This window comes from Eptatretus burgeri, chromosome 3, assembly GCF_056783735.1.
Source record: "Eptatretus burgeri isolate ZD-2024b chromosome 3, Ebu_testis_v1, whole genome shotgun sequence".
Classification (NCBI taxonomy): domain Eukaryota; kingdom Metazoa; phylum Chordata; class Myxini; order Myxiniformes; family Myxinidae; genus Eptatretus; species Eptatretus burgeri.
This window is the reverse complement of record NC_140963.1, coordinates 22,838,738-22,982,916: the sequence shown is the minus strand read 5'-3', so window position 1 is coordinate 22,982,916 and position 144,179 is coordinate 22,838,738. Positions and strand designations below refer to the sequence as shown.

At 42.6% G+C, this 144,179-nt stretch overlaps 2 protein-coding genes, 2 long non-coding RNA genes and 4 other non-coding genes across 26 annotated transcripts in view; 6 read left to right on the top strand and 2 right to left on the bottom strand.

Moving 5' to 3' along the window:
• Positions 1 to 67,248, top strand: part of ABCF2 (ATP binding cassette subfamily F member 2) — a 75,648-nt gene extending 8,400 nt beyond the window's left edge. For both annotated transcript variants that reach the window (XM_085872663.1, XM_085872662.1), the window contains 12 exons: positions 1,781 to 1,963; positions 45,911 to 46,082; positions 49,495 to 49,590; positions 50,316 to 50,418; positions 51,826 to 51,921; positions 52,146 to 52,265; positions 63,248 to 63,337; positions 63,478 to 63,588; positions 63,679 to 63,741; positions 63,983 to 64,111; positions 65,631 to 65,834; positions 66,372 to 67,248. In XM_085872663.1, coding sequence (XP_085728789.1) covers positions 1,781 to 1,963; positions 45,911 to 46,082; positions 49,495 to 49,590; positions 50,316 to 50,418; positions 51,826 to 51,921; positions 52,146 to 52,265; positions 63,248 to 63,337; positions 63,478 to 63,588; positions 63,679 to 63,741; positions 63,983 to 64,111; positions 65,631 to 65,834; positions 66,372 to 66,509 — 1,505 coding nt within the window. In that variant the 3' untranslated portion in view covers positions 66,510 to 67,248. The remainder of the gene's footprint in view (positions 1 to 1,780; positions 1,964 to 45,910; positions 46,083 to 49,494; positions 49,591 to 50,315; positions 50,419 to 51,825; positions 51,922 to 52,145; positions 52,266 to 63,247; positions 63,338 to 63,477; positions 63,589 to 63,678; positions 63,742 to 63,982; positions 64,112 to 65,630; positions 65,835 to 66,371) is intronic.
• Positions 41,571 to 45,957, bottom strand: LOC147029543 (uncharacterized). 2 transcript variants are annotated; one of them, XR_015055941.1, is made up of 5 exons: positions 45,855 to 45,957; positions 42,739 to 42,935; positions 42,382 to 42,537; positions 42,168 to 42,225; positions 41,571 to 41,869 (listed from the first exon to the last, which is right to left on the bottom strand). It is a non-coding gene; the product is annotated as an uncharacterized LOC147029543 (long non-coding RNA). The 2 variants fall into 2 exon arrangements; XR_015055940.1 differs by having other exon boundaries at positions 42,739 to 45,917.
• On the top strand, positions 58,816 to 58,931 carry LOC147029542 (small nucleolar RNA SNORD89). The gene has a single exon (XR_015056762.1). It is a non-coding gene; the product is annotated as a small nucleolar RNA SNORD89 (small nucleolar RNA).
• LOC147029541 (small nucleolar RNA SNORD89) lies at positions 59,233 to 59,349 on the top strand. The gene has a single exon (XR_015056761.1). It is a non-coding gene; the product is annotated as a small nucleolar RNA SNORD89 (small nucleolar RNA).
• LOC147029540 (small nucleolar RNA SNORD89) lies at positions 59,592 to 59,708 on the top strand. Its single transcript, XR_015056760.1, has one exon. It is a non-coding gene; the product is annotated as a small nucleolar RNA SNORD89 (small nucleolar RNA).
• An 8,502-nt stretch (positions 67,249 to 75,750) lies between the features above and the next one.
• On the top strand, positions 75,751 to 79,563 carry LOC147029538 (uncharacterized). The gene is made up of 2 exons (XR_015055942.1): positions 75,751 to 77,508; positions 77,792 to 79,563. It is a non-coding gene; the product is annotated as an uncharacterized LOC147029538 (long non-coding RNA).
• PNKD (PNKD metallo-beta-lactamase domain containing) lies at positions 78,284 to 130,306 on the bottom strand. Of its 17 annotated transcripts, none has more exons than XR_015055934.1 (11): positions 130,178 to 130,306; positions 122,708 to 122,823; positions 118,600 to 118,669; positions 107,575 to 107,633; positions 96,279 to 96,368; positions 88,066 to 88,229; positions 86,930 to 87,016; positions 86,222 to 86,337; positions 79,738 to 79,960; positions 79,248 to 79,285; positions 78,284 to 79,166 (listed from the first exon to the last, which is right to left on the bottom strand). XR_015055934.1 is itself a non-coding variant. In XM_085872665.1 (10 exons), exons 1-9 carry the CDS (start codon positions 130,289 to 130,291, stop codon positions 79,784 to 79,786), a joined length of 993 nt encoding a protein of 330 aa, XP_085728791.1. In that variant the 5' UTR covers positions 130,292 to 130,306; the 3' UTR covers positions 78,284 to 79,285; positions 79,738 to 79,783. The 17 variants fall into 17 exon arrangements, 12 of the variants coding, with proteins under 12 accessions (XP_085728791.1, XP_085728796.1, XP_085728795.1 ...); XR_015055935.1 differs by having other exon boundaries at positions 79,161 to 79,176; XR_015055937.1 differs by adding an exon at positions 85,840 to 86,046 and having other exon boundaries at positions 78,284 to 85,622.
• Positions 130,307 to 130,538: 232 nt separating this feature from the next.
• TRNAF-GAA (transfer RNA phenylalanine (anticodon GAA)) lies at positions 130,539 to 130,611 on the top strand. The gene has a single exon. It is a non-coding gene; the product is annotated as a tRNA-Phe (tRNA).
• The last annotated feature ends 13,568 nt before the right edge of the window (positions 130,612 to 144,179 follow it).

Here is a 144,179-nt window from a genome sequence, read left to right as displayed (position 1 = left end):
CTCATAAACTGTTTGCCATATCGATTTGAAATTTGGGTCACACATGTACCACTTGAAAAGGAAGAACCCTATTGATTTTGGGCGTGGCCGGATCCAAGATGGCCAACTGGGGTGGCCATCTTGAAAATTTTTTTTTCGCCATATTGACTTGAAATTTGGGTCACATGTACCACCTGAAAAGGAAGAACCCTATTGATTTTGGGCATGGCCGGATCCAAGATGGCCGACTGGGGCGGCCATCATGAAAAAAAATGTTTTTTGTAATAAATGGAAAAATGCTTATCTGATTTCAATTATTTTTCAATGGCGGGGGATTCCCCATCTCTGATGGTATATTTTATCCTTGCTGTCGTACTTCCACAAATTTTGCCTCATACAAAATGATTATTTGACTAAAAAAAAAAAAGCTTTCTTTACAGTCCTTTTCCACTCATAAGGGGGAACTTGTCATTCATGAGGAAAATTTCACCACCTTTTGATGTGCTACCTTATTTTTATTTCCCCATCCCCCTTTTTTATTTTCGTACAATGTCTCTGCTCCTGTAAGAGCAGGAACACATCAGAGAACTAGAGAGGGAGCACTCGGTAGAGTGCAAAACCTCCGCCGCCAATACTGCTGGGTCACTCAAGTGAACCTGATATCCTATTCATTCAATTTGACGTGAACAGTGCTCACAGAGTTAGAGTTTGCAACTTTCCCTTTTACTTTTAACTTTTACATACTCAATTAATTAGTCATAACTAGATTCCTTGAGACAGAAATTGATTTTACATGTGTATATCCACCTGAAGTTCCAAAATCAGCCGCAATTATAATTTTTGCATATTTTTTTTTGTTGGAAATCACTTATAACATGTAGAAATGCAACTAGAGGGGGAGCACTCGGTAGAGTGCAAAACCTCCGCTGCCAATACTGCTGGGTCACTGAAGTAAACCTGATATCCTATTCATTGTCGGTCAAAACGGATCAGACTCGACTGAATCACGATTGAATAAACTAAACTAGATCGACGCGCATGTAGAAATGCCAAAAAAATAAAATCGAATTTTTTTTTTAAAAAAAGTTGCAAATTTTTTTTTTTCCTCTAACAAATTTTTTTTGGGGTTGGAAATCACTTAAAACATGTAGAAATGCAAAAAAAAATCTAATATTTTTCAAATAAAATCGATTTTTTTTGAAAAAAAGTTGCAAAATTTTTTTTTTTCCTCTAACAAATTTTTTTTTTGGTTGGAAATCACTTAAAACATGTAGAAATGCAAAAACAAAAATTCAATTTTTTTTTCAAAATGGCCGCCATAGCAGCCACATTGGACTTTGGACCAAGTCCAAAATCTAATGGCATGATCCTTGGACCATACCTAATCCCCCCACCAAGTTTCGTCGAAATCCGTCGGAGTTTTTCCGTAATACTGTTCACAAACAAACAAACAGACAGGGGGTGAAAACAGTAACCTCTGTCCATCTTCGATGGCAGAGGTTAATAATGGAAAGCAGGAAAACACACTGACATGAGGGTACAAGGACACAGTGGGTGAACAAGCTTAAACGCCGAAAGAAGACACGGAATATAATGCAAAGGAGGAAGAGAGGAGAAAAACAACCTGCAAAGGAGGGGATGGGTACGAGGTTTGATGTGGTTAAATTGCTGTCTGGTTGTACAAGCAGTTATGGTGTTCTCAGTTGGTTGTTTATTTTTATCATATCTCTATGTCCACCAGTCCCCTTACAAACTATTGCGTGCGCAATCTTTTTTTCCCCCCTCTTGCTGGCGTTCAAAGGGAAATCCATGCTGCTGTCTGCTATCGGCCTTCAAGAACTACCCATACCACCTCACATGGACATTTACCACTTGACCCGTGAAATGCCCCCGAGTGACAAGACTCCACTACAGTGCGTCATGGATGTGGACCACGAGCGTATCATGCTTGAGAAAGAGGCTGAACGATTGGCTGCGGAGGACTGTAAGTCGAGCTTCAAAAGATTGTACTTGTGTTTTTGGTTTTTCATGACATGGCTGGCAAATACATTAGTAGGGTGAGTATACTGATTCTGGCTCACTTTTCCCCATGTAAATAAATGGGGGATTTTCAGCGATTCATATTTTTTTTTTTTCCTTAAAAAGTAAACCCCCTTTTTATCCCAAGGTATATTTATTTGTCTCCCCGTTTAACCGAGGGACACTTTTTTCAAATAACCAATGCAATAAGATAAAGATTTGTTCAAGTAGCAAAGTAGTAATGTGATTTGTTAAAAGTGATTCTGAAGAAATATCAAACATGTAAGCCGATGGACACTCTTTTTCAAATAAGCAGTGCATAATGTTTAGCTCACTCATTGAACCTATAAAGATTTGTTCATTCTCAAATTCCTTCAATAGTTTAATTTTCTCTGCACAATAATCCCCATCTAAAATATTTAAAAATAAAACATTTGAATCTTTATATTTTTCAAGATACCCCTTTTGTGTCATTATGAAATGATGTACTTCTCTTCATGATCTCATCTGACCACCTCCTGAGCCACATATCATTTTGAGATTATAGTAAATTGTTTTTTCATTGTTCAATTGATAACCATCAAAGTTTTCAGTCCATTCAAGGATATTTTTTTTTCTTTACATCCTCTAACTTACTAGTTTTTAAATTGATTCACTTATTTGTTTTATTTACCTTTGTTTTAGTTATTTTTTTCAATAAGACTTATTTGATATTTTTCACATTCATTATGTTTTCCATTTATATACCAAGACTGAGATTTTCTCCACTCTTTAGTTTGATTAATACTTGGTTTGACCATTTATATATTGTGAAAAAACATGGCGGTAGCCCTTAAAAACCCCAACCCATCTTCCCATCGTTAAAACACAATCTATTCTACACACTCTATCATACAATATCCATATGGAACACAATCTTTTCCATTATCTAAAATAAGTCTCTTATCATCAAAGGCTCCGAATGCCTTTTTATTTACTTCTTCACTTTATATCTTATGTTTATAACTTCTTATTGTATTCATTTTCCTATACTCTTCTTTCTGATTCATCAAACAATTTTGATAATTTCTAAAAGTTATTGATTTCTTTATTACATATTTCTTTATTCCCTTTAACCTCTTATCAATCTGATCAGCATACTTATAAGCATATGCCTTTGCTCTCAATCCAATAAACTCACTCATTACTTTTCCACCCAACTCAGCTTTAAACTTACCAATAACCTTTTCATTCTTTTTTGAAAATAACTCTCTTCTTACTAAAATTACTTGTATCATATACTCCAATATTGTTCTTCATATCCTTATAAACATCATCAGTTTTTATATCTCGGATAAAACTATCAGTGTCCATATACAACAATGAAACATTTTCACCATACTCTTTCTTTAAGCCATTATACAAATAATCATACATCAATATCTTTGATAAATCAAGAACTGCTGTTCCAATATAAATTGGTTTATCCATTACAATACTTTCCTTTTCCATATGAATAGCAGAAAAGTTCTCTGAAAAAACCCCTTCTCTCTTAAAACTTGGTTTATTTATCAATCTCGAAGCTTCTTTCCAAGATGTTGCAAATCTAATGTTTTGCCTGTTTCGAACATTCTCCATTGTCTTTCCAAAGACAGCATTATTCATCAATTTATAGAATTCCCCTTCAAATTTTACTTTTGTATTTGTTCTCATATCGGTATTGAATTTAATATACTTTTTCATCCAAGGACTTTGTTTAAATTTTAAAACTCTATGAATTTTAGCTACTCTCAATCCTTCTCTCATAAACTGTTTCAAGCTTCTCTGATGCAAAACATATCCCTCTTTATCATAGAATGTTGTTGTTAACTTTTCGAAGCCTGTTGTTGGCTTAGTGGTTAGGGTGGTGGCTTGGGATCCCAGGGTCCTGAGTTCAAGCCCCGTTGGCTGCTGAATTAACACCAGGGGGTTGACTCAGCCTGTCATCCTTCCGAGGTTGGCGAAATGAGTACCAGTGTGTACTGGTCCTGGTGTATGCCCCGGTTAGAATAAGTGTACCATATCCCTGTGTGTCATAAGAGGCGACCAGGGTTGGCGTCAGGAAGGGCATCTGGCCATAAAAAAACATTTCCTCAAGAAAAAGCCCAACCCCTGCACAGCAGGGAAAAATGGCTGTAAAAACGGTTGTTAATAACTTTTTGGTTGATTTGCCTTTAATATTAAAACTTTTAGGATAATCACTTAACCATTCTTTCTTTGGGGTTTCTTTCTCACATTCAAAAGGAAGGTCTTTATGCTTATTATGAAGATCACTCAGGTACCTTAAATCAACTTCAAAATAATATCCTCCTTCTTCCTCATTCAATTCCTCTTGAGAAGAAATAACAATATTCATCAAAGCCTTTTCATAATCCTTTTCTTCCACCCACTCTAATTTACCATAAGGCAGAGATTGAGACATTGCCCATCCATACAACTTATTAGCATCAAAATACATCAAATAATTACTATCTTTTTCACGATCATAATTTGGAAGATATTTATTATTTGCTTTCGCATATCTTTTTGAACATACTTGTGATATTCCACCTCTCTTAGACTTCTCAATCATCAAAAGCATATCTCCATCACTGATTAAATCTATATCTTGTTTTGTCATTTTCAACATTGCACTCCAAGCTAAACTAGGAGCTGTGAAATAGTGGGCAGGATCTAATCCACAACAATTTTTTTTTATTATGACAGTGATCTAAAAGCTTCAAACACATCAGCTAACAATAAAACATCTGTTTTTAGATACAAATCATGATATTCTCCAAGGTTCTTTACCTTAAATATTTTCCAAATTTCTTGTGCGTGTTTATATTCCTTATCACTTATCTCTTTTTCATAAAGGTTATTATAGAAACTTTCTTTTGAAGGAAGTCGTGTTTCTTGAAATGTCAAAAATGAATCCATATAATCATAAGGATAAATTCCCTCACTTGTAAGAATTTTCTCTTTACTTTAAATTTTATTCCTTGTTTGCATTTCCTCTCAAGTTAGAATTTCATCTTTAATCAGAATTTCCTCTTTCGTTAGAATTTCATTCATTGTTTGAATTTTCTTTATAATTAGAATTTCTTCATTAATTTTCTCTTTACTTTGAATTCTCTCTTTAATCTGAATTTCCTCTTTCGTTAGAATTTCCTCTTTTGGAAAGAATGAATTAAGATTTGGAAAAGAGCCTGTGGAGCTTAGGTTTGGTGCTAGGTCGGCTCATGGTGTTCCCATAAACTTTCAAGAATCTAGAAACCTAATATGAGTTAAAGGTTTTGTGAATATCATTTTTGTAAATGAAATATACTTTTGACTTGTGTTTGTTATGGCAGAAATATTCCCTGGTGTTTTTGAAAGTTCATTTATGAATCGATGTGTATCATAGTTGGCGCTGTTTTGAAGAAAGACTGGAATAAAAGAAGGAAATTTATAATTAAGATTACAACAGGAATGAGCGGGACCTCTATAGTTACCAGTAAGATGACAATGATCCCTAACTTTGGACTCCTCAATTTCCTCCTCACAAATATGACGACTAGTAAAGGTGCCCGTCTTCGACGGACGTCACTGGCAACATATGGGAAAAGACAGATAGCATGAATGTATTTTAAACAATATATTATATCATTTTTATCCATTGATTAATTATCATTCAGGTTTTCCCCTTCGACTATCCCGCAGTAGCTCCACTTCGATGACATGACCACGTAGTTTAGTGATTGCACAACGTGTACCATTCGTGAGTTCCGGAGGATCCATAGAGCGCATTAAAATTACAGGGCACCCTACTTTAAAGTGATCCAAAAGGCCGGATCAGTTTCGTCTACATATTCATATCTTGTAGATTTTAGCTGGCCGGATCAGTTTCGTCTACATATTCACATCTTGTAGATTTTAGCTGGCCAGATCAGTTTTGTCTACATATTCATATGTTGTAGAATTTAGCTGATTCTGAAACTGTTAACAGCATGTCGATCGGATGGTTCTGTGATTTTTTTTTTTCTTCCGTAGTCAACAGAAGTACGACTTAAGCCTGTTCGCCACTATACGGAGACCCGAGGACCAAATATTTCACAACAAACTAAAAACTCACAAAATTTGAAGATATTTTAAATAAACAATTTATTATATCAATTAAATATCATTTTTATCGATCGATAATATGAATTGCTCTGTACAGCTATAGTTGTTCTCCTGGTATCTGCGCATCCATCCACGATCTATGTTCTAATGAAGTGCAGTCTGAATAATAAAAACAGCACCGTGCGGGAGTGTAGGTAATCTCTCCAAAGCTCTCGGAAAGCCTTAAAATGCGTCACGATCGGTTTGATTGTGAACAGATATACGGATGGACGGACATCGAGACCGGTTTTATCAGGTCATCATGAAGGTACCGCTTGATATTACGCATTGAAATAGAGATATGAATACTCAACTGAGTTTATTATATGTCTATGATTGATAGCTTATTGACAGCTCAATAACATGAGCAAGTTACTATGGCGTATAGTGATTAATAATAACATACTCTACAAAAGGTTTTACGCAGCGCATTATTCACAGTTCACATTGCTCACATTGACCTTCTTCTTTCGGCTGCTCCCGTTCGGGGTCGCCACAGCGGATCATCCGTATGATCCGCATAGTGATTTGGCACATGTTTTACGCCGGATGCCCTTCCTGACGCAACCCTGGTCGCCTCTTACGACACAGGGATATGGTACACCTATTTTAACCGGGGTATACACCGGCCCAGTATACTGGTACTCATTTCGCCGACCTCGGAAGGATGACAGGCTGAATCAACCCCCTGGTGTATTAATTCAGTGGCCCAACGGGGATTGAACTCAGGACCTTTTGGATCCCAAGCCGCTGCCCTAACCACTGCGCAAACACCAGGCTCATACATTGCTCACATTGACCATTCAAGACGAAGTTATTTTACCAATAAATGAGAAATCCTGCAACGATCATTTACACATTAAAGTTAAAGTATTTCTTTGTAAACCACTTTCCTGGTAATTTTGTTCGGAGCAAAAATGGTAACGTTATTTTTTTTTTTTTTTTTTTTTTTTTGCTGCGCGCTCGCGAAAGTGCTATGTACAACATTCCGTGGGTTAATGAAGGAGAGCATAAATGTAAGCCAATGCGAGTGAATGTTTGGCCTTGTGCCTTGTTGATGGTGATGGCAAAACACGGTTTTACAGGAAATTGGATTCTTTTGAATGCAAATGGTAGATCAGTATGTATAATGGAATCCTTGGTATCATTCTGGTTTTCCCCTTCGACTGTCCATCCAGTAGCTCCACTTCGATGACATCAGCATGTAGTTTAGTGACTACACAACGTGTACCATTCGTGAGTTCCGGAGGATCCAGAGAGCGCATTAAAATTATCGGGCACCCTACTTTGAGAATGCAACGATGGGATGGAATTCCAGAAAGCTCTATTGAGTCCAGAAATTCCTGGGGATAATGAACGGCATCGTCTGGGTTTAGAGTACTGTTGATTGTCGTATAGGAGGTAGATTGGCCTGGAAAATTTTCGATGATTGATTGATTTATCGCATTTACAGTTTCGTTGATGGGAGCTAAGATCGCTTTATCCCAAAAGTTGGCAGAGTTATTGGCATTAGCATGAATGTCTGGATACACCACTTGTATCAAAGCTTCTGCACTGTCAACAGTTTCATACTGGCTGAGGGAAACGTAATCAGGATGTTGAATGGTAGGTTGTAGACCTTCTCCTACTGAACGCAAGTATTCTGTGAACGAACCTGCTTCACAGTCATCAGCATCAAGCCTCATGTTGGTTTTCAGTTGCATTGTAGTTGTACGATGCCAAAGATGAGACTTTTTGAGTGTGGCGTCGACAATGGTTGGTCTGGTTCCGTGTCTCATGACGGGTAATATTTGTCGAAAATCACCACATAGCATGGTGGGAATGCCTCCGAATGGTCTTTCTTCGCCTCATGTCTCGTAATGTCCGATCTATGGCTTTGTAGGCTTTCCGGTGTGTCATGGGTGCCTCGTCTATAATTATACCCTGACATTCACTGAATACGCGAGCGAGTGAAGTTCCTTTTTTGACAGCGCAAGTAGGATAGTCCTGGACATGGAGTTGTAGAGGGACTTTGAAGGTGGAGTGGATCGTTCTTCCTCCTGTTATTAGATTTGCCGCGATACCACTTGAAGCACAAGATATGGCTATTTTTCCTTGAGATCTGATAGAGGCTAGAATGACATTGATCAAGAAAGTTTTACCGGTTCCTCCAGGAGCATCTAAGAAAATGATGCCAGGTGTTTGCTGGAAAACGCGCACATTGAATTCATCGTACACCGTTCGCTGCTCTGGATTCAGTTTTTGAGAGTTGAAATGAAGGAACTGTAATTGTTCGGCGACATCGTAATTCAGGTATCGTGTATACGCTATGCCGAAACCTGTATGAGCGGGAAGTTCAAAATGTAGTCCATAGTTGGAAATATTCCTACCGGTCATACGATGTACATGATCGTTGATGGATATGAGACACTCCTGATATCGATGCTCCGGGAAGGGTGGGTCAGTAGCCGTCAAACCGTTTTGAGCACAATGTCTTGGCTCAGCGCGTCTGAAAGATATCCAGAGTCCTGAAGGATCCGACTGTTCGCACGCAGTGATTACGATTGCAAAGAGGAGTCGCATTTGGTTTGGATTGTCAGACTGTTGAGATTCCTTCAGTGCATTGATGAGATGTTGGTCGTTAGCTAATAGACCGCGCGCCAGGCACGTCTCTTGATATGTAGTGTACTCGATATGGTCAACTAGATGGAGGTCGGCGTAAGTCTTCGGACCGCGCACAACATGAAGTAGCATTCTCAGGAAATAGCATTCCGTCAAATTTGGATGGATTGTATAAACCCTTCCTATCATTGGACCTTTTTAAATTCCAGGATGCTGCTGTGGTTGGCCCTGCTTTCGCCGTAACCATGTCTTATTCGACCATGTGTAATACTGCGGTACCTCGTGATACGAGAGGGTTTTGGCGAACTTGTCACTTTGACATAAGTGCATAAACTCTGTCAAGGTAGTCTTTGGCGGTTCTGCTGCAGCTCTGGCTTGAGCATTTTCGGGAGTGAAAAATACTCATCCATTTTCTAAGTGAACTGCCAACTTCCTGACAGGCGGCCAATGTTTATGAATAGGAAAGCTCAAAAGTCGGTAAGCTGCTTCCATACTCCCAAAGTACCCAGCTTCTCGATAAAGTTCGATTTCATCGTTTTCATTTCGTAATTGTATGCTGAAGATTAACTGGTCGGAGCCTTTATTGACATACTTCAAAACGTATTTGATACTCTTTACAGAGCTGCAAATCTCAACGTTAGTATGGCTGCTCATTTGCGTAAGAAGCCATTTGTTATAAGGTACAACAAAGCGATTGTCAATTTCTTCCGTCACTTCCTGATTATGAATGAATCTAGTCACGTTGACGGTGTTACCACCAGACTGTGGTGAGCACCTCGATATTTAGGGTATCCATCATTTCCATATTCAGTTTCACATCTGAAATCTTTTTGGAATTTCTTGGTGCACACTCCGTCCGACATACATGGGGAATTCAGCCGAAGTGGTCCACATGGACCGTGAACCATGTTGGTTTTTACCAAATTGTGAAGTTCTGGTTCCTCAGTGGCGGAAGGAATTTCTGCTGAGATGATTCGATCGATATTATCAGGAACGATGTGACTACCCTTTTTGAGCCAAGTGAGAATGTGGACATGCGGAAGCCCACGCTTTTGAAACTCCACGGAATAGAGCCACGTAGTCACTTCTCCAAAAGCACCATCTTTGAGCATTGACATGAGGCGATCTTTCTTCTGGTTGAATACACGAACAGTTAAAAGTGGGTCGTCGTTCGCTGATTGTCCTGGTAATAAGTTTGACAATATTTCCGGACATTTTGGGTTTGTGGTTGACGTGATAAAAAGTTGTGGTCGGCCATGATGGCTCACATAGACAATGGCGTCTTGTCTTTGGTGCATGTATCTAGGACCTCCAACATAAGAAGACGGGCGGATGACCCTCTGCCCCAGTTGCCGCGGATCTGAATCTTCATTGATGATGCAATCGCGTAAACTGGAGTAATTGTCAGCTGATGCTTTCTGTTCTCGGCAGAGGAATCCAAGTCTTTCAGTTTCAATTTTACAGCAGACATCCACCAGAAACTGTTGGAATAGACGACCAGCCTTAGCAAGATCATTTCCTGCTCTTCTTTGAATGTGATCGGCATAATACTGGAGTTGGGAGATCTTTTTATTAGCCTTATTTTTCAGGTACAGACTGTAGCTGTCAGTTCCGTATGGAAAAAGTAATGGGTACTGTAGTGGGTTGTACGATCGATGAAGCTCCGATATCTGCTACAATGGACCTTCTCGAAGGTGAATAACAATGTCCCTTGTGCATGTCAGATCGTTGGGCATAAGAATTGCTACTTCATCACTTGTAGGTGCATTGTATCGCCTTTGGTGTTCTTTCAACGGTTTTTTATCTTCATGAATGACGACTCGTAAATCTTCAATTCCTTCGCCTGCCGTTTGAATATATTCGTGAGTCGTGAGGAATTGCTGGACGTACTTGTTTTGTTCTAAGAAAGAATGTATTGATTCGACAACTTCTTTCCTCAAACCACTGAAGAAGCTCATTCGTCTTTCTAACTGGTTCTGTATGTTGTCTATGAAGTAGATTTGGAGGAATTGTGTGTTGGATCCTAAACTTGGGTACATACTTCCTATGTGATGGAATATTTGTCCATGCACACTGAAAGTGGGACTCCATCCTGACTGTTGTCGTTCTTGCGAGACGAAGCTAGTCATCTGGAAGGCACTGTTGTAGGCTCGGATATTTTGAATGAAATGACGGGAGAGTGGTGATCGGATTTCTGTGATGTCTTTGAGAAATTGTGGCCAAGGAGGAAATGGCTGGAGCTGTACATTGCCATTGTTACAGCAGAAGCCTGGTCGCTCGCTTCCGAATTTAGCCGCACAACAGTGCGGACAAATTGCATTTATCGCGCCAACATTTGTCTGGCTATGGAAATTGTCCTCCGAATAGTCATATGCGATGGGCAGTCGTTGAAGTTGAGGTTCATGGCCAGGGCCAGCTTCACCTTGCGTTTGTAATTCGAGCCTACGATGGCGCACCATCTGACAGGCTTTCGGGGTACCATCTCCAATTGGTTTCCTTTTCTTTGGAGTCGGCATGGCTCACCTGCAGTAGAAAACAGATAGTGAACAATGAACAGAGTCTGTAAAATGATGTTCAATATGACATACACAACTGGCAGTAGGAAAAAGGGTGAATGAAGTTTCACCTTGTGCATATTGAAGCATTTTGAATTCAATTCTAGTAGGTAATAGGGAATGGGAAATGGTAATGCCATGCAACCTCCTGATGGTCAAGCAGTGAACAACACAGGACTGATTTCAATTGAAATTTTCATGGAAATATATTTTATGAGGATGTTCAATATCGCTATAAGGATCAAGGCTAGGGCTTGGACTTGGGAGGATGCTTGCAACAGAATTTTCATCAGAGGAGTGACTTGAGTCTTCATATTCCTTGTTAACCTCCGCCATCTTCGAAGATGGATGGAGGTTACTATTTTCGCCCCTTTCTGTTTGTTTGTTTGTTACTTAGGAAATCTAAAGATTTCATAAGTATATTGATGACTTCCGTTTCTGTTTATGACTTACGTAATCTAAAGATTTCGTAAGTATATTGATGCCTTCCGTTTGTTTGTTTGTTTGTTTGTTTGTTTGTTTGTTTGTCGGCACGATAACTCGAGAACGGAAGAAGCTACCAATGTCAAATTACACCACGTGATTCAGGAGGGTGATTGCTAGTGCTGATTAGATTTTGGTCAAAATGGGTCAAAGGTCAAGGTCACGGAGAGGTCAAATATTCGATTTTGATGGTTTGGTACAGATAACACAAGAACGGAAGAAGCTACCAATGTCAAATTAAAGCACGTGATTCAGGAGGCTGATGGCTAGTGCTTTTTTTTTTTTTTTTTTTTTTTTTTTTTTTTTTGTATACCTTGGTCGAGGCTCGTATGAGAGCTAACACACAACTCACAGCAAGGAGGCGGGAGTGGAAGGGACAAAACAGTGGGAACAGACACATTAGGTGAACTGTGGAAGGGAGAGGGATGGGGATGGGACGGGGAACATGGCGAAGAGAAGATGGACATTTCAGGGACTTTCAGGAAGGAAAGCAGGAGAAATGAAGGAAGAGGGCTTGGGTGGATTATCGGGGGTAGAAAAGATCGAGGATTTGGATGGGGGAAGATAAGAGGTGGTGGTGAACAGCTGGTTTGAAAGGCTGGAGGGAAGAATGGGAAAGAATAGAGTGAGGAAGTTTATTCCAAAGGCGGGAAAAAAGAGGAATGAAAGAGTGAAGATGAGCAGTGATTCGTGATTTTGGTAGTTTTACCAGAAGGGGGTTGTTGGCGGACCTTGAGCGCCCTGTGGAAATGTGGTGGGGACAAATCGCAGAGAGAGCAGGGGGGGCAAGGCTGGAGAGGAGTCGGTAGAAGACAGAAAGACCACCGACCAACCTGCGGTGATTGAGTGAGAGGCCCAAAGACTCAGCTTCATTGCGGGAGATGCCGATGATTTTAAATGCCCTGGTTTCGACAGCGTGAAGCCGAGAAAGGTGGGAGGCAGGAGCACCAGCCCAGAGGGGAGAGCAGTACTCCATCAGGCTACGGACAAAAGCTTTGTAAGTGGTCAGGAGCTCAAGAGGGCCGAGGAAGGACTTAGCACGACGGAGGATTCCCAATCGGCGACTGGCTTTTGAGGCGAGGTTGGAAATGTGACTTTCCCAGGAAAGGTCATGGCAGATAGTGAGACCTAGAAGCTTGAAATAAAAGACTTCTTCCAGAGGATTGTTGAGAAAGTGGATGGGGGGGTTTTGTAAACGGTCCTTTCGAAGAGACATAGTGAGAGTGTGAGATTTGTCTGGATTGAAAGACATGTTCCACGTGTTGGACCAGTTTGTGATTTTATCCAGATCTGCAGTGAGTGAACAAGCTGCTGCTTGCCGGTCTGAGGGATGACAGATGGTATGGCAGAGGGTGGAGTCGTCGGCAAAGAGAAATAGAGGATTTTCCAGAGAGTCCGAGAGATCATTGATGAAAACCAGAAAAAGAACAGGGCCCAGAACGCTACCTTGAGGAACTCCAGCCTGCACAGGAAGAGGGGATGAAAGAACTCCATTTAGGGCCACACGTTGACTGCGACAGGAGAGGAAGTCTGCGAGCCATGAGTGGAGATGGCCTTGAATACCATGGGAAGAGAGTTTGGTGAGTAGGGCAGGGTGCCAGACTGTGTCAAAAGCACGTGATATGTCCAGGGATACGGCTCGGATTTCCTGTCTGGCATTGAGGACCTCCATCCATTGATGGGAGAGCAGAAGCAGCATATCCAGGGTAGAGTGACCTGGTGCTGATTAGATTTTGGTCAAAATCGGTCAAAGGTCAAGGTCACAGTGAGGTCAAACATCCAAAACATTCGATTTTTGATGGTTTGGTACAGAATCATCGTCAAAACTTCTGGTTTGTGTCGCTACCTTCTAAGAGACAGCTTTTATTAGACAAGGTCAGAGGTCAAGTTGAGGATTTCGAAAGTACCAGTCTATGACTGCTTGTTTGTTTGTTTGTTTGTAGGCACGATAACTCGAGAACGGAAGAAGCTACCAATGTCAAATTACATAACACCACGTGATTCAGGAGGGTGATGGCTAGTGCTGATTAGATTTTGGTCAAAATCGGTCACAGCAAGGTCAAATATTTGATTTTTGATGGTTTGGTGCAGATGACTCGAACGGAAGAAGCTACCAATGTCAAATTACACCACGTGATTCAGGAGGGTGGTGGCGAGCGCTGATTAGATTTTGGTCAAAATCGGTCAAGATTACAGTGAGGTCAAACATCCAAAACATTCGATTTTTTTGATGGTTTGGTACAGAATCATCTTAGAAACTTCTGGTTTGCGTCGCTACGTTCTTTCGAGACAGCTTTTATTAGACAAGGTCAGAGGTCAAGTTGACGATTTCGTAAGTACCAGTCTATGACTGCTTGTTTGTTTGTTTGTTTGTAGGCACGATAACTCGAGAACGGAAGAAGCTACCAATGTCAAATTACACCACGTGATTCAGGAGGGTGATGGCTAGTGCTGATTAGATTTTGGTCAAAATCTGTCAAAGGTCAAGGTCACAGTGAGGTCAAACATCCAAAAAATGATAACTCGAACGGAAGAGCTACCAATGTCAAATTACACCACGTGATTCAGGAGGGTGATGGCTAGCGCTGATTAGATTTTGCTCAAAATCGGTCAAAGGTCAAGGTCACAGTGAGGTCAAACATCCAAAACATTCGATTTTTGATGGTTTGGTACAGAATCATCGTAGAAACTTCTGGTTTGCGTCGCTACCTTCTCTCGAGACAGCTTTTATGAGACAAGGTCAGAGGTCAAGTTGACGATTTCGTAAGTAACAGTCTATGACTGCTTGTTTGTTTGTTTTGTTTGTTTGTGAACAGTATTACGGAAAAACTCCTCGATGGATTTCGACGAAACTTGGTGGGGGGGGGGGGTTAGGTATAGTCCAAGGATCATGCCATTAAATTTTGGACTTGGTCCCCCTCCCCCCCCCCAAAAAAAATTTAGAGAAAATTTTTTTTTTTTGAATTTCTGCATGTTTGTGATTTCCACCCCCCCAAAAATTCCCCCCCCCCACAAAAAATAGAGAAAATTGTTTTTTTGCATTTCTACATGTTTTGAGTGATTTCCAACCTCCCCCCCCCCAAAAAAAAATTGTTACCCCCACCGAAAAAATAGAGAAAATTTTTTTGCATTTCTACATGTTTCAAGTGATTTCCAACCCCCCCAAAAAATTGTTAGAGAAAAAAAATTTTTTCTGCATATTTTGTGATTTCCACCCCCCCCCCCAAAAAATTGTTTGACAAAAAATGTATTTCTTTGCATTTTTACATGTTTTAAGTGATTTCCAACCTCCCCCCCCAAAAAAAAAATTGTTCGAGGAAAAAAAAAAATTTTTGCAAATTTTTTTCAACAAAATTTCGATTTTTTTTTTTTTTTTTTTTTTGCAAATTTTATTTTTTTTGCATTTTTACATGTTTTAAGTGATTTCCAAACCCTCCCCCCCAAAAAAAAAAATGGAGAAATGAACTATAACTCTGTCAGCACTGTTGACATCATATTTAATGAATAAGATATAAGGTTCACTTGAGTGACCCAGCAGTATTGGAGGCAGAGGTTTTGCACTCTCCCGAGTGCTCCCCCTCTCGTTATTATTGGCATCTGCCATCACGATCGAACTCTTACTTGTGAGACGGTTGAAGAAGTACTTTTACGGAGCGGTAGACTCAAGGCTCACTGAAGGCTCGAAGGCTATTTCTGTCTGTTCAAATTTCAAGTATCAAGCGGCCATTGTTGTTCAATTCAAGTTGGGTTGCCAGATTTTTATGTGCACGTGCTCAATCCCACACCCACCCGGAAAAGACCCAAGTACACTGTCAGTACTCACCTCCACACTAAAACGATGATCATGATTTTGGGTTTAACCGTAACTGACCGGGCAATACTTTGTTGGCAGTTGGTCCGGCTGGGCAGCAGGTATCGGTCGATGAAAATTTAAAAAAGCAAAGAAATACTTTGTACTTCGTCAGAAAGTCATGGTTTTGTGAAGAAACTACGGCACATGGAAAGTGCAAATTCGTCAGGTATGAACTCAACTGTTTTGATCCCCAAATGTAGCGTGATTCTATGAGCCGAACTCATCTTAGTGGTCCTCTAAAAAATGGGAAACATTTTTATTTCTTTTTTGTGCAATAATTCGTCCCATTTTGCAAATGGAGAACATGAACTGTTTAACTACCATAATCATCAAAACAAATTTTGAGGGGCCTCTTAAGGAAGACAATAATATCATTACTATATATGTCAAAGCTTGTTTCATTTCATGCAGTAACAAAAAAAGGGGCGTGCCGAAATATCAATATAGATATTGTTCTTTCTAAATTCTAATTTTTCTTCTTCGGTTAATTTCATTGGTTCATTTGTTTCTTTCATTAATTTAGTTAATCTTGTACAATCCTTTTCTAATCATTTTACAAGCTCTTGTGAAGCTTTTTTTCCACTATAATATTCAAGTTTATTATAAATTTCTCCAACAGATGATTTGATATAATAATAGAAACCACAAGGAATATGTTTTTGATATTTATTTGTATGTGCTTCTTTTGGATTAGGAGAAGCAGTATTTATCTTTTTTAGGATACATTCAAAATCGGCGTATATCACAAATGGGTGCATGATAGATTTATTATAATCTTCAAAAGAAATCTTTTCACCAGGTTTAGGCATTGTAATTACAGCTGATTTATGATTACTACAATATTTTGAATGTTGTTCTAATCGTTGTTTTGTATGAAATGAATTAAGACATCGCTTATAAGGATATATTTTGTTTGCTGTTCTGAATAACTGAGAAGAGATTAATCTTGATAAATTATTGATGTATGTGTAATGTGAATTCTTTCCAACACTAAAATATAAAAGATCAATGTGTGTTTCTTCATTTTTATAGTTGTTTGAAATTTTTAATGTTTGAACTTTGTTTGTATCCGTTAATCCATATACATTAATAGAAAGATTATTCTTTTTCTCAAATTTAGGAATATCTGTTGGTGGCATTGGGAATTTAAAATCTTTAATGTCCAAGGTATTCTCATATTTCATATATTGTTTTACTCTTTCTGAATTACAATTTGGTAGATGTAAGTGAGCAAGAACAGACCAGAGAAAACATTTATTATCATTGTTCTTAATATTAACAACTGCCTTCTTTAGTTTTATTTATTTTGGTAATTCAATATAAGAAGAAGCTTTAAGAGGGTTTGATTTTCAATGTGTATATCTAAAAAGATTATTTTTTTTTAATATTAAATCTACTTCCTTACACTGTATTATCAACATCCTCCTCTTGTCTTGATAGTTCTTCATAAACCCCACTGTTCAAAAAAATCTTGAAATGATGTTATAAAATGAAGATCTGTTCTCATATAAGGAGTTTGTTCTTCATCTTGTCTTTTCATATTCATTTTCACTCCCATATAAAACTTTAAAGTTTTCATTTCTTTTAATGTCTTTTTAATAACTTTTTCAACATCAGGTTTCACCATTTCAATTGATTCAGCGATTGGTGATGGACCGGGTTCTCCAAATTGAAAAATCCTTATTTTTATATGCCCTTTAAATGCCCCATCAGTGTTTTCAATATAAATCTCCCTTTACTTTAAACTCATTTTTCTTGTGTTTTTGTGATTGAAGATGTCTATCATAACTACTCTTCAAAACATCCTTTGAGCAGATATCACAATGTTTTCTTTCCAACTCAAGAGGAGATATTTGATGAAATAGATTAAATGTGTGTTTGTTGGTTCGGAGGTGTTTTCTATAATGTTTATATTTGTGATTACAAACATCGCAGTACGTTGTATTCACCATATTTATATAATAAAACTTTGCTTAAACTAAAATTTTCTTGATGAAAATTTCGTTTAATTTATATGTGAATCTATGCTTAAAACCATTTTATCCTCCAACTTTTTTTCACTTAAATACAATGTTTGAAGACACAAAAGCCAAGTTTCAATCAATCTCTTCATTTGTAAAAGATAGTGAGAAATATGTCAAGGATGTAAAATTGAACAAAGATAAATATAACAACTATTGGATTAAAAAAAAAATTAGGGTGGATAAGATGAGTTCTTCAATTTCCTTCAGTGGAAGGGCTTTTGGTATACCTGGAAGAACATCAATTAAGGTATCTCTCACAAAAGTTTCTCCTCTCCTTCTGGCAATATATTCAAAACTAGAAAAAGCAATGAAACAAGAAAAAGTATCAAAAAATAAAAACCTTATGGATGAAACTTTAGCAAGAAAAGGTAAGACCATCTGTAATATACAAGGAGAAATTTGTATTTTTTTTCAACAACCCGAAAGATATAAATCCTGATGAAATAAAGGATGTTAATATATCAGGTGAAATGACATTTTGTTCAATTGTAGTTGAGGATCATTTTAAAATTACCTTTAATATAAAAATATAGCAGTTGAATCTGTTAATGAAAAAAGTATATAGATATCGATGGTAATGTTTTTTTTTTTCTACTAATTAAATATGAGTCAATATTCAACTGAAGATTTTGAAGATTATGAGAGTGATAATGACACCGAGAGTTTGCATTCAAACGATAGTTATGATACCGAGAGTTTGTGTTCAAATGATAGTTATGAAAGTAGTTTTATAGATGATTCTGAAAGTATCGAAAATGATATCGAAGATGAATTTCATTTTGAGTGAAGTTTTACTTTATAAATATGATAGACTTCCCTGATTCTCCATATGACAAATTTGAGAATTGTCCTGAGTGTGAAAGACGGGGCTTAAACACAGAGTCAAAAGCCTATAAACAATGTATATTCTGTGATTATCTTATAATTCATGATAAAAAATATAAAAAGGAAAATAATTCTTTTAGATTTACACCAAAAATGAATTGCTTTACAAGATTGATTAGAGAAATGAATGTAAAGTATGAGGGTGATAACACACTTTTCCTTACAAGGGAAGAAACTGAACGTATTAGAGAAATGTTCAAAGGATTGTTATATATTATTCATGGATGTAATTTTTCAGGGAAATATCAACAAAAGATATTGCATAAATAAAATAATGGGTTATCTTGAAATTAAACCTGAACTTAGGATAAAATATAGAGTTTCTAAAAAAGCCAATAATAAATTAAATAACCTGTTTTCCAAATATATAAATGAATGATTTTTTTACTCATTTGGGAAAATAAGATAAAATTTTACAATCATAAAAATATTCCAAATTAATTGAGATCTCTCATAGTTGGTTCAAGTGGATGTGGAAAAACCTGCTTACTTTTGAAGACTCCCAACTTTTTAGATTATGATAATTTAATAATTTTCACAAAGTCAAGTTTTCAACCAGAGTATCAACTTCTCTCACAAGGTTTTAATGCTGGTCTTCAAAAAGAAGATATAATCGGTTTATTTAAACTTCCAAAAAACCTAAATGATGATAACATTGAAGATATAATACGACTATTTTGCGATACACGGCGATGTAAAAATAAATCAAAACCGATAACTTGTATTCTTAGTGATAATACGGATGATATACCGTCTCCCCAAGATTTGGATAAATCAAAAAAGAACCTCGTTATCTTTGATGATTGTGTTAATGAGAGAAACCAAACGGTAATGGACAACTCCTACACAAGAGGGAGACATTCTTCTTGTAATTGTATTTATCTTCGTCAATCATACTTTCAACTTCCTCGTCATTCCATCAGAAACAATGCTAATACTTTTATTTTATTCAAGTTAAATTCAATAGATATAAACAATTTTTGGAGAGATAATTGTTCTACATTATGGTAGTAAAAAGGAATTTGCGGATTGCATGAAGCACACGACTGAAAAATATAAATACATTGTGAAACAAGATGAGATATTAAATGATATTTTCCAATAAATAAATGGATACGAAAGAAAGAGCAAGAAGATTTAAGGAACATCAAGAGTTGGTTTCAAAGGTTGTAAAACAACAGGAAGACATAAAGAAGAAACGCAGACAGAAACTAACGGGCAAAGAAGCATTTGAAAGAAAACAAGAGAAATTTTTTTAAACCACTTTTAAAAACTTCCCAAGAAAAAATGAAAGATGTTTCCACAGTTCCCACAGTAGAATATACTCCTAAAAAACTTCAAATGTTAAAAGATTTTGATCAAATGACGGAGGAAGAATTAGAGCATTTAGGAGAATTAGAATATGAGGATGAAGGTTTATTTCAACAACTGGAAGAGATTAATCGACCCCCTGATTATATTGTTACGGGCCGGGGGTCGGCGGCCAACTGACCGCTATGAACGGAGCGGCAAGTCGAGTCGTCCCGACCGATCGCCCGGAATATAGATCGCCGCCCGGATGACTCCGAGGGGACGGGTCCTTGTACAAGAACCGAAATACGCCAATCGGCAGATCACGTGGGGTCGGGTCGATTGCCAATCTTCAACGTACCTAAATACCCACGTGATCCAACTACCGGGGTATTCCACCCTCGACGGATCTCGTACGGAACAAACCGCCGAGGCGAGCTTGTCCGTGCGCGATTCCGGAATAATTGCCGAGAACCGTCGGTCCAAATGGCCCCCGATTATGGCAAACCAATGGCTTTCTAACTCCCAACACACAGAATGTTCAGTCAATGAGGGAATGGACGCAACGAGCAGGTTTACATTCACACAAGGACATTTATTATAATAAAACACGTATGCAATTAAATAAGCAAAACACGTATGCAATTATACAAGCAACAAAAGAACGACAACCGTCTACTTTATTATGTACAGTCATTTACACTTAACAGCAGTTCCTACTTATAAGATGGGCACACACACACACACACACACACACACACACACACACACACACACACACACACACACACACACACACACACACACACACACACACACACACACACACACACACGAAACGGTGGCTGAGGCCTTTAATCACGAGCTCCAGCTCGGAGAGGACAGGTGAGCTAAAACTCAGAGCTTGACTCGAACCTTTCCACCTCGTGTGGTCTTCAACTTGTCCGGACCCGGGCTCCAGCGAGAGCGAGCTGGATCCAATCGCCACGATCCTTCCTGAGCTCCCGCGAATCCTCCCGCGCTTCTCAACACATGCCGGTGAGATGAGGCGCCAATCCTTCCTGTCGATCGTCGCTTTCCCAAGGATCCAACTCCAAGAAGAGGCCGATGCGTCGCACCATGCCGGGAAACAAAATGGAGAACGAAAAGCTCCACGAACCAAGAGGAAGAGGAAGAAGAGGAAGAAGCCTCCACTCGCAGCTCGAGCCTAACAACTGGCTCAAGTTCCTTCCAAAACAAAGCAACAGCCGTAGCTCACCGAGCCAGCCGAAGCAAAAAGCTTCCGAAGGCCTCAAGCCAAGCAGAACCCGACGGCTGCACGACTGCTCTCTCCGAAGCAAAAAAGCTTACTCCTCTCATGGGACTCGGCACACGAACTCTGCACACGGGACTCAGAACGGGACTCTCACGAACTCTGCCACGGCACTCCCACGAACTCAGCCCACGAACTCAGCTCTACCACGGGACTCCCACGGGACTCATTTTGAACAAAGAAAAGATGTCCTCTTTATCCTTTGCACCCATTCCCCCGCACCCGGCGTGACTCATGCCATCGTGATCCACCCCCGCTCAACCACGGGTGGGAGGGAGTTGTTGACGTCACCGCAGTGTTCTTCCTCTTCACAGAAGAGGGGGGAGGGACGTCTCCATTGTTCGCTCCCTAACTATTAAATCGATCCGCAGCGCATCTAATCAATTTCAAAACATTTAAACATTGGAAGGTGAGCTATCTGGGGAACATGCACTTATCGACATAGCTGACTAAGGGAACCTGTATGTTGTGTGCAATTGAATTCCAAATTCGTAACAATATTGTGAATGCTCTTCAAAACAATGAATATTCAGCGGATTCAAAAACCAAAGAAGGGCTCATTCCAACAGAACAACCAGCAATATTTCATCTTGTTCAAGAAAAGGTATTGATATTTAATGATTAATGAAAGTTCTTGGGTTCTGCTCAACCCCCTGTTAAACTAACTCCGAGATTAATGTTTCTTCTAACAAAATATGGAAAACAAGGTTCAACTGTGAGGGATGAATCAAAGTATTTTGAGAAACCATTGGACATGAAAAATAAGGATGATGGGGTATAAATTGATCTGCTGGACTCTCTCTCTTAATTATCAGGTCAATATATCTGGTAAAAGTATGAAAAATGAGGAGAAACACATTATTCAGGCTTTAAGTATCATTGGTTCAGGTATTAGTTTTCTTCCAAATGACCCATTGCAGTTAGTTAATAGACTGTTAATGTTGTTAGGTAGTAAGAAGGCTGGAAATAACAACTGTTTGAATGAAGCATCAGCCATTTTAGACCAGTTAATGAACATGAAAATAATTAATAAATCTCAATATAAAGACATTTTATCTCGTATTAAATAAGATGAGAAGCATGTTTAATTTCACAACAAGCGACCACACATCTTCATTCCCATAACCACGACAACTTGACCCAACAAAAGAATATGAGGCATCTCTATTGTCCATGGAAACTTACAATACCTTATTTAATATAACTGATAAAAATAACAAGTTTAGTTATAATCTAGGAAGTGGATACAAAACGATAACAGTCTCACCTCTGGAGCATATGAGATTTCTCAAATATCTTCTGAAATTGCTCGTCTTGTGAAAGAACAGGATGATGAACCAAAAATATTGTTATAGACATTCAAAAACATACTTCAAAATCAATGATTAAACTTTAAAATAACAACAAGGTTGATTTCACAATTGATATGATTCATTTCGAGAGTTATTGGGTTTCTCCTCAAAAAAGATTGAAACTAATAGGACGTTTTCCAGTGATAATGTCATTCAAATATCCTCAGGAATAAATTTGGTATTAATTCACTGTGATTTGATTGGTGGTGCTCATAATGATGGAATAAAAACAAATACAATATTTTCATTCAGGGCATACTCAACCCCAATTGGTCATAAATTCAATATGGAACCCAAAAATTTGGTTTATCTCCCTGTGTCAGGAAAAACCATACACAGAGTAAATTTTAGGATAACCGACCAAGATAATTGTATGATTTCTTTTAATGGGGAAGTTATATCCATCAGAATTCACCTACGTGAAGTTTTCCAATAAATAAATACGATGGTTATTGTGAGGAAACACGAGTTGGGAAAATATAAAATAATTACAGGGGATGGGATGTTCCTTTCACCATTATACAAGGGTGAAGGTATGTATCTTGGTAGAGGATACTATAAACCTAAGATACAAAGGGGTGTCGGACATCAATTTAAAGGAGATGGGATAATTGATGCTCTAATGGGTATCGGTTCAACTATTCTTAAACATAAAGACCTAATTAGTCAACTGCTTCTGCTGTGGGAAATGTAGCAGGTGCTGTAAAGAGCATAAAAGATGCCCAAAAGGAATCTCATAAATTACAAGCATTAAAAGAAATTAAAAAAGGTAAAACTCAGTTGTCTCCCCAAGAACGACATAAAATAATTCAAATACTTGGGTCAGGGTTTCAAAAGTTTTTACATCTTTTTTCCTAAATAAATACAAGTATGGAAGCAATTGAATAGTATCTATGATTTGGATGATACCATTGTTATCTCAAACTCCACTAAAAAAGAGGATTACTTCAAGGTAAATGCAATAACTGGAACAGACTGGAATGCAAATGGTACAAAAAGTTTTGAAATAAATAATCAACAAACCAATTTGAATCTATCCGAAAGTTTCTTGTGTAAATTTAAATTCACTCAGGCTGGGAATAACACAAACGCTACACTCGTAAATGATTTCTTCTGGAAAATGTTTGATCGTGTTCGTTTGTACATTGGAACACAATAAGTTGAAGCGGTTGATTATGTCTCTGCTGTATCTAAAATGATGAAATTTACACGATATACATTCAGTGATAGAATGGGAAAGGGCGCTGTCGAAGGTTTTATTCCTGATATGTCAACGGGAACAACCACAGACCCTGGATATACTCGAAGGAAAGGAACGGAAACTGATGACACAAAAGCAGTTAATAGTTTTACTGTGGCAGTTCCTCTTAAAGGTATATTTGGATTTTGTGATCATGATAAAGTTCTGTATGGTCTAAAAATTAGATTTCAACTACAAAGGAATGATAATGAAAATAGATTACTTTTTGGTGTTGCTCGTGCTTTTGGTGATCAGAATAAATTTGTAATTGAGGAAATGAGTTGGTGTTGTTGCGAATTTGCGCCCGCCGGCGTGTGATCGGCCGCGCGACTCGAATCGCGGCACGTCGCCCACCGGACGGAAATTCTGTCGTGACCCTCTCGGACTAACGCCGGGAGCGAGTCACGGGTGGGCCTTTCAGCCTCACCACGATGGTGCCAATCGGCCACCCGTGTGGGATAGGGTTGTTCGCCAAACTCGACCTACCTAAGTACCCACGCGGATGGTAGACCGGGCGATCGCACCTCGCCGCAGGTCGCCTCCGGACACGGGCCGCTTAAGCGGTTCGTTCCGTGCTATCGGGATAACCGAGCGGTGTTATCGTCCGCCTCGACGGTTCCGATTAATTATCGGGCGTATTAACCCCACTACAAACCCTTTACGTGAAGCAAGATGGAGATTCAAACGAAGGAAAGGACGCAGCGAAACGGGGAACAATTCAACATAATGCACTTTATTTACACGACACACGAAGAGCACACATATATCAATTTAAAAACAAAAACTACAATGCAGAGCGAACCGAATACGCGAACACACGGCAACACTTATACAGTTTTACTTTACAAGACACGGCGCCACAAGATCCACACAAAAAAAAACAAAAGAAAAGGCCACCCTCAAAGACAAGGGGGCAGACGGGGCCCGTGGGCCTTTATGGCGTGGGACTTGGCAGACCGAACGAGTCCCACGAGACCGTTGCAGGTTACCTGCACCCTCGCGGTGCGATGGTGGGCGAGCTCTCTTGCTCTCCTTGTACGAACGCGCAGGTCCGCGCAACACAGCTGGCAGAGCGGCACCTCCAGTCCGCGTCCCTCCGCGACGTCCGGACTCCCCACCGACTGCAAGCTCCAACGAGCGGTTCGCTCTACGGACCGCTTCTCCAAGACCCAGACGGGCAGAAGACCATGAACCGCCGACTTGTACTGACACTCTCACCGACCGCCCTGACCTGACCTCCTCTGACCTGACTTCCTCTGGTGTCACTCTCTGTGTCACTTCCGTGCGCCCTTTTATTTCGCCGGCACCCGCCCCTCCCTTCGCGGCACGTGGGGGGGGGGACATTCCACCAGAGAAATCGGGGCGGAAGTTGAGCTTCAACCGTCATCCTTGTTTACCAGAGAAATCGGGGCAGGAGTTGTTGTTGTTCCCCTTTTGTGTTCGTGGAGATGTTGACGGTTGCTGGCGGAGTGGTGAGGATGGCGTGGTTGTTGAGAGGCAGGTGTGGTTGTTGTTGTGAATCGGCGTTGTGGTTGTTGTGTGATGGCGGTTGAGACGTGGTTGGTTCAAAATAAAGATAGAACAGAAAAACTCCTATCTCAAAGCGTCGCAGCCCGAATGAATCACATTTATTCCCTCGAAACAACGGGTTTGGGGCTAACTGCACATGTACTTAAGAGATACCTCACCTACGGGACCTAAATGGTGGTTTGCGAATTTCCACAGCCGTAACACTACCCCCTCCCCTTTTTACAGACTCGTCCCGAGTCGTCAAATTCTCGTGTGCCATCATGTGTCGTTCTCCCCTAGTACGTTTTACCTTCGGATCCCTGAGTGCGACATTCATGGTATTCGTGTCCCCAAAATAAATAACCTGAGGGCTGAGTAACTAACTAAACAAACCCCCTCACTCAGACGACTTAAATAAAATTGCCGGCGCTAGACAGACATGCCGGGGGCACACTCATATTTACAGTACATCTTAACCTTTCCAATTTTACACTAAACCATGGCCCAGGTTCAATGGATTCTGCAAAAAGAAAGCAGTTAGCAGGGAGCCAGGCTGCTCACATGCAGTCTCTGGCTCACGCAATGCAGGTGACAGGGAACGTGGCCGGCTGCTCACACGCAGTCCATGGCCTCCCCCTTTGACAATGAACCCAGTGAACCACAACGGTGCATGGGCTGCACAAACGCAGTCTCCTGGTGCGGCTGCCTGCAAGGCAGTCCCTGCAGAACACTGAACGGGCCCTGACGCAAGCAACAAAACGGTGCACGGGCTGCTCAATGCAGGCCCGTGTTGTAGCTGCCAGCAGGGCAGTTCTTGCAGCTTGCAAACTGTTGCTTGATGATCCTGGCGCACATGGAAATGAACGGGGGGAGGGGGGGGCAAAGCAAGGTTGAACGGGGCTGGTGAACAGGGCAGTGGGCATGGCATGGCAAAGGTGAGCAGGCAACACAGCCTGCAGAACAAGGCCGCTGCAGGCAAACACAGCCGGCAGACGAACTGGCCGGCACAGGCCTTGAAGCACAGCAGCTGCAGATGATCCGGCTGGTACAGGCCTCGCAGCAAAACGACAGCTGCCGATGAAGTTGGCCGGCACAGGCCTTGAAGTAACACAGCCAGCAGATGAAGCTGGCTTGCCTTTCGCCTTGAGATGGAGGTTGCTGGAGGGAGTGCGGTGGTGCTGGCCACTCAGAAGGTGGGCTCAGACCTACCTTCCTGTCTCCCTCCCACATATCGCCTTTGCCTGTCACTGTACATACCCACTCCCTTAATTTGTAAAACCGAATTTAGCCCCAATTAATTAATTAATTAATTAATTTTTTTTTTCTATACCTCCCACTATAATTCGTCCCCTCACCCCCTTTATCGTCCTTGTTCGGCTAACCGATCTCATCACCTCGCCTACTCCCAACCCCTACGTTCCCTTCCCAGAGGGGAATGAGGGAGAGCTAGCGTCCTGTGTCCAGGCCCAATCTAAGCCTCAGGATGGCTTCCCCAGACTTTAGCGATCTAACCCCAAAGTGGGTCCAGCGGCCCACAACGAGAGCGAAGGGATGGATGGTGCGGAGGGGTACATCTCCTAATCTACCCTAACCATTTAACTGTTAAACTACACCGGGGCTTTCAACAAGCGCCTCTCGCTTAAACTATTGGTTCTATAAACCCAGATTCCCGTCACCTGTGTTGGTGTCCTTACAATTTCGGTCCTCGCCCCCCAATTTTCTTTCCGTGCCCTCACACGGTCTCATGGCTGGGACGCGTGGCTCCCATTGGCAGGCATGACCCTCTGCCGATTCTCCGACGATGGCACCCCCGGGCACTACACTGCCTCCAAGCCTCCCAGCTCCCTAAACACCGGAGAGTGCCCTCCATGGCGACTCACGTGGCAGGCTGGCTTCCCGGGCCCCTTTCCGAGGGTCACCCGTGCCCACATCACTGCCCACGCGGCTAATGGCGCCCCGGGCCCCCGCACCATGCGGGCGCACCCGTGCCCACTACGCTATCCCGGCCCCCCATGGGCCCTTGGCCTACTATGGCCGACTAGCCTGGTGCCCGGGGTACCCACTCAGCGATACTCACCTTTCGCAGCCACGCTCCCAGCCCGTCAACAGGGCTCCTGCACCCCTCCAAACGGGTTTCGAGCCTACACTCCCACCAACAGCAAAACGACTTCCATTTTGTCAATTTAACTCACCCAGCTAACTCACTCTACCCTGACCCCGGGGTCCCTTGGGCGGGAATCACTCCTCCCCCCCCAATCACTCATCGCACCATGCATTCCACATTCGCTCCACTCACACAGACCCGCTGGCCTCACTCACTCATCATGTACTCACCTCACAACTTTTCAACACACACATCGCTGATCTCTGCCATCCTTCTATCTGCATCCCCCAACTAACTCGTGCTCCCACGTCGTCCCTTACACTACAGCACGTTCCTTTTAACATTACGTAGCTAAGCTTCGTCCCCTCTACACATTCACTGTCTGTCACTGTCTCCAAATCCTTATTTGCAGGGGGGGATCTCATCCCTCCCTACTGGGCTCGTGAACACGTTGCAAGGCTCTGCAAGTCTTGCGCCTCTGCGGGAGCGGCTGTTCCAGCACCGACTCCTCCGGCAAGACATATCCATGAGGGCGTAAGGTCGCCCTTGTAAGGTCTCAGGCGGTCCGCGTGGACGATCCGGGGAAGGGCCCGTGGTCCCATTTTAATTTTTAGGACCACGTCCCTGATTTGCGCCAGGACGACCCCCGGGCGCTGCCAAGGTGAGGTGAGCTTCGGGCATCTGCCCTTCCTCCGCCGGGGGTTAAAGAACCAAATCTTCGCCCCCGGTGGGTATTTGCTCACCTGGCTCTGGTGGTCGTACCTGCGCTTCATCTTTATGCCTGCCTGTTGGAGCTGGTGTCGTGCGAAGGCATGGACGAAGGCATGGACGTTCTCCATGCCTTCCTCCAACCGACGGGCATAGCCCTCCCCCGGGGGCCTATCAAGCTGCTCAGGCGTCGGACCGCACAATAAATCGACGGGGCTTCTCTGCTCCCGTCCATACATCAACAGCGCCGGACTACACGCGGTAGACCCGTGCTGGGACGCGCGATAGGCCATCAGGAGGTACGGGAGATGTTCATCCCAGTCCTCCTGGTTAGTGGCGGTGAAGAGGGCCAACTGTTGGACCAGGGTCCTGCTGAACCTCTCCACCATGCCATCAGACTGTGGTCTTAGGGGCGTTGTCCGTGTCTTTCGAATTTCCAGGAGCCTGCACACCTCTTTTGTGATTCACTCTCAATTTCGTCCCTGGTCCGTGTGCAGCTCCTGCGGAATCCCATACCGGCATGTAAATCCTTCTACGAAGGCCTTTGCCACGGCCCCTGCTTCCTGGTTGGGGAGGGCAAAGGTCTCTGGCCATTTGGTGAAATAGTCCATAATTATGAGGATGTACTTATTACCCTGGCGAGTGGGGGGCAGTGGTCCCAAAATGTCCATGGCCACTTGCTCAAGGGGGGCCCCAACCTAATGTCGTTGGAGTGGGGCCCTCATCCTCTGTGGCGGTCCCTTTTTCGCAGTACAGGCGTCGCATGCTCGACACCAGTTCTGTACATCGCGCCCCATGTTAACCCAATAGAACCGCCGGCGGACCCGAGATTTTGTTTTGCTCCTGGCCAAATGGCCGCCGGCGCGGGTACCGTGCACCTGTTTCAAAATTTGGGTGTTAAACCCATCAGGGACTATCACCAGCCAAGAAGTTTGTTCGGAAGGAATCTCCACCCACTTGCGATATAAGATGTTGTCTCTCATTTCTAGGATCTTCCACTGAGCCCAGTATGCTTTTGTTCGCGCTCCGAATGGGGCGATCTCCTCCCCACTGGGCCTCCTGTTTTCCTGGACCCATTTGTACACTGGCCCTATCACGGGGTCTTCCTGCTGGGCCGTGCTCCATGCCAATCCACAAAATTCCTCTCCCACGGTTAGTGGCAAAGTTGGGCCTACCACCCGGGCCGCACGGACTGGGAGTTTCGGGGAGGTGTCTGCCAATTCGTCCCTCTCCTCATGTCTCGTGCAATATCTGCAGTTTTCTCCCAGACAGGGGCGTCGAGAGAGCGCGTCGGCATTCCCATAAGCCTTACCGGCTCTATGGACCACACTGAAATCATACTGCTGCAACTTTTCCAACCACCTTGCAATCTGGCCTTCCGGTTCCTTGAACCGTAAAAGCCATTGCAAGGAGGAATGGTCAGTTCGAACCAAAAATTTCCTCCCGTACAAGTAGGGGTGGAAATGGCTCACGGCAGACAGCATAGCCAATAGCTCCTTGTGAGTTATGCAATAATTTCGTTCGGGCTTACTCATGGCCCGACTGTAATACGCGATCACTCTTTCCACGCCCCCCTGTGTCTGAGACAAGACTGCTCCCAATCCTTCCTGGCTTGCATCCGTGTCCAGGGTATACATCCCGTCATCGGTGGGGTACTCTAAAACGGGTGTGGATGTCAAACACCCCTTTAATTTGAGGAAGGCCTCCTGGCACTCCCCTGTCCAATTAAATCTCAACCCCTTCTCCGTCAACGGGTGAAGGGGCCTGGCTATCTCCGCAAAGTTTGCCACGAAGCGCCGGTAGTGGGAGCAAAGTCCCAAAAAGCCCCGTACCTGTTTGACGGTTGTAGGTACGGGCCACTCCTCTACCGCTGTAATTTTTTCCGGGGTCGGTCTTCACCCCTTCGCGGCCTATTACGTGTCCGAGATGGGCCACCTCTGTCGCGAACAAAGTGCATTTCTCAGGGCTCAATTTCAGCCCTGCCTGCCTGAGGCGCCCAAACACCTGGTCCAAATTGGCTATCTCCTGGGTGAATGTTTTAGCGTGTACCAGGACGTCATCCAGATACACCAGGCATGACTGCCACGGCATGCCGCCTAGTACACGCTCCATCAGTCTCTCAAAGGTGGCGGGGCGTTACACAAACCGAACGGCATCACAGTGAACTGATACAGTCCCTTCCCTGTGGAAAATGCCATTTTCTCCTTCCCAGTCTTATCCATCTCCACCTGCCAATACTCACTCTTGAGGTCCAAAGTTGAGAACCATTTAGAGCCTGCAACGGCGTCGAGGGTATCGTCAATTCGAGGCAGGGGATAGGAGTCTTTGAGTGTCACGTTGTTCAGCTGGCGATAGTCCACGCAGAAACGCGTGGTCCCATCCTTCTTTTTAACCAGCACAACTGGTGACATCCAAGGACTTCCTGAGGGCTCAATGACACCTGCATTGAGCATCTTTTCAACCTGTTCATCAGCCTCCTCTCTTTTGCTCCATGGGAGCCTTCGAGCAGGCTGACGGACAAGCCAGGCCCCATCGGTGTGGATCTGATGTTACACCAAGCCCGTACATCCAATATCCTCGGGTGACAAGGAGAAGATCCCCATGTGTCGGTCGACCAGCTTGTATAAGGCCTCCTGCTGGGCATCCTCCAAATCGACACTACTCCGATTTACCATCTCGCAAATGGGACCGGGCCAATTCCTAATCAAGTCTGGAGACTCCCTCTGGGGCCGGTCCGGCTCGACGTTATCGTCCCTTAGCTCTGCGACTTCTTTTACTGGGGTGCAATCTGCCATCTTCGTGCCCTTCCTGATAGTACGTGGTTCCGTGCTAACATTTATCACCCGCACGGGCACTATTGGCCCGTCGGTACTTACCAGGGTGCGGCCCACGACTAAACCCAGGGGTTGACGGCCCTGCCGGTAGTTCCGCCAGGCCGCAGGAGCCCTGCCACGTTGGGTGTGCTCGCCACCGGGCCGGGACCACCGCCTCGGCACCCGGGGGAATGACCACGGAGTCAGGAGCCTCTAGCTCCACCCTCTCGCCCGTGCTCACGCCCCCTAACGGCAACTCCTCACCACCCAACTGCATGACCCCCCCCGGCCCAAGTCTATCTTACAACCACCAGCCGTTAGCACATCCAACCCTATTGACATTGGTCGCACACCTTCGCCACCCAAACCTCTATCCTTGTTTTCACGGTGCCCAATTTAAACGACACGAAACCACGTCCTATGATGGGGGCCGTTGCCCCGGTAGCTTGCTGCAAACTATGGTTTTGCAGACGGTGGATCTCATCCCAACCATCTACACTCGAATCAAGGACCACAGGGCTGATGATCGTGGTGCTTGCTCCTGTGTCCACAACGGCGTCTACCCCTACGCCGGCAACTTTGCACCGAATTGTTAAGCTACCATTGCCAATTTGGCCACAATTGATGACTTGTCGCAGTTCTGAAGGCTCTTCTCCGTCCGAGTCTGCCGAACACGGCCCAACATGTTCGGCACTTCTTAGTTTCCCGGGGACTGGTGGGGGGGGGGGTGATGGTTGGGCCTGGCTATCCCTATTGACCCGGGGCGGAGTTGGTGGTTTTGGGGGGCCATGGCTCTTCTCTTCGCGGGGGCCTTTCCCTGCGCGGGGCGTTGCACTCCCGCTGCAGGTGGTCCCTTGCGCCACAATTATAACACCTCCTCTGGTAAGGTGTTTGCCTCCGGTACGCCGAATTATACCCCCTCCGTTCCGAATTGGAGTACCCCCTGATGGCCCATCCCCCCGCCCTTCCTGGGCCCAACCGCCTCTCCCCAGGTCTCCCGAACCGGCGGTCGAACATGCCCTGCACCATCCTTTCCATTCGCGCTTGGTCGCCCAGGGTTGCCCCGGCTCCCAGCGCACTGTCGTTCACGGGGCCCACCTGTCGGACTGTCACCGCATGCCGCCCAGCCCCTCCCAATGGCGTTCTGGCTGCCTCCCAGCAGGCGGCGGAATCAGCCGCCTTCTGGAGGTTGCCCGGGCGCCATACGGTCAGCAATGCTCCGACATCGGTGCACCCTATCGCTCGGAGAAAATGGTCCAGGGTAATCTCCTCCCGGTACTCTGGCGGCATGTTGGTGTGCGCGATCCCCACCAAGCCGCGAATGTCGTGTGCCAATTCTCCCAGTGATTCCTGGGAGCGTCGTTTGCGCCCGTTGAGCTGAGCTTTAACAAGCTCGCTCTGCTGGTCCATGCCAAATCGGTTTTTTAGGGCCGAATGGAGATCCTCCAGGGTCACCCCCTCACTGGGTACCGTGGTCAGGACTTCCAAGGCCGCGCCACGCAGGGCCGCCGTGAGATGTGCCACACCCTGCGCCTCGTTCCAGCCATCGCCTCTGGCAACACACTGGAACTGGGCCATGTACGCCCTCAAGTCCTTCTTGCGATCGTACGGGGGTAGCGGCACCCTCGGTCCTTTCGAGGTCCCCCCCTCCAGTTCCCAAGGGACTCCTGGGGGGGGGGGTGTACCTTCCCAGTCCCAACAGTGCTTCACTCACGCAGGGTCCGAGCCATTTGCCCGGGGAATTTACCACCCCTGTCCGTGTCTGTCCATGCCCTGCGTCGTCCCGCTGACTCGCACTCTGCACACCCACCGGAACAGTCATACTGGGTACCCCCCTAAGGCCAAAAGACCCCGTGACCTCTACCCTCCCCAAGCTTGGCATGCTCACCCCTGCATCGGGCAAGCCTCCTTCTCCGCCCTGTGACACCGGCCCCACCTGGGCACGATCCGCCTCGAGGGATTATATCCTCTCCCCCTGTTCCCGAAGGAGGTCACCCTGCCTCTCACACTGGGTCTCCACACATTCCGTCAGTCTCCTCTACATTTCCTCTATTTTCCCCTTTATTACTTCGTTTACTTCCTCCCCTATCGTCTCTAACGATAGTTCCCCGACTTTCTCTCTTATTTGCTCCACTTCCCCTTGTACCTATGTCACTACCTTATTTGTCTTGGATATCTTCTCCCCCGTTGTCCTAAACTGCTCTTCCGTTCCGCCCCGGTTTTTTTCTATCTGTTCCCCCAGTTCCTCTGTCTTTTCGCCGGCTTTCCTCTCCATTTCATTAATTACCTCCTCATGTCTCTTTCTACATTCCTCCCCCACTTCCTTTAATCCTTTCTGTGTCTCCGCCTTTTCCTCCTTTTGCAGGTTTTCAACTCTGTCTGTCATTTCCCGATGTCTTTTCTCACAGTCCTCCTTCACGGCTCCCAATCCCTCCTTTATTTTCCCTTGTTCTCTTTTTAATTCCTCTATCGCCGTCGTGTTCTTTCCTATTTCCTCCTTTATTTGGTCTTGTCCCTTTTTTACTTCTCCCAGTCCTCTTCCTACTTTGTCTATCTTTCCCACCACCGTTTTTATTTCGTTTGCCCACTCTTGTTTGCTCTCTTCCTTTGCGACCCCCACTCCTTTTACTTTTTCTTTTAACCCGGTCACCTCCGCTCGTATCGTGTTGACTTCCTTTTTTCATTTCGTTTTTTAGTTCGTCCAAGCTTCCTTTTAGGCTCATTCCCATGTTCTGCATCTCACCCCGCAGTTCTTTCATTTCTTCCTTCAAGTTGTTTTTCATTTCGTTCATTTGTTGTGCATTTCCATCCATCTTGTTGTTCAATCCATTATTCATTTCCGCCAGCATTGCAAATAACTGCGCCATGTCAAGTGCACTCGGCGAGGATCGGGGGGCTTTGGTGGAGAGGGGGAGGGGAGGCGTCATACGCCGCGGCCTTCGCCGCGCCCATTTCGTGTTCTACGTTTAGTTGGGGGAGTTCGTCCTGCACAACAAGCATTTCCTGCACGGGGATCTCATCCTGGGCCATGGATTCTACACATTCTAAATCCATTTCTAATACCCCCGGCTCCCGCTCGCCTTGAGATGCCATCTTATTTCTCGTAACTGGTTAATTTAGCTCGCTCGTAATTTGGAGGGAATCGGGGGTCGCTCCTCTCACTCCTGGACCGATTCCCCGTGAATTTAGCTGGAGACAGGAGAGTTTGTTATCCCACTCCTGACACCAGTGTTGCGAATTCGCGCCCGCCAGCGTGCGATCGGCCGCTCGACTCGAATCGTGGCACGTCGCCCACCGGACGGACAATTATGTCGTGACCCTCTCGGCCTAACGCCGGGAGCTAGTCACGGGTGGGCCTTTCGGCCTCACCACGATCGTGCCAATCGGCCACCCGCGTGGGATCGGGTTGTTCGCCAAACTCGACCTACCTAAGTACCCACGCGGATGGTAGACCGGGCGATCGCACCTCGCCGCAGGTCGACTCCAGACACGGGCCGCTTAAGCGGTCCGTTCCGTGCTATCGGGATAACCAAGCGGTGTTATCGTCGGCCTCGACGGTTCCGATTAATTATCGGGCGTATTAAGCCCACTACTAACCCTTTACGTGAAACAAGATGAAGATTCAAACGAAGGAAAGGACGTAGCAAAACGGGGAACAATTCAACATAATGCACTTTATTTACACGACACACGAAGAGCACACATATATCAATTTAAAAACAAAAACAACAATGCAGAGCGAACCGAATACGCGAACACACGGTAACACTTATACAATTTTACTTTTATTTACAAGACACGGCGCCACAAGATCCATACAAAAAAAACCAAAAGAAAAGGCCATCCTCAAAGACAAGGGGGCAGACGGGGCCCGTGGGCCTTTATGGCGTGGGACTTGGCAGACCGAACGAGTCCCACGAGACCGTTGCAAGTTACCTGTATCCTCGCGATGCGATGGTGGGTGAGCTCTCTCCGGCGCTCCTTGTACGAACGCGCAGGTCCGCGCAACACAGCTGGCAGAGCGGCACCTCCAGTCCGCGTCCCTCCGCGACGTCCGGACTCCCCACCGACTGCAAGCTCCAACGAGCGGTTCGCTCTACGGACCGCTTCTCCAAGACCCAGATGGGCAGAAGACCATGAACCGCCGACTTATACTGACACTCTCACCGACCGCCCTGACCTGACCTCCTCTGACCTGACTTCCTCTGGTGTCACTCTCTTTGTCACTTCCGTGCGCCCTTTTATTTCCCCGGCACCCCGCCCCTCCCTTCGCGGCACCCGGGGGGGGGGGAATTCCACCAGAGAAATCGGGGCGGGAGTTGAGCTTCAACCGTCATTCTTGTTTACCAGAGAAATCGGGGTGGGAGTTGAGTTTCAACCGTTATCCTTGTTTACCAGAGAAATCGGGGCGGGAGTTGAGCTTCAACCGCCATTCTTGTTTACCAGAGAAATCGGGGCGGGAGTTGTTGTTGTTCCCTTTTTGTGTTCGTGGAGATGTTGACGGTTGCTGGTGGAGTGGTGAGGATGGCATGGTTGGCGAGAGGCAGGTGTGGTTGTTGTTGTTGTTGTGAAGCGGCGTTGTGGTTGGTGGTTGTTGTGTGATGGTGGTTGAGACGTGGTTGGTTGAAAATAAAGATAGAACAGAAAAACGCCTATCTCGAAGCGTCGCAGCCTGAATGAATCACATTTATTCCCTCTAAACAACGGGTTTGGGGCTAACTACACATGTACTTAGGAGATACCTCACCTACGGGATCTGAATGGTGGTTTGCGAATTTCCACAGCGGTAACAGTATATTAGTGAATATACTCCGAATCTTAAAACAGAAGAGATGTTGAATAGAAGACTTAACTCAAATAAACCACTCAGTGTATCATACCTCAAAAGAAGATGTCAACATGTTAAACTAAACCAAACCACTTACACGTGGAATTTGGGTGTACTGGAAGGAAAGCCACGATATCTGTGGATCATTAAAAAAAAACCAGATGGCGATACTGCTACTGATAAGAATAATCCATTGAGTGATAATGCAAAGGTGAAACAACAGTGTTTCTCTCGATGGAACATTTTATCCACGAGATAGATTGGAAATTAATTGGGAAAAAAATGATTATGCTGAAGCATACAAGTCTTACCAAAAGGTATGTGAAAGTAATGGAAATAAAGAACCTATTTTGGATATGACAGCATTTAAAAGTTTGTATACAATCTATGCGTTTGACCTGAGTGCTCAAAAGGAAACTATAAAGTCTAATCGAGTGGATACTTCCCTATACATTGAAAGAGGAGAGAGTGAAGAAGTTGATGCATATTGTTTGCTTTTGGAAGAAACAGAATTACAGATAATGGTGTTATGATTAGTCTCACATTTTTTGTTAAATAAATGAGTGGCAAAGTACCAACTGGGGTATATGTTAATCAAATCAATCTTCATAAACTATCATCTTGTGTTCAAAATCAAAAGCCTTGTACGATATAACGTTAATACAATTCAGAGAAAAGGACCAATAAGAATTGATGTTTTGCTCACAAGAGAACAGGTGAAAATCTTTCACGATACTGGCTCACTTAAAATTAAAATGACAAAACCAATGTTGAAGAAATATTCAATAAGAGAGACGAGTGGAGGATTTCTCCCATTTCTAATTCCTTTATTTGCTGGTTTAAGTGCGGTTGGAGCATTGACTGGTGGTATTTCAACAGCGGTGAAAACTGCCAACGAAAGTAAGGCTCAACTCCAGGCTCAAAAAGAATTGGAAAGACATAACAAAGAGTTGGAGAAACAAATTAGTGGAAGTGGTGTAATTGTTGATTTTGCTGAAAAACTTGAAGGGCTGCCTGATAAAGCGAGATTGTTAGTTGGAGATATGCTTTCTTCTTTTGCACAAGCTGGTATAAAATTAACTAAAAGGGGTAATGGATTATATCTTTCTAACAAATAAATGAGCATTGATGAGTGGTTTAAAGAATTTGCAAAGAATACAACATCAAATTTACAAATTGTCAAATATTGTAAGAAATTAAAAATTCATAATGTAGTTATTTGTATGAGAGATGAATTAACAAACATGCCTAAACATACAAAGAATATTACTATGAACTTAGAAGGTAATAATGGGAACGGTTTTCATTGGGTTTGTATTTTTAATAATCAAGACAAATATTATTTTGATAGTTTTGGTCTTCCACCACCTGTTGAAGTCATAAAATTCTTACAGAATGGTGTTTATCAAACATTTCAAGGCCAAGAATTAAATTCCAAGTGTTGTGGTCAATTATGTCTATATGTGTTATTTCAACTCGGCAAAAATAAAAATTATGACTATTTTAATCTAATATAAATGACTTTTGTTGGTAAAGATGGTTCTGTGTTTGGTGTATCCCAAGAACTGGATATTGATTTGTTAAGTTATTACACAAAGGCACAGGCTGAACGATATGAATATAGTAAAACAAAAAAATATTACTATGAAAAATGCTTATAAAAAATTATCCAAGCCCGACTGACGCGAATGACTTTGTGAGATTAAGCGATTTATCACAATATATATCCTTAAATAAAACGGCCGTGTATTCCAAAGATACAGAAGTGTTGATTTTATCTCCAGGTCATACAGAATTCACAGTTCGAATTAAAATAAATTTTTATAAAGAAGGGCGTATCATTTGTATGAGAATAGAACAATGGGGGTATGATATGAATGATTTAGGATATAATTGCTCATTTAAAATTGACCTAGAAGAACTGGAACAATTAAATCATTCTCGTCAGGAAGAATATTATCCACTTGGTATAGAGAATGAGTTTTTTGGAAGCATGATTCGTAAACAACAAATAAAATAATTTAATAAGGGTAAATATAATAATGCTTTTGCCCGAGTTTATATCATGAAAACAGAAAAAACAGGATTATATATAATAAGTAAGGAAATACAAAATGATTTAACTATGGGGAGGTGTTTCGTGTCATAATATTATTCTAACATATATTTCTAATCCTTAAATGATGGCAAGAAAGCTTCAAGAAAATTATCATTTCTGTGTCCAAGCATACCTTCAAGAAAAGGGTATTCGGTATTTTAATAAATATGTTCTACAACATAAGAATGAGGTATTTTCAATAAAAGATTGGCATTATGCTGATGTTGATAAACCGACAACTTTAGATTTAATTAGAATGTTAAATAATGAAAAAATTATAAAGTTCGAATTAAAATAAATTTTTATAAAGAAGGGCGTATCGTTTGTATGAGAATAGAACAATGGAGGTATGATATGAATGATTTAGGGTATAATTGCTCATTTAAAATTGACCTAGAAGAACTGGGACAATTAAATCAGTCTCGAAAGGAAGAATATTATCCACTTGGTATAGAGAATGAGTTTTGTGGAAGCACGATTAGTAAACAACAAATAAAATAATTTAACAAGGGTAAATATAATAATAGTTTTGTCCTAGTTTTTATCATGAAAACAGAAAAAACAGGATTATTTCTAATAAGTAAGGAAATACAAAATGATTGAACTATGGGGAGGTGTTTCGTGTCATCATATTATTCTAACATATATTTCTTATCCATAAATGACGGCAAGAAGGCTTCAAGAAAATTATCATTTCTGTGTCCAAGCATACCTTCAAGAAAAGGGTATTCGGTATTTTAATGAATATGTTCTACAACATAAGAATGAGGTATTTTCAATAAAAGATTGGCATTATGCTGATGTTGACAAATCGACAACTTTAGATTTAATTAGAATGTTGAATAATGAAAAAATTATAAAGTTAAGAAAACGTAAGGCTCTTTTAGAAATTCAAAAGAAATTTTATTGGTTTCCTGTTGTAAAAAAATTATTTTGGATATCGGAATAACAAGAAATCCTGATGAATATATGTACGATAATCTATGGGGGGTGTAAGCGATTCAAGGATAATAAGGGACGAGGAAGTTGAAGAGAGAGAGAAAGAGAAGGAGGAGAGGGAGAAGAGAGAGAAAGAGAAGGAGGAGAGGGAGAAGAGAGAGAAAGAGAAGGAGGAGAGGGAGAAGAAAGAGAAAGAGAAGGAGGAGAGGGAGAAGAAAGAGAAAGAGAAGGAGGAGAGGGAGAAGAAAGAGAAAGAGAAGGAGGAGAGGGAGAAGAAAGAGAAAGAGAAGGAGGAGAGGGGGGAGAAAGAGAAAGAGAAAGAGAAAGAGAAGGAGGAGAGGGGGGAGAAAGAGAAAGAGAAGGAGGAGAGGGAGAAAAGAGCGAGACTGAATAAAAATGAAAATATAGAAACCAGTGAGATTTAAAAAAAAATTGGTGGTATTGCAGAAAATAACTCAACCCACTGAGGAGGAAAACAAAGAATTGACAAGTCTATTAGCAATATTTTCGACAAGACTGTTTTCAAGGACAGGATATTGACTTTAATGAAACTTTTTTTTTCTTTTTTTTTCTTCAATAAATGGAGGAGAGAGTGAAGGCATTTCTAAGGATTCTTTGTTTTAAAAATTAAGATTCAAATGTGCATGTTGGAAACTAAAAATGTTTTCACTCTCTTGGAATTTTTCTCATAAATAAATGAGTTATTGTCTCAAATGTAAAAAGAAAACTAACACTAAAATATTTCATATTTTAAAAGTAAAAATAACAGGGTTATACAAAAAGGTCTTTGTTCGGTGTGTGGTTCAAAAAAAATCAATTTATCTCCAAACACCAACTCGGAGGAGATATCCAAAAGTTTTTTTCAGGAAGTAAATTTACAACTACTTGGAATACCAGGGGAATTACGTCTTCCAGGGTATTCTTTCTGTGGTCCAGGCACAAACTTGGATAAAAGATTAGATGAGGCAGATAATCCAAAAGCATGGAGTAAACCCATCACTAGGGTTGATGAAGTGTCCATGATGCACGATATTGATTATGGGAAAACCACAACTTTAGAAGAAAAGCATGAAGCCGATAGAGAAATGTTGTATAATTTGTCTCCGATACAAAATCCAACCTTGAGAGAAAAAGTTGATCAGTTCATCGTGAAGAAGATGATCAGTGCTAAATTGAAACTTGGACTTGGAAATTCAAAAAACTTATAGCTCTAATGATGTCATTAAGATTGAAGAGCAATTAGCTGATGAATTACATAAACAAATATTCACAAAGTTTCAGAGAAGGAAGGTTTATTCCAAGGAAGTTGATTGATTATATCTGGTCCGCTGATTTGATTGAACTCAATAATGATAAGGGGTACAAGTATACTTTAACCATTATTGATTTGAGGAGTAGATACGCATGGGTTGTCCCTTTAAAAAACAAAACGGGTAATACTCTTATGTTAGCCTTTCAACACATATTTAATAAAAGTAAGAGAAAAACCTAAAAAATTGTGGACTGATGAGAGTAGAGTTTTATAACAAGACATTTATGAATTTTCTAAAAAATAACAGCATTACATTATACAGTACCTTTAATGAAGGGAAGGCCGTTGTTGTACGTTTTAATCATACCTTAAAAGGGAGACTATATAAAAAAATTCACACAACTCTGTTCACAACAATGTTCATCTTTTATTCAGGATATTGTGGATAAGTATAATGACACGATTCACACGTCAACAAATATGAAACCATCAGAAACATTTACAAAATTAAAATATGAAAAAGAGATTAATGTCAGAAAACCTAAGTTCAAAGTTGGTGATATCGTAAGAATATATAGGTGGAAATCTCATTTTGATAAAGGTTATATTAAACGTTGGACGAACGAACTTTTTAAAATTGTTGATGTAATAGATACGGTTCCTTGGACTTAGAAGATATACGATTTAGAAGTGGAAGAGATTTGAGGTTCATTTTATTCACAAGAATTACAAAAGACAAAGATAAATTGATTTTTTTTGACTCCGCCCACACAAACCCCACCCACATAAACCCCACCCCACACAAGCTCCACCCCACACAAGCTCCAGACACAAGCTCCACCCACATAAACCCCACCCCACACAAGCTCCACGCAAACCCCACCCCACACAAGCTCCACGCAAACCCCACCCCACACAAGCTCCACGCAAACCCCACCCCACACAAGCTCCACGCAAACCCCACCCAACACAAGCTGCACGCAAACCCCACCCCACACAAGCTCCACATAAACCCCACCCCACACAAGCTCCACATAAACCCCACCCCACACAAGCTCCACATAAACCCCACCCCACATGAGCTCCAGACACAAGCTCCACCCACATAAACCCTGCCCACACAAACCCCACCCACATAAACCCCACCCCACACAAGCTCCACACACACACAAACCCCACACAAGCTCCATACACACAAACCCCACACAAGCTCCACCCACATTCGTCATATTCACATAATTAGTGATTAGTCAATTGTTAATTAGTTCCCCACACACAAAATGTTTATTTAATTAAAAAAATTCTCCACCCATCCACACAAGCTCCACCCATCCATCCATCTATCCACCCATCCATTTATCCACACAAACCTCATCCACATAAACCCTTCCCACATAAACCCTGCCCACACAAGCTCCACCCACACACCCCACCAAAGCCCCCACCCACATAAACCCTGCCCACACAAACCCCACCGAAGCCCCGCCCACATAAACCCCACCGAAGCCCCGCCCACACAAGCCCCACCAACATAAACCCCTCCCACACAAACCCCTCCCACACAAGCCCCACCCCCTCATCCCTCCTGTGCGCCCCCCACCTTTGACCCACCACCTCCCTCATCCCACCCCCACCCTTCCCCACACACACACGGGGAGGGGAGGGGGTGATGGGTCGTTGGGGAGCGCACCTACCCCCCCTCCCTCCCTCCCTGTCCTCCTCATGTCTTCATTCTCTTTTTGTAATTCAAAATCAAATAATTGTAAACAAAACGAATATAATTAATCAAAATTGAAAATATTAAATATTCATTTGCGAGAATGTATAATCTTTCCCAGCAATCTTCTTCAGATGTCTTGTGATTTCGAAACTCGGACACCATATTCTGTTTTGAAACAAAAGTGGATAATAATTAGGTTTTATAAAGATAATTACATGGTAATATTAATCAGCCTGGTGTTGGTTCTAAGTTCAAGCCTCGTTGACCACTGAATTATCACACCAGGAGGCCGACTCAGCCTGTCATCTTTCCGAGGCCAATAAAATGAATTCCAGTGTACTGGCATAACCGCGTCCAAACTAATGATGCAACCAACAACCATAAGGCTACATTCAAAAGAGAGAGTGATATTGATAAAAGAATAAATAAACAAATAACTAAATAATAATTCAGAAACATTTACCTCCAGAAAATCATGTGTTGTACCAGATTCCTTCAACAGTTGATGTTGTGTGATCGAGCTGAAAAAAAAAATAATAATGAGTCAAGGGTATAGATGGAGACACACACACACACACACACACACACACACACACACACACACACACACACACACACACACACACACACACACACACACACACACACACACACACACACACACACACACGTCTCACCGTTGGTTTAATTCACTCGATCAGAGGCCGTGATAAGACTTCATGCCAGTCATTAAAAATGTTTTCAATTCTCTTCTAAGATGATTGACCTCTTCAATAAGAGCATTAATTTCATGCACCTCATCATGATATGTAAACTGCTCTTCTTCCAAGGACCTGCCAGAAAAAAATATATATATATATATATATATATATATATATATATATATATATATATATATATATATATATATATATATATATATATATATATATATATATATATATATATATACACACACACATTTTATCATTATCACGATTTAATTTATAATCAATTGCTTCATTGTTCAAAGAGGAACCCATACACAAACTTACCAACTTTGTGGTGAGCTGTTTTCTTTGTCAGATGAAAGATAGTTCATGTCTCAGTTGAAAACCATTGGTACAAGGTGGTAAAGATGAAAATCCCGTCTGGCAGAAACTTTGTCTGGCGAATCACTTATAAGGCAACGATGAGGAAATTGCCTAATCATCGGGTGTGGCCACAGGAAATGACGCTTCAGGCGAGACAGCTTGGGAAATAGTGGGCGATACATTCTCAAGTAGTATGACTGATTTTAAAAACAAAATTAAAATGCTTCAAATGATTTTGATTGAACTTGTGTTTAAAAGCTTGTTAGTGTTCTGATTTAAAATATAAACACGAGGCCTTGTCTCTCACAGAACACTTCCTATTTTTTCACAGCATGACTGTCCCAAAACACTTCCTCATTTTCACGGCACGAACTGAAAACATTTGAAACAAAACTTGTTTATAGCGTGGTTTATGCAAAAAAATGATATGCAACTCAGGAGGTGGTCAGATGAGATCATTAAGAGAAGTATATCATTTCATGACACAAAAGGGGTATCTTGAAAAATATAAAGATTCAAATGTTTTATTTTTAAATATTTTAGATGGGGATTATTGTGCAAAGAAAATTAAACTATTGAAGGAATTTGAGAATGAACAATTGTTTATAGGTTCAATGAGTGAGCTAAACAATATGCATTGGTTATTTGAAAAAGAGTGTCCCTCAGCTTACATGTTTCAGATATTTCTTTAGAATCACCTTTAACAAATCACATTACTACTTTGCTACTTGAGCAAATCTTTATCTTATTGCATTGGTTATTTGAAAAAAGTGTCCCTTGGTTAAAAGGGGAGACAAATAAATATACCTTGGGATAAAAAGGGGGTTTACTTTTTAGGGAAAAAAAATGAATCGCTGAAAATCCCCCATTCATTTACATGGGGAAAAGTGAGCCAAAATCAATATACTCACCCTACTTACATTGTTTGTTTATATGTGATTGTTCTCACGTTTTTATTATTATTATTGATTGGCATGCTCCATTGTATAATGACCCATTCCAGTGTTTTACACGAAGGATTTTTGGAATGAAAATGATTTTTCTCATTTCTGGCATCTTTAAAATTGACATTTCATCTGTTTGAAATTTAACATGTCCATTTAATTTATACAAACTGGTCTTATCTTGGGGACAAATGTTTAAACAAGCTCAAATGAGCTGAGATCCTCGTCCTCTTAATGACGTCATAAAAACGAATATGACGTCATTGTGATGTATCAGGTTTGTGATAAATTATCTGTGCTAATGCCCGACTTGATTCCCGCAAACAAAATTCAAACAGCTTGCCTAGTTTCGGAGATAATGGTATAGGCGATTTCCATTAGCGGCGATATTATGACGTCAACTTTTTTCTCGGAAGAATTTCCAAAATCGGAGATGGTTACTGCCTGTGCGTGGGCTTTCTGCATATACATGGCAAGTTTCACGAAGATCCGATGAAAACTCTGGGTTGTGAAACAAAAAATGTCAAAAAATAGGAATGACGTCATAAAAATTGATATGACGTCATAGTGATCTATCATATATGCGGTAATTCATCTTTGCTAATGCCCTGTTCGATTCCTGCAAACAGAATTCAAAAAGCTTGCCTAGTTTCGGAGATAATTTTTTAGGCGATTTCTATTTACGGAGATATTTTGACGTCATAACTTTTTTTTTCTGGAGGAATTTTCAAAATCGGAAATGGTTACTGTATGCGCAGGGTATTTTTACATATATATGCCAAGTTTCAGGAAGTTTCGATGAAAACTGTAGGCTGTGAAACAAAAAAGTCCAAGAACAACAACGTGAGTAAGACTTAGAGATCCTCCACGAGGATCTAAAAATTTATGAATGCAGTTTTGCAAGAACACCTGACCCTGCTTGTGCAGTCTTGAGAAAAAGAACATAGGAAGGGTCTTTTCAACTCGATTGTGCTTTCAAGCATCATCGATATTTCCTATGAGCCACAATTTTGTCTGAATCTCAATATTCCCCAATGCTGAGAGAGCGACGAGCGTCAACATTTGATTGCCCAAAGTGGAGTAATGTTTTGTCCAAGTACTGGAAAAAGAGTATGTTTATGGAACTGCCCAGAAGGCGATTTTTGTTCTCTTGTGTTCAACTATATAATTTGTTGGGAAATAAAATGAAAGCTTTTTAAAGGCTGTAGAAAAGAGAAACCCAAAAATCAGGGAGGGGGGTGGGGGTGTTTCCATGACCTGACGATGCACTACCAACATCTATATATTACTGAAACTCATTTTGTATGTATGTTCCCAAAATACAGCCAAAACGGTACACGAGAGCGCAAAATTTTTTTGGGCCGCTTTACTCACGATTCTGCAGTGTGCAGTATCAAGTTTCGTTAAAATCGGGCAACGAAAATTAAAAAAAAAATCGATTGCCGATTCAGTCAAGGACTCTTCGGGAGAATTTGATCAATGCAAGCAACCTCAGTGGTATAGTTTGCTGGAGCTATCTTTTATTTTTCTTGAAATGATTTATTTAAAAATCTCAAACATTTAATATAGATAAAGAACGATTTATTTTTAAGCATAAGATAAACCGCCATTTTGATCTAATACTTCCGTGCTCATTACTCCTTCCGTGTTCCCCCAACGGGAGCAGCTGAAAGAAGAAGAAGAGAGGAGAAGACTTCCGTGCTCATTAATAAATAAAATTGTGTTTGGAAGATTACGCACTTCGACTTTCTTTTCACATTGACGCGCAATATCAAGTTTCGTTCAAATCGGGCAACGAAAAAAAATTATTAAAAAATCAATTCCCAATTCAGTCAAATACTCTTCGGGAGAATTTGATCAATGCAAACAACCTCAGCGGTATAGTTCGCTGGAGCTATCTTTTTTATTTTTGAAATGATTTTTTTTATCAACCGCTGTCACAACGGGAACCCAATGGGTTCACGGGTCGGCTAGTGTATGATAAATATGATGTGAATTGGTCAGGCCCTGCTTTGTTTTGCTTTTTCCTATGATTTACATACACACCCCACATAAAAGAAAATGTAATAAACAAACTTGTGGCAAAAAAATTTTTTTGTTTGTTTGTTTATATCCTTGTCATCAAAAGCTCACCTGAGTCGTGCATTCAACTTAGCATGCTTTCCTTCTCATTATGCTGGGATCCTCAGCGGAGTGTCAGAAGCTGCTGGAAATATACGAACGGCTGGAAGAGCTGGATGCACAGAAAGCAGAAGCACGTGCCTCGCGGATCCTGAACGGCTTGGGCTTCACTTCCGATATGCAGCACAAATTGATGAAGGACTTCAGTGGTGGATGGCGGATGCGTGTTGCTCTGGCACGGTGAGTAAACCTGCAGGTGTTCAAGGAGCCAAGGGATTTTGAAGAGCACATTTTCTTCAGTCATAATTTATCAGAAAGCTCTCCCCTTTTGTTGAGTCGTTCTGATTAAATTTGGGGATTGGAGACCTTGGAGAGATAACAAAATTTCTTGACTCATTTATTTCAATTATTTCGATGTAAGCTGATGTCTTGCTCGCATAATTTTTGGAATGTTTGTGTTATGTTGTGTGCACATTTTTGCTCAAATGTCATCGCAATTTGATCGTCTACATTGCTGTTCTATCCAACCAATTACTGAAAAAGCAATCTTTACTTTTTGTAGTTTGTTTTAGTAAGGTTGAAAAAGGTGCTTTAAAGGTTTATTTTGTTTTCTGTGGACAAATCAAATCCACCTCAACACTTGTATGGAGAGGAAAGTTATTATAAAAATATTGTTTTAAAGGATTAAATTGATGACATAATTTGTCCTGTAGTGTGATGGCTATATTAGATTGAAAATAAAAACGTTAAAAAAAAAAATCTTCTCCAAAACCGTGTAACAGATTGATGTAAAACTTCATACACACGATCGATGAGGCATGGTGAATATAATTTGAATTTTTTTTTCTTCATATTTACCTTCATTGATGTAATTTAGCCTTAATGTGCACAAAAGTGGTTTGGAAATAAACTAATAATTAATCAAAGCTACAGGTTATGGCAATGGATGATGTGGGTATGGGTGTAACTTGTTCTGTATTTTGCGGAAATCCGTATTTTTGCAACGACCCATACGGAGGTTTCTGTTTGTTATTCATCAGAAAAGCATGCCGTGATTATAGAGGATTGAAGTGCTATTCCCATATGCTGATTCCTTTCTTAACTCGTTTTGTCTTGATGGGGTGCAGCGCTCATACATCTCTCATCATGACCACGATTATGTGAATTACTCCCATGGTAGTTTATATGAGGTATTTTTGTTGAAGTTAGCTGGGTACCAAAGCTTGCAAGCGTGTTACCGTGATCAGATGTTCTGCCAGGCAGAATGTCTCTCTTTGTCGGTAAATATGTAAATGGAATTCATTGCTGGATTTTTTTTTCCATATCACCGTTCCCTCTTATGAACTTCACAGAAAATATCGAAGTACTGTCTTTACGTTTCACGAAGTAAAGACTCGATTATGCTGAACATGACCGCAAAGCCTGATGTCTGCTGGTTGTGACCGCATTGATACGAGACCAATAAATCTTAACAAGTAACTGATGCTCGAGGCATTTGACCCACCATTCCTGTGCTGCACCACCACCGCATTATATTGATCAATCAGGTTCTCGACTTGTTTCATCGGGGGAGGACCGGAGATGAGAAATGTGTAGCAAGCACACCAACTCGTGTTATCAGATAAATATTGTAAAACTCGTTTGCTTATTACGACTTGCAACTTTCCTTTGTACGCGTCACACGTGGCACCTTGTGTTTGCTGAGCCCTGCTGGAGTGGGTGGTTAGAATTGTTCATTCCGTTGATCTCTTTTTCGAGAACATTATCAATTTTAGCCTTCCCTGTGGATCTGCAATTGAAGCCACGCCAAAATGGTTTCTCACATGCTAAATCTGCAACGTTTATTATTAGAAGGCACGGGATGACAAAAATGGAGAATCCCAGGACAAAAGATAGACGGATATGAAAACGAGCAGAGAAATAGATAAGCTCGAGGGGGAGTACTCAGGAGAGTGCAAAACCTCCACCGCCAATACTGCTGGGTCACTCAAGTGAACCTTGTATCTTATTCATTAAATATGATGTCAACAGTGCTGACAGAGTTATAGTTCTTTTCTCCATTTTTTTTTTGGGGGGGGGTTGGAAATCACTTAAAGGATGTAGAAATGCAAAAAAAAGATATCGAAATTTTGTTGAAAGAATTTTTTTTTTCTCTAACAATTTTTTTTTGGGGGGGGGTTGGAAATCACTTAAAGGATGTAGAAATGCAAAAAATATATATTTTTTTCTTTTTTGGGGGGGGAAATATTTTTTGGGGGAGACAGATGGAAATAACTTAAAACATGTAAAAAGGCAAAAAAAAATAATATTTTTTTCTCAAACAATTTTTTTTGGGGGGGGGGGGTTGGAAATCACTTAAAATATGGAGAAATGCAAAAAAAATAAAAAATTTTCTCTAACAATTATTTTGGAGGGGGGTAACAATTTTTTTTGGGGGGGGAAGAACTTGATATTCCACTGATAGGTTGGAAATCACTTAAAACATGTAGAAATGCAAAAAAAAAATTTTTTTTTTTTTGGGTGGGGGTAACAATTTTTTTTTGGGCGGGTAGGGGGGTTGGAAATCACTTAAAACATGTAGAAATGCAAAAAAAAAAAATTTCTCTAACAATTTTTTTTGGGGGGGGGGGACCAAGTCCAAAATGTAATGGCATGATCCTTGGACCATACCTTAACCCCCCACCAAGTTTCGTCGAAATCCATCGAGGAGTTTTTCCGTAATACTGTTCACAAACGAACAAACAAACAGAAAGGGCTGAAAACAGTAACCTCCATCCATCTTTGAAGATGGCAGAGGTTAATAATGGGCACTCACGATCCGTTGTAACGAAAACCCACTTGATGCAGGAAATATATAATCTGATCAAAATGGCCACGAGCACAGAACAGAGGGTACCAGGTAAGGCGCTTTGGGCAGACATTATGGCATTTAACGAGTTTAGTATCTGCCAAGTAAAGAAATACGCAGAAGCATAAGGGGGTCGTGAATGTTCTGGTTTGCACTGGAGCGAGGATGTCTTTCGCAAATATCACTGTAATTTGCATTGTTTGTTTTTGTCACAATTTGGACAAGATCCCCCCCAAACTGCATATTTTGACAATTTTTTCATAATTTTCCTGGGGGAGGGGGTCGGGGGCATGCCCCCGAGTTAGGAGTCGTTTTGCTTGTTGCTTTCCTTTTTTGTGTCTGCCTGCAACACCATCTTCTCAACTTTTCTACAAAATATAGTTGTTCTTGCCATTCCTTTTTCTGTTATTATTATTATTATTATTATTATTATTATTATTATTATTATTATTATTATCAAAGAACCTGTCCTTGCAGACAGATTCATTCCCCCACTTCTATTATTTCTGTGGTGCATTTTAGAATGATTAATAATACGGGCTTCCACCTGGTAGTGCTACACGACACACATTTACGTGGAGAGAATTGGGATAGTCCCCCACCCTGAACGCAGTGGGTATGAAAAAAACAGAATTGTCACTTGAAACCTTTTGGCATGTGTGCCCTGAAAAAACTGGCAGTTTTTAACTCCTTCCTTGCAGCTGTTTAGGTTTTCCTTGAAGACAAACACACTTTTCTGAATATTGCGTATGGTATGATCGTCATTCTGCTCCCACTCTCATGCCCTTGTTTTCTAACCCACAGAGCACTCTTCATCCGTCCATTCATGCTGTTGCTGGATGAACCAACAAATCACCTGGACCTTGATGCTTGCGTATGGCTTGAGGAGGAACTTAAAACGTACGTGGGTTGCTGCAACACCATCCTGCTATTGCGGTGTCACAGGCCAGAAAATTTTTTTTAGGAGCTGCGTTTTGCTGAATCGGGGGGAAGGAGCAGAACTAGCTGTGCATATTAAACTGGGATTCGATCAATAATTTGGCCTGCTGGTTGCATCATTTCTGAGACGCAAGCCTGCCACTGATGGTGTTCCTTTAAATTGTACCGTGAATTTGGATTTTGGCCGATGCACCACCGGCACGCAATGGCCTATTTTCGGAATGTGCCGTGGGATCTTCGACATTAATCTGAATGCTTGCAGATTGGCTCGGCTGTCCTAACATCCCATCCAAAGGACGGTGCGCTGGTGCATTGCACTGCTAGCGAATCTTGTGGGTGATGGTTTGTATTTGATTTGTGAATCGAACCAAGATTGGAGTGAGGGAGATTGACATTTTGTTAATGCACTCGTTAGCCCTGGCTGCACCCACCACCCCATGCAAGTAACAACTTGCACGGTTCTGTTTCATTTTGTTAAGTAATCGCCTTTCTGAGGTAACAGCATTTGGATGATGGCAGAAATGGCACAAAATGTATTCCTTCAGCAATTTTGCTGATTAAACATTTTAATATACATTGTGTTTCCATTTCACCTTCTATAATGTCTTTTTTTTTGTTTCTTTTGTGCTATGCTATTCAGTTATTTTCATGCAAGAGTGAATTGATTGTAAGTATTTCGTCCGCAGGTTTAAACGTATTTTGGTTCTTGTATCTCATTCCCAAGACTTTCTCAATGGTGTCTGCACAAACATTGTCCACATGCAAAACCGCAAGCTGAAGTATTACACGGTATGTTCTGGCACACTGACTTTTCTGAGGCCTCTGGAACACTCCCCCATATTGTAGGGGAAGGGGTTCAATTGCTGATACAATGAAACAGTGGATTTAAGAAAAAGAATGATTCAGTGTATTTACCTGCATCCCCCCAAAAAATATTGATTGTGAGGTTTTCCAGAACTGGTCAGGTCACAGATTATTGACGTCTCTTTAGCTGCTTCCCTCATCTGTAATGGTGAATATCAAACTGTCAAGTTTTTTTTTTTTTTCTTTTTAATGAAGTTCAATTATAAGCAATTTGCGTACTCTTAAGTAATGCCAGTTCTAAAAGAAGCAGCCACTGTTTTGATTTCCATGTCAAAGAAGTGTTTTAGAAGGATTTGATGACAATTTTCAGGACTGTTTATCAATGTTTGCTTTTATTGTGCACCAGAAACTATGTCCGAAAAACGAGGTGAGAGATATTTGCCCTCGTCGAACGTTAGTCCTGGCAGGCCAGTTCATAAAGACCTGAGTAATTTCCTCCAAGAAGGTGAACTTAATTGGTGCTGTTGAAATAAGAAACAGGTAGAACTTGGACGGCACTCTGTAGAGTGCATACCTTTCTTCCGCCAGGCTGAACAGTTTGTTTTGTATCCCACTGATAGGCCGGATCTGCATCCGGACTGAAACCAGTCTCATTGGCTCGTTCTTCTCACATAACCAACACCCCCACCAAGTTTTGTCATCCGTCCACAACATTTTGAAATAACTTGCTGTCTATCGGTTTTTGGCCCCATCCTTCAATCGTGAAGAATCGCTGAAATTTTTGTTTTTTTAAATTCTCATATCCCAATCCAGATCTGGATCTTCACCAAAATTGAATCAATTTGTCCTGTCACGCACCCGACCTGTCCAAGTTTCGTCCAAATTTGTTTAACTTCTTGAGATATCCTGCTCACAGCCAAACAAACAGATAGGGGTGAAAATTCAGTCTTTGGTGGCAGAGGTAATGATCAGAATGAAAATAAAGTGCAAGAGAACATTTGTAATGATATTGGAATTTTAAAACTATTGTTGACGAGCATAAATGGGTAGTTTTGTTTCGCTCCCAGGGTGAGCTTTTTCTCAACTTGAGAATTTAAAACCTCTTCATTTGATATTCGGGAATGTTAAATGTGGAATTTTAAGCATCAAGTCTTGGTCTCTTCATAATACCTTATTTGTTTTGTTTTGTAAGGAGAATGTCACTGAGCATGCAGTTGAGAGGGAGGTTTGTGTGCACGTTTATGTTGTACACAAAAGGAGTGTTTGGGGGTGGTGAGATGTCAAAATTTACCTTGTCGAAATTGCCTCCACCACCACCACCCCCATTCCACCCACCACCTCTCTCCATCGAAATGGCTGATGGTATCTGTGTTTGTACATCTCCTGTAACAGGGAAATTACGACCAGTATGTAAAGACCAGGCTAGAGCTGGAGGAGAACCAGATGAAGAGGTATAACTGGGAGCAAGACCAGATTTCACACATGAAGGTGATTTCGGTTGTCCTTCTGTCAGGATTGGTGGGAGAAAAAGTATTTTTCTTTTCAAGGCATTTTATGATTTTATTTATCTATATAACTATCCACCATTTGTAAAGGCCATCGAAAGTCATTGTGTGCCGTTTACATGATTGCAATTTACATAATTGATCCCACCATGTTTTCCATCTCAACCTGTTTTTGTTTTTGTTTTTTCTCTGTTTGTCAACTTGCAGAATTACATTGCCCGTTTTGGACATGGCAGTGCCAAGCTGGCACGCCAGGCACAAAGCAAGGAGAAAACTTTGCAAAAAATGATGGCTTCTGGTCTGACCGAGCGAGTGCTTAATGACAAGGTAAATACCCCCATTGTGTTGCACTTGCTTGAGCGAGGTTTGCGTCTTGTTGGCATCTTTCATATCTGCTGTTTTGTTAAAGTTGTAATGTATGAATTTTTTATTTTTTTTAATAACCAATAAGTCAAAGATAATGGAAGTGTTGCAATAAAATACTCCAATTAGTATAATATACCAGAGTTGGTGTCAAAGCCACACAATGCTCGCCTGTTTATACATTTATCGTTTTTAAAAGACTAATCTAATAATGTTTTTTTTTTTATAAAGCATTGCAGTGAAGTCTGATCCAAATAATTTTAAAGCAATATATGTATTTGTATATTGTAATCAGTAATAACTTGCACCAAAAACGTGAACATTTTCACACTGACGCTCACACTCACGCCGGGGGTATCGCTATAGTTCTCTGTTCTTTGAACAGGCGGGCTAAAAATGGGGAGCGCCTGTCCCGAAGCCCACCTGGATCAGGAGCAACTGTCACTCAAACCCCCCGGAAACCCTCTTCGACACTGAATTTTTTTTTTCCGATATCATGACCAAACGTTGGAAAATCAAGGGTGATGATTGTTGTGGTCAAGTGTCATTGAAGTTCTGTGTGTAGTTCAGAGAAGATAGCAAATACCTCTTTTGGGGGAAAGTCAGCAACCCAGATGTCGACTCCTTTCATGAGTGCAGATTTTTATGCAGTCAATACACTTTGGTACATCACGGGTAAAGAATGTTGTGGTCGAGCTTCGTCAAAATCGTGTGTAGTTTCCGAGAAGAGAACAAATACCTATTTTGGGGCCCCACACCCCCACCCTCCCGTGTGGATACCTTTCGGCACAGATTTTTATGCAGACGATAAGCTTTGGTACATCACGAGTGTGTGATCAAGGTTGTGGTCAACGTTCATTGAAATAGTGTGTAGTTTTGGAGGAGAGCAAATGCCTATTTTGAGGGGGTCAAAAAAAACAAACCCTGAAAACCCCCTGAGTGCAGATTTTGGTGCGGTAAATACACCTTTTGTTCGGCATCAGATATGAAGCTTGTGGTCAAGTTTCATCAAAATCGTTTGGTTCAAGCGATAATGACTGTGGTGTTTATGGACTCACTCGCCTACGGACACTGCTCGATCGCATGAGCTCACCTGACTAAAGTCCAGGTGAGCTAAAAATCAATGCCTTTATTTTTTTTTTTGTTAGCTCACCTGGAACGTCGTTCCATGGAGCTTATGGGATGGCGCATAGTCTGTCAGTCCACAAATACTTTCAACTTCTCTGAAACCACACCTGTGATTTTGATGAAACTTTACCACAACGTTCATCACTGTGAATGTACCAAAGTTTGTTTATGGCATGAAAAAATATCTGGCTCGAAGGAGGTGGGGAGTTGCCCCCCAAAATATGTATTTGCTTTCTTCTCTGAAACCCCACACGCAATTTCGATGAAACGTAACCACAGCCTGCATCACCCATGATGTACTAAAGTTTGTTCATGGCATGAAAAAAAACAATCCATTGGTATTTACTTTTTTTCGCCATTACATATTTTGTGGGTTATTTATGTCTTCTAGTGGTTCTCTGGTTATCTTATCCAGGCACTACCAGGTGAGTGCCCAGGGGTATTGCCCCTATGTTTGTTAATTATTTGATGAAGTTTCAGGGTGTGGGAGTGTTATGGACATGGCTTCCCTTGATTACCCCTTACTATTGTTGAACCTTCGTTATACACTTGATATCTTGTTGAAAATACAAGATATAATTCCATTACTTTTGCTTTTTAATATACACATTTGGGTGATTATTTTTTAATGAAAATGTGTAAGGGCTGGAAGTCGAGCTTATTCGTCGACTAAACCTATTTTGTATACATTATTGTTCATCGCCTTGTTTTTTTTTCTTTCGTAAGAGCATGAGAAACCAGGAAATCTTTCTCTCGACAAGATGACGTTTTGAAATCGAATTGCGATTGTGAACCAGAAAGCATCTCAAAATGCAAAGCCCATCCGCATCTGCTTTGTACTCGAACTAAATTTGATGAAAACGACAGTCACAAAGAATTGTACATTTTATTCATTTGTGTCCTCTATTTTATCATAATAAAAGTTTGTTGAAGAATCGATGACAAAAACTCAATTGGTTAAAATGTTGTGGTCTGGACAGACGTACTGAAGCTCATTGGTAAATAAATACCGAAACACGGAAGCGATTTACAAAAACCAGACATCTCATGCTCTATGTGCTATAGACGAGCTGATGAGGCCGATTTGTATTAACTGTTATTTTTCCCTTTGACATTTTGACCCAATTATTAATTAATGTTCTCCATATTGTCATAATGAAGGTTTGTTGAAAATTTGATGACGAAGATTAAATATTAAGTGTTATGATCTGCACACCATTATCAGTATCACCGCGCCTGGTGTTGGCTTTGTGGTTAGGGTGGCGGCTTGGGATCCTAGGGTCCTGAGTTCAAGCCCCGTTGGCCGCTGAATTAATACACCAGGGGGTGATACAGCCTGTCATCCTTCTGAGGTCGGTGAAATGAGTACCAGTGTATACTGGTCGAGGGGCACTGCATCAGCGACACAGTCTCACATCTAATAAATGATAGCTACCCATACGCAAGAAGAAGAAGATTAACACTGCATTTAATCTTTTTTCCGTGCTGATAAACAGTTTACACAGAAGGGGTCTTCCATGTTATCACATTTCAGTTCCAGAACTCATTTCCAAGTTGGAACCCTCCCCCCTCCCCCATGGCTCGTGCAGCGGGGCTTGGAAGGGCTATTTATAGTTACGATGACTGCCCTTTCACATTTTGACACAACTTTTAATTAGTTTTTAGCAGCGTCTCGAATCGCGAACGCTGCTCTGAGAGCTCGGCCTTCTCCTTCTCCTTCTCCCTCTCCCTCTCCCTCTCCCTCTCCCTCTCCCCCCCCTCTCCCTCTCCCTCTCCCTCTCCCTCTCCCCCCTCTCCCTCTCCCTCTCCCCCCTCTCCCTCTCCCTCCCCCCACTCTCCCCCCACTCTCCCCCCACTCCCCCCTCTCCCCCTCTCCCCCCTCTCCCTCTCCCCCCACTCTCCCCCACTCTCCCCCCTCTCCCCCTCTCCCCCCTCTCCCCCCTCTCCCCCTCTCCCCCTCTCCCCCTCTCCCCCTCTCCCTCTCCCTCTCCCCCTCTCCCCTCTCCCCCACTCTCCCCCTCTCCCCCTCTCCCCCTCTCCCCCTCTCCCCCCTCTCCCCCCTCTCCCCCCTCTCCCCCCTCTCCCCCCTCTCCCCTCTTCCCCTCTCCCCCTCCCCCCCCCCCTCTCTCTCCCTCCCCCCTCTCCCCCCTCCCCCCTCTCCCCCCTCTCCCCCCTCTCCCCCCTCTCCCCCCTCCCTCTCCCCCCTCTCCCCCCTCCCTCTCCCCCCTCTCCCCCCTCCCCCCTCCCTCTCCCCCCTCCCTCTCCCCCCTCTCCCCCCTCCCTCTCCCCATCTCCTCCTCCTCCTTCTTCTCCTTCTCCTCATCCTCCTCATCCTCCTCATCCTCCTCATCCTCCTCATCCTCCTCATCCTCCTTATCCTCATCCTCCTTCTCCTCATCCTCAGCCTCCTTATCCTCAGCCTCCTTATCCTCCTTCTCCTCATCCTCCTTCTCCTCATCCTCCTTCTCCTCATCCTCCTTCTCCTCATCCTCCTTCTCCTCATCCTCCTTCCCCTTCCAAAACCTTCATATTAGGACTCGGCTCTTTTATATACACGATCCGGATCTCCTTAAATACTGAACACTTGTACACATCCTCGCATTGACGGTGCCTTTTGAGAGCGTCTATCATGAACTTTTAAATATTGTTGCGAATTCACGCCTGCCGGCGTGCGATCGGCCACTCGACTCGAATGCCGGCCGCCTCGCCCACCGGAACGGACAATTCTGTAGTGACCCTCTCGGAACAATGCCGGGAGCTAGTCACGGGTGGGGGTTTAACCCCACCACGACCGTGCCAATTGCCCACCCGCGCAGGATAGGGTTGCTCGCCAAATTCGATCTACCCAAGTACCTGCGCGGATGGTCGACTGGGCGATCGTACCTCGCCGCAGGCCGACTCCGGACACGAACCGCTTAAGCGGGCCGTTCCGTGCTATCGGGATAACCAAGCGGTGTTATCGTCGGCCTCGACGGTTCCGATTAATTATCGGGCGTTTTGAGCCCACTACGAACCCTTTACGTGAAGCAGGATGGGGAGGGTCAATAAAGAAAAGACGAAGCGAAACGGGAAAACAGTTCACACAATGCACATTTATTACGCGACACATGGAGAGCACACAGAAACAGCCAAACAGTCAAAATGCACATGTAGCAGTTACAACAAGAGAAACAATGATGCAGAGTTACAACCGAATACGCGTACACACGGCAACACTTATGCAGTTCTACTTTACAGACGGCGCCAACACACATTTACTCAAAAGAAAAGGAAAGAAGCCACCCTCATAGACAAGGGGGCAGATGGGCCTGTAGGCCAATATGTGCACGGAACCTGAAGGAGCGGTCAGGTCCGCGAGACCGGGTGGGTCCCTCCCGCGTCCTTGTGACGTGTTGGCGGACGAGCCGCAGACGTGGCCGTGTGGCTGTGCCCCGACTCCGTGCTCCTTCGCGGGTTTCGTTGGCACGACGTTTGGAGTGGGGTGGGAACGGGGCCCTCTTTGTTGCACTATCTCAGCGCGGGGGAAAAGGGGTAATTGTTGATGCCCTGGGGGAGGGAGAATGGCTGGCTGGCTTGGGTCCTGCGACGAGCGATCTCCCACCGCGACCTTGTCGCCGACCGCCGTCCTTCTCGCCTCGGACCCGAGCTCCTTGGCCTCTTCCCACAACTCTCCTCAGCCGACTGCAGAACCCAACTTGATGCCTTCGCCACCCAAGTCCACTCTCTGCCACACTCTGCTCTCCAACCAAAAACTGACTCTTCCCAATTCGCCTTGCGCTCGCCGTTTTATAGGCCGGCAGGAGAAAACAATATGCAAATTTCCGGATCAGGATGTCCTCAGGGGCGGAGCCACGCTCGCCAATTGGATGGAGGAAAAGTGGGCGTGAACCTCCCCTGATCCTAGAATTTGCATATATGGATTTCACACAAACGCGCCTGGAGGCGCGTCCAAGCCGCTCCACGCTTGCTGATTGGACGGATCAGAAGTGGGCGTGTAGCGTTCTTGATCTGAATTCTCCCTCGGAAAGCCGCTATTTGCATTCGCGGCTCGGTGCGTACCGCTGAACGAGCCCAAGACAGTCCGACGCTCAGTGTTCACAGGTGGTGCGGGAATGGCCGTAGAAGGAGAGAGGTGAGGGTGGTGGAGGGTTTATCGGTGGTGGTTAAGGTGGTTATGGCGGTTGAGACGTGGTTGGTTCAAAATAAAGATAGAACAGAAAAACGGCTATCTCAAAGCGTCGCAGCCCGAATGAATCACATAAATTCCCTCTAAACAACGGGTTTGGGGCTAACGACACATGTACTTAGAGTTATCTCACCTACGGGCCCTGAATGGTGGTTTGCGAATTTCCACAGCCATAACAATATATTTGGACATTTGCTTTAAAGTTTCGAAAAGTTCACGTTACTATTTGAAGATTATTCCATTTAATATATTGTAATTTCGTAAATACATTATTTATTTTGTAAATACACTATGACGGGTCTCGCTATTGGCTTAATCAAGGCACGTGACGAAATATCGGAAGTTGTTGTTGTTGTTTTGTTTTTTTTTGTATTAGCCGACAAAACCTTTAGGACGCTGCTCTTGGACACATTTGTCCTTGTTTTCCCATATTCTCATTATAAAGGTTTGTTGAAAATTTGATGACAAAATCGCAAATCCCAAAAGTGATGAATCGGACAGATGCACACAAGCGATTGCAAAACCGTCTGTGCGTGTGCAGAGATTAATTTCTCATGCTGAATCGATACCGCGTTGAAGAAATCCGCTTGCACACTGGACACTTGCACGTTCAGGTAGACGTGTGAAGATATTCCCATTTGACGTCTACATACCAAAAGCATATGCCCATTACCCACACATTGTCGTTGAGCAAAGGCGTTTGGCCTTTCTTTTGATAAAAAAAAATACTTTCATTTTGTTTGAGTGCATATTGAATCGGGTATGAACCCTCGTAAGAGAGCAATAATTTCTCCTTGCACTTGATATTGCCCTCGTGGTTAGGCTGGTGGGCTTGGGATCCCAGGATCCTGAGTTGAAATCCCACTCAGCTGTTGAATTAATACCAAGTCGGGTTGACTCTGCCTGTCATCCTTCCGAGGTCGACAAAATGAGTGGCGACCCATCCAGGATTGTGCCCAATGGCCAAGGAGACTGCCTCGGCAGCACCAACGCTCTGCACGGAATATGCTCCCGATGGATGGATGGATGGATGGATATATTTCTCCCTATCTGTCTATTATATATGATTAATTGTGGCATTTTTCGTGTTCTGTGTGTGCTTTCAATCCAAGAAACATCTTGGGCTTGTGTTCACATCTTGCCTGGAGTTGTATGGTGATACTTTGGCTTGAATTCAGTTGCTTGATGGACCGAGGCACTATTGAGGAATGATGACCTTACAGGCCGAATTTCAGTGTTCCAAGCTGCTGTTTGTCAGCAGCATTGAGGCCACGGTGACAAAAACTCCTGAAGTGATATTTTATTCTGACCTCTGACCTCGGTCCTGAAAGGTTGCATTGCTTATGTCCACTTGTGAATAAAGTCGGTTCTATTAATTAATTTATTTATTGTTTTTTGTATACAATATCTCGGCTCTGGAAGAGCGAGGTGGCAGGGGCTATAAAAGCAACATACTGACAGTGGAGCCACAGTCAGTTGCAAACAATGGAGGAGAAACCGTAGCAGTCTGTAACTAAGAGGGTTAAATGGAGTGGAGTTGATTGGGGGGGGGGGGTCCAGTTGCATAAACAGGTTAGTTTGATTTTGGTTAATTTCAAAGCTGGTGGACCGAGGTGTTCATGAGGAATGATGACCTGAAAGGCCGAATTACAGTGTCCCAAGCTGCTGTTTGTCAGCAGCATTGAGGCCACGGTGACAAAAACTCCTGAAGTGATATTTTATTCTGACCTCTGACCTCGGTTCTAAAAAAAATAAGTGCATTGTGTGTTTCGATTTTTTTTTTATTTTGAAATAAAGTTTATTTCGACTGGTCGATTTATAGAGGAGGTGGGAGTGACATTATACGGCCGTGCTCTGCTTGCTTGAAGCCTAAGAGGGAAAAGTGCCACTAACCAATCTTTGGGGGGGGGGGGGTCCAGTTGCACAAACAGGTTAGTTTGATTTTGGTTAATTTCAAAGCTGGTGGACCAAGGCATTCATGAGGAATGATGACCTGAAAGGCCGAATTACAGTGTCCCAAGCTGCTGTTTGTCAGCAGCATTGAGGCCACGGTGACAAAAACTCCTGAAGTGATATTTTATTCTGACCTCTGACCTCAGTCCTAAAAAAAAAAAGTGCATTGTTTATTTGCTATTGTGAATAAAGTAGTTTTTTTTGAAAATTATTTTTCCATGCAATATCTATGCTCATGGAAGAGTGAGAATTGAACTACCTGAGTAAAAACTTTGGACCTCTATCTCTGAAACCGCACAAAGGAAAAATTGAACCTTGGCACGCGGCAAGTACTCATCATGGGGAATAAGTGTGATTTTATTTATTTATTTGTGTAAACTACTTCAAAGGTGCCTTAGTTATGACATCATAATTGCATATTTAGAACGCTACATCTGATATTGAAACATTCTTGAACGTCATCTGGAGATAAATGGTCTACAGAAAAAAAAAAATTGATGACGTCATCGGTCACGTCATTCGGCAGCCGTATTGGATTTACCCTAAAGGCTGGAAAAAAACCTTCTTTTCAAGAACGGCTGGACAGATCGAAGCGAAACTTCACACAAATGTTCCCCAAGCCTTAAGTGTACAAGTTTAAGGAATAATTGATGTCACATGGTTTGGCAGCCATATTGGATTGAAGAAAAATATTGAATAATGTTTTCTCTGTAACCGCTTAATCGATCGACATGAAACTTCAAAATTATGATCTCGTTGTGATGGGGAAAACATGCTTTAAATTTCAAGTTGATCAGACGCATGGTCTGGCAGCCATAATTATTTACTTATTTTTGGATCTGGGCACTTTTTGATTTATTTATTTTTATTATTATTTTATTGTATTTTTTGAATAAGGCTCACTTGGCTGTGTCTGGATGAGTTTGAGGGTAGAGTAGCAGCTGTTTTTTTTGTTCATATATTTTGTTTAAACAGTGAACAAACACATCCAAGGGCATTCTGGAGCTGTTGTATTTTGTGGAAACAGATACTATGAATGGCATAACTTCATGTTTGTTTTTTCTTTTCTTTTTTTTATAACGAGGAAGGTGATTGTGATGTTTAATTTATTAGATCCTCGTAGAGGATCTCTAAGTCTTACTCATGTTGTTGTTCTTGGACTTTTTTGTTTCACAGCCTACAGTTTTCATCGAAACTTCCTGAAACTTGGCATATATATCTAAAAATACCCTGCGCATACAGTAACCATTTCCGATTTTGAAAATTCCTCCAGAAAAAAAAGTTATGACGTCAAAATATCTCCGCCAATGGAAATCGCCTAAAAAATTATCTCCGAAACTAGGCAAGCTTTTTGAATTCTGTTTGCGGGAATTGAACAGGGCATTAGCAGAGATGAATTACCGCACATATGATGCATCACTATGACGTCATATCAATTTTTATGACTTCATTCCTATTTTTTGACATTTTGTGTTTCACAACCCAGCGTTTTCATCGGATATTCGTGAAACTTGCCATGTATATGCAGAAAGCCCACGTACAGGCAGTAACCATCTCCGATTTTGGAAATTCTTCTGAGAAAAAAAGTTGACGTCATAATATCGCCGCTAATGGAAATCGCCTATACCATTATCTCTGAAACTCGGCAAGCTGTTTGAATTTTGTTTGCGGGAATCAAGCCGGGCATTAGCACAGGCATTAGCAAACAGCACATAATTTATCGCAAACCTGATACATCACAATGACGTCATATTCGTTTTTATGACGTCATCATTAAGAGGACAAGGATCTTGGCTCATTTGAGCTTGTTTTTGTTACCTCTTTCCCCAAGGGTAAACAAATTGTTTTCACCCACGTCTGTCTGTCTGTCTCTGTCTTTCTGTCTGTGAGCACAATATGGGACATTTTCACAATAGCAGGTCAGGTAACAGTGAAGAACAAACTCAAAAATCAACTTTCTTTGATATTCTCGAAATAGTGCTTGAACCCCTTATAAGGCCTAGAAAAATGTTCAAATGATGTCAGCAACGCAGGATCAGCATAAGGCCTCTGCACTGACTGGGCAATATATGCTTGATAAAAATTATTGGACAGTCTTTACCGTTACCTGACCCGCTTTTGTGAAAATGTTCCATATCTCAAAACGTTATTGACTGATTTGGACAAAACTTGGTGGATTGGTAAGGTGTGTGACGAGGACGAATTGATTAGATTTTGTTGAAGATCTGAATCCGGATATGAGTATTTTTGGCTTTGAAATTTTTTTTTGGTTTTTAAAAAAAATATATTTGATCCTTCGCCATTGACGGAAGGGGCAAAAACGATATACACCACAATATCTCAAAAAGTTGTGGATGAGTTTTAACAACTTGGTGGCAGATGACAAGATTAGATTTCAGTTCGGTCCAGATTCAGATCCGGCCTACCACTGGGATGAAAAACATAAACCGTTTCAGCCTGGTGTTGGTATGCGTTCTACCGGGTGGTATTCTCGTTGGTTTTGCTTTGTTTCACTTCTAATTATGTGTTGTACAATAATTTATTTCTCCCTTTCATAGTGTCGCAGATCTGGGGTTCGAGGCCTGCCACGAGGGGGAGCACTTGGGTCCCTCCTGAACGCCCGGTCCTGAGGCACCGTGCACAGTTAACTCTGCGTGCCGGCAGATTGTTCGGCAACCACGAATGCCGATTGGCATGGCCAATCCGGGCAGGGTTACACTACTTCGTGCAATACCTTACCTGTAGACGGCTGGTTAATTGGGGTCACGTGCCCTCAGCGCACACTCAGATTACTGCCGAGAATTAGTGAGTGTGCGCTGGCTAAAAAAAAGCAAATTACTGGGGTGGAACTTATCGTCTAACTAAACTTGTGCACTGTGTTGGACCAATAAAGGAAAAGACAACCGAGACATATTGGAAATAACAAACAATTATCTATTATAAACACACAAGCAAGCAATCATTTAAAAGCAAGAAAGCAAAAAAATCACATTTAACCGCAACATGTATTCTTATTCAATCTTATTTGCACAAAAGACTTGGCCATCATTTACTTAGGGGAGAAGAATAAAACAAGAAGTTTGTAAATAAAATAAACGTAAATTATGGAGAAAAGGAAAGCAGTCTTTCCTCCTCTCCCTCACCTCACACAAATATACAAGACAATGCGGAGGAAAATCGATGGGGAAGATGTGCAGTGACGATGTGATGCGATGAGGATATGCAACCGCATCGCTGAGGTTCCCAGACCCAGTGGGCGAGTTCTCTCTGGCATCCCACTTATGCGGAAGGAAAGATCGATGGGGTGAAGGAGGGACTATTGAAATGAGCAATGGAAAGGGTGGGGTTAGCGGACAGATTTGGGGGGAGGAGGTATGATTGAAAATATAGAGGGGGAGGGGGAGACATTGCACAGGAAAAATACAGCGGAGCCAATGCATGCCCCCCCCCCCGAACAGCCCTTTGACAAGAGACCAAGGACTATCTATATAAAGACTAATTAAATAACTGATCCTCGGATCACCTCCATGTCCATGTATGCTCTCCCCCTGGGTTTCTCGACTCTTACTTTTCATATTTACTTATTCATGTATTTTTGCTTTGAAGTTTGGTTGATGCTTGGTTTAACCATTCCCACCCCCCCCCTTTCGTCCGCCCCTGTTGCTTGACCCCCCCTCAGACGTTGTCCTTCTATTTTCCACCGTGTGGGAAGGTCCCTCCTCCCGTCATCATGGTGCAGCACGTTTCCTTCCGCTATACCGATTCCGGGGTCAGTTTGTAGTTCATTTATATTGCAAACTCTTCTCTTGGACGATGTCATAGCTATTACAATCTGTTTGGTAAATTTTCTGGAGTCGAAGAAAGTTTTGGCATGTTGTGTTAAAAGTTCTTTAAAAAATTTTTTTGCAGCCATGGATCTACAAGAGTCTGGAGTTTGGTATAGACCTGGACACGCGAGTGGCACTGGTGGGCCCCAATGGAGCTGGGAAATCGACCCTACTGAAGTTGCTTGCTGGCGAGGTAATTGACGAGCACATCGAGTGGGTTTAAGGTGCTTGATTCCCATAAGGATGGTCTCAGCAAGCCTCTCATGTTTCGTATTTTGTTCAGCTTCGTCCTACAGATGGAATGATCCGAAAGAACTCTCACGTGAAGATTGGAAGATATCACCAGGTCTGGTGAGGGGAAAGGGTGGAGGAGTAGTCGTCAATATCATTATTATTATTATTTTATTGATTTTTTTGTATGTTCATCCTGATGTAGTCATGAAATTGCTTGCTGAACCTTTAAATTTGCTAATTTTGAGTACAAACTTTGAATTGATAATTAACTTTAAAATTCCTTCAGCAGGTATGAATGCCATCTAAGTTTTGCCATGTTTTGTGTTTTTTATTTTATTTTATTTGCTACTTAGCACTTGCAAGAACAACTGGATGTAGAGATGACTCCACTTGACTACATGATGAAATGCTACCCAGAGGTGAAGGAGAAGGAGGAGATGAGGAAGATAATTGGACGGTATGGCCTCTCGGGCAAGCAACAGGTTCGTGATGGCTTGTGCACGTTGTTCTCGCACGTAGTTTGCCAATAATTGTTTTCCCTGCTGTACTTTTCAGAAAAACTCTGCTGGAGTTTCTGGTTGACGTGTGAGCAAGCCTGAATTTTTGTTGACTTAAATACGTTAAGATTTTAGGAGACTACAAAGTGTCCTTCTTTTACCAATCTTGTAATAATAATAATAAGAAAGCAATTTTTCTACGTTTGGATCGTGTTATCAAAATGCCAATCCACAGAATCCCTTGACTCGTGTTGTGGGAGCGACATTGCTCTAGTCGAGGAAGGCAAAGGACGCGATGGCATGGTGGTTATTAACAGATATGAATCGCGTTTTGAAGAGGCACGGTATATGTTAATGAATAGACAAATAGGCGAAGCTGGTTGGTATGCTACGTGTTTGGAAAAACCATGACGGCAATGGAAGTCTCTCGAGTTCCAGTTGCTGTGCAGTGGTCGTTTTCATTTGGTTTACCTTCTTATTTTTGGAGTTAATTGGACTGAGTGCATGTGTGACATGCTATATCTCATGGTCATGCTGTTATCATCAGTCTCTGGTTGGCCTGGTCGCTGAAAGGCTAACATGGGGAGAGAATGTCTTTGTCTTTGGTGGAAATGGTCAGCCAATGTCAAAGTTGGCTGCAAATGATTGAATAAAAATTATCTCTCTCTCTCTCTCTCTCTCTCTCTCTCTCTCTCTCTCTCTCTCTCTCTCTCTCTCTCTCTCTCTCTCTCTCTCTCTCTCTCTCTCTCTCTCTCTCTCTCTCTCTCTCTTTCTCTTTCTCTTTCTCTTTCTCTTTCTCTTTCTCTTTCTCTTTCTCTTTCTCTTTCTCTTTCTCTTTCTCTTTCTCTTTCTCTTTCTCTTTCTTTTTCTCTTTCTCTTTTCTCTCTCTCTCTCTCTCTCTCTCTCTCTCTCTCTCTCTCTCTCTCTCTCTCTCTCTCTCTCTCTCTCTCTCTCTCTCTCTCTCTCTCTCTCTCTCTCTGTCTCTGTCTCTCTCTCTCTCTCTCTTTCTCTTTCTCTTTCTCTTTCTCTTTCTCTTTCTCTTTCTCTTTCTCTTTCTCTTTCTCTTTCTCTTTCTCTTTCTCTTTCTCTTTCTCTTTCTCTTTCTCTTTCTCTTTCTCTTTCTCTTTCTCTTTCTCTTTCTCTTTCTCTTTCTCTTTCTCTTTCTCTTTCTCTTTCTCTCTCTTTTTTAAATGTTTTTTTTTTTCCTGTTCGTTCTTTCCTTTGTGTCCAACTGTGCCTCCTGTGTCAGTACGTTGTGCTACCTTACCTTTTCACCTCGTTCTTCCATGAGCTTAGATTTTGAATTTAAAACCCCACTTGTTAAAAATGACCGAACAAACACATTGCCACTGGCCTCATCCTTCAAGGAAGAAATGGCCAAAAACAAGAAGTTATTCTTCATTTTGAGAGTTCTTTGAACTACTTTCTTGCCTTGCATGTTCTGAATTAAATGATTCCATTGCACATGTAAATGTCATATTGCGTATTGTGTGCACGCACGCAGGTGAGCCCGATCCGTAGCCTTTCAGATGGGCAGAAGTGCCGCGTCTGCTTTGCCTGGCTTGCCTGGCAAAACCCACACTTGCTCTTCTTGGATGAGCCGACAAACCACTTGGATATGGAGACGATCGACGCTCTCGCAGAAGCGATAAATGACTTTGAGGGTGGAATGATGTTGGTCAGCCACGACTTCCGGCTCATCCAGCAGGTGTGCAGCCGTTTTTCTCGGAGGTGCAATGTTGAATTATTTCCCCTTTTGCTCAGAATGTTAAGTGCAGCCTACTTTGGAGTCATAACCGTTGACCACACAAACGTAATTAAGGCCGAGTGGCGTGCACCAGGTGTTGTAAATCTCGTCGAGTAGCTCGTGTGACTTTGGGGATAGTGATACATCGGAGTCCAACTCTCACAGGTTAAATCATAAATTTTTGGTGCTGGCAATTCCTTAGTAAATGGTGATTGCCTCACAGATCACCTGTCTTGTGACTAATCTAACACAATAAATAACCTTAAAACGCTCATACCCCCACCTTTTCCTGCAGAGCTTGACACACTGCCCTTTTCTGTTTTTATTTTATTTAAAAAAAAAAAACTTTTTAATGCTGAAAATTAATTATATAATCAACTTTAACCAGGATGTCAAGTGTCGCACACTTTTTGTTGCAACAGCCAGTGCAACTCTGCATGCTCGTGCATTTCCTTGTGAAACGCGTTAACGATGAGTCGATTGCCGTTTGCCCTGCAGGTCGCAAAGGAGATCTGGATCTGTGAAAAGCAGACTATAACAAAGTGGGACGGAGATATCTTGGGCTACAAAGAACACTTGAAAAACAAACTCATCGACGATGACCCAACACTCACCAAACGTGCGCACAACCTGTAACGAACAAGCGGGCTGTGTTTGCATTGGAGCATTTTCATCAAAAAATCAGGTTCGGTGCAATGTAACGAATAGCTAACTTTCATCTGGTGTCGGAATGTTTACCTCCACTGAAGGGCCTTAAGCTTGTATTATTAGCTAGGTTCTCTTAGGCAGAAAATTCTGCATGACTTTTATTTTATTTATATATATATATTTTTCCCCTCCATTCTCTGTCATCAAGGTCTTTTTCCAGTTATTCTAGATTTTTATGTCATTGCTTTATTTTAGCTGCAACAATGGATGCGTGGGCTGCCATCTTTCTGACCTTGGACCCCAGAACTGTATTTAAACCCACAAAGGGCGACGAGTCATTGAAGTGTAGCCGATTTGCAGTTAACAACCCAGGAAGCTATCGCGATGGAATTTGCCAACTTTGATTGGGTCGTTTCAAACACCTTGGGCTCTGGTGTGTTGGGAAGCAACTTCAAATTCATTGAAGGAATGCGCCATTTGCCTTGTTTTTTTTTTTCTGTTCCGCATGTTTATTCCGGTTAAAGCGGTACCACAATTGCATGATATTTATTTCTTGTATGACAATTTTGGTTGTCTTCTGTTTTAAAAACGCTTGTTTTCACAACATTCCTTCTGGAATAATGCGTGTTTGCGGCAGTGATGTATCACAGTCAGTTATAAATGAAAAAGGGGGGAAAGAGACTTGAAGTGTGTTCATGTTGAAGGAATTAAAGGTGTTTCAGGAAAATTGCATTTGTGCATTTCAATTTTGTTTGTGTGGCTAACCTCTGCCCCCACGCTCGTTCCATTGATTAAAGGCTAAATCTACATGTCTTATTTTATGGTGTGGCCGGTGAGGCGACCTCTCTGACATTGTAGTTTATTATTATTTTAATAAAGAGTTGTGAAAATGACGTGCAGGTAAATGAAGGAAGGGTTCATTAATGATTTCACAATTATTGTTCGTGTAAGCATTTTGAACCCTGATCTGAGTAACGGCCCGAATTGTACGCATCGAAAGGTCCTTGTTGAACTCGTACCTGTGGCTGTCTTCCCTTCCTCCCATGGAATGAATGTTCTTAATGCTTTTCTATCGTAATAATTTCTCACCTCCCCATGGAACTGTCAACATGATTCGGATTCACATGAGTGGGTTAGGACACGCTCCAACTGCATGGCAGAGACACGAGTGCAGCCATCATAGCTGCAGTAGCGTGTGCATGACCCTCATGGCCGGGCCGGGGGGGGGGGTGCTCGTCAAGGAAGGCATGTGGCACTGGCGCTAATAAAACAAACTAAAAAAAGGCCACGGAGAAGCGTGCAAAACAAGTATTCTGTGCCAACTGGAGACTGCAGCGTTCAGCGCCGGGTTGATGGATTGCAGCGTTCAGCGCCAGGTTGGTACTTTTCTCGATGTACTCAGAATGACAATTAAACCTCCCCTCCCTTTCCACCTTGGGATACCAACCTGTGTGATTTGCTGTGCTCTATCTTTTATATGCTCAGTGTGCCCAGTGGCTGCCAAAAAAAAGTGTGGGATTTTTTTGTGGGAAAATGTGGGATTTCAAAATTTGAATGCAGTTGAACCTATCAAACTAATTAGGGTGCTCAGATTGTATGGTATCAACATTATAAGCAGTAAACATCCTATATCCACCAATTTCAATTAAAAAATATACATAGTAACTACTACATAAAGCAATATAGTGTCTGTATGGTTACATCATCTTACTGAGTACATGTATAGCCTATAGTTGCATAAATATTATGTATACCTCATGATTAGGTTAGCATTGATGAAAGCCTTTATACTATTGTACATGTTTCAGTATATAACAGTATATGTAATCCTAATTAAAATGCACAAATTCAGGAGTGTACACCATGCAAATATAACACATTAATATTGGACTTTCAAAGCACTTTAGTTTTTTTATTTAAGATGTTATAACTCAAACTGGTTACATTCTAGAGTAAAACTATCAGTGCCAAGTGGGCTTTAGAACATAAAATATAAACAGTATTACTATTGTGGAGAAAAAAAATCATAAAATAATTTCCCTAGTATTGAATTATAAATAACATGTGAAAAAAAATCTGTCTTACTTTGGTGAGGGCTTAAATGCTACAAAGTGAAAATAGCCCTATTCATATGCAAAAGAACATAATATATAAATGTGATACCATACATGATGCCAGGTTCAATGGCTGAACAAAGCAAAGTCATCATAGCACCCATGAAAAAACTTTATTACAATGAAACTTATTTACATGGTTTATGATTTAACAGATTAACTCCTTCAAACATATAATACATTAGGACTGTTTCCATTTATTTCCCATCACCACTAACACCATCACCCTGACCTGAGAGGTGGATCACACTGATCACCCACATTACAATTTTCTTTTTCTGCACTGACAGTTTTTTTTCCAAGCTGGGATTGGTTTGTGACAGCTTATTATGTCCTGATTCAAGGAGGGCCTGAGCTGCACAAATTTCTACCATTCTTTGAGATTTTGATGCCAGAGCTTTCTTCAGACGTTCATTCGCTTCAGCCACAAGTTTATCAGCTGTTTTCAGGTCGAGTTGAAGTCTGTCCTGTTCCCTGAGTTTTTTCTCCTCAGTCTTTTGGAGCTCCATCTGATCCTTTGCTTTTTGCTGCTCTTTTTCTTCAGCTTCTTTTTTTAGCTCCTGTTTTGCATCTCTATCTGCTTTGTATTTCCTATTTGCTTGGCGCACACTCTCCAGCATCGATTTGGTAACTGTAACTTGGCATGGTTCAGCCTTTCCATTATGGGTCACTGCATCTTTTATGGTTCTCTAATCATTCACAGCATTTTCACTCAGATGGGTTCTCTGTGAAGTGACTATATTTGTTCAGTGAAAAACCCCTTTCAACATCAGCCTGTCCATGTGATATGGCCAAAACAACTTTCACAAACTGTCCAAGAATGGGGTACTTCTCTTTGCCAGTTGAGGTCTTCACATCCAACATTCTGGCCCAATATCTATCAACTCTCTGATATGAGCCTCCTTCCTCCATGAACCAGGATTCATTGATTTCATTCTCAGCCTGGTAAAGCATCCATTCATTTGATCTATGTCTTTATCAGAAAAGATATGAGGAAATTTGAACAATATTGACATCGTCATATGAGCACTATACAAGGTGTCCATAAAGTCCTTGGGCAACTTTGAACTTTTACAACTTTTGATGTCCACGTGATAGAAATAAACTAGAAGGGCACCAGGTAGAGTGCATGCATCCACCATCTCATGCCTGATCCACTCGAATGTATTGGGGCCCAATAATTTTTTGAAATATCATGCTATGTATAGTTTTTGGCCCAATCTCTCAATGGTGAAGAATAACTTTAAAAATTAGAACATTCTCATATCTGAAGTCGGATTTGGATCTTGACAAAAATTTAAGCAATTTGTCTTTGGAACACACCCAACCTGTCTACCAAATTTCATACTAATCTATCCACAATGCTTTGAGATATCCTGCAGACAGATAGGTGAAGATGTACAGTGCCTATAGAAAGTCGACAACCCCTTTCAAAATAGTCTCCTTTTGTTACCTTGTAGCCTGGAATTAAGTTTCATTAAATCAGACTTTTTCCACCTTTATTTACACATCGTAACCCACAACTTCCAAGTGAAAAAGAAATTCTACAAATTTCAGAAAATTAATTAAAAATACAAAACTAGAATATCTTGGTTGGTTTATATAATATTTATATAAGGATTGGTCTCCAACTTTACACACCTTGATTGGGTAATATTTGCCCATTCTTCTGTACAAAACTGTTAAAGCTCAATTAAGTTGGATGTGGAGAGTTGATGGACAGCAATCTTCAAGTCATTCCACAGATTTTTCATGAGGTTTCGGTCGGAGCTCTAACTGGGCCACCAAAGGACATTTACCTTTTTGTTCCTTAGCCACTCCAGTGTAGCTTTGGCCGTGTTGTTCGGGTCGTTGTGATGCTGAAAGGTGAACTTCCGTCCCAATTTCAGCTTTCATGCAGAGGGCAGGTTTTTCTCTTGCATTTTGCTCCATCCATTTTCTTTTCTATCCTGATAAATGCCCCAGTCCCTGCTGATGAGAAACATCCCCATAACATGATGCTGCAACCACCATGCTTCAGAGTTGGGATGGTGTAATTTGGATGATGTGCTGTGTTGGGATTGTGTCATTTGGGTGAGGTGCTGTGTTGGGTTTGTGTCAAATGTAACGTTTTGGATTTCGGCCAAAAAGTTCTGTCTTGGTTTCGTCACATGGCTTGAGAATCTCTGGAGTGTTTTTTTGCATCCATGAAACGGGACTCAAGGTGGGCTTTTTTGAGTCATTGCTTCCTTCTTGGCACCCTACTGTATAGGCAAGACTTGTGGAGTGCTTTGGATATTGTTGTCACATGCACACAGTGACGGGTCTTTGCCATAAAAGCATGTAGCATTGGAGCTCTTTCAAAGTTGCCATTGATCTCTTGGTGGTCTCTGATCAGTCTACTCGCTTGGTCATCCAGTTTGGAGGGACGGCCTGATCTCGGCAGGGTCTTGGTGGTACCATTCGCCTTCCACTTCTTAATGATTGTCTTGACTGTGCTCCAAGGGATATTCAAGGCCTTTGAAATCGATTTATACCCATCCCCTGATCTGTTATGTGCCTTCCCACAACTTTATCCTGGAGGTGTTTTGAAAGCTCATTGCTGTTCATGGTGGAATCTTTGCTGTGAAATGCATTAACAGGCAGAGGAAACCTGCAGGAACAGCTGATTTTATTCTGAAATAATCATAATCACTAAAATTTAACACAGGTGGAGGCCAATTAACATGGTGTGTGAGCTAATTTACAATTGCTTTTAATGTGGGGGGTGGACACTTATCCAACCACGGTATTCTGGTTTTGTATTTTTAATGAATTTTATGAAATTTGTAGAATTTTTCACTTGTAAGTTGTGGGTTATGATGTGGAAAAAGTCTAATTAAATGAAATTTAAGTACAGGAAATAAGGCAACAAAAGGTGAAAATTTTGAAAGGGGGTGTAGACTTTTTTGGTGCTGCAGCCTTCGGTGGTGGAGGTAATGATTCATGGAAGCACAATTCATCAAATTTTATGGGCTTCAAAATAACTGCCATCTTTTGTAAAACTGTACATTGATCAATCTGATTTTTCCAACTTCTGTACATAAAAAGTTATAAATGTTGAAAGTTGCATTGGGAACTTATGGACACCCTCGATTCAATGGCAATGACAAGATGATTTATTCAATCTTCCTTGGGATCACGACGACATTGCCACACTTCATGGTTTATTTCCAGCTTTTAATCTCTGTAGTAACAGATATGGGATTGGTTGCAACAGACATGGCAGTGGGCTTCTGCAGCAGCTGCTCTCGATCTCACCTTAATTGCTCATTATTGAACCCCAACTTGGCATCAACCCAGTTGGTGGCTTATTTTTGGTGTCACTCTGTCCTTCCGGAGCCTCGACTCAAATGAGTGGATGAATTTCGTTATTATTTAGCACACATAAACAGTAACCTGGGCATGAGGCATATCAAATGATTTTGAGATTAAATCCAAAAGTCATAGGATGCTTTTTCCTTTTTCTTTTAATCAAAATTTGGAAACGATCATATGGGAGAGAGAACAGGATTGTCTGTGCTTTCAGGAATCTATTTCTAGCTTGTACTGTATATACTTTGCTATCTTCAACTCCAACACAAACTGTGAATAATTTATTTATTTGCATACAATTTCCCATCTCCACTACAGAACTGACATTCTGTGCATTTGTTTATTTATTAATATCGATGCGACCCTTTCCACTCCTGACCTGCCGACCACTTTGAATGAAGTATGTATTCATTTTTTAGCTCGCCTGTTCGAAGAACAGAGAGCTATAGTGATACTCCTGGCGTGAGCGTGAAAATATTAAAGTTTTTGGTGCAAGTTATTTCCTTTCTAATGTTTTTATATTGGCAATTCTGCAGTTAGTAACGTTACATTTTAGGGACATTCTCATTATTTAGATAAGAGTCCTTTCTCTATCTGTGGATGTAAAGTCTCATTAATGTCACCAGAGATCAACCTAGTCTAGACGTAGAACAGAGCAAAGAATGAAATCATTTCATGAAACATTCTAGAAGAAAGAACTGCTTTTAATGCCGGTTAGTAACGTTACAAAAAAAGGACATGAAAAATTGATGAGCATCTTTGAATGAAAAGTTTGCTAAAATTGGTATAGCTTGAAACATATCAACTCTATTTTTTCATTTCTAGCTTTAAGGGCAATAGCTACCCTAAATATCCTTTCTCATTCTAGCTTTGTTTGAAAATTAGGAACAAAAATCATGGTTAGTAACGTTACGGTTAGTAACGTTACGGTTAGTAACGTTACACTTTGTCCAGTGATTACAATGACTCACAGAATTATGTTTAATCTCAAATCATTACATTTTTCCTCAAGAGAATGTGAAATAAGCTAAAAAAACATCAGATAAGACATGAAACTCTTATTTCAATCACCAAACTCAAGCAGTATAGTGTCATTGTACTTGTACAATGGTACAAATTACATACGTGTTAAAAAAGACAAGAAAAAGTTACAATAAATTACAAACAACAAAAGAGTACCACTTTAAAGACTGGGTCAAGTGATATCCACAGATCCATAACTATGCTGATCACAGTTCATCGTGATTCACTGGAATTCACAAGTTGAACAAAACAGTACATATTGTATGTGTTCCTCATTCAAGAGTACCTTTCATATAGGGGAAAGAAACCAAAGAGCAAAAACGAATGTACCGGTATGTAGTATGTACAGTGTATGGCCATAATGCAACATTTGATATTGTGACAGTAGTTTACATCATAGTATTTGAATTCATGTTTATTCAAGTCTAGAGATATGTGATATGTTTTTTTCTTTAGACCACTTTGAACGTATCTCTGCATTGACGTGAAAACAAAAGTCTGTTCGCTGTACCTGAAATGTAATTACACCTGACAAACCACCGTACAATAATTTCAAATTGGGACAGAAAATTTGAAATGGCCTCGATTGTTCACTACTTCTGGTGCATCCAACGGGGCAATCATCTGGTGTCTCATGTAGAAAATAGCATCCCTAGTTGAAGGCCATTTCCAGTACTTCCCGACATGTGCCATTACTGACACCTGGAACTCTCCATCTCGTACAGCAAGAACTTCTCCTGGAAATTGTTTTCCATCGTACTCAACTATGAACCAGTCTCCCACTGCTGCAATGGTCTCACTGCTGCTCTGGGTTGCCTCATCGTGCTTGTCTCTGCTCAGGACATAGGCTACCACCTCGTCATTTACCACTTTGAAGAAGTGCATCTTTGCTATGCCAGTAATGGCCTTGGCTTCACTGAAGATGACATCAAGGTTCAGCTTCTCGTTCCTCTTTGCGATCTCACTGGAAGTAATCTCACGAACAGACATTCTTCATGGTACTTGCAGCTTCTGCAAAATTCTTTGCATCAGTTACAGTATGTTTACGTGTTCTCACCTTGTCCCACACAAAACGCTTGGCTGACCCACCGATTCCATCAACGGGTCCCTTCCCATGTGAAGTGGCAAAAAATTCCACTCTATGCACCTTGTGAGCCTTCTCTAGTGATGCCAATGCTGCAGCAATGTAGCGATTTTTGAATTGAGATGCTGGACCATCTGACCATATCGACACATGTGATACTTGGTCAGGAAGGAAATCCAGAAGTACATCCAGGTATGCCACAATGGTGTCCTTTGAGTGGCATAAATTGTCCGATGCCAGCACAAGGGAGGAAAGGGATCTGTAATTCTGTACTACTCTGTAATTCTGTAAGAATTCTGTACTGACTAGATAGACAAGTCATGTGGTACGCTCCATTGTAACCACCACTGTGCACCATGTATTGAAGAGTATGTACTGTGCACTGGTCACTGCAACATAAAGCATGCATCAGCCACATGTTTCCAAAATTTACCCCCCCCCCCCCCCACTGTCTTCATACTGCCCTCTGTTGTCTTACTGTCACTTTTGTCTTGACCAGGACCTGTCTATTCGAGTCTTATTCACTTATTTCATGGTTAGTAACGTTACAATACACAAAGGCTGGTTAGTAACGTTACATGGTTAGTAACGTTACACATTTTGATTGCTGTTATTTCTAACTTCTATCATGACAAGTAATACTTATTTATATATTTCAATTAGTCATTGGACACAGCAGGAAAAATTGAAATATTATCATTCATAGACACTTTATACACTCTGGAGGTAAATAATTTCACTTTTCGGTTAGTAACGTTACATGACTTTCTAGGGGTTGGGAAATGCACACATGTTTGCATTTTGAAGACATGTAAGTTGATTTTATTTATTATATCCATGAAAGCACTACACTGCCTCTATGAATTCAATATTTTTGGTAAGAAAATGGCATTTAATTTGACTAGATATCTTCTTTGCCATTATGGAGATTTTGCTGATAAAATTTATCTGGAACAATTCTTGTTCAAAATTGGTGAATTCACCACCTAAAACTATCAATATAACCTGAAAAATATTTTTTCCTGAATCATCAATGTGTCCTTTCGTAAATCGCACACAAAAATCAAGGAAAAAAACAAATTGAAATTTTAGGGTCATGTCCCTCTAACTGCGGAATTGCCAATATAATGAACTATTTTTTACTGATTACAATATACAAATACATATATTGCTTTAAAATTGTTTGGATCGGACTTCACTGCAATGCTTTATAAAAAAATATTATTGGACTAGTCTTTTAAAAATGATAAATGTAAAAACAGATGAGCATTGGGTGGCTTTGACACCAACTCTCTGGTTATACTTCCAATTTTTCATCTGGTGTTTTCAGGTAATTCCCTGAAATTTTTTCTACCATTCTTTGAGATTTTGATGCCAGAGCTTTCTTCAGACGTTAAAATACTTAAATGCCAACTAAAGTAAAAATACTTAACACTAACACTCTATTTTGAGTGCAGTATCATCTCCACTACTGACATTCAGTTAATTAAAGGTAAAAATCTGCATGTCTTATTTTTATGGTGTGGTTGGTGACTCGTTGATCAGGACTTGCACCTTTTTTTGTATACATCATCAAGGCAAGAGCTGGATGAATTTTGTTCATATAAAACAGAATGGATTGGGATGTGACAACACAAAAGTAACAGCACAGGGCAAAGGAGGAAATGCCAACTACAGGTCTATCCAGCTGGTAACAATTATTTGGGAAAATGTCACGAAGCCCTGATATCGGCCCAATCTGGGTCGTAACCAAAATCGAATCGGCTTATTTTTGTTACCGACCCAAATCATTCGTCCGCATGTTTTTGAGATATCATGCCATATATTGTTTTTGGTCACATCACTCAATAGGGAAGAATCACCGAGAAATAAAAAATGCTTTATCCCAATCCATATCTTCAACAAAATCGAATCAATTTGTCCTTGTCACACACCCAACCTGCTCACCAAATTTCATTTGAATTTGTCTGCAACTTTGAGATGTTCTGCACACAAACAAACCCATCCCTCCTTACCACAGATCTCATGTCTGTTCGCCACTATTCCTTCCCTCTTCTCCTGCTCCCCTTGTGTGTTTCCTGTCATACAAGCTGCAACAGTGCACACAACAAACAGACAGATGGGTGAAAACATAACCTCCATCTACCTCCAGTTGGCAGAGGTAAAAAGTGGCCTTGATTACACAAATCACCTTGGGTTCAACTATTTTGAGTGCAGCCTATGGCTGTTGGTTGCATCATTGTTGGGACACAGCTCTGCTGCTGATGCAAATGTCCCCCTGACCAGTACACTGGTACTCATTCTGCCAACCTCCTGGTGTATATTAATTCAGCAGCCACCAGGGCTTGAACTCAGGATCCCAAGACACCACCCTAACCCCGAAGCCAACACCAGGCTTTACAGGGTTCAACTGAGATGCTACAATAATGTGGCACCTCATTTGATTCAATGAATAGAGCTTTCAAGAAAAAAAAAATCTAATTATTTTCAGAGGGGTTAAATGACTAATGGAAAGATTTGAAAGTAAGTGTTCACAAAATCTTGAAGACTGGTCCTGAAGGTTCTGATGGCATGACTAAAATTTTAGGATCCACATCCATACATGCAGAGTTGGTGCTGCTGAAGGCTGAGGTCACATTTGCTATGGTGTCTGTTGGGTCTCCAAAATCTATGGCCACTAGTAATTATACGGTGGCTGCAGTATTTCTACGGTCACACAATGCAGCAGTCATGTTTTTCTTTTTTGGGGAGCTGCATGGTGTATTTAGGCCAAAGTCACATTTGGCATGGTGGCTGTGGGGTCTCCAAAATCTATGGCCATTAGTAATTATGTTGTGGCTGCAGTATTTCCATGGTCACAATGAAGCGGTCACATATGTTTTTATTTTTTGGGAAGCTGCATGGTGTATTTATAAATTGTGGAGACCGAAAACGTGGTTGCCGTAAGGTCTTTGATTTGATGTTGTATGGTGACCTTGGTGTTCCTGTGGTGGCCATAGAATTTTCAAGGCAGGTGCAAGGTGACTGCAGGTGGGCCTGAATGCAAACGTGTTGCCAGCCAGACGGTAATGAATGGGTTAATTTTTTTTTTTGGCTTGTTGAATTGCGATGGTGAATGGAGAAATGAAAAAAGTTATAACTCTGTGTTATAATTCCATGGTGACCTTATGGCCTGTAAAATATAACCAAGCAGTGGAGGGCCACCCTGAGGCCATTGCTGAAAATATGTGGCTGCTGCATGTTTCTGTCAATTCAGAGGGTGTATGGCTGCTGTATCCTTGCTGAAGAGCAAATGTGACTTTGGCCAAAACAAAGTCTTCTTGGTGAATGGGCACAACCCTGGATAGGTTGCCACTGATGCAGGATGCCAGCAGCAAGCTGATACTCATTTTGCAAACCTCAGAAGGATGACAGGCTCAGTCAACCACACCTGGTATTAATTAAACAGAAAATCCAAGCCCACCACTCATTCCCAACCCTTTATTTTGCAATTTGACCAAAACCACGGTCGGGGGAAAAAAACAAGACGTACCGTACCTCTTACTTTCAGTGTTCATATTTGGTACGTACTGTGGAGCGAATTCACAACATACCTTCATCATACCAAGTGGTTACCATGGCAACCAGGATGCTGTTTAATTCTGTATTTTCCTTCTTGTGCAGGCATATATTGTGCTCACTTGAGCTCTTGTTCATTTTCATTTGACCTTTTGCAGGAAAATTATTACACTTTTTTACCACGTTTCAATGCACAAGACACGGCTCAAAGAGAACTCCACCTTGTTCTTTTTCTTCTTCTGGTGAAGACAAAACCTTGAGGACTCAGCTCTTTTATATACAGGATCCAGATCTCCAAAAATACTTGAACACCTGCACACATCCTCACATTGAGGGTGCCTTTTGAGAGCGTCTATCATGAACTTTTAAATATATTTGGACATTTGCTTTAAAGTTTGGAAAAATTCACGTTACTATTTAAAGATTATTCCATTGAATGTGTTGTAATTTCGTAAATACACTTTTCGTCAGGAACGACGATCGTCCATGACAGGTCTTGCTCTTGGCTCCGTCAAGGCATGTGACGAAATATTGGAAGTTGTTATTTTTTTTTTCTTGTTCTTGTTCTTCTGGTGAAGACAAAATCTTTTGGACATGGCTCTTGGACACATTTGTCCTTGTTTATAAATGAGTCGACATTTGAGGAAAGGTTTTGTACAAATGAGGTTAGTGGAGGTTTATTAAGGAGAGCTTGTGGATTGTACATAATTTAACATGAAGAAATAAACCAAAATGCAAACAGCCTTTTGAACCTGGCAGAAGATTGGAAAAAATAATAATACTTGACAGACTTGCAAAGTGATGAGGAAGAAGCTGAGTATATATCAAATGGCAAATCTTACCAAAATTCTCATCTTCTGATAGTATTCTCATCTCCCAAGGATTGTGCTCGGCATTTCACTGGAAATCAATAACCCTCATGGTTTGTGCATAATAGTGTTAAAGGATAGAAGTAACCAACAGCATGTTTCTTTCAACAAAAGGCTGAGCGGTAAACAGCTTGGGTCCCTCCTGGGGGCTGTTAAAAGATCCCAGGGTCCCAAGCAGCCTATCTTCACAACACTGAAAGCAGGTTTAAAACAAAAAACAAGCGATTCTACCCTCCTCCCCATCCCACACACTTCATCACCCCTCTCCCTCATGTTCATAATGAAGCAACAGATCATCAACTTTTACAATGTTATTTCAGATATATATATATATCTGAAATATATATATATATATATGGTGGAGACAATAATCACCTCGCATCGCTGATGTACTTTTTTTTGACAATGTTACACCGACAATACCATGTTACAGAGCGTCGGTGCGACCGAAGCAATTTCTTCGCAAGGGTGATATTGGGTGGTTTGCCATTGCCTTCGCAACAGTAGCTGAGGCATGAATTTTTCATGGTGCCAGTGAGAGCTCACCCACTCTTCATAAAGAACACTGTGCAGTCTTCATGATACACCAACTCATGTTTGCAGACAAGATGCCCAGTTTAACGTCCGTCCGAGGGACAGCACACACATTGATGAATCACCCTGCCTGTAAAACACTGAGATATCAATTTATAGCTGGGTTGGGATTCAAACCAAAGTTGAACGGCTGAGAGATGAGTGTGCATACCTCGAGCCATACTGCCAGCCCCTCCAGACATCTCGCCACTGCAATAATAGGGAGTTAAATTGTATCAAAAGTCTCTAAACTCCAGTTACAGAAAATCTGCACAGCATCCAACAGAAGTCATGATTCTGTTATATATATATATAACAAACCTCAGATAACTGAAGGTTATATAGTGTATATAGGTTATATAAAAAAAGGTTATATAGTGTGTATATATATATATATATATATATATACACACACACACACACACACACACACACACACACACACACACACACACACACACACACACACACACACACACACACACACACACACACACACACACACACACACACACACACACACACACACACACACACACTGTATATATATATAATATATAAATATATCTAATATAAAGCAACATTGATAGGGAGGGGGAATGACCACACCAGTGCATGTTCACTCAACAGGAATGGGTAGGCTCTGAGTGCAGGCCACTCACATTGCTAAACACGTATTTGGAAGTTTTCATATTGACAGTCGATGTTTTAAATATGCCTGCAAAAAGCATTTTTCCGCTGGCGGAGTTCCTGCAAAATCTGGGCTCGGAATTTTTCCCATGGATCGGTTGCTTTCCATTGCAAGCCAAGGGCAGTGTGGAGAGCCTCTGAACCCGTGCGAAGAAACGGGTTGTACGTCCTTTCTTCTCCAATCGCTGAAGGGCTCTGAAAGTGCAACGAGGTTCATATTGCTTGTCACATGTGCTTTCTGATATACCCTTACTCTGACCCTCCCACTCACCACCTCCAAGGCAAGAAATTATTGTTGTATGTCAGAATCATGTCGTGAATAAGGGATTAGAAGTGTTTTTCAACGTTTTAAAGCCACAGATGTTACAGTAGCAGCATTTAAGAATAAAGTAATATGCCACCACCATTTTATATGCAATAATTTCTGATTGAAATCCAAAAAGAACACAAGTGCTATGTGGCCAGTAACCACCACAACTATGACTTTCACAGCCACAATTATTCTGGATTACATTCTTGGGCTAAATCCTTCAACAATTGATTGGGCCAGGCCTAACATTCAACTGAAGGTGGCAGGAATGTGTAATCTAGTCATGGCGCCGGCGATAACACGCCTACACTTCACAAAGGATGCCGTGGGATGTTTAACGCCCACCAGTGACCAGTGATGAGAGAGGGGTCCTCCAGCTTGTCCTTTCAGGGGACACATTGATGAATCACCCTGCCAGTGAAACACCAGGATGACAGTTTATAGCTGGACCAGGATTCAAACAGGCTAGATAGCTTTGAGGAGTGTGTACCTCAACGCCATGCGCCCGCCCTCATTTTGATGATTGTTTATATAAGAATACAATATCTATTTGCATATTTTCTTTTATCCATTAGTCTGCCTTCCACACTTCCTCCTCCTATGCTGGTACAAAAGAAGCTCCGCCATCGATGACTGTGCTAACACTCTCTTCATGCATCCCACCTAACCATTACAGCTCAATGTCCACAGTGGCGTTTATCAAGCCCACCACCTCAGTACAGTACTTTCAAACAAAACACCTCCTGCCAAGATGCAGAAATATCATCACGAGAATATTTACTTTGCTCAGAGAAAGGCAAAAAAGTTGGTTCACTTCTGCTCATCAGAAAGTGGACCCTTATGGTCTTGGATGGAATCTTCTTCAAGATGTATTATCTTACAGCTTGTAGAGTAATTGAGAGGGTCTGTGTTTCAGAACTTGTGAGAGGAGAAACACGTCTGTAATTGATGATGGCACAAATGAACAACAACAACAACAACAACAACAAAAAAGTGTCCGATGACAGAATACAAAGATTTATGCAAATTGCAGAATGGATTTCTCTTTTAAATACAAACTGTAACAATGAATGATTTCTGAACATTTCAACAAATTTTATCAATAAACTTGAATATAAGCAGAATAGTAAACAACTTACAGTAACTTGGGTTCTCACTCACTGCTTCGTGTATTTATTATTGTAAAGAAGATTTTAAACTTAAATTACACTGGGCAACAACAACAACAACAACAAAACACTTTGTCTGCTACTAAGGGAAATGCAGGTGTTGTTGGCAAAATCTGGGCCACTGATTTCAAATCTGTAGTCAGAATTTATCTAGCACGTCAGGTTTTCAAAATATGTATATGTATTAATGATACTTTATGATTGCAGATCGCCACATTGTACATCTAATATCGGTGCTTAATAATTACATTCACATCATATTTCGATAACACTGATTGATCTCTGTGTATAATGTGTAGTATACAAACCAAGAACATAATAAACAAGTTGTAGAAAAAGGTTAATAAAACATGAATACATGGTAATCTTCAGAAGGGTGTAAACTTGATTGGGAAATCTGTCCCATTATGAGTGATTCAGAAACAACACTTCAAGTTTACACTCTACCTTTCAATATATTTAGTGTCGGCAATGTTCAGAAGTGTGTAAGACACTTGCTGGTGCGCTTGTGTGTGGAATTGATCTCCCGTCGTACGCACCAGCAGTAATCACCCATCACGTTTGTGTTGAACCGGCCTTGATACTTTCCATGACCGAAATGTCTTGGTGGAACCTTTTGCCATGCCCATCACTTAACTCACCCAGATTAGGTGGGAAGAAATCAAGATGAGAATGCAAGAAGTGCACTTTAAGAGACACCCTACAGCCCATTCGTTGATAGACCTTTAGCATGTTGTCCACCAATTCCTCATACTGTTCATTTCTATGGTTCCCAAGAAAGTTATGAACAACCAACACAAATGGTTCTCATGCTGCAAACTCAAGTGGGTTCAGTTTATTTTTGAACTCGGGATCACACATCAGTTCTCAGATCTGGAGCCCAACAACAATGCCTGCTTTGAGTTCAGCATCAGTTTTCTCTTTGCCAAACTTCTCCCTGAGATATTGGAAGCCATTACTATTTTGGTCCAATGCCTTTACAAAGTTTATCATCAGGGTTAGGGTTAGTTAAAAATTGTAATGCCGCGTGGAAAATTGTACTTAAAAATTCATAGCTTGGTCAGTTTTCATCCATTTTTAATAATTTAAAGTGCACTCTAAAGCCTTTTTTATGAGAAATAATTTTCTTCAACACTTGTATTGCTATAATTGAAACCAAAAATACAAAAATTAATAATTTATGATCACTCAAAATGACCCACCAGGGTAAGCCACTGTAATTAGACCAAATGTATAACTCAAAATCCTGACGTGCTGAGAAAATTGACTTCAGATTCAGCATCAGGAAACTTTATTTTGGCAAGAACATGCGTTTCCACCCCAGTAGCAAAATCATTGTTGTCCAGTGTTATCTATTAATGGTAAAAACAAACAAACAGCTTTTATCAACCCCGACATTAATTGCATCACTTCTACCCTCTCATTCCTTTGCCTTGACAGACCCCCCCACCCCCCCCAACCAACTAAAAGCTGAATGTTTACTGACATTCTTTCATCTTTGGAACTGACCACATCTTACTGTAGCCCCCTACCCCCAACCTCATGTTCCTTTCTTTCTGCCACACAAAGTCTTCATATCCTTGTTCTCCTTTCATCCTCTGCCATTCTGTGTACCTACTGCCATCTGTCAACTCCATGAAGCTAGATTTCAGCATATAAACTTGAACGGCACTCAGTAGAGCGCATACCTCCACCAGGCGGAACAGGTTACGATTGTATCCCACCGATTGGTCTGAAAACAGATCCGGCCTTTCATTCTCATCACGTTAAAAAAATAAAATATATATATATATATATATATATATATATATATATATATATATATATATATATATATATATAATCAGCTTATTCTTACCTGCCCAACCTGTCCACCAAGTTTTGTCATAATCCATCCATAACTTTTTGAAATATTGTGCTATATATCGTTTTTGTCCTATCTCTCGATGGTGAAGAATGACTTTAAAAAAAAAAAATTCTCATATCTGAATCTGGACCTTCACCAAAATCTAATCAATTCTTCCTTCTCACACACCAAAACTGTCCACTAAGTCTCGTCCGAATCGGTCCATAACTTTTTGAGATATCCTGCTCACAGACAAATAGACAAAGATGAAAACATAACCTTCGTCCACCTTCAGTGACAGAGGTAAAAAGACTTCATGAATGCTTCAGTTTTTCTCTTTATTCCAAAATGTAATCACATTACCTAACTTGGGGGATGTATTTGTGGTTTGGGAGTGGAAAAAAAAAAACACTTGAATCACAGGACACAGTCATCAAACAAACAATACAGAGGATGAACAATGACTTGTTTATTACCAAAAGTGTAGCGCAAAGCCGGGTTAAGCAATTGGTTCACTCTGTCTGTCTGCCAGTTTATGATCGAGGAACAACTTAAAATCAATATAATTTCATATTATGAGCACCGTAGAACACGAATTGGAACAAAAACCTGCAGTTTAGCAGTATTTTGGCTCTGAAGTTGGAAAAATTTTATGGAATCTCATCCCGATTGCGCATGCGCAGAGAGGAGTAAGTTAATTTGTTTCGTCTGTCTGCCAATCTGGCAGTGAAACGAGTTTGAAAATCATTCCAAACCGGAAACTTACTGTTTTTAAGAAAGTCATTTTGGACACAACCAATAGGCACGAATAACTTATGTAATGTGTTAAATCAGGTGGTGTAAAAGACGGTGCATCAATGGCGGCAAGCTTCCGATTCAATGGTTTGTTTGTTTACTTAAACACCATAAAACACAAATCGCCTTCATGGCACTTCCAAAAACGTCCAGTTTAGTAACTAGTACTTGGGCAAAACTTTATGCAATCTCGACCAATCAAATTGTCCGTGTACTCCGAGGGCAGAGTTACAGTAAGATTCAGCCAAAATGGTGGGGCCTAGTAATGCAACTCCAGAGCGAACTTTATCCAAAAGATCTCGTTTAAGTACACGTTTTTCTTAAACATCGTCCCAAAATCGTCAGTTTCTCCGAGAAGAGTTGCCAGAAGATTCAACTCTGGACTGTTCCGTTTGACCCATTGGCTTCGTATGATTGCCATCACACCTATTATTATTCAAAGTTCACAAACAAAGCTAATGTAGATAGTGCTCGGACATGCAAAGCAAGAGTTGAAAAGACCTTTCCAATGTCATTATCCTCAAGACAGTGTGGGGTAAGGTGGTCCATGAACCCTATAGTTTGATACAGCTTCCATTGCTGGAAGCTGTTTGCCCATTAAACACTGCTCAGCCAGACTACTCAATCAACCTCTGTGGTTTGTAGGCCGAGGAAGGCCCGACAGGTCATGTTCAATAGACATCATTCCCACTGTGGGAATGACACTGCATAATGCTGCCGCCATTACAGGAGACAAAGCCATGTGTTTACAAGGAAGAGTCTATACGAGCTAGTGCGCTTTCAAAGTGAAAATGCTGTACTTTTGTGCTGTCCTTGGGTGCTCTATGTATGCCAACAGAGAAAAGGATGGATCTTTTTATTGCATCCATGGAATTTTAAGAAATGAAGGAACTCAAACTGAGGGATTAACAAGAAAATGGCAGGAAAAGTGCCTCAACAACATTTCATGTGCAGACCTCATGGACGACGGCAAGAAGGAAATGTGTGTGTGTGTGTGTGTGTGGCGACTATTTTATCAGTGGTATTTCCTCACACTCTGTAGGAGCTCTTCCCCATATAATTTTGTACACATTTGATGGGGCGGCTATTTTTTTCCCATCCCATCCCATCCCATCCCTACATAAGGAGTATGACTGTACTCCATGATAGTCCACACCACAAATATAATAGGCAACACCTAAAATTTACCATGATGAACATCCTGTACCGATTCTTCATTTTATATTCTGGTCAAGTGGCATTAGCTGAGTCACAATTTGAGTCAGAAACAAAAACAAGATCTTGAAGACGACGACTAACATACCTTAATAAAACGTTTTTGCCTGAAAAAGCTTTCACCTGCACCCATTCGCTTATGAAAAAAAGGTTGTTGGACTCCATAGATTTGAAATCTTTCATCAGAACCGACCACTGTAGTTCACGAAATCTGGGTATTCAATCCTGGGCCACAACGTCACGTTGTCTGCCAAGTCAGGTTTCTTCAAGCAATATGGATCTATACCATTATAGGTATAGATCTATACCATTATATCCATATTGATCTATACCAATATGGATCCATTTCCTCAGGGTATCTGTGTTTCACATCCTGGAGTAAGTTGTCAAAGTACTTGGAAAATGCCACCATGCATCTGCCAGGGCGGCTTGGCCATCACGTTTCATTTATATCCCATAATGGCGGGCGGTCTTCATATCCCAGAGCGACACGATGTCATCGCATACTTCCTACAAGTATGTCTGTAAAATGGGGATTTGGATTGTGGTTAACAAACGGCATTCTTCATGGGCATATTGTGAGGCAGAATTTTGATGTATGCCATTCATCAGATAAGGCAACGACACAGCTGTCACATCTGCCTTCTCTTGCATATTTTAAATACGCCCACGATAGCTTTCGGGAGTGAAATATACAAAGACATTCAACATAACTTCAGTGGAAATCAATTGGTCATACCTTCACCTCATCCATGACTCATTAACTTGATCTACCCATTTCATGAAAACTGATAGTTAAACTTTGAGCTGCAATTCATCCTGATTGTATTCTGTTTCATGGAAGATGCAACTTGGTCCTTTTATACACAGCAAGTCTTGGGAAGGCAGACAATTTCCCCTTTGAATGCAAATAACCTTGCTGGATTTTTCACATCAATGATTTGTTCTGAAAGTTACAACAACAAAGTCACTGACCGGCGTGGAACGGCATTCTAATTACTTCATGATGGCATAACTTTCAAAATACACTTTTTAAGCAATTGTACCGAACGAACATCCATTACGTGCACTTGCAATCTTACCAAATGTCAAACAGAGAGGAAGATACTGGGGAAACTTACCGTGCATAATCTGGATCCACGCTGCTCGTTTACCCAGTCTAGCTTGAGGAGAACGGCTTCGTTTTTCGGTTCCAGGTCAGCAGCAAACATAAGATTTTCTAAAGCATATTCATGACCTGTGGTGCCACAATCGTACATCATAAACCACAATTACGCTGCCCCTGCCCACAAGCCCCCGCCCCAACCTTTTCAAGTAAGATACAACACATTGCCCTCAAATGATTTTGAACAGCACCAAGATGTCTGTGCTTGTGAAACAAAAGGCATCAAATATTTATGTGCAGACAAGCTTGGGAGGCACACGGGTGTGACGGACAATAACTGAGGGAGAATGGCATTCTCGTCTTTGTGAAGGTTAGCGTCGGTAGAGTGTGGTCACATAATCGTGGATCAAGAGACGTCTCCTACAAATTACTGCAGACTCTTATTAAAATTCCATTTCCCTCCCCTCCACATCCAGCATCAACAATTAACCAATTTCCAGTGAACACTTTGTCAACAAGTATGTCTTTAGAGCTACTGTAATGGTGATGGCCTCCTTAATGCTACCTATTAAACAAGAAAAAGGAAGTACTATCCACAATTTCCCCGAACAGAATGGAAAAACCTGTAAACTCCAACAGCTTCTTTTAGTGGCCTAGGAAGTTGAAAATCAAGAAATTGTGACAATAATGTGACAAACATAATGTAATGAACACAAAACTTTACCTGGCAAGAGCAATGTATCATCTGCCAGTCCACTCATATAATCCAGCGATGCAAGCATTGCATCTGCGGTTCCTTCAAAAATCTGGCCTAACAACATAAGCACAAAGGTGTCAGACAGAACTCATATGAAATATACAGGCAGACGTTACACAGTATCAAAATGCAATGCATGCACACTTCCTACCTAAGGCACTCGTTTCCACTTAATGCATTACTTACCGTGGCATTGCACCTCGTATTCAGGGATAATGTGCATTGAACCACCACACGTTGTACATGGTGTGGAAATATCCATGCCGTCCCTACCCCCACCCCCACCCAGGTTTCTGCATAGTGCGCTTGGTCTGCCAATAACCCCCTTCTGGTGAAACTCCCTAAATCCAAACCAACTCCTCACCTCTACTCATTCGTTCCTTTTTTCTCTCACTTGTGGAACCAACTTCCTCTGTCTCTTCAATCTCATTCTTCCATCCATATTTTATGCTTTTTTGTGATACCTACTTCAATTCAACCACATCGAATAAATGAAAAGGAGGAATGCTGTGATAGTAACAAGCTGCAGCACGTACGGTCCAGCCATTTTCTCTGGCAGGCAGAATTGTAAGTGTGTGTGTGTGTGTGTGTGTGTGTGTGTGTGTGTGTGTGTGTGTGCGTTTTGTGTGTGCGCGCGCGCGCGCACACGTCTGATAGTTATAGAATCGAATATGGCTGGGCCAATCTCCACCAAATTTTGCAAACGTGCAAAAGGTTAGGGCATAGGCACAAAATAACCCCCTGCCACAAAGGGGGGAGAGGATAGGACTTATGAGTCTCACTTGTACACATGGCACAGTGCAAGTGGTTTACTGACCCCTGCTGAAGAGAGTGCGGATTGCTAGCCACAGCACAAAATATATTTTCCCCACCACCACTCCACCCCCCCCCTTTCCTGGAGGAAACGGGTCTTTCTGGTATGTTAAAATACATGCTATTTTTTTAATGGCCATGTCTTGTGCAAGCAAAAATCTGACTCACAATAATATCCCCTCAGCATCAATGTACAAAAAGGCACAGTGTGAACGGCTCTAAAGAGTGAAAGCTCAAAATTGACATGCATTCTCACACTCCTGTGATGTAGCAACATCGCAAGCACTGACCACAGCCAGCGAGGAAGAGCAAATCTCCAGAAAAGAGGCAATCGGACACTCCAAATGACTTTCCATCCAATATGTAGGTGGCATGTCCTTGGGTATGTCCAGGTGTTAGAGCAACGCGAAAGCGCAATTGTCCGAAGGTAAGCTCCTCGCCATCATGCACCGGGCTGTGTGATAAACAACAGACAAAAGCAAATGGCAGGTTCCTGCAATGTGCAAAATAAACATCAAATGATTACTAATGATAGTGAAGACTCTCCAACCAACCATATTTGTTTGGAGCAGTCAGCTGCCATGTAAGTTTTAATGCTGCTCGTCTAATTGTTTGTACAATAATCCCTACCTACGTCTCAGTGGTTAGAGCATTTACTCTGAGTCTGGGAGGTTGATGATCCAAACCCTGGCCAAGTCATACCAAAGACTTTACAAATGGTACGTGCTTCCATGCTTGATGTTCAGCATTTGAAAGGATATAAATCTGTCAAAACAATACTGGGAACGCAATGGCAAACCATCCAGTATAACCCTTGTCAAGAAACTACTTCGGCAGCACTGACACTCTGTATAAGAGTAAGGTAGATCAAAATTAAAATCAAATAGTCCCTCGGTATACAGGACTCCATAGATTTGTGGCCCCTGAAGAGTTGTGTCCCCTAACTTAAGAGTGTCCCCTGAATCTGACATCATAACTTGTCTCTTTATTGACGGTCATTTGCTCCACGTTTGACTGTGTGGGTAAGCTGCACAAAAAAAAGAAGAAGAAAGTTTTAAGCAGAAATTTAATCAAAGTGGTGTTAACACATTTTGTCGTCAAAAAAAAAAGTGATTTCGGCAGAATTGAGAAAGGCCATCAACATGTTTAATTAACTCATACTAGCAAATAACACCCGTCATTTCGTTCATGGTAATATTAAGAGCGGGGGGGAGGGGGGGCAGAGGGAGAGGAGTCGCAAGTCGGCATTTGTAGTTTCGCTACCTGTGCCCATACACAAACCTTCCTTTTTTTTTTTTTTTCTTAAGAAACCTGACAAGGAGTTCCCTAAATCCACCCTCATTGGTTTCATTGAAATCCGTTTTCAAGTTATAACAAGACAAACAGACAGACAAGGCTCCTTTTATAATACAGATTTAATTTTTGAAATGGTTAGAAGAACTGTTCAACTCACCTTGATGAAAACAGCATAGCCAAAAACCCAAGTAGATCTTCGACAATAACTCGCTTCTAACCATGTACGAAGCACATGCACACTGTGTCTTTCTTCTTCACCTGAAGTGTGAGGCACCTAGATTCTGCTTGTCCAGATGCTAACAGCAATGATTAGTTCCTAAATATGAACACCATTAAGAGCTGTTTGTCTGAAGCAGCCAAGGGTGTGGAGAGCCGGCACTCACAGTGAACCGGGTCAATAAGATACTCAAGCATTTGGCTTGTTAGTTCAGAGAAAAGTTCAAACTTCGACGAATCCTGCACTTGTCTCATCAGGAACAATACAACAGCTCTAATCCACAAGATTTCATCAGGTAAATGACCACCACAAAGTAATGGTGGCACGGGGTACTGAAAGACACTGAAGGCACGTTCAGCCGAATAAATATCAACCCTCACCCCCCATCTATTTTCTTTGGCTTACCCTCAAAGGAAATGCATCAAATCCTGTTTTCAACTTTAGGAATGAAATACAAGTTTTGGTGATCCCCTCCACTCGCTCCCCCATCCCCATGATACTTGTCATCTGCATTGTATAACCCCCCCCCCCACATAAAAAAAGAGAGTCATCTTGGAAATTGACAGCGCTTTTTGGCTTGTTGGGAAAATGTGACGTCTGTTTATTCCTGAGCGCATACGATCTGACGTATGCATTTGATTTGCCGTTTTGGAGCACATTGGACAATCGCCAAAACCAATGACAGTGTTCCGAGTTTTGAAGGTGCAGCAGCAAACGGATTTCCTCACCATAGATAAGCTTTATACAGCCTTGAAATCATCTGCATCTTTCATTCTCCAATAGCGATATTGCAAACAGCAGGCTATTAGTCTCGGAAACAACAGCAACCCAACCAACTTAAGCACCACCAGTTTCAGGTAAAGGCTTACATCCAAAATTCAACAGGGAATGCAAACTGGAAAGCACACTACTCCCACTGTGCTTCCTAACCTTGCAGTTAGAGTAGTGCATCTCTCAAAGCTTAACCTCTTAACACCTTGTTTCAGCCATGACGTTGACAACACAACAAGAGTATATGATGACAAATACAGCTAAGGACACGATGGAAGAAATGCAAAAAGTCCTACATCATTTTAAAAAAAATTTTCTTGCGCAGAATCTTTTTTTTCTTTGGAACAATCACATGATGTTTCCTTAATTCAAGATGTAGGCTCATGGAAGAGTAAGGTGACAGAGGGTAAAAAGGCAACAAACTTGCAATCGGGCACTAGGGTATCAAGAACAACACTTAGGGGAACCAACAAGCAGGATAAAAAAGAGAGAGCGAGTGAGAGAGAGAGAGAGAGAAGCAGTAACATGCAATTCAGAGCGAGGGTTGGGTTAGGTAAGGTTAATGTGTTAAAAAAACAAAAAAACAAAAAAACACACACACACACACACACACACACACACACACACACACACACACACACACACACACACACCAAGGGTAGAATTTACAATTTGAATGCAACAAATTTCAGTTTCTATTTTATACAGGGTCAAAACACTCTCTTCAAAGGTGGTTTAGGTTATGGTGGAGATTATTAAATTTGTACATTGCACATTAATGTATGAGGGAGTATTGAAAAATAATTCCTCTTTTTCTTTTTCTCAAAATCAGGTAAAAATATCCGAATGAAACAAAGACAAGTACGAACATCAATCTTTATTCTACCATGCTACCGATTTATTTTGAAACATAATCACCACTGTGGTCCACTCATTTCTGTGAACAGTCGAGTAGTTTCATGATGCCGTTACAATAGAACTATGCATACTGCTGACTTAACTTCACAGCGGCGCTGACATAATGTTCTCCACGAAAATGTTCCTCAATTTTGGGGAATAGATTAAAATCATCTTCTTCTTTTTTGGGAAATCATCTTCTTCTTCGCAACATACCTTTTCGTTTTTGGTGGCAGCCGTTCATTAGGGTGTGACATCTTGTGTTTTGGTGACCACATTGGCACTTTAAGTGAAAAAAACGAACACCAAATGTCTGCACAGCAGCCATGACTTCTGTCAAAGTTGGGAATGCCTATCCAGCATCCATTTTCCGACTTTGAACAAGACACCATCGGTGTCCCAGGTGGGTTGTGCGATGTTTGTAAAATGTCGATAAAACTTTCTGACCCCTAAACTGAAATAAAACAGCCACTGATTTTCTCTGTTGAGACCACAGCGATCAACAATGGCACAGAGTAATGCCGTGCACAGCGGACATAAAATGGCGGAAGTCGACCCTCGCAAAAAAAAAAAAAAAATTGGGGTCGGCAGGAATTATTGGGGTCGGTCGGGTTACCGGAAACTCAACATTTTATTTTTTTAGGCTTAACGTATCACTGAGACGTCGAGTGTCAGAATCATGAAACTTCAAACCCAATGATGGGAAGAAATAATGTTAGGATTGTGCTTTGTTTCATTTGAATATCTTTCACTATTTTGGTGAAAAAGGACAGGAGGCATTACCTCTCAACACTCCCACGTCGATGAATGAACTGAAAATACTAGCTTTGAATCAGTCGGTCAGTTTAACGAGGTTACAACTGTAAAGCACACATATTGTTGATGTTTTATTTGTGCAAGTTTATTAAGAGAATGTGAAAGAAACTCAAATCAGGTCATTCTTTCATGAATGGTAGGTAATTTGCTCTCTCTCTCATGCAAAGATTTATCCCATCTCGTCTTCAGTTGTCCTGCCCATGGTACACTGATGCTTGTGGCGAGGCAGTTATCCTGAAACAACTTGCCTTCGCCTCATGGAAGGCCAATCCAACTGAAGGCAATCTCTGTTCCTTCCACAGAGCTCGGAACAAGTGTGTGTCTACCCTGAGGAGAGCCAGAAAACAACATCTTTCTAATCTCAAGTCTGAACTCTCAAAACTGTCTCCCTCCTCCAAATCCTGGTGGCATCTAGTTGAGTGTGTTTCTGGTGTATGTTCCCCCTCCATCTCCTCCCTTACCCCAAATGACAACACAGCTGACACTTGACGTGAAAAGGCTGAATGCCTAAACTACGTGTTTGCTTCTAAATCTCATAAAAAGATTTTGTCCGCAGCCTGATGGAGTACAGCTCTCCCCGCTGGGCTGGAGCTCCCGCGTCTCACCTTTCTCAGCTTCACGCTGTGGAAACCAAGGCATTTAGGATCAATGGTATCTCCCGCGGTGAGGCTGTCTTTGGGCCTCTCACTCTTTCACCGCAGGCAGGTCGGTGGTCTGTCTTCTGCAGTCTCCACTCTGGTCTCGCCCCTCCTACTCTGTCTGCAATATGTCCCCCCCCCACCCCCCATATTTACGCAGGGTGCTCAAGGTCCACCAGCAACACCCTTTTACTGTTCACATTCACTCTTTCATTCCTCTTTTTTCCCACCTTTGGAATAAACTCCCACAATCTCTTCATCCCATTCTTCCCTCCAGGCCTTCAAAACAGATTTTAACAAACACCTCTTGTCTTCCCCCATCCAAAACCAGGATCTCTTCCACCCCCGTTAATCCACCCCAAACCCACCAACTTCAAATTCCCTGCCTTCCTTCCTGAAAGTCCCTGTAGTGTCCATCTTGTATATATATCCCATGTTCCCCACCCCATCCCTTTCCCTTCCACAGATCTCCTAATGTCTCTGTTCCCCACTGTTTTGTCCTTCCCTCTCCCACCCCTCTTGTCTCCTGCCCCCCTTGTTGTGCATTGTGTGTTAGCTCTCATGCGAGCCTCGACAATGTATACAAAAACAAACAAATAAATTAATTAATCTGACCACTACTTTGGCTGGTACACATTTTGGGCAGTTATGTATTCTCGTGAGACCTGTCCTCCACACGGCCCAGTTTAAGGCAGACTAAACAATACAGGACCATTCCATTTGTAAAGAGGGGTGTAACATGAAGGAGATACAAGTTTTAGTTTATCATTATTTCAGGCACCTCTAAGTTTCTAGTTTTTCTATGAAACACACTGGAATATGTATTTCCCTTTTACACAAAGTTAAGGCCCGGTCACACCTTGACGTTTTAGCCAACGTATGCCGATTTTTGAATTTTTTTTCTAAAACGCTGGCACACGTTGAATACGTTATGGGTAAGTTTTGATAACATTGAGAGCACGCTGGCATACGTCGTAGTACGTTGCCATACGCCGTTGTACGTTGGCTTTAAACGTTGTACTTTTCGGTTGTCCTCAAATTTTTTCATGCTTGAAATTTCACGACGTATGCCGGCGTATGACAAACACGTTCCGCTACGCTGGCCACAAGTTGTAGGCACGGTCTGCGATCGTTGACAGACGTCAACACATGCTACTTGTAAGTTAATCATAAGTTGAGAAACGCCGAGGTAGTGTTTAGAGTACCCGAAACTTATTTCCTACCTATGATTAACGTGTTGTTGGCACGTTACGCGATCGTTGCCACACGTCGACAGACGTTACTTTTAAGTTACTCATAGGCTGAAAGACGTCGGTATAATGGATCGTCCTTGCGTCAGCGTCCACGGCCACAGCCAGGACACTTATTTGCAGCATTCTTCAAACTTTTCTTGGGCATGACGAGGATGTTCACACTTCGATGTCTAGCTTGGCTATGATTCCAATTGTCCATCGGCAGCGTCTATTTAAAATAGTCGAGTTTGAGCGTTTTAACACGTTCAGAAGAAACGTTTCAAATTTCCAAACCCCAGCGTCAAAAAAAAACAAAAAAAAAAAAACAAAGGCGAGTGACAGCAATTTAAATCGTTCATTGTAAACAATGAAACTAGCTGAGTGGTACCGTTTAAAAGTCGTTGAGTGTAAAAAAAATCCAATTGTTGAGCGCAAGCGTCTACTTTCAATAGTGGAGATGCAGCCATTTAAATCGTTGAGTGGCAGCCTATGAACCTACCCGTGGACACGCGGACGCAAGGAGGATCCATCATAACCCACACCCTCCCCCTCACACCCACCTACTACTGCCAACATGAACAAACTAATACTAATAGTAATACTGATACTGATACTGTTACTGCTGACATGGACATCGACTCAAAAAGGACTCGAAAACACTGTTGGGTTCCCCTTTTATGAACACCATTTTTATATACCAATTCCCAAAACCGCTGGGAACACGTCTTTATATGGCAGTTGTAAGCTAGAAACACGTTCATTTATTTTTTTTGTCGACCGGAAGACGTCATTGGAATACGTCTACATACGTCAATGTGTGTTGGGGCTACGTAAAGAATTGGTTCAAAGCACGTCAAACATAAGTTAGAAATAAGTTTCGCGTAAAAAAGACATTACCGCGACGTGTTTCGACTTATGAGTAGCTTATAAGTAGCCTTTGTGGACGTGTGTAAGCGTCCACATATCGTGTGTAAAACTTATCCCCATCGCATGCGAACGTGTGTCATACGCCGAGTACGTCGTAAAATTTTGAACATGTTCAAAATTTCTTGACGTACTCTACTTACTATGACTTATGATAGCGTATTTAGCGTTCTACTCGTGCATACCAAACTTACCCATACCGTATTCGACGTGCCCCAACGTTTTAGACACACTTTTTGTTACGTCGGCATACGCTGGCAAGATCGCCAAGGTGTGACCGCGATGTTGACACTTCCATTTCTACGGCAGTTATGATTCGAATCGTTGTGCGTCAGCCTTTTAATAGGCTACGCCACAACATCGTCGGCGATGCGTGCAACGCGCTATGCCTGAGTTAGACTATCGTTGGGCATCGGTTGTGTAGGCCGACAACAGGTTCAGCATTCGTTGGTATAAGTTATCTATAACACAACGAAACGTTCTGTGTAGTTACCAATGCGTTATACATAAGACCAAGTCGCTATGAATACGTCCGAATCTTTAAAAAAAAACATCAAAAGTTCAACGTAAGCCAGCGTTTTACATAAATTTTAACACGTTGCCATCGCTGGCTAAAACGTCAAGGTGTGACCGGGCCTTTAGTACCGTCTTCTCTTCCCTTGTGTAAGTGTAAGTAGTCCGTATTGTAACTATGTTGCCAGATTTGATATTTTCAGTCGAGTTGATAAATGTTTACATCTACATATTATTACTAATATTGAATGTACAAAAGCCCTGAGGTCCTGAGACAAATCAAAACAAAAATATACATGAGCATAAAAAAATTAATTACAAAGAAATTAATCAATGCAAATTATTTTCTTTATTTTCATTCCTTGTACACAAACTAAACCAGATCTGTCCTATGTGGCCTGTCCAGGTTTAATCATTTATGTAGTACATTTTTGTGCATGTCTGCAATAAAGTTGTGCATTTCATCTTCTTCAAAAGTATGGGGAAGAAGTAGAGAAGATTTTCTTCAGAAGTACATGGTTAATACGATTCTAATTTAAAATTATTTTGCATTTTTAAAACTAAATAATCAGATGATCACTTTGTTTCATATCCGACGACATGAATTGCTGAGTTTCTAATAGTTAAATGTTGGATGTTCGTGTCAAAATATACTCAAGCCTGTTGATTGTGTTATGAAAGGCAATTTACACTAACAATGTATATATCAAATGTCAAGCCGATGGAGAATTTTGTCCCATACGTAATGCGTCCTTCGTCAACACTAATTAATCTCTCTTGACGACTGTGTATTTTTTTCTGCAAGAGAATTTGTGATGAGTTGCGCAAGTGTTTCAACTTTCTCCACACTGAAAATTCTGGTGAATGATAAAATATTTTCAGAGAACTTTGAACTCGAACATATTTATTTGAAAAATCGTGTTTCTTGTGGTCCCATACATAACGCACCTTGTTTTCTTTAATTACATAATTATCCCAAGGACTAATGACATATAAATTCTTGTGGATATTCTCCTTGCAGATGCCCAACATTAGAATAGAATAAAATAAAAATCACTGAAATAAATTAACATCTTAATTGCTTTTCAGAGGGTTAAACTTTCTTAATGTCCGACATAATGTGCGCGAGTTCTTGGACTTGCCCTGCATGCAATAAAAAAAATGGTTGTGTCGAATAAGAGAAGAAATAAGCACCATACCTTGTAAGTCCAGGTATGTTATCCATTGAAGTGCCGTACACCCTACATTTGTACAAACTCTTCAGAGTTATATTTCCTCCACTGTGGTCCCTGGAAACAGTGAAGAAAAAAAAAATACACATCAAGATAATTCCAACCTGACCATGAGGTTGTACTATGAAAAGTAAGATAATAAATTTAAATGAACGACTTCCAATACCATGTATAAGCAATGGTTTACACTGCATGAAGCACATATGATAACTGCAGCATGGAGTCAATGATGACAAACAAATTAGCAGAAAAATTGCCAACAAAATGGCAAACACTAAAATGGGTTTTCATCGAAAAAACTATCATGCCATTTTAATTTATCTGAGCAATGCAAATTAATGACAATCTAAACAATAAATATCAACTGATCAAGAGACAGAGAAAAAAACAGAAGGACCCTCTTCCTACCTCCACATTGACTGCATAGCATCAGTATATATATATATATATATATATATATATATATATATATATATATATATATATATATATATATATATATATATATATATATATATATATGTCACAGGGGTGAGGCCTCCGAACTGGAGGTGACGTTTTGGTGAAGGACTTTATGTCCATTGGAGATCAGGGGAGTGCTTGTCACACTCCACGTATTTTGATTTACCCGCCGATCACTCCATGTGCCTCTGAGACACTGAGAAACATATGGTTTGCAGTAGCGTGACGAGGGCAATGGTTTGCAGTGGTGGGAACAATCGTCTGGGTGGCAAAGGGACGGTTCCTTGCGGATTATGCAGTTTTACCAAGTGAGACATAATCCGTGGCGATGCTCACCATAAGTCAGGAGGTGCGATTGATGTTTAAATGATGAATGTGGTCATCATTGCTTAGACATTTATCGGTATGCCATCCTGATGAAAATTTGGGATGGCATGCCATTGAAATCATGGGGTCTCACTCCAATGGAGGACGGGTCCAATTGAATGACCATGCATTCTGGCCCTTCAGGGTTAGGATGTGTGCGTTTGTTTGACCATGTGCTTCAGCCTTTGGGCTGAGGGGCATTTGTATGCCAATGTGACAGTCTTGTTGGACTGTGTGCTTTGGCCATGGGGACAAGGTGTATGGCCCAAGCTGTTTAAATGTTTTGATTTTTTAACCTTTTTTTGTCCAAAAGTTGCCTCCATAAAAGAGGCAAATAAGCCCGAAATCCTGATAGGTGGCTCCGTTTGACGTTCAACTGTTGACCATGTAATCTTTGTCTGTTTGACAGAGTCGCCGGGCTGAGGCCTCCGGCTTGGAGGTCACGCTTTGATGTAGGACTTTATGTCCATTGGAGATCAGTGAGTGCTCGTCTCACTCCACATATTTCGATATCCAATATACAGTCATGCACCACTTAACGACGGCGTTACGTTCTGAGAAACGCGTCGTTAAGCGACGTCGTCGTTGTGCGAACATTATTTTTTTTTTTCGTTTTCGAACATCGTACTAACACAAACCTAGACACCTTGGCTATATGGTGTAGCCTATTGCTCCTTGGATACAAACCTGTACAGCATGTTACTGTACTGAATACTGTCGGCAATTGTAACACACATCTAAGAGAGACGGAAGACACGTTAGTTTTACCTTTGTGCTGTTCATGACGGTCATCGGTGTTGTTAGCAGCAGCTTACAATCTCCTCTCGCATTAATTATAGAAAGGTGAATAAATAGCGTTAAGATTTTATAAATACGTAATCATTGCATCGATGTTATAATTTAAAAATGAAGAAACAAGCACCTGTCAATTGTGATATATATTGTTGTGGTTGACGAAATTCGCAAACCACCATTCAGGTCCCGTAGGTGAGATATCTCTGTAAGTATATGTGTAGTTAGGCCCAAACCCGTTGTTTAGAGGGAATAAATGTCATTCATTCGGGCTGCGACCCTTCAGGATAGCCGTTTTTCTTTTACTATCTTTATTTTGGACCAGCCGCCATTACTACCACCACAACCACCACCAACCACGTCTCAACAGCCATCACACAACAACCACCAACCGCAACGCCGCTTCACAACAACAGCCACGACCCTTGCCGTCACATCTCGCTCTCGCAACCATCGCATCACCGCCATTCCCGCGCCGCTTGTGGGCACCGATCCTGGACTCGTACAGGGCGCGCAGCGAGCAGCGGGTGCAAAAACACCAGCCTTTCCGAGAAATCGGATCAAGAATCATTCACACCCACTTTTCCTCTGTCCAATGGGGAGCCAGCCAGAGGTGAAGGGTCGAAGGTGAAGGAGCGAAGCCCCGGGGGCTATAAAGGGCCGCGTTCGCTCGCCGAAAAGGCAGTCGAGTTGGGAAGAGCAGTAGTTGAGTTGGAAAGAGTTGAGAGTTTCTGAGAAGAGGAAAGCAGTTGGACGCAGTTGGACGGAGTTGAGAAGAATGGAGAGTTGTGGCGGCGGCGAAGGCAGTCGAGAGGGCGCTCGTGTCAGAGCCGGGGAGCTGCGGAGAGGGGAGGCCGGTAACGCGACCGAGGTCGCGGTGGAGACGCTCGTCGCGGGACCCAAGCCAGCGAGATATCCTCATTCCCCCGAGCATCAACAACCCCCTCCTGTTTCCCCCCGCGCTGAGATAGTGTGAGAAGGGGGCCCCGTTCCCACCCCATTCCAGGCAGTGCCAGCGAGGCCCGCGGAGTCGGGGCGCCACCGCCATTTTGCGGCTCATCACCAGACGGGTAGGCTCGACGCGGTCTCAGCCCCAGGCCCATCTGCCCCCCCTCATCGTTGAGGGTGGTCCCTTTTTCTTTTGCTTTGAGTATATGTGTTGTCGGCGCCGTCTGTGAAGTAAAACTGTATAAGTATTGCCGTGTGCTCGGTAGTCGGTAGTAGATCTGCATTGTTACATTTGCTTTTTGTGCAGAATTGTTGTGCTTCTTCTACTTTTACATTTGCTTTTCGTGTATAATTGTATATGTGTGCTTTCCGTTTGCCACGGAATAAATGTGCTTTATGTTGAACTGTTTCTCCCGTTTCGCTTCGTCTTTTCTTTTATTGAATCTCCATCTTACTTCACGTAAAGGGTTGGTCGTGGGCTAAAACGCCCGATAATTAATCGAACCGTCGAGGTTGACGATAACACCGCTCGGTTATCCCGATAGTACGGAACGGGTCGCACAAATCAGGGGAGTCGACGAAACCCTTATTTTTTGAGTAATTTTGATCGGATCGTCTTCAAACTTCATGGGAATATAGTTCATGGTCTGGCACTCAGCTGATTAATTTTTGGTGGCGATTGGCCTTGACCTTCATATGTTTTTTTTGTTGTTTTTTTTTTTTTTGGTCTGTAATCACGTATAAATCACTCTGCAGAGCACAGTTATTATTGGAAATTTTTGTAACTTCGCATATCAGAGGCCTATAGAGGTCCCTTTCAGCGCATAAAATTTTGAAGGTCAAGGTCAAAGGTCAAGGTCACTTTGGCGCAAATCAGGGGAGTCGACGAAACCCTTATTTTTTGAGTAATTTTGATCGGATCGTCTTCAAACTTCATGGGAATATAGTTCATGGTCTGGCGCTCAGCTGATTAATTTTTGGTGGCGATTGGCCTTGACGTTCATGGTTAGCACCTCAGGTCAAACATATTTGACCCCAAGGTCAAATTTTCAAGTTTTAGGAGCCATATCGTGTAGTACCTCAAATTGAATACCTCGATGAGTGCTTTCGAGATATGTCAAGCTTGAGACATTATGACATCATTTGGTGACGTTATGAGGCAAAAGCATATTTTTCATGGTTACTCTGTAGAACGATTCTCATCGGAATCTCTCGTAGGCAGATATTCCTCAAGGAGTCGCTCCTGGTGGATAGCAGCTCTGTTCACCTCAGTGTGACCTTAAAGAAGTCATACGTGGTCACCTTTTGGCAAGATACGGGTCACCCTGCGCGTGACATTGGTTTATTTTTTTTTTCGTCTATCACGAATTTTAAAATATATTCGGACATTTGCTTTCAAGTTTCGACGTCGACGTGACAATATCCTCAAACAGAAAATATTCACAGAGGAGGAACTAAGAATAAGACATGAGCAACCTGAAGAGGCAAACAGACGTGACGTAACGGCACGTGACGAAATATCGGAAGTTATTGTTGTTTTTTTATTTTTAAAACGCTGCCAATACGCCATTATACGGTAGCTGTAAATTAGAAACACGTTCAGTAAGTGCTGTGGTCGTCCGGATGACGTCAATCAAATACGTCTCCATACGTCAATATGCGTTGGAGGTACGTTACACATAGGTTCAAAGCACATTACTCATAGGTTAGAAATAAGTTTTGGGTACGCTAAAGGCCCGGTCACACCTTGACGTTTTAGCCAACGTATGCCGATTTTTGAATTTTTTTTCTAAAACGCTGGCACACGTTGAATACGTTATGGGTAAGTTTTGATAACATTGAGAGCACACTGAAAAACACTGCCATACGCCGTTGTACGTTGGCTTTAAACGTTGTACTTTTCGGTTGTCCTCAAATTTTTTCATGCTTGAAATTTTACGACGTATGCCGGCGTATAACTCACACGTTCCGCTACGCTGGCCACAAGTTGTATGCACGGTCTGCGATCGTTGACAGACGTCAACACATGCTACTTGTAAGTTAATCATAAGTTGAGACACGCCGAGGTAATGTTTAGTGTACCCGAAACTTATTTCTAACCTATGATTAACGTGTTGTTGGAACGTTACGCGATCGTTGCCACACGTCGACAGACATTACTTTTAAGTTACTCATAGGCTGAAAGACGTCGGTATAATGGATCGTCCTTGCATCAGCGTCCACGGCCACGGCCAGGACACTTATTTGCAGCATTCTTCAAACTTTTCTTCGGCATGACGAGGATGTTCACACTTCGATGTCGAGCTTGGCCATGATTCCAATTGTCCATCGGCAGCGTCTATTTAAAATAGTCGAGTGTGAGCGTTTTAACACGTTCAGAAGAAACGCTTCAAATTTCCAAACCCCAGCGTCAAAAAACAAAGACGAGTGACAGCAATTTAAATCGTTCATTGTAAACAATGAAAATAGCAGAGTGGTACCGTTTAAAAGTCATTGAGTGTAAAAAAATCCAATTGTTGAGCGCAAGTGTCTACTTTCAATAGTGGGGTTTGAGCGATTTAGCACGTTCAATAGAAACGATTAAAATTTCCGAGCGCCAGCGTCAAAAAACAAAGGCGAGTGACAGCAATTTAAATCGTTCATTGTAAACAATGAAAATAGTTGAGTGGTACCGTTTAAAAGTCGTTGAGTGTAAAAAAAAATCCAATTGTTGAGCGCAAGCGTCTACTTTCAATAGTGGAGATGCAGCCATTTAAATCGTTGAGTGGCAGCCTATGAACCTACCCGTGGCCACGCGGACGCAAGGACGATCCATCATAACCCCACACCCTCCCCCTCACACTCACCTACTACTGCCAACATGAACAAACTACTACTACTACTACTAATACTAATACTAATACTGATACTGATACTGTTACTGCTGACATGGACATCGACTCAAAAAGGAACTCGAAAACACTGTTGGGTTCCCCTTTTATGAGCAGCATTTTTATATACCAATTCCCAAAACCGCTGGGAACACGTCTTTATATGGCAGTTGTAAGCTAGAAACACATTAATTTTTTATTTTTTTTTTTGTCGACCGGAAGACGTCATTGGAATACGTCTACATACGTCGATGTGTGTTGGGACTACGTAAAGAATTGGTTCAAAGCACGTCAAACATAAGTTAGAAATAAGTTTCGCGTAAAAAAGACATTACCGCGACGTGTTTCGACTTATGAGTAGCTTATAAGTAGCCTTTGTGGACGTGTGTAAGCGTCCGCATATCGCGTGTAAAACTTATCCCCATCGCATGCGGAACGTGTGTCATACGCCGAGTACGTCGTAAAATTTTGAACATGTTTAAAATTTCTTGACGTACTCTACTTACTACGACGTATGATAGCATACTTTAGTGTTCTACTCACGTATACCAAACTTACTCATACCGTATTTGACGTGCCCCCAACGTTTTAGACACATTTTTCTTAGGTCGGCATACGCTGGCAAGATCGCCAAGGTGTGACCGCGATGTTGTCACTTCCATTTCTACGGCAGTTATGATTCGAATCGTTGTGCGTCAGCCTTTTAATAGGCTACGTCACGACATCGTCGGCGATGCGTGCAACGCGCTATGCCGAAGTTAGACTATCGATGGGCATCGGTTGTGTAGGCCAACAACAAGTTCAGCATTCGTTGGTATAAGTTATCTATAACACAACGAAACGTTCTGTGTCCATTACTAATATGTTATGCATACGACCAACTCGTTATGAATACGTCCGAATCTTAAAAAAAAAACATCAAAAGTTCAACGTCAGCCAGCGTTTTACATACATTTTAATACGTTGCCATCGCTGGCTAAAACGTCAAGGTGTGACCGGGCCTTAAGCATTACCTCGATGCGTTTCGACTTATGAGTAACTTACAAGTAACGTGCCTCGACATGTGTCAACGATCGCATAACGTGCCTCGACGTGTGTCAACGATCGTGCAACGTGCCTACAACACGTTACTCATAGGTTATAAATAAGTTTCGGGTACGCTAATCATTACCTTGACGTGTTTCGACTTATGAGTAACTTACAAGTAACGTGTGTCGACGATCGCATAACGTGCCTACAAATTATGGCCAGCGTAGCGGAACATGCGAGTCATACGCTGGCATACGTCGTAAAATTTGAAGCATGCTAAAATTTGAGGACAACCGCAAAGTACAATGATGAAAGCCAGCGTACTACAACGTATGGCAGTGTTTTTCAGCATGCTCGTAATGTTATCAAAACTTACCCATTACGTATTCGACGTGTGCCAGCGTTTTAGACAAATTTTTCATAAGTTGGCATACGCTGGCTAAATCATCAAGGTGTGACACCGCCTTTAGTCGAGGACCTCATATACATACATACATATACATATATATATATATATATATATATATATATATATATATATATATATATATATACATATATGTGGCGTGTGCCTGTAATCCGGCGACTCGGAGGCTTTGGGTTGGAGGATCGCTTGATGACGGGAGCTCTGCGCTGGGCCACGCTATGAGAGGGTGTAGTGCAGGCCGGAATCATGGTGAAACCCAATCCTTATCCCTGTGTCATAAGAGGCGACTCGGGTTGCGTCAGGAAGGGCATCCGGCGTAAAACCTATGCCAAATCAGTATGCAGATCATAACAGATGATCCGCTGTGGCGACCCCTAACGGGAGCAGCCGAAAGACGAAAAACACATATACACACACACACACACACACACACACACACACACACACACACACACACACACACACACACATACACGCGCGCAGTGTGACAGCGGTGAGGTGTGCGGTAGGAATGATGGACCGGTTTAAGGTAAAAGTGGGATTGCACCAAGGATCGACTCTGAGCCTTTTCCTGTTTGCAATGGTGATGGACAGGTTGACGGACGAGATCAGACTGGAGTCTCCATGGACTATGATGTTCGCGGATGACATCATGATCTGTAGGGAGAGTAGGGAGCAGGCTGAGGCGAGCCTTGAGAGGTGGAGGTACGCACTGGAGAAAAGGGGAATGACAGTCAGTAGGAGTAAGACGGATTACATGTGCGTAAATGAGATGGAGGGTGGTGGTGGTATGGTGCGGTTGCAAGGAGTTGAGGTGGGGAAGGTGGATGGGTTTAAATACTTGGGATCAACTGTCCAAAGTAACGGAGAATGTGGGAAAGAAGTGAAAAAGAGAGTGCAGGCAGGATGGAGTGGGTGGAGAAGAGTTGCAGGAGTGATTTGTGACAGAAGGGTAGCTGCAACAGTTAAGGGGAAAGTATATAAGACGGTCGTGAGACCAGCTATGTTGTATGGTTTGGAGGCGGTGGCGCTAACAAAAAGACAGGAAGCGGAGCTGGAGGTGGCAGAGTTAAAGATGCTGCAATTCTCGTTGGGAGTGACGAGGATGGACAGGATAAGGAATGAGTATATTGAAGGGACTGCGCAGGTTGGACGGTTTGGAGACAAAGTGAGAGAGGAGAGATTGAGATGGTTTGGACATGTGCACAGGAGGGAAGCGGAGTATATCGGGAGAAGGATGCTGAAGATGGAGCCGCCAGGCAGGAGGAGAAGAGGAAAGCCAAAGAAGAGGTTCATGGATGCGGTTAGGGCGGACATGCGGGTGGTTGGAGTGTCAATGAAAGATGTGGAGGATAGAGCGAAATGGAGACGGTTGATCTGCTGTGGCGACCCCAAACGGGAGCAGACGAAAGAAGAAGACGAAGATACATATATATATATATATATATATATATATATATATATATATATATATATATATATATATATATATATATATATACACACACATACATATACATACACACACATCTACATATATTGTTACGGCTGTGGAAATTCGCAAAACACCATGAAGGGCCCGTAGGTGAGATAACTCGAAGTACATGTGGAGTTAGCCCCAAACCCGTTGTTTTGAGGGATTTTATGCGATTCATTCGGGCTGCGACACTTTGAGATAGCCGTTTTTCTGTTCTATCTTTATTTTGAACCAACCACGTCTGAACCGCCATAACCATTAAGCCACCACCGATAAACCCTCCACCACGCTCACCTCTCTCCTTCAACGGCTATTCCTGCACCACCTGTGAACACTGAGCGTTGGGCTGTCTTGGGCTCGTTCAAGATACGCACCGAGCCGCGAGTACAAATTGCGGCCTTTTCGAGGGAGAATTCGGATCAAGAACGCTACACGCCCACTTCTGATCCGTCCAATTAGCAAGCGCGGAGCGGCTTGGCCCCGCCTCCAGGCGTGTCTGTGTGAAATCCATATATGCAAATTCTAGGATCAGGGGAGGTTCACGCCCACTTTTCCTCCGTCCAATTGGCGAGCGTGGCTCCGCCCCCGAGGTCAATCTGATCCGGAAATTTGCATATTGTTTCTCCTGCCGGCCTATAAAACGGCAAGTACCAGGCGAATCGTGGCAGAATCAGTTTTGGTGGAAGAGTCAGTTTTTGGTTGGAGAGCAGAGTGTGGCAGCAGCAGAGTGTGGCAGAGAGTGGAGTCGGGTGGCGAAGGCATCGACTTGGGTTCTGCAGTTGGCTGAGGAGAGTTGTGGGAAGAGGCCAAGGAGCTCAGGTCCGAGGCGAGAAGGACGGCGGTCGGCGACGAGGTCGCGGTGGGAGATTGCTCGTCGCGGGACCCAAGCCAGCCAGCCATTCTCCCTCTCCCAGGGCATCAACAATTCCCCCTTTTCCCCCGCGCTGAGATAGTGCAACAAAGAGGGCCCCGTTCCCACCCCACTCCAAACATCGTGCCAACGAAACCCGCGAAAGAGCACGGAGTCGGGGCACAGCCACGCGGCCACATCTGCGGCTCGTCCGCCAACGCGTCACGAGGACGCGGGTAGGACCCACCCGGTCTCGCGGACCTGGCCGCTCCTTCAGGTCCCACGCACATATTGGCCTCCAGGCCCGTCTGCCCCCTTGTCTATGAGGGTGGCTTCTTTCCTTTGCTTTTGAGTAAATGTGTGTTGGCGCCGTCTGTATGTGTAACTGTGTAAGTGTTGCCTTGTGTACGCGTATTCTGGAGTAACTCTGCGTCATTGTTTCTTTTGTTTTACTGCTATAGGTGCATCTTGACTGTTTGGCTGTATATGTGTGCTCTCCATGTGTCACGTAATAAATGTGCATTGTATGAACTGTTTTCCCGTTTCGCTTCATCTTTTCTTTATTGACCCTCCATCCTGCTTCACGTAAAGGGTTCATAGTGGGCTTAAAACGCCCGATAATTAATCGGAACCGTCGAGGCCGACGATAACACCGCTCGGTTATCCCGATAGCACGGAACGGACCGCTTAAGCGGTTCGTGTCCGGAGTCGGCCTGCGGCGAGGTACGATCGCCCGGTCGACCATCCGCGCAGGTACTTAGGTAGATCGAATTTGGCGAGCAACCCTATCCTGCGCGGGTAGGCCATTGGCACGGTTGTGGTGGGGTTAAACCCCCACCCGTGACTAGCTCCCGACGTTGTTCCGAGAGGGTCACGACAGAATTGTCCGTTCCGGTGGGCGAGGCAGCCGCCATTCGAGTCGAGCGGCCGATCGCACGCCGGCGGGCGCGAATTCGCAACAATATATGTTTCCATTAATCAAGAATCAATTCTTGATTAATGAAAACATTATTGGCAAATCCTTTCATTTTATGTTGGTGTTTTAGAACAAGAATCAGGAAAAGAAAAGTAATAAATGAGTCCCTTCAACTTGCATATAAATTTGAACATTCCATGAATCAAATTTGTTGATGTTTATGTAACCCTCAGATTGTATTGCATCGAATGGAGGTGGGGTTAAGAGTTTGGGAAGGGGGGAAGCAAAATAGTGTCAGGAAGTTACAAAAAAAAGAGAGAGGAGGAGAAGGGAAACAGTACAAGATTTGGGCAACTGTTAATACAACTTTTGACTTTCATAATTTTTAGTGGAGTCAAGGACTGTCCAAAATGTGTACACGAAAATGACAGATTTCAAAAAAATATATATATATATAAAACGAAAATAAAAGAGCTTGGTAGAGCGCATACTTCCACCAGACTGAACAGTTTACGTTTCGTATTCCACTGATAGACCGGATCGAGATCTGGATCTTCACCAAAATTGAATCAATTTGCCCTCGTCACACAGCCAACTTGTCCAGTAAGTTTCATCCAAAACCGTCCATAACTTTGAGATATCATGCTATATATCATTTTTGGCTCCATCTCTCAATGGTGAAGAATCACTTTAAAATTCTAGTCTCCGCATATGCATCTGAATCTTCACCAAAATCCTATCATTTCATCACAGTCACACTTCCAACCTCTCCACCAAGATTTCTCCGAATCCGTCCGCAACTTTTTGAGATAACTTGTTCACAGACAGACAAACAGGGGTGAAAACATCACCTCCATCCACCTTCGGTGACAGAGGTAACAACAAATACTGTTGGATGGTGGATGCAAGATGAACAGCAAAGCTCCTTTAAAAAATAAATCCACATTAAACATCGAGAACAAGATGAACAGCAAAGCCCCTTAAAAAAATAAATCCACATTAAACATCTAGAACAAGGTGAACAGCAAAGCTCCTTAAAAAATAAATCCACATTAGGCATCTAGAAAAGTCGTATCTTGTATATCAGAGGCAAGCAGTCTTCAGTGAGGTGAGGATGCAATCTCACCAGTGCTTGTGAGTTGTCAGAATACCATCCAAGTAAACACCCTCTCGTTCAATACAAGCCTGTGCAAGCACCCCAGGACACAGAAAGCATTCCCATGTTACCGATTAGCATATTGTATTTTGGGTAAATCATATTAAAAACGACACTAATTTGAATTTTCTTAAAAAGTTGCAAGCATACCAGCAGCACTGCACACCAGGACCCTGACATTCGCAGGGGATACGTTCCGGGAAAACCCCGCAAATGTGGAAACCACGAATGTGGGGGCATTGTTTCAATGGGAAATGGGGGGATAGGTTCCGGGGATTTCCCGACCCACGAAAAATCAGTGAATGTGAGAATGCAATCTCATCCGCGAATGTTGGGGTGAAATCCATGAGTTTTGTCATTGTTACAATGGAGACAAGGAGGATAACGTTATTTGTTTGCGGCGATTCTTGGTTCATGAAAAAGGCCGCAAATGGTGACACCACCAAATTCGGGGAATTGGTACAATGAGGAAAAGGGCTATAACATCATCGGTTTGTGGCGTTTCCTGGGTCAAGGGGGAAAGTTTTTAAAATTTAAAATGTTTTCGACCACGAATGCACGATTACAGCTTCATTAAAGATGCTTCAAAATAAAAATTTAAAAACGACAACACCACGTACCATTTCCAATTTATTGAAGAATGCATTTTGAAGTCTCTTAACCAAACCGTACCATACCACGAAACGAGAAGAAAAAAAAAAACAACATCGTGTACCATTTCAATTTTTTATTAAACAAAAACAGCATACGTAACTTTGTAAAATGATGATGATGATGATGATGAAGATGAGCTGCGCTGGGTGTAGTACGTCTTGAAAGTTGATATTACCTTCTGGTCAAGCGGCTGGATGAGGGAGGTGGTGTTTGGCAGCAGGAACATGACTTCAACCTTCGGGTGAGCACCGCTCATGTCCGTGGGGTGTCCAGGAGCATTATCAAGCAGTAAGAGTACCTTGAACGAAAGGTTCTTTCCTGCTAGGTACCTCTCGACCTGAAGAACGAAACAGTTATGGATCTAGTCCATAAAAAGTTCAGACATCATCCACACCTTCCTGTTCGCCCTCCAGTACACAGGCAGCATCTGCTTGTTTGTGTTCTTCAGCACATGCGGGTTCAGAGAACGGCAGAGCATCATGGGCTTTACCATGAAGTCCATTTCGGCATTCGCGCAGAGGTGAAGGGATACCCGGTCCTTTGCGGCCTTGAAGCCAGCTGCTTTGCTCTTGCGCTGCGAGACGAACATTCTGGTCGGCATCTTTTTCCAAAACAAGCCAGTCTCATCAGCGTTAAAGACCTGCTCCGGCAGGTACCCCTTCTTCTCGATGAGGCTCACGAGTTCTGCAGGGAATGCCTTGGCCACGTCGTGGTCCATGGAGGCACGCTCCCCTATGAGCTTGACGTTGCACAAATTATATTGCACCCTGAAGTGGTGGAACCACTCCCTGCTCGCTATAAACGGGCTGGAGGTGCCGCTTGTACCCACCGTGCTCATGCTTGCACCACCCGCACCAGAGAGATGGTCGTACAGGAGCTCGACTTCTCCCGTATCAGTGGTCTGCTTAGAGGCATACCCTTCTGAGTGGTATCCTCAATCCTTGGGAGGCATTTTTGAAGAATGAACGGAGCGAGAGGCAATACACTAGTCAGAGCAACGGGACGAGAATGATGGCGATTCAGGACGCGGTGAGGAATCTGTGCATTGCTTGTGGGGGATTTTAGTCCAAATGTAGCTAGCTGCTAATTGCACCAATAGAAATGCTGAATGTTTCCATTCTTTAACTCATAAGACGTGACAGTTTTCCTATCTGCAGGCAGATTGTGCTGAGCATTTTAAAATGTAACAGCTCAGATGGTGCTGTTTGTAGCAAGATGGTGATTTACTGTAAGATGCTCTGAATGTTTCCATTATGTAATGACCATATGTGGAAACCAGGTAATTACGAGATACATCAAGAGATGCTGTTGGTGTTTTCATTTTGTAAGTACTCACGGAGGATGGCATCGCGGGGAATGATGTGTTACACTGGTGAGACATCCCGCAAAACTATGTTTCGGCCACAAAGCTACAGGCGCTGTCACACCTTGACGTTTTAGCCAGCAATGGCAACGTCTAAAAATGTATGTAAAACGTTGGCGTACGCTGAAGTTTTGAGTTTTTTTTTTAAGTTTTGGTCGTATTCATAACGTGTTCGTCGTATGCATAACATATTAGTAACGGGCACAGAATGTTTCGTTGTCTTAGAGATAAATTATACCAACGAATGCTTAAGGCCCAGTCACACCTTGACGTTTTAGCCAGCGATGGTAACGTATTAAAATTTATGTAAAACGCTGGCTTACTTTTGATGTTTTTTTTTTTAAGATTCGGACGTATTCATAGCGACTTGGTCTTATGTATAACGCATTAGTAACGGACACAGAACGTTTCGTTGTGTTATAGATAACTTATACCAACGAATGCTGAACCTGTTGTCGGCCTTCACAACCTATGCCCAACGACAGTCTAACTTAGGCATAGCGCATTGCACGCATCGCCGACGATGTCGTGACGTAGCCTATTAAAAAGCTGATGCACAACGATTCGAATCATAACTGCCGTAGAAATGGAAGTGTCAACATCGCAGTCACACCTTGGCGATCTTGCCAGCGTATGCCGACCTAAGAAAAATGTGTCTAAAACGTTGGGGCACGTCAAATACGGTATGGGCAAGTTTGGTATACATGAGTAGAACGCTAAAGTACTGTTACGTTTGAGGGGGGGGTATGCATTCAAAGGGTAATTAGGATGTTTAATTAGGTATGCCATGCTGTTCGAGTTTACCAGGATCTCGATGTAATAAGTAGCAATACAGTGGTGATAAGTTGTCTAGTAAATGTTCATTTCTTCAAGGGGGAAATGATAATTGTCACGTAATTAGATAGGGACACGGGATAGGGTAAGTGTGTCTGCGTAAACCCCTTTTAGTAGTCCCTGGAGGCTGGCCGTTACGTCACAGGACAGTGCAGCGGATGGCTCCGCCCCGTGATCACGATTGGCGGAAGGCGACGGCGGTGGGCCAATAAACGGCTCGATTGGAAGTGACGAGGACAGGAGGATAAAAAGGTTCTGTTCGGGGTCGAAAAGGAAGAGGAAGAAGATCGGGACAAAAAGATCGTGTTTTTTTGGTGTGGAGGCTGTTGCGCGGGAAGCGTACTTGTTGTTGTGCTGATTCAATCATGTTCTTCATCGTGTCTTGGAGCCTTGCTGACCCTCGTGCCTCACCTTGGTTGGCTCTGGGGTTCTGCTGGCTCGGAGTACGGGGTCGAACGGCGGGCGGACCTGCCTCCCTCTCCTGCTCGCAATTTGGCGCCAGAACTGGTTCCCTGGCGGCTGTGAGCAGACTTGGGCCAGGACCAGGAGGTCGACAGCACCACGGTTTCTCCTGCCCCCCCCTGACGAGAGCAAGGCCAGCTCGTCCGACGCTGATACAGGGACAGTTGCATCCACACCACGGTCCAGCCTGACCACCAGAAATAGCTACGGTGTGTGTGTGTGTGTGTGTGTGTGTGTGTGTGTGTGTGTGTGTGTGTGTGTGTGTGTCTACTTAGCGCCTTAGAGGGTTTGAGATCTGTATATTCATTGGAATTGTCTGTGTTTTTCCCCACGCCCGATCCCACACCATCCCGTCGAATCGCCCCGGATCCCTCTTCTTGCCGAGTCTTGTTATTTCTGGTTAATAAAAACAAATAAACATCATCAACTCAGTGAAAAGTGACTCGTGCCACCTTCCTCGTGCCGTTTGCGGTCGAGCGATTAGAACCGCCATGTTTGGGTTATAAATAAATAAACCGCCTCCATCGTTTCGGCTCATTCTACGTTGGCGGGACTGTTCAAGTCCCGTGGACGTCACAGTACGCTATCATACGTCATAGTAAGTAGAGTACGTCAAGAAATTTTAAACATGTTCAAAATTTTACGACGTACTTGGCGTATGACACACGTTCCGCATGCGATGGGGATAAGTTGTACACACGATATGCGGACGCTTACACACGTCCACAAAGGCTACTTATAAGCTACTCATAAGTTGAAACACGTCGCGGTAATGTCTTTTTTACGCGAAACTTATTTCTAACTTATGTTTGACGTGCCTTGAACCAATTCTTTACGTAGTCCCAACACACATTGACGTATGTAGATGTATTCCAATGACGTCTTCCGGTCGACAAAAAAAATAAATGAACGTGTTTCTAACTTACAACTGCCATATAAAGACGTGTTCCCAGCGGTTTTGGGAATTGGTATATAAAAATGGTGTTCATAAAAGGGGAACCCAACAGTGTTTTTGAGTCGATGTCCATGTCAGCAGTAACAGCATCAGTATCAGTATTAGTATTAGTAGTAGTTTGTTCATGTTGGCAGTAGTAGGTGAGTGTGAGGGGGAGGGTGTGGGTTATGATGGATCCTCCTTGCGTCCACGTGTCCACGGGTAGGAGACATCTTTGCACCATTGTTCGAAGTTCTTTGCGGCTAATTTTTTATCGGGCTTTTTCAACAATGAGCTATGGCTTGTTTTTACGATATAGGTCTATTCATAACGGGTTGGACAAATGCACAATGAACTAATAATGTGCATAGAGCACTTCGATAACTTATAGATACGGTATACCAACGAATAATTATCGTGTAGCCGGCGTTCACAAACTATGCCCAACGATAGCCTAACTTATCCATATCGTGTGGCAGTTTATCTTTGCCGGTGACGTGGGGTTTGCTATTCATGGGCTGCCACTCAATGATTTAAATGGCTGCATCTCCACTATTGAAAGTAGATGCTTGCGCTCAAGAATTGGATTTTTTTTTTTACACTCAACGACTTTTAAACGGTACCACTCAGCTATTTTCATTGTTTACAATGAACGATTTAAATTGCTGTCACTCGCCTTTGTATTTTGACCCTGGCGCTCGGAAATTTTAATCGTTTCTATTGAACGTGCTAAATCGCTCAAACTCCACGATTGAAAGTAGACGCTTGCGCTCAACAATTGGATTTTTTTTTTTTTACACTCAACGACTTTTAAACGGTACCACTCAACTATTTTCATTGTTTACAATGAACGATTTAAATTGCTGTCACTCGCCTTTATTTTTTGACGCTGGGGTTTGGAAATTTGAAGCGTTTCTTCTGAACGTGTTAAAACGCTCAAACTCGACTATTTTAAATAGACGCTGCCGATGGACAATTGGAATCATAGCCAAGCAAGACATCGAAGTGTGAACATCCTCGTCATGCCGAAGAAAAGTTTGAAGAATGCTGCAAATAAGTGTCCTGGCCGTGGCCGTGGACGCTGATGCAAGGACGATCCATTATACCGACGTCTTTCAGCCTGAGTAACTTAAAAGTAACGTCTGTCGACGTGTGGCAACGATTGCGTAACGTGCCAACAACACGTTAATCATAGGTTAGAAATAAGTTTCGGGTACGCTAAACATTACCTCGGCGTGTCTCAACTTATGATTAACTTACAAGTAGCATGTGTTGACGTCTGTCAACGATCGCAGACCGTGCATACAACTTGTGGCCAGCGTAGCGGAACGTGTGAGTCATACGCCGGCATACGTCGTGAAATTTCAAGCATGCAAAAATTTGAGGACAACCGAAAAGTACAACGTTTAAAGCCAGCGTACAACGACGTATGGCAGTGTTTTTCAGCGTGCTCTCAATGTTATCAAAACTTACCCATAACGTATTTAACGTGTGCCAGCGTTTTAGAAATATTTTTCAAAAATCAGCATACGTTGGCTAAAACGTCAAGGTGTGATTGGGCCTTTCGCCTGTTGTCGGCGTTCACAACCTACGCCCAACAATAGTTTAACTGAGGCATAGCGCGCTGCACATATCGCCGACGAACTCGTGGCGTAGCCTGTTAAAAAGCTGCCGCACGCCGATTTAAATCATAACCACCTGAAAATTGGAAGTGTCAACATTGCAGTCGCACCTTGACGATTTAGCCAGTGTATGCCGACCTATGAAAAATGTGTCGAAAACGCTGGCACACGTCGAATACGGTATGGGTAAATTGTGTATACGTTAGGAGCACGCTGAAAAACAATGAAGTACGCTGTCATATTCCGTGGTACGTCTAGTACGTCGTGAAATTTCAAGCATGCTGAAAATTTTATGACGTACTCGACGTATAGCTCACAAGTTCCACATACGCTGGCATAAGTTCTCGGCATGCTCTGCGATCGTTGTCACACGTCGGACACACGTTACTTGTAAGTTACTCATAAGTCGAAACACGTCGAGGTAATGTTTAGCATACCCGAAACTTAATTTTTAATCTATGAGTAACATGCGTTGAACCTATGAGTAGCGTGCTTTGAACCTATGTGTAACATATCTCAAATGCACATTGTCGTATGTAGACAAATTTGATTGACGTCTTCCGGACGACCACAGAACTTACTCAACGTGTTTCTAACTTACATCTGCCATATAATGGCGATTTGGCAGTGTTTAGGGGAATTGGTATATACAAATGCGCTTCACAAGAGGAACCTGTCAGTGTTCCAGACTCCATGTTGAGTAGATGTCAATGTCAGTAGTATCAGTAGTAGTAGTAGTAGTATTAGGTGAGCGTGTCAGTAGTAGTAGTAGTAGTAGTAGTAGTAGTAGTAGTAGTATGTCCATGTCAGTAGTAGTCAGTGAGCGTGATGGGGAGGGTGTGGGTGATGATGGATCCTCGTTGCGTCCATGAATAGGAGACTACTTTGCACCATTGTTCGATGTTCTTTTCGGCTAATTTTTTTTTCTCATTCCCACGATGAACTATTTTTTTTTCTTCAGTTTTTAAAGTATTCAAAACGACTTGGACAAATGCATAATGTACTAGTAATGAACACAGAACGCTTCGATAACTTATAGATAAGTTATACCAACGATTGATTAGTGCGTTTTAGGCGTCCACAACCTATGCCCAACGATAGTCTAACGCAGTGTTTCTCAACCGGGGTTCCCCGGAACCCTAGGGTTCCGAAAGAGGTCACTTGGGGTTCCGCGAGAAACAGTAATAAATAGGCTAATGTATTTTTGAGTAGTTTTTGTTTGATTTAATATTCGTAATATTACTATACACGTAGGGCATATTGTTGGAAACTCCTTGGTGATTATAAGAGAGGCTTCAACCTCTTATATTATTTACAATTATAACAACCATAGGGTATGTATTTAACGATGTCTATATGGCGCCAGTGTGAAACCGCCCTCACTGGTTAGTGGACGTCCTGCACGCGGCGGATTCGTGTATCATTGAGTGACTGACTCAAGTACGGGACACATGCACAGTGTCCATCTATCTTCTCTGTGCTTCCGAGCGCGAAGTCTCTCTCTCTCTCAAAGTTAGTTCTTCTGTTTACCTTTATTGCTTCAGCTTTATTTGTTTAAGTTTTGTTTATTAAGTTACATGAGGTGTGATTTTTTTTTTTTGTGAATTAAAACCTTGTTGTGAGGTCTCATAAACGAGCAGTGTTTTTTTTTTTATTGCCAATAAATTTGACAAAAAGGGGGTCATTTTTTCCTTAAACCAGGTATCCGAAAAATATATATTATATTTACCACATGAACTACGATAAAAATATAAAAGAGCTAGATATTAATAATGGTATATAATAATTTTTATGCAGAGGTTCCCTGAGACATGAAAACTATTTCAAGGGTTCCACAAGGATAAAAAGGTTGAGAAACGCTGGTCTAACGTATGCATAGCGTGGCAGCGTATCGTCGATGATTACGTGAGGTTTTCTATTCATCGGCTGCAACTTCACTTTTAATAAATGCCTGTCACTCGCCTATTGTTTTTGGACGCTGGTGCTCGGCAATTGAAATCGTTTCCATTGAACGAGTTAAATCGCTTCCACAGCACTGCAGTCACGGCACCAACAGCAGCAGGCTCAGTGCCAGCCTCATGCCAGGCTCAAGCGGATCCCTGTAGAAAGTGTACTGCTTGGTTATCCTTGGACCCACTCTGGCTAGCAGCTCGTCAAACATCGCTGGGGGCATTCGCAGGAAGTTGATGAAGGATGCATGGTCCTCGTTCCGGAGTTCCACCATGAGCTGGTCATATATGCCGTAATGGCGTCGCCTCCCGATCCATGGTCTGACCCAGTTCCTTCTCCTCCGTTCACGTCTTCTTCTCCCGGCTCTATTGGCACGTAACTGGTGCAGTGTCAACTCGATGAGGTCATGTTGATGTTGGAGGACAGGTGGGTATTGTCGTCTCAGCCTTGCCGTGTCCTCCATCTCTCGGAATGACATGGACCTGTACTCACCACGAAGTCTAAAAAAGACGGGTTGCTCCTGCAAAGCCCCTTTTTATATACCAATTCCCCTAATCGCTGCCAATATGCCATAATATGGTATCTGTAAGTTATAAACGCGTTCAGTAAGTTCTGTGGTCGTCCTGAAGACGTCAAATACGTCTACATATGTATTTGTGCGTAGGACATGCTTTAAAAATCATTCCCAAGCACGTTACTCATAGGTTATAAATAAGTCACGGGTACCCTAAACATTACTTTGACTTATGAGGAACTTTACTTATGAGGAACTTTCAAGTAACGTGTTGCGAAGTGTGAACAACGTTCGTGTAGTGTGCTTACAAAACGTTACTCATAGGTTAGAAATAAGTTTCGGGTACGCTAAACATTACCTCGACGTGTTTAGACTTATGAGTAACTTACAAGTAGTGTGTGTCGACGTGTGTCAACGATTGCATAACGTGCCGACAACTTATGGCCAGCGTTGCAGAACGTGAGAGTCATACGCCGGCATACGTCGTAAAATTTCAAGCATGCAAAAATTTGAGGACAACCCAAAAGTACAACGTTTAAAGCCAGCGTACTACGACGTATGGCAGTGTTTTTCAGCGTGCTCTTAATGTATACAAAACGTACCCATAACGTATTCGACGTGTGCCAGCGTTTTAGACAAATTTTTCATAAATCGGCATACGCTGGCTAAATCGTCAAGGTGTGACAGCGGCTTACAATACAGTACATACAGGAAGCAGGTCATGTTCGTGGCTCGTGGAAAATGTGTTTTTTGCATACGTACAAGTATTGCATTGTTCGTACATCCAGCTGCTTTGTGCGTGGCTCATGGAAGATATGTTTTAGAACTGTGCTGTGCTAGCGGCTTGTGAAAAATAAATAAATAGAAATTGCCGCAAAAAACGCAAATACGCGGGCAATTTCCCGCGAATGTAGGAGTATGTCGCAAATTATCAACCGCGATTTGTTTTTTGTATCAATTTGTATCATGTTGTTTTGTATCATGATGTTTTGTATCATGATGTTTTGATTTGTTTTGTATCAACCACGTGGAACCCAAGAATATCGGGGTCCGGGTGTGCAATATATATATATATATATATGGATACACTAATAAATGTGAGTGTGTGTGCATGTGCATCAGTGTGCCTCCTCCATAACTCCAAAACCATAAAACCTAGCAGCCTGAAACACCTCGAATGATGCTTTGCAATTTACATTTTCTTCTCTCTTATTGAGGCAAGTTGTTAGTTTACATCATCATATTCAGTTCGAATTCCAACACTATATTATGTTCGAAAAAAACTCTTCACAACTAGCAACTCGACAGTTCATTGAACACCTTACCCCTCGCAGTTTTGAGAAACAAAGACATGAGGCAAATTTGATTGGTCATGATGACATAAAATGCCGTAATATTTTGCCCAAGTACTGCTAAACGGAAGGGTTTTGAAAGTGCGAAAAAGGCGATTTGTGTTGTCATGTTTAAATATATAATTCAATTGAAATAAAATAAAGATTTTAAAGGTTGTATAATTTTTTCTTTTGAAGTTTACTGCTATTGATGCAGTCTTTTACACCACGTCACATTCGTTCTTTGTGCCTGATGTTTGTGTCCTTTATGACGTCATTAAAATCAGGAAATTTCCTGTTTGGAATGATTTTCCATTTTGTGTCACTGCCAGGCTGGCAGACATTAAAAAAACATCTCATTCCTCTCTATGCATGTGCAATCAGGACCAATTTAGATACAAAGTACTGTTAAACTCCAGGGATTGATTAAATTAAAATTCAATTGAAATGAAGTTGTTCCTCAATCATAAACTGACGTTTGTAGACAGACAAAGTGAACCAATTGCTTAATTAACCCCACTTTTCACTTCCCATGCACGTGGTAAAATACAGTCAACAGAAAAGTATACAGTATGAAATAGGCACAAGAAACAGTCAAGCGATTTGCATGAAGGAAAATAGTTTAACCTTCTCAGTGATATATTTAGTATTTTCAGTTGCATGTCTAAATAAAATATTGCCAGTTCAGGGTCCTGCCAGAGCTTTGTCATCATTCATCAACTTGGCTATCCATTACTCATTATAACATTACTTCTGAGCCATCTGTGGTGTACTGATAATTTAAACAGTTTAGTTGGCCCACGGGCTGAGGTGGCCAAGGCTTCTGATTGGACAAACTGACATTCAGGACTCGTCACAATCATAATGAAAGGATTTATCAGAGACGGACGATTGGGAAAAGGGAAGTTATGCATTATTGTCGATTACATTTTGAGGGAGCTTTCAAGTAAATGATAAAACAGGAGCACTTCTGCACAGGACCTTTTTCATCAAAAAAAAAAAAAATGTTTTCGTCAAAGTTGCTGGTCCAACGTGAAACATGGTGGGTGAAAAGACCGGCCACCAGCATCTAAACACATCCATTCTTTCAAAACTGAAAATAAAACAATGAAGTTGCATTCAACACAAAGTATGATACCATCAGGATGAACTCCTAGTTTGTGAAACATTTTAAAAGGGGATAAGTTAAAAGATCATGTCAATCAAGTACAAATTATGATCAACTTGGCCTTGGAAATGCATTCAATTCTGTGATATTGTAACCCCAATGGTGAGTGCATGCGATGCGTGCTGTTTATTAGTAAGTTAGTAGGATTTAAAACGAGCCTTACCTGAACAGCTTGTGGATCTGATGGGTCAATGACAACCCCTGAGCCTGTCTCTGTCGCCACCACAAGGTAGCTATAATTGTCCACAAGCATGGGAATGGGGAAGATCTTTAGACCTTTGGAGTTAATAAAAAGAAGAAGTTTTTTTTAAGTTTGGAATTCTCGGTATAACAATGTTTTTTGTTCTTGTTTTTAATAAAATAAACTTCAAGTTTTGACATACTAAACTGTTGAATAATTTTCATACTGTAGAATGCAAACAAATCTTTGTTAACAAAGCAAACAATAATTCTTCCCAAGAGGTACTTGGACTTTTAAATGTTGTATACTGTAATCCAACAACACGTTCAAATTCTGAAAAGCAAAATTACTGAACAATCCTTATCCCATTACAGTATGCAGCAAAAGGATCAGTGAAGCTATTCTGACTTTCTCTTGTCACAAAATGTTTGTACAAATCTCAGTATTGCTCACAAACATTACAAATTGTTGGCTTTTTAATAGCCGAAGTGAAAAAAAAGATTGAAAAAGGCCTTAAAAGAGGATACACAACACACACAAAAAAAAAATTAACTAATGCAGTCCCATACTTGTATACTGTAATTATCAAATATAAACTACCGGAACTTTCGCCAAAGATACGTTTTACAAACAAAGGGTTGGACAAGAAGAGGGAAAAGCAAAGGGATAACTCAAACTTGCTGGGGCAAGAATAAGGCGATAAGGCAAGGCACATATTACTGAAAAGCAATGAGAGCAGATAGTCACCATTTAGTTCGTGCTTCAGCGATCTCGGCTGAAGGATGAGAGAGGGAGAGTCACTCCCCATCTCCCGTGGGAGAGGCACTCAGCCCTGATGATGTAAGTACTCCAATCCTCAGGAACTATCATACACATTTCACAGAAAGTTGCAAACTTCACTCCTTTACACAAGAAAGATTTGAAAACTGATCCCATCAACTACATTGCTGTCAGCCTTCTCTCCATCATAAGAAATGCAATGGAATGGAATCCATCATTAAATTCTTCCTTCAAGCATTATCTCCTCTCTAACTCATTAGTATCTGACAAACTGGTTTCTGACCTGGCTATTCCAACTTGGATATATTACTTCTTCTAACAATGCAATGCATAGATGCCTCAAAGCATAAGGAAGAGGTTAGGGCCATCTCTCTGAATATCCCTCAAACCTTTGGCACTGTCTGAAATCCAGTCTCAATTTCAAAGATGTCCTTTCTTTGGGATCCAGGGCCCCCTGCTCAAGTGGCTGTCTGATTTCCTCAAAGAGCAAAAACAACTGGTGGCTTTTGATGGTGTCATTTCCCATGACCTTTCCCTTGAGAATGAGGTTCCTCTGGACTGCATCTTCGTACCTACATTATTCAAGATCTAAAAAAAAAAAATTGTATACAAAGTCAAGCCTCATGGAAGAGCTCCAACACAGAATGAATCAGCACAAAAAGAATAACAGAAAGGTTGGGGTGGGGGGGGGGGTGGCAACAGCAAGGGTGAGGGACAAAATAGATGGATGGACAAACAAAACAATGGATGTGGGTAAGAATGAGGGGTAGCAGAGGATGCAGGGGTGGACAACATGGATAAAACAGGGGATGATCTGAGATGGTGGTGAACAGCTGTTTTGAACACCTAAAGGGAAGAGGGATTGAAGGGAACATGGAAGTTGGTTTCACAGACGGGAGTAAAGAGGAACGAATGAGTGGAGGTGAGCATTGATCCTGGATTTTGGGAGTTTCACCAGAAAGGAGTTGCTGGTGGACCAGGTATGTCATGCAGAAAACTGGGGGAGGGGTGGGGGTACAAAGCATGGAGAGGGCAGAGGATGCAAGACCAGAAAGAATGTGGTAGAAGACAGAGAGACTACCAACCTGTCTGCAATGAGAAACTGAACACTGCCTTGGGGCACTCCAGCCGTGACAGCGAGAGGAGATAAAAGGATTCCGATGAGAGGGACATGGCTTTGAGAATAGAGGAAGTCAGTAACCCAATTGGCAGAAAGATTGAAGAGCAATGCAGGATGCCAGACTATTGAAAGCTCGAGATATGTCCAGAGAGATGGCCCTGATCTCATGTCTGACATTGACGACCTCCATCAATTGTTAGGAGAGAAGAAGCAGCATAGCCAAGCTACAGTGATCTGGTCTGGATCTGAATTGGTGATCTGAGATGAGGACATTGGAGAAAAGGAAGGATTTCATATCAACTGCGATGATGGATATCATGACCTTGCTGATGAGGGGCAGTAAGCTAATAGGTTTGTAGTTAAGGTGATTGGTTTTTGCACCTTGTTTATGTAAGGTGGTAATGTTGGTCAACTTCCAAGCAGATGGAAGATGACCTATGACAAGTGATAGGGTGAAAGGGTCAAAAAGATGACTTGTGCAAGAGCAGCAGAGAAGGTTTTTTTTTATGGACAAGTGAGTCAATGCCGTTCAGTCTAGTTGCAGAGTCAGGGTCGAGGATTGCCAAAAACTTTTCCCTTTTTCTAAGTTACAAAAGATACAGAGTCCAGGAGCATTGGGTGTGACTGGGTCAGGTGGATATAGAGAGTGAGGGGTTGGAGACACAATATTTGGAAGCAAACACAGAATTGAGGCATTCAGCCTTCGCACGAGCAGTCGGCTGTCATGCAACGTCATCACAACGTTTCGTCCGAATCTGTCCATAACTTTTTGAGACATCATGCTCACAAACAGATACAGACAGACAGACAAATGGTGAAAACACAACCTCTATCCACCTTTCGTGGTGGAAGTAACAAGTAATCTGTACCAATCATTTTATTCTCCTTCATTGTGAGATAAAATATCAGCAAACAATCTCTCAAACAACAACAACAAAATCCCTTGCACCAATCAGGTAAAGTAATACCTCGCTTTGCACTCAGGATGTCTTCCTGGAGAAAACGCTAATGGAAAATATGCTACAAGAGGTCATTATACTATTGTTTATAAGGAGATGTGTTCCCGGCAGCATTATTTCTTACGAATGAGTAATATATGAGGGCTTAATTGGGGTATCGGTAATAGCACTAATAATAATACAGATGGGAAACATTATTTTCATAAATAAATATATTATTATTCTTATAACATCAGTTAAGAATGAACAAAAACATAAACTAGATGGTATTCAGAGAATACATACCCTGTGCAGTCTTGAGAAGAACCTGGTGTGAGCCAACTCTTGTATTTTAAAGGTTTTTTCTTTTCTTTTCTTTGATCCAATATGGCTGCCAGACCATATGACCGATGACATTATCTTTATTATTATAAATTCCTAGAGGAGGAGGCGCACCTATGGTGAAAATTGTGTCCATTGGACCAACAATTTCAGAGAAATGTTATTTCATCCTCACCAAATCAAGCATTGCACTTGTCAAATTATAATGTCATAATGAAGGCACCGATGACATCTTCATTAACTTATCTTATTCCCCATAGGGAGTATTTGACAATGAGCCATGTGTAAAAAAAATTTCCATGGAACGGTTTCAGAGATGCAAAGTTTTCGGTTTTTCCAAGATGGTGCCTGTACCATGTGAACTATGACATCATATTTATGACAAATTCTTCAGGAGGAGGCGCACCTATTTGGAAAATTTTGTGTCAATAAAACCAACGGTTGCCGAGGAAATAAATTTTTAAAATGCAGACATGTACGCACGCACGTACGTATGGCAGACGTACGCGACCGATCGCTTAACCATGCTTTTCACTTTGTGAGTGCAGGGTAAATATGTACAAACATTAATAAAAAGAATAACTGCCGTCACTTAAGCTCCAACATGTCAGTGATGGGAGATGAGGTGGGAGGAAGCTCAACCTGCTGCAAAATGAAGGTGGAGTAAATAGGGCCAATTACCTCTGAGCATGTGCACAAAGTACAAAAAATGGTGGTGGGTGTGTTTACTCGACGAGTGTTCCACATGATGGATTTTCTTGAAAAAAAATTTTTTTTCAGCAAAAATTTTCTCCAGGACAAAGAGCTCTATAACCAATCAGCATTCTCCAAGGCAGTGTAAAGCGAGGTATTACTGTATACGCAAACCTGTAGTGTAGACAATGGAAAACTGCATGATAAATGTACACACCGTTGAAAATCAGCGGTTTGATGGCAGAGTGACCATTTTGAAATTGCCTTCGTGCATTTTTCACCTGCCGCTTGTGGTAACACAGGCCAAGCTTTGTATTGCTGTAAAGTATGTACCTGACAGAAACAAGAAAATATTTTTTTTAACAATAATCATTTGAGGAGGGAGGAAAAAATAATGTCACAATATTGACTGTTCATTACAAGTTTCACAAAAATATATAATCGAAGCCAGCGAATTTCGAGAGTATCGTCGAAGAATGCTATACAGGCACAAAACCACACATGTATGCACAAAAACAAGAAAAAGAGCAATCAGAGATTGCAGACCATCACGAAGACTTGTTTTGTGTGGCATTTATGTACTGGTGTGTTACGTAATTAATAAGACATAATTACAACTGCCACTTTATAACTGCTGGCAGTGATGACCAATTCAACCATTTCAGAGGAGAAGATTTTTGAAGATTTTTCAAAAAAAATAATACGACTTCCGAATATGAATCCGAAAAACAAAAAAACAATCAGCTTGATTTTTTTTCCGACATCCTTCTCAGAATCTAGTCCATAAAAGTGCTGAAAAGTGTGGGGGCCAGTACATACCCTGACGAACTCCAGTAACAACTGGAAATAAGTCAGAGATGGTACCACCACATCTCACAGCACTCTCAGTACCATAGTAGAGTTCAGACATCAGATCGATCAGTTTTGGTGGCACCCCACGAAGACCAAGAATCCTCCCTCCAGAGGGCATCCCGATTCACTGAATCAAACACTTTACATAGATCAACATAGGCTGCAAGCAGCCCCTGCCGAAACTCTCATCTGCGTTTGGTGAGGACCCGAAGAGCAAGGATACGGTCAATCGTTGACCTCTTTGGTATAAAACCTGACTGCTCTGGACGTTGGTGCTCAAGCAGATGGTGGCGAACCCTATCAAGAATTATCCGAGCAAATACCTTGCCCGACACTGAGAGCAGCGTCACCCTTCGGTAGTTGTTACAGTCTTGGCGATCACACTTCCCTTTCCAGAGAGAGACAACAAGGCCCCTCTTCCAGTCAGTTGGGATGATGCCTGTGTTCCAGGCAGAGAACAGAACTCAATGCAATAACACGAGTGCAGCATTTCCACCAGCTTTGAGAAATTCAGCATGGATGCCACAGATCGCTGGAGCTTTACCCCATTTCAACCGGTTCACCGCAGCCCGTGTTTCCACAAACCAAGGTGGACCACAGTTGATTAGAGGGTCAGCAACAGTGATTGTAACACCCCTGACGTCCAACTCGACAGCTGGTGGATCAGCCTGGTACAACTGCTCAAAGTAACCGGCCCAGCCAGCCTTCACTTCGGATGCCTCTGTCAAGAGCCGACCACCCTCTGCTCTAACTGCAGTACACCGAGGGATGAGCTTGGATGAACACAATGCATGAATTCCCCTATAAGCAGGACGAGAATCACTTGACCACAGGTGATGCTCTACCCCCTCACAGATTCCTCGCACATCGGCCTCCTTGTCCACCCTTAGCGCATGTACAGTTTTACGCCTCAGTCTCCTGAACAGCTCAGCTCTGCAACTCTGTCCAATTGTATCGTGTGTCCCTTGAGAGACAAAATTATTCTTTGCCCTGCTGTGAGTTCCAAGACATCCACCGGCAACATCAAGGACGGTGGTCTTGAAGGCACTCCACATCTCTTCAGGATCTCCCAAAGCACCCAGAACCCCCAAATCTCCACTCAACTTGTTCGCAAATTCCTCAGCTATCCTATCATCCCTGAGCTTGCCAACATCCAGCCGAGGCTGGGATGGTACCATTCGCCTGGATTTAAGGTTCAACTTAAGAGTTGCGACAACGAGCCGGTGGTCAGTGTTGAGGAACTGAGCACTCCGGTAGACCCTGCAGTTCTGGATCATCCTCCAGCGACCATCAACGAGCACATGGTCAATCTCCTTTGCCACACCGCCAGCATTGGAATACCAAGTCCAGCGATGAACTTGTGGGCGCTGAAACTATGAACTGGCCACCCTAAGTCCATGACTTCTTGCAAAGTCAAGGAACTTAGTGCTTTTCAGGTTCACAGTTCCAGACCCATGGGGACCAACACATGTCTCATAACCATCCCTATCAGTTCCAGTCGATACATTGAAATCCCCCAAGACGAGAAGTGTATCTTGTCTGGGGCACTGATCAACCACAGACTCGAGCATGGCATAGAATGCGTCCTTCATGGTGAGATCACTCGCCTCAGTCGGAGCATAAACAGAGACCAGGGAAATTACACCCAAGGAGTGACGAATCCTTCCTCTCATAATACGCTCGTTGGTTACCTCAATTATCATTGAAGTCAGGTTATTGGACACAGCTACAGCAACTCGTTGGACATGGTAACCACCAGAGCGACCAGACCAATAGTAGGTGTAACCACCCACCATGATCTCTCTGCAATCCGGTCTCTGAACCTCAGAGAGAGCTGCAATACCGATGTCCAAACGCTTGAGCTCAGATGATAACAGAGACAGGTGATCATCCTCTCTTAGGGATAGGACATTCCAGGCACCCACCCAAAGGGACCGCCTCAGGTTAACCCAAGGAGACCGCCGTCTGGTGGACGACACCTCAGCACCACTCTGACACACTCTCCCCCAATCTGACCTGGGAATGTTACCCCGTGGTTTCCCTCCTGTCATCAAAGATTGGGGGTCTCGAAGGCTGAGATACAGAGGTCCAAAGTTTTTCCGTTTTTCCAATATGGCTGCCACACCAAATGACCGATGACGTCATCATTATCATTAAAATATTCTGCATGAGTCGTCGCACCAACGGTGAAAAGTGTCTCAATCCGACAAGCGGTGGCCGAGAAAAACTCTAAAGTTCTGTGCGGACAAACAAACAGACAAACAAGCAAACAAACAGACCCAAATGCAATACCCTCTCTTTCGGCGAGGGTAAACATTGATGCACAAAAAAAAAAAAAAAAATTCAGCAACTTCATTCAACGATGACAGTCATACACATCTACTTTGATGATGACCTGCCATTGAAGCTATGGAATTTTAACTAAAATATATGATTCATATGATAATCAGCAGAGCAGAGTGCATACATTAAATAATAGCCTTGTATATTATTACTGTATTAAACTGTCAATTTATCATGGTTTATGTCAAAGGTCGTCCGAGAGGTACATGCAGAAGTAGCACACTTACCTTTGAGCGGTCTAATCAAAGTTTGATTCCCAACTGACTGTACACTGTCAGGGTGAGGTTTCGCATGGAAGGCGATGCATTAATGTGCACCATCACTCAGATGGACGTTAAGTCAGGTGTCTCGTCTGATAGTATCAGCCAGTGGATGTTGAAGATCCCACTGTCTTTTGATGAAGAGTAGGCGAGTTATTGCCGACACCCCAAACAAATTACAAATTCCTTCCCTGACTTCCACTGGGAAGACAAAGGCAAATCACCTTGTGCAATCCTCACCCTGGGGTTGCTTTGGTGGTACTGAACCTGCCTCCAGGCAGAGCACCCCTAGTCATGACATGATGCTTGTATTCAACTACACCGTTACAGGATTTTCGGTGATTTTTTTGATAGCTCCAGAATGTTTCCCACACGATTTGAAGAGTCAAGATGCTGATCAGAACTGACGGCAAAATTTTGTTCCAGAGGCAAGGAATCTCATACTAATTGCTAAACAGCCAACTAATAGAAAGCGGTTTCATTTTCAATTTCTATCTTTACGAGAAAAAACTGTTACAGGTACGCTAGCCGGGACACGAGTGGCCTCTCTCAAACCCGCTTCGCAACCTACGACCCTGAGGCCGACGAGCCACAGACAACTCCGTGACCTGACGAGTTGCTAAACAACCAAGGACGCCGTCTACGGTGACTAAATCTGGCAGGGTCACCATGCCAAATCTCGCATTACTTTCCCGTTGATTTAATTATCCCAGATAAGGAACTATGCTCTCAACACCCTCATCTTTGTCAATTAATTACGTACGGCCAAGCAGAACCGTAGGTGAGACATCGGCTAGACCAGCACAGTGAACCAATGGAGAGCCACCTCCCATCTACACGACATACTGTGTTTCACGAAAGGAGTAAAAGCCACCGAGCAGGTTTGGAAACAACAAATCTTGTAATAACACAAGGCACGCATTTCCAGGCACATATTTGGAAGAGATTGCAGTGTCACAAAATAAACAGTCTTAGCCCCTTATTACACAAGCCCCTTATACAATCAGCCTTAAAATGAAATACAGACAGGTGCCACATTCATCCAGGGAAATTAGATAGAAAAGTGGACAGAAAGAAAAATAAGAAAGTGAGACGTGTTTTGCAACCCTTTCTCACCTGTACATGAGCAGGCTTGGCTCACATGGGTCCCAACGAGGTGTTGATGAGGGTGAATGAGAGATGTAGATGTGAGGTGTGCCACTTAGCTTTGAAAAGAACTGTTGGACTCAAGTTGATGCTGCATAACAGTGCGAGCCAATGAGGTGTATGCGCTGGAAGATGCAAGGGTATATGGTGTATGTGTGAAAGACATGTGAAAAGTCATTTCCACCACGGATTGGTCGGCTCCTGTTCCACTAGGTGCTTTGGGAAGCGCCCTGCTGGACACCTTTTGCGTTCTGTTTGAAAGTGCTTTGCTCTCCGCTTGGCACCCACTCATTCTGCCTGGCACTCCAGAAGCCCAGTCAACCCTGCTAGGTGTCCTCTCCTCAGTATACAAAGTCCCTCAGGATCTGGACTCGGAACTGAGTGTCGCCCTGTCATTGGACCGCTTTCTTCTACCGAGCTGAACTGCGTCCGATCTACACATCAACTCCTATAAACTACTCAGTCAAGGGTTTTATTGTCCCTGCACAGCATCTCCAATCACATCCACTTTCAGCAACCAACACCGATTGACTGAGGTATTTGGCCAAAATACTGGTGAGGTGAAGTGGTTTGAGAAGGAAGCATGAGAATGGAGGTTCGAGTACAGGTGGTGGTAAATGAGGGTTTGAATACGGAGTTGACGAATGAGAGTTTGGGAATGAGGAAGAGAACAATGGAGATGGTTCGAACTACAATCACAACGCATCTCTCTGCCCCTGATATGAGGGGATGGGTAACCTAACGAAACCGAATCACTATAGAAATATCTCAACTCCAGGGTTATTTTATGTGTTGGATGCAACTCCCCGGGGGTCAATCCAAATCCGCAACAATATTGTCCGTCGGATTACATTAGCCATGATATTATCAGGCCGAGATAATATAATGAGGAATGGATATCTGCAAAATGAAAACTAAATGTTCAACGGTTTTTGAAATATCGCGTACACAAAAAGGACATGGATGGAATATCGGTCGGTTGGACGGAGCTCATTTTACTGTCCCGTCTCTGACATTGTTGGAGGGACAAAAATTGTTCTGAATGTGGGTATAGAGACTGGAGCATGACCAGATATTTTCAGCTTTCATAAAAATAAAAAGTTAAAGGCTCGTGGAAGAGTCAGATTTGATCATCTGAGATACACACGAAACCCAATTAATGAGAAAAGCACCGTAACAGTGATGGGTAATGACGGCGAAGGTTGAAGAAGTCGTTTCAACAGGGACGTTTGTATTGTACGATAACAATTGTGTTGCATCGATTAACAACAAAAAAGGGTTTTTTTAATCCGATGGAGAAAAATCAATTATGAAAAGAAAAATAAAAGTAGTTATTGCCCATATGTTCACAAAAGTCCACGTCCACGTATGGCCAATGTTGGGTTTTGGGACACGAAGCGATGCTCATTTGCCCCTCGTTGCTCATGCTCTTCCTTGTGAAGAAGCACACTTGCTTGTGTTCTACTGCTTCTTCTTGGTATGAAACAAGGCTGTATGGTAGCACCATTGCCCGAGGGCGTGGCTGTGCCCTTGATGCAATGCCCCCTGCAGGTCATGGCAGGAATTTTGGAATTTCTTCAGGGTGCCGGTGATGGCTCGCCTGCTCTTCGCGAAGGACACCGTGGGATCTTTAGCGTCCAGCAACGAATGCCAGCAGATGGGACGCCCGGTTTAATGTTGAATCATCATTGATGAATCATTGATGAATCATCCTGCCCGTGAAACACCAGGATGACAGTTTATGGCTGGGTCAGGATTCGAACCCTGGCGAGACAGCTTAGAAGTGAGTGCGGAAACTTCTCGTCTGGAGTCCAGGCCATCCACCAGCCCCTTGCTCGAAATGCACAGTTTGTTACCTCCGTCACCGAAGGTGAAGGTGGTTATGTTTATACTTGTTTGTTTGTGTACAGGATATCTCAAAAAGTTGTGGACGGAACCGGATAAGATTTTGAGGACAGGTTGAGATGTGTGGCAAGGACCAATCGATTCGATTTTGGTGAACATCCAGATCCGGATACTAGAATTTTTTCAGTGATTCTTCACCATCGAGAGACAGGGCCAAAAATCATACACAGCACGATATCTCAAAAAGTTGTGGACGGATTCGGACGAAACTCGGCGGACGTGTTGGGCGTGTGACAAGGAAGAATCGATTCGATGTTGGTGAAAATCCGAATTCAGATCTGGATACGAGAATTATTTAATTTTTTTTTTTTGTTTTTAAGTGATTCTTCACCATCGAGAGATAGGGGCCAAAAACGATATAGTAGAGTATAATATCGTCTTCGCATGATATTTCAAAAATGTGTTGGGCTCGATATGTTGTCATGGATCAGGTAATTACGTGGTGGAGGTACGCGTTCCATTCCACCGAGTGCTCTTCTAGTCTTAAATATATAAATATATAAATCTATCGACGGAGTAAAAACATCTCAACTAGGAAGGCAAAACGGCCGACGCGATGATTTTTCTCCACAAAAACTGCTCGAGAAGTTCCGAGCCTCGTGTATCCACATTACCCTTTTTTTTTTTAGGCCATGACGCACACATTGATAATGAAGGAAGATTTTTCGGGTTCCCGAAACTGAAAGTTCACTAAACTTACGCCAATCTGAAAAGAGGTTTGTCCATGGTGACGGCAATCAGCGGCACACGAACCCGGCCTGAGCGAGGAAAGAGCAAGCAGAGGGCGGCGTTCCACCAATCACAAGACAACCCCCGGCATGCTCGGTTACGTTTTATCGCCCTCGGTTCTTCCAATCCTCACAGAGGATGAGATAACCATCAAACGATGAGGAAAGGTTTGCTCGGCCATGTGGCGGCGTCACAATTCGACTGTTTCACAAGGCGCGGGGAGGATCTTTCGTCTCTCCACACAAAATCCGAAACGGCTCAACAACCCTTTCGACCGTCGAAAAGGACCGCCAAGAGCTCGCGTTACTATGGAAACGGGAAATAAAGAAAAAAAAGAGAGAAGAGGGAGGAGGATGAGGAGGATGAGGAGGAGAAAAAAATTCAAACACGTGATGCAAACATATTTACTTTTTAACGTTTTAACCAGGATTTAACAAGCTCGATAAACGCACCCATTTCTGCTCATTGAAGCACTCAATGATGGTTGTTGTGCCCTCAGTGTCCCGGCGACATTTTGTCAGTTCATATGTAATTATTGATGCAAAGATTCCGAATGAATGTTGCATCGCAGCCGTTAACGTCAGCAAGTAAACTCTAAACAACTGACATGAAAAAAAAAATCTGCGAAATAGAGAATAAAGGCAGAAATAAATATACAGTACAGTATACGAAAGGGACAATAAACGCATCACCAGCAGTGAGGAACAATACACCGCCTAGAGCCATGTTCGCGCATTTGAAATGTGATCCAAAAATGGGCGGATTTAGGCTTCCGTATTAATTAAGGATTAAGACAGATCTGAAGTATTAATTGCCGAAATAGCTCAGTTGGGAGAGCGTTAGACTGAAGATCTAAAGGTCCCTGGTTCGATCCCGGGTTTCGGCAAATGTTTTTTTTTTTTTTTTTTTTTGTTACTTCGACTCAAAGGGGCCAGAGTGCCAGACCACTTGAAATGAACAACAGCCGAGACACGGCGTGATTTTTTTTATTCGCCAGAAACTCAATTTTTCCAGAAATTTTTTGCTCAATTTCCAGAAACGTAAATCCAAGATAGCCGCCATCCAATTTGCTCGAAAAATCATCATAATTCTGTCACAGATCATGCAGAGCAAAAAACAAACACATGAAACTTTCAAATAAATTAAGGGGTTGTTGTGTGTGTATTTGTTGGTGTTTTTCATACTAGTACGTGCACGTAAAAAAATAAAAAAACTGCGAGCAACAAACAACAACCACACAGGCCGTTTCTTCGCTCTCGCGTGCCCGTACGTGCGTGGCCCAGAAGTTCGCATATCGCAGTTCCGATTATTCGCAATTTAGTTTTAATGGCCAATTATTCAACGAGCGCCAACGTATTTTGCCTTTTCGCAATGCCCTCGCAAGGAAAAACAAAGAGAAGAGAAGAAGAAGAAAAAAAACGTTCATGCAAAAAAAAAAAAAAAAAAAAAATTTACTTCCTGGTTCGGAGCATACCAGCTCACTCTGGTGTTACCGAAATTTATGCACCGTCTAATATAAAAACGATCATAACTTGGGGCATTATGTTTATCTATAAATGCACATAAGAAATCGAGAAATTATTAGAATACACGAAGTCATCACTCTCCGGAAGCCTGTACGTTGTAACCCGTAATGGGGAACGCGCTGTGCTTCCCTTCCCCATTGGCCAGGCCCACGCAACAACGTATCTTGCCATTGGTTTGGTAAATAAATGGCTATAACTTGGGAAGCACTTGTCCGATTAATATCAAACCTTGAAAAGGCACATCCTCAGGTCCCCAGCAATATACCTGGCAAGTTTCAATTAGATCGGACCAGAGGTTGTCGAGAAACGGCGGTCACACACACACACACACACACACACACACACACACACACACACACACACACACACACACACACACACACACACACACACACACACACACACACACACACACACACACACACACACACACACACATTGCTGGAATTATAGATAGATTACATGGACCTTCAACTCCTCACTCTCCACTGTTAGATGAGGGAGAACTACGCAAGCAACGAGGCAGTCAACACATCGGACGACCCTCTGGCCACATATCCGGACCAATTTGAAAATATTGGCAACTTCCCAGGTCAGTATCACATCGTAGTGAACCCCATCGTGCTCCCTGTGATGTAATACACGCACCATGTCAATTCCCCCATCCAGATGATGGACAAAGCAAAGTCAGAGTTGGACATTATGCTGAGACAGGGTATCATACAGAAGGTTGACGAGCTTATAGACTGGGTCAGCAGCTACGTGCAGAAAGCAAACTTAGATTGTGCCAAGACCCAAAATATTTGAACCGCAATATCAAGAAGTACCACCCACCCTCTAAGAGCTGACCCATAATAAGTTTGCAGGCTCAATGGTTTTCTCCAAGTTGGATGCCAAAAATGGGTATTGGTCAATCAAGCTTGATCATCCCTCCCAGCTGCTCACGACCTTCAACTCACCATCTGGTCGTTACTGCTTCCAGCGAATGCCTTTAAGACTTACGTTGTCCCAAGACGTTTTCCAGGCCAAGATGAACCAAATTATCGAGCAATGCCCAGGTGCCATCGGCATTGCTGATGATGTTGCTGTCTATGGCAAAATGGAGCAAGAACATGACCGAAATCTTCACCACCTCATCTGCTGAGTACCCTTGTCTCATGTTTAATTGTTAAGTAAGGCATAGTTATAAGCATCTGCTCTTTGTCCATTTTTCTATCAATGCTTGTTGAATTCTTTATTTGTTTGAGATTATTTTGTTGATTGAGCATTTGATTGATTTGAATTCATCCATTTATTCGACAAGGAAATAAAAAGTTCTTCAGTTTATTTATTTTTCTTAATAATAAATTATTTGTTGACGTTTCTACCTTTACATGCTTGTCATTTCCTTCCATTGTTGCAGCATTATCCGAACCTAAATGGAGTCGGAGGTGTCGGTGCAATTTCTCCAAAATTAGCAGAATTGGTTTAAGGGTGATAAAACCAATAATAAAATGTCAACCAGCATCCGTTGAAGACAAAGTCTTCGATATCCCCCGCCATAGTAAATGAGGATTAACAAACTTATATTCCCTAAGCGTATGCAATATGTTTGTGAAGTTTCCCCTTGATCTGACCAGCTGTTCTGGAGAAGATGATGTTTGAGGGTTTTAGGGTAAATTCAATATGGCCACCAAACCATGTGACCTATCAATTAGAAATTAACAAACTTCTGAAAGGATGAGTTGGGGAAAGTGTATGTGAGATTTTGCCTCAATCTGTCCAGCCGTTCTGGAGAAGATTTTTAAAATTTATTAATTTTCAATCTGAGATGGCTGACGAACCATGTGACCTATGACATCATAAGTTTACATTCTGCCTCCAATCCTCCAGTGGAATACGTGTGTGAACTTTCGTGTTAATCGAATGAGGTGTGTTTTTCTCTCCAAGATGGCCACCAAACCATGTGACTTGTGGCGTCATAATTTTTACTATGTATGCAGACATGATGGAAGATGATAGTTGCAAATTTTCGCTTCGTTAGGTTATGTGATTCCAGAGAAAACATTATTTAATATTTTTCTTGAATCCAACATGGCTGCCAAACCATATGACCTATCAATTAGAAAATATCAAAAGGCACCAGTTCACCACTCGGCTCGGCCTCATTACTTAAGATCTAATCAAGATAAGATTGGTGCATCGCCAAGGGCACGTTCCTCGGTCAGGAGGCCACATGACCTCTAGTTAAATGTCAAATTAGACAGTGGACACTGGAACACATGGTTAACTGATTGGCATTTGTGGTTGCTAAGCAACCAACCGCACCACAAAGTTAATTGTAAGCGGTGGCCCCAGGTCTGGTTTTTCCGAGGAGAGGCAAGGATTAAACCCCTCATAATACACTTGGTACCCGTGGCCCGAACAAAACTTTGAATGCTGGGCCGACCCTAATCTCGGACCACTTCAACCAAGCCAACAAGTTCGGGTCCTCAAGGAGGCTGTGTGGTCCTACGCTTGGGAACCAGCAATTGTGTCCATTAACGTACCTGCTCAGAGCCCAGATCTTACAAAGTTGTCACAGAAACAGGAAACATACTGAGGTGAAATCACCACCACATCCGACCTGTTCCACAGACACAGCCAAGACAGCCAGACCCCAAGATGCTCCAGAATGCCCTCTGTGATACCAATGTTGACCAAGAGCCACCATCACCCCCACATACCCAAGCCCTGCCACACCACTAGCATCCCAAACTCAGTCCGGCTGCTTGGTCAGATGCCCTGTCAGGCTGGATATCTGATTCGTAGTGGTCTAGCTAAGATGTGGGCGGATCGCCATTTTGAACTGCATTGCATTTCACCTGGAAATACCATGATTTTTTGTTTTTTGTTGTTGTTCTCTCTCCTTGTGTTACTTTCACATTCAATGCTTTATATTAACTGTTGTTTTTTAATTTTCTTTGGAGAAAGAAGGATGTCATATGAGCTGTATGCCGAGTGTTGGCTTAATGGTGAGTGTGGTGGCCTTGGGATCCTAGGGTCCTGAATTCAAATCCTGCTCAGTTGTTGAGTACCAGGTGGGATTGACTCAGCCTGTCATCCTTCTGAGGTCGACAAAATGAGTACCAGCTTGCTGGGATGATTGAGCCATTCGAGTATCCTGCATCGGAGTGGTGACCCATCCAGGATTGTGCCCAATAACCCAGGAGACTGGGCTATTGCTGCTTCAGCAGCACTGATATTCTGTACAGAGTATGGTCCCAATGGATGGATGGATATGAACTGTGGAGTGCAGGTCCTAGAAAAAGGGTGGGACATGCATGAGTGAAAATAGTGGATTGAAGCTATTGTTACGGCCGGGGGTCAGGTGAGAAGACCACGAGGAGGTCTTCTCGGGTTCCCACCAGACTCCCCGGAACTGCAGACCGTCGCACACGGATAACTCAGTGATGCGGCGGGTCGCTAACCGACCATGAACACCAATAACTCAACCACGTGACTTAGGGTCCTCCGTCTAATATCGGTTACCTAAAAATAATCATGTGACCTAATTACTGGGGGACACGCCCTCGGTACGCCTTGTCCAAACCGAGTCACCTTACCGGATCAGATGCAGCCGAGCGACACTGCCAAGGAACGTATCGGCTAAAACAACGGATCGTTGGGAATAAAGTCCCAGCTCGGCTAGGATACGGACTATGCTGGATCAATGAAAGAAAAGACAAAAACGAGCTTGGAACATTTCCACAAAAGCATTTGTTACAGACAGGTGAGGAAAAATATGTGGCTCAGTAAATAGATTTATTGTTGTATGTAAGCAGGGATAGAAAGAAATGTGTGGTGTGACAACAAAACAAGCAACTTCTAAAGCAGACACAGAGCGTACTTATCCTGATATAGTTCTTCTGCACTCTTAACTTAAGCAAGGACAGGTGCCATGAAATGTGAGAATAACCTCACAGAGATATTTTAAAAACATCCCTGGGACAGTGGATACTTCGAGACCTGGGAGGGATTCGTTCCACCTTCTGAAACCCGCATACACACACACACACACACACACACACACACACACACACACACACACACACACACACACACACACACACACACAAAACCCGATGAAGAGGAGTTAATCTCAAGAAAGTAGAGGAGATGAGGCTAACAGTCTCGTAATACCTTACACGGTTGACCGACCGTGCTACTCAGTATGTTTTGGGGGATCGCTCCGCTGAGCGATCCCAGTTCGAGGGTTGACGCGTTGTCTCCTGTTTGATTACGATGTCGGCGCAGTGCGTGCACTAATCCAGAGAAAAGGCGAGACCATCAGGCGTGAGGGAGGCCGGTAGGTGGAGCCAGCGGCGAGTGGGTGGAGAAGGCGGAGTGAAGCAGGCGGTTGGGTGGAAAAGGTGGGTGGGTGGAGCCAGGGGTGAGGGAGTGGAGATTCCAGAGAAGGTGGAGATCGAGAGCGAGTGGGTGGAATGGCATACGGGATTTGCGGAGCAGCAGGCAAACGCAGAGATCGATCCAAGGCCAGGCAAAGATGATGAGGACGACCATGATGACTACCACTGCCACATGACCACGACGCCGGACGGTCTTGCGATCCATCCTTTATAGGTCCGGCGGTGAAGGGGGGGGGGGCGCCGCCCCGAAGCGATGCATCGTCACCCGAATCGGGTGCTCCCAGTGCGGTGCCTGCTTGGACTTATTTCAGGAATAAGAGGAAAATAGTTGCAATGAAGATAGAGATATAATCAGACATAACTATGAGATCCACACAACGCACTTCGTCCCATTTGACCCATTAAACATGAGGAAAAGGTCTAACTGCACATATATTAATGAAATAACTGTCTGGGGATCACTGTATGATGGATGCCATTGCCTTAGAGGCAATGCGGTTTTTAGAACCGCAACACTACGGACCGTGCTTAATGATGTTTGCTGTGCTATTCATTAAAGCTTATCATCTCCTGACCTTGAAACTCAAATTCATCATATTACAGTATTTGTATGATATGAGTACTCTGCCAATCCTTGCAAACATGTGTACAATTGTATGTATGCCATTCTAAAATTACTGTTTACTTGTATTGCAGATCTCAGATGGACCAGTCCTCGAGTCGACGTGGCAGTGTATCTCTCAATCATATGACAGTGAATATGGTGCCAAGTCATGCCCTGTCCCAGAAATTCATCGCAACACATCTTGACAGTTGAATTGCTAGGCTTTCACCTTTATTTTCTGCACTATATTTAAATCTCCCCCTTGAGTATATTGCTGTTGTAGGGGATTTCCCCACAATTGGCACCCCAATTTTTAGCTCACCTGGAATGTCGTCCCAGGGAGCTTATGGGATGGCGCGTCGTCCGTTCGTCAGTCAGTCAACAAATATTTGAAACTTCTCTGAAACAACACATGTGATTTCGATGAAACTTTACCATAGCGTTCATCACCGCGTATGTACCAAAGTTTGTTCACGGCATTAAAAAATGAGGCTCTAAGGGGATGTATGAGGGTTGCCTCCCAAAATAGGTATTTGCTTTCTTCTCAGAAATTACACATGCAATTCTGCTGAAACTTCACCACAACCTTCATCACCCATGATGTACCAAAATTTGTTCATGGCATTAAAAACAAATCAGGGTCTGAGGGGGGTCTATGGTCGGAGTTCACAGGGGGTTGCCCTCCCGAAAGATGTATTTGCTTTCTTCTCAGAAATGACACACACAATTCCGATGAAACTTGACCACAACCTTCATCACCCATGATATACCAAAGGTGGTTCACATTATTTTAAAAAATTGGGGTCAAAGGAGATTTACGTGGGGGGGGGGGATATTGTCCCCAAAATAGGTATTTGCTACAACATTGGTTCATTGGTACATTTTGCTGATTCTGTCCCATGTTGAATTCCTCCTCAGTATCATTATTCAACCAGTTGAGCGCCCAGGGGTATTGCCCCTTTTTTATTTTATAGATACAGTTCCTCTATAGAAAGTCTACACCCCCTTTCAAAACTTTCACTTTGGTTGTCTTATAGCCTGGACCTAAATTGCATAAAATCAGACTTTTTCCACCTTTATTTACACATCATAACCCACAACTTCCAAGTGAAGAACAAATTGTACAAATTTCAGAAAACTAATTAAAAATACAAAACTGGAATATCTTGGTTGGATAGGTGTCCACCCCCTATATAAATGGAAATGGGAATTAGATAAGGTGTAACTAATCACCTTCAAAATCACACACCAAGTTAAATGGCCTCCACCTGTGTTAAATTGTAGTGATTATGATTATTTCAGAATAAAATCAGCTGTTCCTGTAGGTTTTCTCTGCTGGGTAGTGCATTTCACAGCAAAAACTCAACCATGAGTGCCAAGGAGCTTCCAAAAGATGTCCGGGATAAAGTTACGGAAAAACACAGATCATCGGATGGGGATAAAAATATTTCAAAGGCCTTGAATATCCCTTGGAGCACAGTCAAGACAATCATTAAGAAGTGGAAGGCGTAGGGTACCACCAAGACCTTGCCGAGATCACGCTGTCCCTCCACACTGGATGACCAAGCAAGGATGAAACTGATAAGAGAAGCCACCAAGAGGCCAATGGCAACTTTGAAAGAGCTACAGGCCTTTTGGCAAAGACTGGTCACTGTTTGCATGTGACAACAATATCCCAAGCACTCCACAAGTCTGGCCTGTATGGTGGGGTTGCAAGAAGGAAGCAATTACTCAAGGAAGCCCACCTTGAGTGCCATTTGAGGAATGCAAAAATCCACTCTGGAGATTCTGAAGCCAAGTGGCAAAAAGTTTTGTGATCTGATGAAACCAAAATAGAACTTTTTTGCTAAATTGCTCAACGTTATGTTTGGTGCAAACCCAACAAAGCACATCACCCAAAGAAAACCATCCAGACTGTGAAGCATGGTGGTAGCAGCATCATGTTATGGAGATGTTTCTCATTAACAGGGACTGGGGCATTTGTCAGGGTTGAAAGGAAAATGGATGGAGCAAAATACAGAAATATTCCAGAGGAAAACCTGCTGCCCTCTGCAAGAAAGCTGAAATTGTGACGGAAGTTCATCTTTCAGCATAACAATGACCCGAAGCACACAGCCAAAGCTACCCTGGAGTGGATAAGGAACAAAAAGATAAATATCCTTGAGTGGCCCAGTCAGAGCCCTGACCTAAATCCAAACGAAAATATGAGGCATGACTTGAAGAATGCTGTCGATTTACGCTCCACACACAACTTGACTGGGGTTGAACAGGTTTGTACAGAAGAATAGGTAAATATTGCCCAATGAAGGTGTGCCAAATTGGTAGAGACATATCCCAACCAACTCACAGCTGTAATTGCTGTCAAAAATGCTTCTACCAAGTATAAATTCAGGGGGGTGGGCACTTATCCAACCAAGAAATTCTAGTTTTGTATTTTTTAATGAATTTTCTGAAATTTGTAGAATTTGTATTTCACTTGGACATTGTGGGTTATGATGTGTAAATAAAGGTGGAAAAAGACTGATTTAATGCAATTAAATTCCAGGCTATATGGCAACAAAAGTTGAAAAATTTGAAAGGGGTATAAACTTTCTACCAGCACTATTGTTGTGGGCCGGGATTCAGTGGCGATAAACGACCACTAGGTGGAGCAGTGGAGTCGTCTCCCACCGAACACCCGGAATTTAGGTCATGACTCTCGGACAACTCCGAAAGGTCACGGGTCACTTACAGGACGGTGGTCGCCAATATTTCAACGGCGTGAAGTAGGGTCCACTTGTCTAATTCCAATTTACCTAAGTACTCATGCCGTCCAACTACCGGGGAGACCACACTCCCAGCCGGCTTTGTCCGAATCGAGTCGCTATCACCGACTCGGATCCGGCATAACCGAGCGGAAATTACCAAAGCCGCGCCGGACCAAATGAACAATTTACGGCACGAATGGCTTTACTATTCCTCAATACGCACCTTGCTAGGCCAATGAGAGAAAGCACAGAAAACGAGCTGATACATTTAACAGGGGTTTATGTTACAAAGAATAATCAGGAAGGGGAAAACAGAGCAGAGTTATCACGAATAGAAGGCAGGCAATGTACAATGAGCAAAAGCACTTAACAATCCTACTTAAAGACGGGGCACACGCGCGCACGCACGCACGCACGCACGCATGCACGCACGCACGCACGCACGCACACACACACACAAGAAACTGGACCCCGTGGGTCTATTCGGTGGAGCTGGGCAGGGGTACCTGTCCCGCCCGTGCGGTCACACCGACTCGAACCACCACGGTGGGACTCGAACCCACGACCCGAAGTCCACGGCCCACGACCCTGGCTGCTCGGTCACCAGACTTGCCCTCCAAAAGACCACAGACCGCTCCAACCACGACCACGACCGTCTGCAGAGCCCTCATCGACAACCACTCTGCCACGACAGACCGCTCGGCAATTGCCACGATCTCCTCTCTCCCGAACCCTGGTCCTCACAACCACTCTACTCTTCTAAGGTGGGAGGGATCTCTTCTCCTCACCACTCGCCTCCTGATTGGACGAGGGGTTGTCGGATGACTCGTGGTCACCTCCCGATTGGCTGGGGCATGCGTGTCATACTTGCCCTTCGCCCATTTGCTGGAGGAAACGTCCATGCCCTGCCCTGGGGCGGAGCCTCGATCTGAGGCGATGGAGGCTCCGCCCACGCCTTCAGCCAAAAACACGTGGGCAATGGCGACCGGGTCGAGTGTGGGACGGTGGCGTTGTAGTAGTGGATATAGTAGTTGTTGTTGTAGTTGTAAAAACCTAACTAAAAAATAACCCGTAGCGCACTTACGAAATTCCCATTAGACAGAAGGAGGGATTCTAACTATAAACACATACTTATCGAAATAACTAAGCTACGGGGACCGCTGTCTGTTTGTGTGTAAAGGCTTCCAGATTCGTAACACTATAACTATAATGATATGTTGACATGAGAGTATGGCCTTGAATAAATGTATGGTTAGACTTTTAGTTGTGATTTTACTGTATGGCTTTTGTCCTTTTGCCAAATTTTGTTGCAAATAACACATATTGTCTTTGCTTCTTATTGAGGCAAATAAAGATCTTGTTGTCACATGAGAAGTGCTAGAGGTGGAGCCTGTCCTTTCATCAGTTTCCTGATTTGGCGATACATGTCCCATCCTCCGTGTTTTGGAAAGGTTGACTCTTTTTCAAAAGACCTGTTCCTGGAATTTGTGTCACTTTAGGGTCTTGTCATGCAACCGGTTGTCTCGTTTAGCTGTTGTCTGTAACCGTTCAGCTGTTTCATCGCATCTACCTTCCATTGTGGTGTGTAGCATGAGCCATAAGTAACGTTCAAAATATTCTTTGTATCCTTTCCTTGCATATGACACATATAAAGGAGTGCTTGATTTGTTCCAACTTTCTCTTGGCACCACGTTCACTGTCATGCTTGAGAGACATGCTTCCACGTCATAGAGCACTGTTCATCTCAGATATGCAAAACAAGCAAATAGTATTTTAGAATGACATATATATATATATATACAATTTTACACATGTTTATGTGGATGGGCAGAGTATTCATATCATACAACAGGGTTCCCACTTATTTTGAGATGTCTTTTTTAAGGACTTTTTAAGGACTTTTAAGGGCTAAAATAACCCCTTTTTAAGGACCACATCCTACAAATTCCAGGGGTAAATTGAGGTGATCACCTAGAAATTAACAAAGATAGTAAGTTTACAAAAAAATCTATTTTAATAATGAACATACAGAACACAGAAGGAGCTTATTCAGTCGACAAGGCACAACGCGCCACACAGCCAATTGGCAAATTCACTTCACAGTTACTGTAGAATCAGCCAGGAGCAGTCACAAGTTTCCAGATGGCAGCACTCTCAATGTTAATGTGTTGTTATGTTAAAATGTTATTGTAGGTGCTGCCACCTGCAAAGTTGCAGCAGCTCCTGACTGCTTCCACACTACAGAACAGTACATTTTGTAAGCTACATCTTCTTCTTCTTTCGGCTGCTCCCGTTTGGGGTCGCCACAGCGGATCATCCGTATGATCCGCATAGTGATTTGGCACATGTTTTACGCCGGATGCCCTTCCTGACGCAACCCTGGTCGCCTCTTATGACACAGGGATATGGTACACCTATTTTAACCGGGGTATACACCGGCCCAGTATACTGGTACTCATTTCGCCGACCTCGGAAGGATGACAGGTTGAGTCAACCCCCTGGTGTATTAATTCAGTGGTCCAACGGGGCTTGAACTCAGGACCTTTTGGATCCCAAGCCGCTGCCCTAACCACTGCGCCAACACCAGGCTATTTTGTAAGCTACATGTCATTGTAATATCCAATTAGGACATAGCAGGCAAGGATTTAGCCTTCTCCTCAATTTCTCTTTCTAGAACTTTGAGTTCCCCCCGTTTTTGCTTGGCAGAGTGCCTGAGAGCATTTGATTTTACCAGAAGACTGTGGCAAGTTTTGCCACCTTTTGCCTCAGCCTCGTCTGCATATTTTTCTGACAAAGTGGTCAGACCTTCTATGTCAGTTTCCACCACCTTCTTTCTCTTTTTCAAACCATCCACTTCATCTTCAACCATTTTTCGTTTTCTTTGGATGGCTTCTTGCCCTTCCTTCCTTTTCTCTTCTTCAAGATATTGATGGTATTTATGTTGAGAACTGGAGGCTGAGGATAGCAGTTCCTTTGTGATTTCAACTTTGAGCATTCCACCTACCAGTACAAAATAATCAATGATCTGCCTCAGTGCCACAAGCATGCCTTCACCCAGGTTGTCCTTCTCTATCTGTCTGTTGAGGGAAAAATCCCTCTCAACAGACGCCTGACCATGGCAAACGAGCAACACTTTACGAACTACCCCCCACAACTTCTCAAACTTCTTATTTTTACCCACACATTCATAGAGTACACATCTACCCTGTCATCTTCAACCTTGAAGTCCTTGAACCCAGACTTCAGTTCACACCCTACTACATCCTGCAGTAATTTTTTGTTACAGGCCGGGAGGTCAGCCACCAACCGACAGCTCTGAACGGAGCGCAAGTCGAGTCGGCCCAACCGATCGCCCGGAATATAGATCGCCGCCCGGATAACTCCGAGCAACGGGTCCTTGTACAAGAACCGAAATATGCCAATCGGCAGATCACGTGGGGTAGGGTCGATTGCCAATCTTCAATGTACCTAAATACCCACGTGATCCAACTACCTGGGTATTCCACTCTCGACGGAATTCGTACGGAACAAACCGCCGAGGCGAGCCTGTCCGTGCGTGATTCCGAGCGGCGTAATCGCCGAGAACCGTCGGTCCAAATGTCCCCCTATTACGGCAAACCAACGGCTTTCTAACTCCCAACACACGAAAGGTTCAGTCAATGAGGGAATGGACGCAACGAGCAGGTTTACATTCACACAAGGACATTTATTATAATGAAACACGCATGCAATTAAATAAGGCAAAACACGTATGCAATTATACAAGCAAAAGCACGACAAAAGAACTACAACCGTCTACTTATTATGTACAGTCATTTACACTTAACAGCAGTTCCTACTTATTGGACGGGCCCACGGACACATGTACGGACACACGTACGCACGCGCGTGCACACACACACACACACACACACACACACACACACACACACACACACACACACACACACACACACACACACACACACACACACACACACGAAATGGTGGCTGAGGCCTTTAATCACGAGCTCCAGCTCGGAGGACAGGTGAGCTGAAACTCAGAGCTTGACTCAAACCTTTCCACCTCATGTGGTCTTCAACTTATCCGGACCCGGGCTCCAGCGAGAGCGAGCTGGATCCAATCGCCGCGATCCTTCCCGAGCTCCCGCGAATCCTCCCGTGCTTCTCAACACGTGCCGGTGAGACGAGGTGCCGATCCGTCCTGTCGATCGTCGCTTCCCCGAGGATCCCCGAGGATCGTCGCTTCCCCGAGGATCCCCGAGGATCGTCGCGTCGCACCAAGCCGGGAAACAAAATGGAGAACAAAAAGCTCCACGAACCAAGAAGAAGAGGAAGAAGAGGAAGAAGAGGAAGAAGCCTCCACTCATAGCTCGAGCCAAAGAACCGGCTCAAGTTCCTTCCAAAACAAAGCAGCAGCCGAAGCTCACTGAGCCAGCCGAAGCAAAAAGCTTCCGAAGGCCTCAAGCCAAGCAGGACCATATGGCCTGCTGAACGACTGCTCTCTCCGAAGCAAAAAAAGCTTACTCCTCCCACGGGACTCAGCACTCGAACTCTGCACATGGGACTCAGAACGGGACTCTTCACGAACTCAGCCCTACTACGGGACTCCCACGGGACTATTTTCGAACAAAGAAAAGATGTCCTCTTTATCCTTTGCACCCCTTCCCCCGCATCGGGCGTGTCTCATGCCCTCGTGATCCACCCCCCGCTCAACCACGGGTGGGAGGGAGCTGTTGACGTCACCGCAGTGTTCTTCTCCCTCTTCGCAGAAGAGGGGGAGGGACGTCTCCATTGTTCGCTCCCTAACTATTAAATCGATCTGCAGTGCATCGAATAGATTTCAAAACATTTAAACAATGGAAGGTGAGCTATCTCGGGAACATGCACTTATCGACATAGCTGACCAAGAGAACCTGCATGTTGTGTGCAATTGAATTCCAAATTCGTAACAATATCTACATTATCACCATCAACTCTGTTCAGTCACCAAATTTTCCAACAGGCATTTGAATTTGTACTTTGAGTGTTCTTGATCAGTCACCATCAACCTGGGATCCAGAGAAGCCATATTTCTGGCTAAACTATACTTAAGAGGAGATCTTTCAAAGATTTTGTTGACATATTTCCCCACAAATAGCCTACATTCTTCTTTGAACTGAAACACCTGGCGTTCACTGATGGCCTTG

Excerpts from the sequence above, each read along its gene's own strand:
- PNKD (XM_085872664.1), bottom strand. The coding sequence starts at position 130,291 with ATGCAACATTCATTCGGAATCTTTGCATCAATAATTACATATGAACTG. Across the intron at positions 87,017-88,065 it reads GCTCTTCCTCGCTGGCTGTG|GCCAGATTTTTGAAGGAACC; the intron begins GTCAGTGCTTGC and ends TTATGTTGTTAG. Across the intron at positions 86,338-86,929 it reads TGATACATTGCTCTTGCCAG|GTCATGAATATGCTTTAGAA; the intron begins GTAAAGTTTTGT and ends GTGGCACCACAG.